General features: G+C 35.3%; 1 long non-coding RNA gene across 1 annotated transcript; it reads right to left on the bottom strand.

The window, feature by feature from the left end:
- Nucleotides 1-36,160: 36,160 nt before the first annotated feature.
- Nucleotides 36,161-112,922, bottom strand: LOC139082308 (uncharacterized). Its single transcript, XR_011538187.1, has 4 exons — nucleotides 112,491-112,922; nucleotides 106,697-106,755; nucleotides 83,991-84,043; nucleotides 36,161-37,978 (listed from the first exon to the last, which is right to left on the bottom strand). It is a non-coding gene; the product is annotated as an uncharacterized lncRNA (long non-coding RNA).
- Between the last annotated feature and the right edge of the window lie 31,257 nt (nucleotides 112,923-144,179).

The raw sequence follows: 144,179 nt of genomic DNA, 5'->3' as shown, positions 1-144,179 counted from the left end.
ATATACAACTATGTACCAGGGGGCTTTTGGGAGAAAAAATAAAATATTTAAAAAAAAATATTTTCAAGATAGCTTTTCTGTCCCTTTTCACCAAATATTTTCTCCTGCACATTAAACAAGCATACATTCAGAAGTGCGCTGTTCGTTTGTTTCTATTATTCACTCTGTATATGGAATTAACGTCATATCCATTATCATTCAAGCTGTTCAACGTCACCTTTTAATGATAGTGAAAATAATAATGATTGTGATGTGATAATTATACAGTAATAGTAACTAAAATTTCTTGAGCATTTCTGGGTTTCAGTTATCACGCAATGGATTTCACATTTATTATCTCATTTTGTCCTCAGAATGTTGTGTTATGGACTAAACTGTGTCCCACAAAAAATTCATAGGTTGACGTCTTAACCCTAATGTGGCTATATTTGGATATAGGGCTGTCAAGGAAATAATTAAGATTAAGTGGCTTAAAGACTCCATCCATGTGGTGATATATGAAGAAAGTGAAGGTAAATATATCAAAAAGTTTATTATAAAAGAAGGAAAGAGCTACTATGGTATTACAAAGATATTGAAAAAGCAAGGAAAGCACAAATTTTATGTAGCAAGAAATGTAGAATATGTAAGCGAAAGGGGAATAGCAGTAGAGAGGGAAGAATTGGAGATTTGTTTGTTTTAAGTTGATTCCAAAATGCAGGATATAAATAAGATTGTCTTTCAAGTCTCAACTCTATCAATGAAATCTGTATCAGCTTTAACATCATACAATGACCCAATTATTTTCATTACATTTTTATTTCCCCCCACAATGTATAAAGTTGAATGGCTGGGAGTTTAGGATAAATAGGCAGTCTATTTGTATCTGCCTCATGGACACACTATCTACAGCTCTGTGCCCATGAGAAAATCACTTAAATATTCTACACTTAAGTTTTATTTTTATAGAAAGAAAATAGCAATAGAGTATACCTTAAGAGAATATTGTTTTGATTTAATTTAGTTAATTTAAGGGGATTAAACAAGTTAATATATAGAAAGGGCTTGGTTCCTGACAAATAAAGATTATCTTATTATTAAATACCTATCCCACTTTCAATAGGAAATCCAAGACATTTCCAAAATCTCCAAAGGTCTATGTGCATCTTGATTTTTCTTAGCATCTCTTCCTTGAATTCCTTGCTTCTAATGAATTTTCAGACTTCCCTTTGCAGCTTTCCTTTCATAATCTCCATCCTCTTTTGTTCCAATTAACCCCATGAAGGATAACACCACATTTGAGTTATTCTATTAGAGTATCCACTAACAAAAAGTCAATTTATTTAAAAAGGGCGGGGGGAAGAAAACTTCAGCTGAAATTTTGGAGAATCAAAATGGGAACAGAGCACTGCAAAGTAGCAAGCTGAAACCCAAATAAAAATATTAGACATACTATTCCAAAAATAAATTCACGATATTTGTTGTGGTAAACATATGTTTTTCTATCTCTCCTTAGGTCTCAGCTTGCATTGGTCATGTCAACTTGCTTGTTGTCACCCCTGAATAGTAGCCTGCTAAAGTGAACTGATTATAGTAACAGCCTCTCATACCCCCTACAAGGATGTCCTTTGTTAGTACCTTCTCACAATTACTCTAGTGACATGCCTTGGGAAGTGCTAAATAGAAACAAGCAGAGACTAAGGGCTTGTATATGGGGGCTTGCCCTATTGTTGTTACAGTAACTCTACAGCTTTACAAGTAAATAAGCATGGGTTAGCTTGCTGGAAAGAAGGCTCCGTCATCCCAGTCTTCCTTGCTGAAGCCATCCTAAACCAGCCAGCCCTATCCAACATATCAGCTAACCAAAGATACACGAGCAAGGTCAGACAAAATCAGCCAAGCCTGACCTAGATAGAAAAAAAAATGCCCATCTGAACTCAACGCTAATAGCCAATTTGCAGAATATGAACTAAATGCAAGGTTACTGTTTTAAACCTCTAGGTTTTAGACAGCATGTTATTTATACAGCAAACTCTAACTGACAGACCAGCTTATGACACATAAATTTCTAATTCTTGATATGTGTAACATTCCAGTTCACCAATACTCTCCAGTACAAAGCAAGCTCTGGGTTGATCTATGTTTGTATAAAACCTCATTAAAGTCTTCTGATAAACAGAAATCATCAAGTCCATGCCTTTACCCTTTAACAGCAGAAAGAATTAACAGAAACATTAAAACTGAATTTTACCTTTTAATATGACAAGATTCTTAGGTAAAGGTCACCTTTCCAGTAATCTCTATAAAAAGAATTACTTTTCAGAAATTTGTTTTCCCTGCAGAAAATTTCCTCAGTCACACATTTGCTTATTATTTGGATTTTTCTCATAAGGTATTCCTATATCCATATTAATTTATAGTATTTCTTATTTTCACTCGTCACTTATGCAATGACTTTTAAAAATTGGGGGGTATAGGGGCCGGCTCCGTGGCCAAGTGGTTAAGTTCACGCACTCCGCTGTGGCTGCCCAGGGTTTGGATCCTGGGTGCAGACATGGCTCGTCAGGCCACATTGAGGCGGCGTCCCACATCCCACAACTAGAAGGACCTGCAACTAAGATATACAACTATGTACGGGGGGGTGGGGGTGGGGGTTGGGGAGATAAAGCAGGAAAAAAAAAAAAGATTGGCAACAGTTGTTAGCCCAGGTACCAATCTTTAAAAAAAAAAAAAAAATTGGGGGAATAATAGTAAGTTATAGCTTCTGTGGCTTCCAAGTTTAGTTGCCACCATGCTCCCATCTCTGATGTAGAAAGAAATCAACTAAGTTGTCCTCAAAATACCAAGAAAATGTAAACTTGAATAGCATGTTATAAGCTATATTCTAAATGAAGAGGAATATGTTTGTTATGTTTTAAACAAAATAGAACTTTGTTCTTGGATGTCATTTTAAAATACCTTCAAGCACTTTTATAAAGAAATACTATAGGGGCTGGCCCGGTGGCACAGCAGTTAAGTGCGCATGTTCCGCTTCGGCAGCCTGGGGTTCGCAGGTTCGGATCCCAGGTGCAGACATGGTACTGCGTGGCAAACCATGCTGTGGTAGGCGTCCCACATATAAAATAGAGGAAGATGGGCATGGATGTTAGCTCAGGGCCAGCCTTCCTCAGGGGGAAAAAAAAACCCAGGAGGACTGGCAGATGTTAGCTCAGGGCTAATCTTCCTCAAAATAAATAAATAAATAAATAAACACTATGAATAAGCAGCTATTGTGAAGTTATACATGGCCTTGGTGGGAGACACCAAAGGGTCATATGTGCAAGAGTTCAGCCAGCCCAATTAGAAACCATGCTCAGTCTCCTTCAGACATCACAGCTGGATGCAAAGTACTAAGAAGGAAACCTATTATTTCAAGATGTGCACCAACAATCATAATTTTATTGTTGCCCATTCCATCTGTAGCATAGGCAACCTGCAGAATGTTTGGTGAATAAACATGAACTATAATAGAAAATGGGGGCACATGGCCAGTACGTCTCAGGAGAAACATGACTGGTCCTCATTTCTAGATTTAGTTTTCTCTTCTGTACATACTATTTCAAACTGTAGCATGACCAACTCCATTCAGATCTATAGATCTATAAATATAATTATATATTTGATCAATAAATTAACAAAGTAAATTAACTTTTAGTGGGTGGAGTTATTCATTGTACCTTGGAAAAAAGAAAATATTTACTAAAATGCATGTCTCATTCCACATTGACTTCTTGTTAAATGGGCATTTTGACCCAGGTGATCCTTTGGTTGCTGTGGAATGGTGAAATTGCTGGATTTCACACTCAAAATGCTATGAGTCATGGTCCAAAATAAAATGAAAAAAATATTACAAAATTAACTCCATATGGCTTTTGCGTTAACTCATTTGATATAGGCCAATTTCTCATATTCTTTATCAATTAAACATCTCAAAATAGATTCAATTTAAAGAACCTGTAAAGGCAACCTTGCAAATTCAATATAAGAATATATAGGGGCCAACCCCATAGCCTAGTGATTAAGTTCGTGCGCTCCACTTCAGAGGCCCAGGCTTCGCTGGTTCAGATGCTGGGCATGGACATAGTACCGCTTATCCGGCCATGCTGGGGCAATGTCCCACATAGCACAACCAGAAGGACCTACAACTAGAATATACAATTATGTACTGGGGGGCTTTGGGGAGAAGAAGAAGGAAAAAAAAGAAAAAATAGATCAGCAACAGATGTGAGCTCAGGTGTCAATCTTTTAAAAAAATATATATATAGAAATCTGTAGTCAAAAACATTTTATGAATAATTAATACTTATTTATTAGTTGATAATTTATCTAGAAAGTCAAAATTAGACTAGAGTTTATAGTATTTCAAGTACCAGAAAAACAGAGAAATAAGGGTTTAGAATTTTTAGTATGTTTAATGAAACATAATGCAAATTTTCCACAGAGCTTTGCTATTAGCTCAGTATTTTAAAAGTATTTCAGTTAATTTATTAAAAGTCTTAAAAATTAGATAACATTATTGTTTTAAATAAAACTGAGACTGAAAAATAAGAAGTTTTTATTAGTTCCTAGTTCTGCTACCGACCAAATAAATGTGTTTTTTTACAATAGTGATATTGATGACTATTTATTCAGATCTCATGTAAACTTCCTATAACAGTTTTAATTAACCATTTTAAACTTTTCCAAAAGAGATGGTTAGGAACAAGTTGTTCATGTGAACTTGATCCATATGTATTCCACGTTATCTTTTATATTATTATGATATTATATGATAAAAATTCCCTTAAATTATTTCTGACCTGGAAGTTAAAGAAATATAGAATTTTTAATATGTAACTTATCCTAGTGACTTTAAAATTTCTTGATCTCAATCTATAAGTAAGAAACATATTTTATATACCGAACCAGTATACAAAAACGCACACACATGTGCAACCATACCTGTAAAAAACACAGAAAAATTTTCATGCCTGAAGTTTCCTCTTATTTCCTCTAATCTTTTCACTTTTTTGGTTTATTAAGACAAAATTGACATACAGCACTATATAAGTTTAAAGTATATAGAATAATAACTTGAATTACATATATTGTGAAAGGATTACCACAATAAGTTTAGTTGAAATCAATCATCTCTTATAGATACAAAAAAAAAAAAAAAAAAGACTGTTTTTCCTTGTTATGAGAACTCTTAGGGTCTACTTTCTTAGCAACTTTCAAATATACGGTATTGCAGTGTTAACTATATTCATCAAGATGTACCTTACATTCCCAGCACTTATTTATCTTACAATTGGAAATTTGTACCTTTGACCACCTTCATCCAATTCCCCTCTCCCTAACCCCATCTCTGGTAACCACAAATCTGGATCTCTTTTTCTGAGTTGTTTTTTGTTGTTGTTGTTGTTAGATTCCGCATGTAAGTGAGATCATACAGTATTTGTCTTTCTCTATCTGACATTCCCTTAGTGTAATGCCCTCAATCCATGCTGTCATAAATGGCAGGATTTTCCTCTTTTATTATGGCTGATTAGTATTCCATTTTGTGTGTGTGTGTACACACATACATACCATGTTTTCTTTATCCATTCATCTACTGATATACACTTAGGTTATTTCCATGTCTTGGCTATCATAAATAATGGTGCAATGAACATTAGGGTGAAGATACCTCTTTGACACAATGATTTTTGTCTCCTTCAGATATATATATAGAAGTGGGATTGCTGGATTATATGGCAGTTCTATTTTTCACTTTTTAAGGAACCTCCATACTCTTTTCTGTAGTGGCTGCACCAATTTGCAATCCCACCAACAGTGCACAAAGGGTCCCATTTCTCCACGTCCTCACCAACATTTGTTATGTTGGCCTTTTTATGATGGCCATTCTGACAGGCATGATGTGAAATCATTGTAGTTTTTATTTTCATTTCTCTAATTATTAGTAATATTGAGCACCTATTCATGTATTTCTTGTTCATTTGTATGTCTGCTTTAGAAAAATGTCTAGTCAGGTCCTTTGCCTGTTTTTTAATTGGACTATTTGGTTTTTGCTATTGAGTTATATGAGTTCTTTATGTATTTTGGATATTAACTCCTTATCATATATATGATTTGCAAATATTTCCTTCTCTTCCATAGGTTGCCTTTTTATTTTGTTGATCATTTCTTTTACTGTGCAGAAGCTTTTTGGTTTGATGTAGCCCCATATGTTTATTTTGATTTTGTTCCTTGTGCTTTTGGTGTCATATCCAAAATATCGTTGCCAAGACTCATGTTAAAAAACTTTTTTCCTAAGTTTTCTTCTAGGATTTTTATGGTTTCCAATTTTACATTTAAGTCTTTAATCCATTTTGAGTTAGTTTTTGTGGTATAAGATAAAGTCTAGTTTCATGTTTTTTACATGTGGAATATCCAGTTTACCAAGCACCATTTATTTTTCTCCATTGAGTATTCTTGGCTCTCTTGCCAAATGTTAGTTTACTACACATGCATCAGTTTATTTCTGGGGTCTCGATTTTTTTCCATTGGTCAATGTGTCTGTTTTTCTGCTAGTACCATACTGTTTTGATTACTATAGCTTTATCATATAGCTTGAAATGTGGACATGTGATGCCTCCCATTTTATTCTTCTTTCTCAGGATTGCTTTCCTACTCAGGGTCTTTTGTGATTCCATAAACTTTTAAGATTGTTTTACCTACTTCTATAAAAACTGCCATTGGAATCTTAATAAAGATTGTACTCAATCTATAACTGATTTTGGGTTGTATGTACATTTTAACAATTTTAATTCTTCCAAACAGTGGACACGGGATATCTGTCCATTATGTCTATTTATTTGTGTTCTCTTCAGTTTCTTTCATCAGTGTTTTGTAATTTTCAGTGTAGAGACCTTTCATTTCTTTGGTTATATTTATTCCTAAGTAGTATATTGTTTTTGATGCTATTGTAAGTGGGATTGTTTTCTATTTTTCTTTCACATTATTTGTTGTTAGTGTATCAAACACTACTGATTGTTGCATGTTAATTTTGTATCCTGCAACTGTACTAAATTAATTGATTAAGTCTAACAGTTTTTTAATGGAATCCTTAGGATTTTCTATGTATAAAATCATGTCATCTGAAAATAGAGACAATTTTACTTCTTTTCCAATTCTGATATCTTTTATTTCTTTTTCTTCCCTGATTGCTCTGCCTATGACTTCCAGTACTATGTTGAATAGGAGTGGTGAGAGTGGGCACCTTTTTCTTGTTCCTGATCTTAGAGGAAAAGTTTTCAACCTTTTACCACTGAATAGGATGTTAGCTGTGGGTTTGTCATGTATGGCCTTTATTATGTTGACGTACATTCATTCTATACCTAATTTGTTGTTTATCATGAATATAAACCTTTTACTTTGAAAATTCTCTGGGTCTTCACCTTTTCATGTGCCATACCATCGACCAACAAATGCCTTTCAGGTTTACGTTTTTCAGTTCAACTAAATTTAGTTCTGCCTTATTAGCTAAACTCCTTTCAGATGTAATATCTCCAAGTGAGTCATCATAATTGATCTATAAAGAAAATAATTACTTCCAGTTTCCTGTCCAGAATGTAAGAAGCTTAGAAGCCATTACCCCATCAAAACAAGCAAAAATTGAACAAAGTGAAAAGTCAACAATTCTTCTTAGATCTATCAGAGACGTGTGACCACAGGGCAAACAACTACCCCCAACATTAGAGAAATAGATAGGTGAATACAGAAAATCACAACCTACTGAAGAAGAAACTCACAAGCCTAAAACTCTGGGAAATCCAATGGCAGGATGGAAAACCTAAACTGTCACTTACAAATTGCTGGATGCTCAATGTGTACTAGTCTGAGAGTTAAAACCTCCAGGAGGAACTAGTCATAGAGGGGCTTCCACACTTTTGTGAGGTTTGCCTCTAGGAGAGCCACCACTTCTCTCAGTGAAGATCAGAGAAAAATTCTTTTGTGATTCCTGCAGAGGGAGGGGAAAAGTAACCATTCTGAAATATGCCAGAGCATGCTGCTGTTCTTAACAAGGCCTGTCCTTAAGAGAAACTATTTTGCCACAGCTTAACGTGTTGGAGTTTTATCAAAGCCTAACCAAACGTGGAGGGAGGGGAATGCCCAAATCCAGCCCCCTCTAACCATCCTGTCCACCTAAGGGCTCAGAGGGTGGGGAGAGACTGAGAAGCACTTGTGAAGTGCACAGCCCCTTGGCAGAGGCTCACTAAAAGACTGAGACCTAATCATAAGAATACAGAGCACTTCCCTTCCCCCACACCTTAACATCACATCACTAAAGGCCTATTTACCAGAGTTCCTTTATGCCCCGTACATCATGTCTGGCTTTCAACAAAAAATTACTAGGATGCTAACAGGCAAAACTCACAGTTTGAAGAGACAGAGAAAGAATAAGAACAAAACTCAGATATAGCAGGTATTTTAGAATTGTCATAGTGAGAATTTAAAACAACTATGATTGAGATGCTATGGACTCTAAAGGAAAAAGTAGACAACATGCAAGAACAAATGGGCAATGTAAGTGGAGAGATGGAGATTCTAAGCAGGAATCAAAAAGAAATACTAGAGATTAAAAAGAAAAGAATACCACAAAGTTTTATCTAATATGGTAGACTGGGAAATCATTAAAACAACACTTTTTGTAAAGGAAGGTAGAACAATATTTCAAGGAGAACTTGACATGCTACATTTAAAAACAAAGAATTATAGATATTAATTATTAAATATATTCATAAAAGGAAAATTCAGGCGTGCACATGTGTCATATTACCAGATGCTGACAACTATGACTAAAACATGCTTGAAAATAAAGGAAACAGTAATAATTAGGAAAGTAAAGTTGAAATAGCTAAAGCAATAATAAATATTGAATAGAGTTTCAACATAATCCTAAAGTATGTCATAATTTTTCACCTCTATATTTATCCTTTCAAGATTACAGGTCAAATTTTCAGAATTAATACTAATTTATCAAAATATATCAGTTTGCATATGCAGAACTTATAACTTAAGGAAAGATATGTTTTTATAAATCAGATAGAAGAAGTAGTGGAAACATGAGGAAAGCATGATTCAATGCAAAAGAATTGAAAAATGTTGGTTGATCTCGTTTGTTTCAGTAAAAGATTTCACTTCATGTAAAAGGACTCAAGGCAAGAAATAAACTCATCTTTAAAATAATAATGATGATGTTTCTGCCCAATGTCATTGTAAGGATTCCTGGTTTAGTCTAACAATTTTCACCATCACTTTATGAATGATGGCTAATGAGATACCTACTCCAATTCTCTTTATTTTACAGATGGGTAAACACAGGCTTAGAGAGAGAGTTGATAAGCTAAGGTCACAGAGCAAGTAAATGGAAGAGTTGGATTCAAACCCAAGTTACTTGACTCCAGAGCCTATCCTGCTCTATCTATTGGTGCCCCAAATCACTGCAGTACGCCTACATGACAGCTGAACTCCCTCAATTTGCTAGTCTTCCTCTGAAACTGGACCATTTAAGGAAGTTTTAGGTACCTCCCAGGCAGCTAAGCTGTGCGGTACACAACCATTGCTGGACTAATGTTATTCCCTGACTGTTCTCCTTACTCATCCATCCTCTACCATGCCACAAGAATATCTTAACTGATTACGTTCCTCTTGCCTGAAATTCCTCAATGATTTTCATTATCTTTACAAAAAAAATCCAGAATCAGTTCATTGTAATGAAAATAATCATAATGCTTTGCAAGAGTACACTGCCAAAGCTATTGCAACTATATCCTGACTTCATGGAAATAATTGATTATTTTATGAACTTAAACTAATGGAAGTCTATTTGAGTGGAGCACAGATTGATTCAACTCTCTACTATTGAAACTTCCACATTAATTTGCACTTAATGTTACATTTCTTCTTTGTACTGTCAATATTTACCTCATGCATGAGTGATGAATAACATAAAGGATGAATGAAAACATGATGTATTTTAAATTTTAAAAAATCATATTAATCACTATTCAGATTACATGTGATATGCTCATGTGCATATTTAAATCTTAATATTGTGAGATAAAAATTAATCATTAACCAGTCTCATTAAAAAGTATAACATTGCAAAGAATACCCTTCAAAGTTTACCTGGAAGGAGAAAAACTGACAAAATATAAAATAACAACTACTTTTTAGTGAAAAACAAATAGATTTAAGTTTAAATGTATATAGAAGTTTCTCTTTTAAAGAGACTTCCTTACGGAAAAATAAATCTTTTTAAATACTGGCTTATTTAATCTCTAAAATTTTAGATGATTTGCTAAAAGGCTTAAATATAGGGGTAAAAATTTTAAAATCTTAAAGTAAAAGAAGTTGGACTTGAACCTCTTGAGTCACGCAGTTGGCAATCTGAACTGAGAAAGAGCCCGAGATGAGAAACTCGCGGTCACACTCCAGTGAATGTTGCTTTAGTCACCAAAGCAAAGAACTTAAGCCAAAGAAATCAAAAGAACGGGAGCAACGTTAAAAGTATGGAAAGTTATTAGAAAACAGAAGCCAAAATGCTCCAGGCCCACGACCTTTTACTGACAGAAAGCCAAACTAAGCTGTGTCAGAGAGCTGTAAGGTGAGAGAAAAGTTAAAGAAGCAGACACCAAATTCATTCATTTATAAACACATTTGAAAGTAATTAATTCCTTTAGGTATACAGGCCCTAGCTGAAGGTTGTCCCTACATCAAAAGACAGTGGTACAGTGTGTGTGCATGCGTGTATTATAGAACAGAGAAAAGCAAGAATAGTGTTGTCTCAATAATAAACCATATACTCCACTGTCTTCCTGAAATAACAAAATATTTTGAATACTTAAGTAGAAAAACAACACTGAAGTGAAATTTTACCTGTCATCATTTTCAGTTGATATACTGATATGCCATAGATTGAAATGATGACAAACTAGGAGTATATGTAAGGGAAAATAATATGGCATATAACAATCACCAAGACATTAGGTTTACTTAAGCTCTCCTGAAACAGTGTTTTCCTCAACATTTTAAAAAATTGTTCCTGTGTGAGTTAATAAAATTTTGTCTAATACAATTACACCCACTCTTCCATCATCCCTTAAATATGAACATCTCATCTTCCACGTCGTGATTTGTACATGAGCCTGATTCTCCTACAGTAACTGTGGCAAAAGAAATCAGTTACCTATCCAACACCCATTTTGCCTTTTCCTTCCTAATAGATGCTGATTTGGTTGGGATGGGAGACAATATGCCCTGTCCCAGGCAATGAATCAATTGCTCTAAGCCAACTGCAGTATTATCGTCCCTCTTTGAAATTCTAGGAGAAATCAAGCAAAAAATTTCTGGACTATGGGCATAAGGGACTCTGGAAAAGTTTTCGTCTTTGACAGAAATGGAGAGAAGAAGGGCAAGAGTTTTCTCCTGGTCCACTTCCCTCCCTCCTGCCCGTAAAACACTTTTGTCACGGTGCTGTGCTTGCAGGGTCACTGAGGACAGAGTGAAAACAGAAGAACTGAGCCCCCAGTTGAAATGATTGAGTTTCTGAACGAACCCTGGAAAATGCTTCCTCACACTTCACTGGTAAGTGAAGTAATACACGTCTATATTATTTAAGTCACTTTTTGGGCAGTTCTGTTACCTGAAGCTGAAAGTGTAATTGATATTATTTCAAAAGTCTTTAAGAACCAGGTGAATAGAAAAAAGAAAACTTATCAACAGATTAAAAATTTTGTAGGTACATTTTTTGAGACTTCTAAATATTTCATTCAGTGTATCATTACCATGTTGGCTGAAAATACAACTGATCGTACATCATTACACTCTATTGCCCTATTGTGTCACGTTTTCCCCCAAGGAAATAAGTGATATTCTGCTACATTGTAAACTTCATAAGATCAGGAATTGCAGTAGATGCTGCAGTGCACTGCCTGGACGACCCCTTACAGACTGAGACACTCATTCCACCAACTGCTGGGAGAGTTGGAGGCAGACGGCTCACAGCTGAGAATTTCCTTAGCCAAGGAAGTTGCCTCCTCCAAGGATATGCCCTGTCTTGAGGGCAGCTTGCATATGACAATTGGATGCAGAAAATCACTGAAGAACCACCCCAATTCCAGTGCTTCCTGTGGGATTAACTGAAGTTTCTGCTTCCTTGGTATCAAAGTTTGAACTCTGTTTCCTTTAAATCTTGATTCCCTCACTGTCTCATTGGCATTGTTTCCGAGAGCACACTGGAATAATCTATCTGTTTGCAGATTCTGACTTATGGGGAATCTAACCTACAACAGGTGGTGTCAAGAGTCATCCTAGGAAGCAGATTTTAACTGGGATTTGGAAGCTGGATCTCCAGAGAATCTGCTAGCAATGAAGACCAGCTTACCGGTGGGAGGAGTGATAATAGCACTCAGCATGCAATAATGGTGAAATTGTTGGAGAGTTTACTGCTGATAACTGGGATGGTATACAAATGTAAAGGAATGCACTGGCAGTTAGAAGATCACTGGTGTCTATGAAATTTGGGGGAAAAAAGTACCTATAAGGACTATGGAAATGGATGATTATTTTGGAGGGCGATATATAATTTGTAGAAAGACAAAAAAAGGTGATCATTCACCAACTGAACGTAAAATGGGAAAGTGACAGCGTCCCCTTGGGAGCTTATTAAAGAGTATTTTATCTCCTACAGCAAGAGAACAGAGAAAATTTAAGATCTTGCGTAGGATTTTATTATAAGGGTAGTGGAGCTAACAAATTAAAATCAGGGTCCTGATTGGGAAGGAGCAAGACTCTGAGATTTGAGACAGAAGAACTGATATTATCATACTTAAATTTTTTGAAACCCCAGGTCCCTCTGAACCCTCTGGGCTTACAGAAGTTACCCACTTCTTTTTTTTATGTATTGTTTTCATTTTTATTTATTTATTTATTTTTAATTGCAGTAACATTGGATTTTAACATTATATAGCTTTTGGATGTACATCATAATATATTTTGAATTCTGTGTAGGTTACATCATGTTCACCACCCAAAAGCTAATTATAGTCCATCCCCTCACAGGTGAGACTAATCACCCTTTTGCCCTCTCCCCCTCCCCGTTCCGCCATGTTAACCACCAATCCATTCTTCATTGCTATGTGTTTGTTTCTTCTGTCAGTTAAACTCGTATTCCCTCCTTCCATGAAGATGATGCAGAGGCCCCTGCCTTAATATACTATATGCCACACCTCCTTTGGCTCTATTCTCACCTTTCATCCTGGCCACTAGGTCATATAATTTGGTCAGGAAAATGTCAGTTCTGCTAAGGGAGGAAAGGGACCATAACCTGAAACAGCTGCAGTACCTGTACCAGCAGTAGAGAGAATGTGCCTGGGAATGGCCTCTAAATGAGCTGGGTCAAGGGAGGTGGTATATAAAGTTGGATAAATGAGAATTTAATCAATATGGGAGCACTCTCCCATGATATAGGATTTAACACCCTGATAAGGCCCCAGGACACGGTGCTAATACACAGCCAAGATGGCTCTTGGAAGCAAACCATGACTGCTGACCCACACTATGTGAATTAGAAATGCCAGAACCGCCATGGCAGAGTGAAAGAAGAAACCACTGGCTTAGAGAAGCTGGCATGCTAGAATAGGTACACAACATAAGGCCAGAAAACCCACCAGCTGACTAATATCCATAATAGGACACAGGGTCTGAGTTGAAATTGATTCTCTGTGACCTGAAGTGTCAGGAGAAGATAGGTTGCTTTTACTCCATGAGGCCAAGAAAGGATACGCTTGCCATGCATGTGATCTATGAGAGCATTTCTGGGTATGCCCCTGTGCATATTTTATCATAAATTGACAAATGTAGCCAATACAGCACGAGAAAGGCATGATGAGTGAGGGTGCAGAACCTTCAGGGATAAGAGTCAGGGTCACCCCACCAAGTAAGGTACCTAGACCCCTCAGTGTTTCTAAACAAAGATGAGGAGACTCTGGAATTAGTAGAGGAGAGAGATGATGACTATCAGTGGCAGTCCTGGGACCAACTGCAGTGGGTGGCTTATAGTTCGTCTCACTAACCTTCCCCCTGCAAGTTTCCCCAAGAATAGAGACTAATTAGAATTCCTGAGGATCTGTTCAAAGATGGGATCAATTTATTATATGAAGCAATGGATCTTCACGGTGCAAGAGGTGAATTGCAGTAGATGCTACAGTGTTTCTTCCAGATAGCTCTTAGAATTGAGACATTCATTCTCCAAAAACTCGCTTGACCGAATCGCCTCATTTCAGGCTATCTTCTCTTCTCAGGGGCAGTCTTCAATGTCTAGTCCATGCAGGGGTATGAAACCCTGACCACCTTGCCTAAAATAAGGACATCTCATATTCAGAGCTGCCTGCATAGCATTACAATCTCCCCTCATCCCATTCTTTCTTCCCTCACTCCATAATAGGCATTGATGCTGAGAGCACTCCTTAATATACTAGAGGCATGCAAATCTCCATCTCAGAGTCTGTTTCCCAGGAAACACTATTAAACCAGGGGTTATGTATTTTTACTTTCAGAATTCTTAGAATGCTTTGGGGCATATTGTCATGCAGTTTGACTGAGGAAAATCTAAATACCAAAGTTTAAATGCACAGGTCCTTTTAAACTTACCCATTCAAACCATGTTTAAAGAAATCCAAATAATATTTTCTTTGACACAGAGTATAACCAACATCTCCAATATGCTTTCAAGGAGCAAGCATTTGAGTTAAGGTAGGAAGAGAGGTTAAAAGTGTATGCCAAACATCTTTGGCTATGCTTAAGGATTGATTCCTTTGTGAAAGGAAGTATGATGTGTACCCAGAGCCAAGTATGCCTGTCCAGAATGCCTTGAGTCTTACAAAAATGCTAAAGTAGAAAAAGGGAGGGGGGATGAGATGTGGATAGTTACACTAGAGTAAGAAGAACAAAGAAAGAATACGCTCTCAGCTTGGAGTAGTAAATATAGCAGAGAGAGGAAGTTATGAAAACTGAATTTTACTTCTCTTGCCTCTGTCAAGGAGCAGAATCTTCAGCCTAGAAAAGGTAGGATAAATATACAATCTGAACAGAATCTAAAGATGATTGAGGAGATAGTGAAAGAATACTTACAAGTTCTTCAGTGAATTCAATCTTCAGCTACGGAAACAATTCCTACCTGGTACTAAACTAAAAGTTGTGATAAGACTGCACTTAGTCAGACTGTCAGGCAGCAGTAGGAATTTTTGAGTAATCATGCCATCTGAAAAGCTGTTAAAGAAAACACATGGGGAAATGATACGTCAATTTTTGAAAAGGCAAAAACTGTGGAAAAACTTACAGACTAATGAACCTGAAACCAGACCAAATCTTCAAATGGATTATTTAAAGAAGAGTCTGTATTTGGAAGGGGAAGGCATGATGGCTAGTATCAGACATGCTAGATTGACATCAACTCTTTTATTGATTCAGACATTAAAATGACAGATGAGGTGGACCCTATACACAGAGTATTTCATAATTTTAGCCAGACAGTAACGAAGTCTCAGGGTAATCACATACACAAGATGAAATCCATGAGCCAGATGGTGGTAAAATTTGAAACTCCATAGAAAAAGAATTTAGACTGTACACAAAGGTTGACTGGAAGAAAGTCCAGAGCACTGGGCTCACGCTCCACCAACTGCAAAGATCTATGACACATTTTTTGTGTATTTTGCACAATGATATACACACTCTTCACTTTTAAGGATAACAACAAATTGAGAAAAAGACAAAAATTAGAAATTCAAAGACTTCTATATATTATCAGGTTGAGATTAATCCAATAAAACGAGATTATAAATAATAAGCCATATATTTAAGTAGTAAGATTCCAGGATAAGGACATTGGCTTACCACTGCTATTCATGTGAAAGCAACTGAGGTTTCCGATAATGACTGGAGATATTAACTAAATCAGTAAGAAGGCACATCCCAAAACGATAATTCACAGGTCTGCCATTTTAACAGTAGGATTATTATACAAACCAACACAAAGATAATCCCAGCTATGGGCTTGTGAAAGTGAGTCTTGAATTCTGCGTATAGTTCTAATTGTCATGTTAAGAAAGAAAGTAAGAAAGCACACCCACATTAAAAAGAATTTATTGGGGGCTGGCCCCGTGGCCGAGTGGTTAAGTTCGCGTGCTCCGCTGCAAGCGGCCCAGTGTTTCGTTGGTTCGAATCCTGGGCGCGGACATGGCACTGCTCATCAAGCCACGCTGAGGCAGCGTCCCACATGCCACAACTAGAAGGACCCACAACCAAGAATATACAACTATGTACTGGGGGGCTTTGGGGAGAAAAAGGGAAAAAATAAAATCTTTAAAAAAAAAAAAAAAAAAAAAAAGAATTTATTGCTCGCCAAGCACTATGTTAATTATACCAGAGCAGCCAACATTTATTTTTTCATTTAATTTTCATAGTAATTCTTTGAGGTAGATGAAATTATCCTAGTTTTAGAGTTGGACAAACGAAATCACAAGTTGTGTAATAAATTTGGCCAAGCAAACAGAGCTGTAAATGGAGAAAGTGAGAGTTAACCAAAGTCTGTCAAACTCCAAAACTCTCCTAAGTTGGAGTTCTTAATACAAAACTCTTTTGTCCTTAATGAAGAAGCTCAAACCCATGGAAGATGTGAGTTCTATAATCTATAACTGACCTCTTAGCACTTCTTTTACTTACTATCATTGCAACTATTGCAAGGGAGTCATAATTCTCCTGCTCTAAGTTATCAAGACTTTTTTCCTCCTCTGCATGTTCTCTCTTGTCTCTCGGCCATGTGGCCTGCCCCTCTCTCTTTCTTTCTCTTTCTCTCTCCCTCTCCCTCCCTCCCTCCTGCTCCCCGGACACCCTAACAAGTGGGAATAACTATTACAATGTTATTTACAGATGAAACTATAGCACAAATGCATACATTTCCGTCTGTTTCCCATTCACTGAGATTTATATCTAGAAGTAAATGATTCTCTTCATTTTATCATGATTCCTTAAGTAAGCTTATTCTGTACTTTTTTAATATCAAACAAATTGAAACATATTGGTAAAATGCCATAGATTCCTTCACATTATTTAATTGCAAGTATTTTTACCATGTGATATCTTGGGAGTTCTTTCTGTAACTTTATTTGTTTGCACACACACACAAAAGTTATCTTACAGTTGTTTTTGAATTGCAGTTTCTTGAATTTTTTCAGCATCACTATAGTAGAAAATCTAGCTGAAAGTAGCAACAGCAGTAAGAATTCTGCAAGACCAATGCCTAATCTCCAAGACATTCAGAATTTCAGGTTGATAAAAACAATTGAGAACCATTTAAGCAGCTAGCCAGTAATGACAGAGGTAAAAAGGTAGATTTTGACTCTACTGGCTTAAAAGAAAATACAGTATCTGTAACAGAAGACATTTATTTTTGATGTGAGTTCTCTTGACTCATAAGACTACAGGCCAGTGCATTTATATTTGACCCCAGTCCGTGATACCCTCCTGCAATCACTTAAGGTCATTCACTTAGACCTTGGACTACAAAGACTATTACTTCTTCAATTTGGCATCCTACCTAGCTTCAGGGTATCTGGCCTACACTGTCCACTGTGCTATTTACTGTCTTGCCCTTTGTGTTCAACTAGATGTTCCCCCATTGAAGACCCTGAGGCATTGTAACAGCAGCATCTTTGGCCCGGTTGGCAAGCGAGCAATACTTACAAAACATGTCTATTTAAATTCTACTTGCTAAGAATAACTTATGAAATGTTTGCTTATTTACACCATATTTAGAGAAGTATCTTTTACTTCGATATGGTAGAGAATTTAATTTACAATGAAACTGTGCATATGAAGCTAAGCTGATGCATAGTAAGCTAGTACTAATATATTCAAACGTTACGTTCATAAGTGTGTCCCAGGTTTTGAGAGTATAGTTTAGCAGGTTGTAGTAGCAGCCAGCGGACTTCTGGTGCCATTATAGCTTCCAAAACTAAGTTCCCAAAGAGGCAGCGGCTTCGTAAACCAAATCAGCTATCAAAATCCTCATCCTCAAGGTACTCACATTTGGAATGGAAAATGTGCATGATTCACTGAAGAAAAGAAGTATTAAATGCCTAAGTAAAGCATAAAAATGCAATAATTTTCCAGACTTTAAGCAGGTACTGTGTTTCTATTGCTGTGGCCTATGATGTTTTATTTGTTAATGATTTATGAAGTAAAACAAGTTAACTCTAATCTGTTGAATACGAATTCAGCTTTTTTCTTCAATTTATGAAAAATTGAAGCCATAGAAGCATCTCATACTATTTTATTTTAAAAGGAAAAAATAAAAATGAAAACCTTGAAAATTCATGATGTTCCTCTGTTGAAAACAGATTCTGATCATTTTTTAATCCTTAAATATTTCTTGCTTTCTGGTGTAGATTGCTTTACTCAACATAAATAGTAATGCTGACTTACTGCAACTTGTGTCATTCTTAAGTTGCTCAGTTAGCTATAGCTTCTATACACATTAATGTATTTAGAAGTCGCTGTCTTTGACACGACATAGACATAGGAGCCATAAGTGCTATTTGCTGTGGTTGCACTATGGGGTGTGCTAACAGCTGTTGCCACAGCGTACAGAAATCAATACAAATGGAAATCTAGCTGAAGTTGTTTGACAAGTGAAACTTATTACAGCGATATTAATGATGAGTGTACAAGTCTAGAACTATATATAATATTCTTTACATACATATGGCTGTCACTTACTATGGATTAATGATGCTAAAACCCAAAATTAATTGACGTACCAACAATATGCCTCATTTATTCCTAACATAAATTCTATGAGGTAAGTATTTTTATTATCCCTGTTTTACATACTAAAAGTCTGAAATTAAGAATTTAAGGAATTTTCTCATGGTTAGCCAACAGATAAACAGAGTCAAGATGTAAACCAAGGTTGTTGACGTTAGCACGTCTGTTCTTGAATACACCTCCCTTTTACTCTAGACAGATCCTCTCTTCTTTAAGGATCCCCATACTTAATCAAATATTTTTTTAAAGAATATATATATGCATGTGTGATGTATACATATGATGTATGTGTAAAATGGCTACAGCAAGGAAAAAAGCCTCAGGAAGAATGATTTAAGTTCTACGCAAAATAGGATGATTTCGAACATCTATAAATAAAATAATATAGAGTCTAGTCTTCCAAAGAGAGCTATGGCACTGTTTTCCCCTGTACATTAATTCAAAGAAAAAGTATTTATTTGGCACCTAGTGAGATACTGTGGGAACAAATGAGGATGAGTCAGACACCAGAACTATCTTCAAAAATCCTATTATACTAAAAGAGATAATGTATTACACAAAGAATATGAGCAGAATGTAATAATGAAATGCCATAAGAAAAGTATAAATAAAATAAATGCTGTGAGCGATCTAACAGGAGAGAGATCTACTTGAGGGATAAAGAACAATTCCATTCGAAAAAGAAGAAAAGTGACATTTTAGTGAGCTGTGGATATAGACGTATCAAACTGGAAGGAAAAGAATGACCAAAGAAAAGGAGACTGCATAAAGGCAGTATTTCAGTTTAACAAGATGTGTTGAGGGGCCTAACAGGAGGTAATTATAAGGTATTCTGGAGGCTGGAAGCCGGGTCTTTGAACTTTCTTCTATTATTCGTGGGAAATCCTACGAACACGTCTTTGCAGGAGACTAACACATTCAGGACTGTACATGAGGGCAGCAGTGCGTAAAAAGGATCAGGGTTCAGAATGTCTGAAGCCTATCTAACAAGGTGGCTACTGCCATATTCCACTTACATGAATCTAGACTTTTAATTTAATGGCAGCTACTATATTGCAGAGATGTCTACACACCTCTCTGATAGAGAAAAAAAGTATTATTAATTTTGTTGTCATCCACAACAGGGATGTGGGCAAATTATTGTGCATGGGCCGAATCCAGCCTGCCACTTTTTTCCTGTAAATAAAATAGAGCCATGTCATTCCTTTATGTATTGTCTGTGGCTGTGTTTACTCTATAATGGCAGAGTTAAGTAGTTGCCACAAAGACCATGTGGCTACATCAGTGACTCAAACAAAAGTGGGAACATGCATTTTGAGGAAACCAGAAATAATTTTGAAATAATAGTTTTAAGAAAATTTTGAGAACACATTTCTTTGTATAAGTGAAAAATCTCTCCATGTGTTTAATATATAAGCATCTCCTGCATTTCATTCATTTAGTTTGTCTGTATAGTACCCATAGGCATATAAGTTGTCAATCACTGTATCTGCCTGTGATCTAACCTACAGTGTTCTTGAACTCTTTTTTTGTTTGTTTGATACCTTCCTCAGTATATCTTGTTCACTTGATTTCATTTGTTCTTGTTTTCCCATGTTGTTATGCATTTATTCTTTTATAGAGAGATACAAATGTAAATATAATGATAAATATAGATATTGATGTCATGATGGCAATGGATATGGACATACACAGATATATATCTTTTCTGCTTGAAATCTTTAAAGAGGGAGATTTTTCTGTCTTTTTTTTTTTTTTTTCCTTCAAATCTCCTCAGTACATAGTTGTATTTCCTAGTTGTAGGTCCTTCTGGTTGTGCTTGAGACACCACCTCAGCATGGCTTGATGAGCAGTACTGGGTCTACACCCAGGATCTGAACTGGCCAAACCCTGGGCCACCTAAGTGGACGGTGTGAACTTAACCACTCAGCCACAGGGCCAGCCCCTTCTGCTTAAATTCTTAATGTAAAGACAGTAGAGATAGTTTTTAACACTGAGTTGCATACAGCTAATCTCAGGCATCTCCCCTCCATTCCAGAAGATCTTATTCCTTCCTTAGTTATCAAACCATCCAACAGAGTTTTCCTTCTTTTAAAGATTATATTAGTTTTCTAGCTGCCAGAATAAATTAAAACAAAATTGATGCCTTAAAACAACAGATTTCCATCCCATCTCTGTCCCTTTCAGTCCTGGCTGGCAGCGTTTCTGCTGGCATAAAGCTCTCAAAACCCTTGTTTATCCTCTGTTAATGTTGAGGGGATCCATGCTATTAGAGACCAGGGGTTCTCCACAGATCCTTCCTGGATAATTCCATCTCCATTTCTGGCTTCTGCTGAGAAGATTGTTGGATCCATAAATCACATGTCTAGTCACATGCCTAACTATTACCTTAGTATATGTTTGTTCCACTACACCCTTGCCTTGTTCCCAGGGCTTGCTATCTGGATGAGCAGAAAATGTTCCAAATCATCAAATGCTGGTTCCTTTTTACTTAATAGTTCATTCCTCAATTTATCTCTTTCTTCTCATAATTTACTATAAGCAGCAAGGAAAAACCAGGCTGTACCTTTCACACCTGGCTTAGAAATCTCCTCAACTAAATATCCAAGCTAACCACTCACCAGTGTTACCTTCCATTCAATAGCAGAAAACAATCCAGCCAAGTTTTCTGCCGCTTTATATCAAGGATAGACTTTCCTCCAGTTTCCAATAGCATGTTCCTCATTTTCATCTGAGTCCTCAGCAGAAAACCATTAGTGTTTATGTTTCTAGCAACATTCTGTTTATGAAAATGGATATATTCCCTAAGATGGTAGGAGCTTTTGTAGAGCTTTGTTCATTTCTTTGAGTCCTCACCAGAATCACCTTTAATGTCTGTATTTCTACTAACATTCTCTCAAGGCAGTTTAGGTTTTACCATGACATGCTTCCAAACACTTCCAGCCTCTACCCGTTACCTTTGAGAGAACATATTCCTCTGTGCAAATGAAAGATATCTCCATTTGTTTAATATAGCCACTTCCATATTTTTAGGTATTTGTTACAGTGGCACCCAACTTCCCAGTACCAAAATCTGAATTTGTTTTCTACGATAAACCTGATGGCTTAAAACAACGAAAATCTTTGTCTCACAATTCTGGAAGCTAGAAGTTCAAAATCAAGTTGTCAGCAAGACCACGTTCCCTGTGAAGCCTGCAGGGGAGAATTCTTCCCTTGTTTCTTCCAGCTTCTGTTGTTGTCAGCCATCTTTGGTGTTCCAATCTTTATCTCCATCTTCACAGGGCCTTCTTCCCATGTCTCTATGTCCAAATTTCTCTTTTCCTATAAAGAAACCAATCATATCGGATTTAGGGCATAGCCTAATCTTAACTTAATTACATTTGTGAAGACCCTATTTCCACATAAGGTCACATTCATGGTTTCTAGGGGACATGAACTTTTTGCAAGGACATTATTTTACTTAGTATATGGGTTTAATCAAACTATTGAGAAAACTACGAAATTTCTATCTGGAATGGCCTAACTCTAAAATCTTTAACTTTCCTAGAAAAAGTATTTAGACAACTCTTGTTAACAGTCATTAATCCCTTTCTGAAAAAGACAGTTCAGGCTTTATGTGAGTCATAAGTCATGTTTGGGTCTTCTTCTCTTTCATGGAAGAGACCCAAACATGAGGGTTTAGGAGGCCAGGTTTGGATTTTTTTATTATGTGAAAGGAAAAAAAGAAAACCATTTTTCAATGAATAAATTATCTGGAGAATTGATATCAGCAACAAAAACCTAAATTCAATCTGAGCTAGGAGGCCATTTATGCCTCTAAGGGTATCAATTACCTTTTGGACACAAGCTTGATCAAACCAAACAAAGGAATACAAAGCATCCCATTCTCTCTTGCTCTCTTGAGCCATTTTATTGCAGAGGTTGCTTGGCTCCAAGGATTGGTGCCCCTGTGCCAAGAGTCTTTGTGTAAATATCAGGTTTTGTTATAGGTCCATATGACAACAGATCTCTTTCCTCTCCAGGTCATTGTGCTGGTACCCAGATATGAGCTGCCTTCATCAGTCACAAATCAAACTCCAGTACCAATTGGACTGCACAGTCACTAAAAAGAGACTTCCTGAAGGGAAAAGAATTGGCACATAGTATGCCAGACAGGTTGCCAATACCCTCGTTTTATCTCTGTGTATAATTTTACGCTATTCCATTATAATGTGTGACTGGTCACCCAGAGATTACACTTCCTTTTCAGCACATTCTACCCAAAGCAAATCTAAGATTGTCACACTACATACATTGTGAAATTTAGTCAGATCTGCTAATACAACAGCAAATAAATACAGAAAGAACCATTTACGGTTATTTTAGGATGCCATTTATCCATTTATGTATTTATTCATTTTTTATTAATTGCATGCCTACTACATGCCAGGTCTCTTTGACTGCATACAAAAAAGTTAAGAATCTGATTTCTCTGTTTTTAAAATTTAGTTTTAGTAAAATAATCAAAACTTTACAGGATTTTTGATGGTTTTATTCTTGTGCATAAAATACGGACATAGTGCTTGATTAAGTTACCTTGAATAAATAATTTGTGTGGACACATTCTGCATGCAAGGAGGTTAGGAGTTTCTGGAATGTTAACACAGACAAACCTCTTATCGTATGTATTTTCAATGAATCAAAAACATAGGAAACACTTCACAGAATAAAAAAATCACTTACCTGTGTCAAAGTAACGGTCAGTTCAGTTTCAGACTTTAGAAGGGTCTACTGCATTGTCCATTTTAAAGGAAATTTCCACCAAGAGTAGATAACTCATCATCCTCCATCTCAAAAAATAACAGAATTGCCTTCCAAATAACTTCAACTATGTGCATATTCATCTCTTTTTTTGCTTGTTATGCTATTATGGTTATTGTGTGTCATATGCCATGCTAATTTGTTTCTGTAGTACTTTTAAAAAATCAAAATAAACTAAGCTGGTGAACAAATACACAATTTGCTAATTAGCATCATAACGATTATCATAATATGGCAAGGAAAATCAAAGAGAAGTAACGCATAATCTTAGTTTATTATCAATGTGAAGAGTGTCACCAGCACTAATCTCCTGCAAGAAAATCCTCTGTGGAGATGTTTGAGTGTGTGAGGAGAGCCTCGTTCCTGCTTCATTAACACGGAGAAGATCTGAGCTTAAACGGTCCTGCTGTCCTTCAGTTACATAGTTAAAGAAAAAAAACCTAAACAAAGAAGAAAGAGAAAAGGAGAAATAAAAATTAAAAGGGCATCAATTTAGAAATCTCATCTAACTTAATTCCATTAACTAATTTTCTATATAATGTAAGTATAAATCTGAACATGAATTTTCATTTTTTTTTTTCAGTAACTTGACTCATTGCCTTCAAAGTGAGGTCAATCTTTTACACATCTCTGCACAAATCCTTAGAGCTAAATTGTTTTGCTCACCTACTTCTAACAAAAGACATGGTAAATCTCTTGCATTTCAGTTCACAAAACACAGCTTCTTTTTTCTTTTTTTTTTTTTTTTTTGTCTGTGACAATGTATTATAGGCTACACAGGAAGGACAAAAAAGAAGTAGAGAAAACAAAATATGGACCCGAATTCAGAACAGGGGATTAACTTCTTCAGACGAATGGAGCATGAAAATGTAATTCTAGATTTTTTTTTTTATTTCTTATGGTTGTAAAACGAAAGAAGGAACTTTGATGGCAACTGAATACTAAGAGTGAAACGAACCTGCATTAGCTTAATTTAGCCCATTTGCTCCTGGGCTGCCATGATGTCCTCAAGTTACGTTTTGCAGTGTAAGATTTGGTCTTCAGAAATTGGTAACTAGTAGAGATTTTTTTTTAATATTTCATTATTATTATTATATTTTAAATAGACATTCATTCAAAACAGTTCTTGTTTTTCATTAAAATATCCCCAAATTCTCTCTTCAACTGACTAGCTTTTTAAAATTTTTATTTATAAGAAAAATGTATTTTACTAAGAAGACTGTTTAATATTAATGTTATGAAATAATAGATAAATGGAGCTAGAAAGTGAATGTTTCCATATTAAATGATATAATTTTCCTTAACATATGTATTTTCTTGTTGCTCTGTTTGCGTACGTATGTAATATACACGTCATAGTTGTCCATATGTACAGATAATTTTCTATAATCCTTATCAGAGTTACAGCTTTTGCCATAGAGCTCACGTGTATTCTTTTAAAAATTAATTCCTATGTGGTTATAGTATTTGTTGTTCTATGGTGATTGTCTTATTTTTCATTATATTTACTAGTTATTTTTGATGTAGAAATGCAATTTTTATATTGATCAAATATTCAACATAATTACCAAACTTTTAATTATAAAGTTTGTCAGCAGTTTTATGTATATAGAGACAATTATATAATATGGCAATATTAATTTTTTTCTAATTTTCCTATCATTTTTTTTTTAGTTATTTTTCTTGTCTTACTGAGTTGGCTAAGACCTCCAGAAAATATTGAACAAATATAATGCTAATGGCTATATTTGTCTATCTCTTAATTTTACAGGTAATGATTCTTGTACTGCCCCATTGAATATAATGTTTGCTGTAAGTTTCGGGTTAACACTGTTTATAAGATTACGCAAGTTCTCACCTCATCCTCATTTGCTATTTTTCTCATGAATGGATGCTGAATTTTATCACAGGATTTTTTTCTGCACCTATTCAATTAATCATTTTTTTCCAATTTTATAATGTAGTGCTTTAAAATGTAGTCAATATTTTTGTTCTAATCTTAAACTACCTTTTTATTCCTGGACAAGGCCAATTTGTTAGGATGTGGTATCACTTTGAAACACTGATGCAATCTAATAGTTACTATTTCATTAAGGATTTTTGCATCTATGTTTATGAACTTGCCTGTAATCTTCTCAATTTCCTTATCTGGTATTGTAGACAGCCTTTAAAAGGGTCTATAAATCTCTGCCTCCTGGTATTCACACACTTGTGTAACCCTTCCCTTTGATTGTGGACTAAACGTAGTCACTCACTTTTAATGAATACGGTATTGCACAAAGGATGGGATTCCACTTTCAATATTAGGTTCTAAAAGCACTGTGACTTCTGTCTTGGTTACTCTTCGGCACAGCTCTCTCAGATACCTGTCTCCAGGAGATGCAAGCTGCTATGTCGGTGAGGAGTCCTGTAGAGAGAATCATGCAGCAAAAATGATGTCTCTCCAACAACTAGCATGTACCTCAGGCCTACCCACAGCCACGTGAGTGAACCTGGAAGTGGATTGTCCTCCAGGTGAGTCCTGAGGTGACTGGAGCCTCTGCTGCCACCTTGATTGCAGCCTAGAGAGAGATCCTGAGCCAGAACGTACCAGATAAGCAATTCTGAGATTCCTGACCCACAAAAATAGATAATAAACGTTTATTGTTCCAATCACTAAGACTGGGGGCCATTTTGACATCTGGTTTTAGAATTAAATTTATACTAGCACTAAAGAATTTTAATTCCCTCTTTCTCTATTCTCTCTACACTTTTTATGAATTTGTAAAAGATTAGAATTATTTCTTGATGGTCTGTTAGAGTAGAATGCAAATTCTAAATGATCTTAGACTTGCGTTTTCTTTGTGGGAAAATTTTAAACTACTGATTTAACATTTTACTGACTATAGGAACTATGTTTCTTGAGTTGGTTTTGACACTTTACATATTTCTAGGAAAGTTTAATTTGTCTCAGTTTATTGTTTATTATATTTTAATGCCTCCTGTTATTGAAGCTATATCCCTTTTATATTATAATATTTTTATTTGTACTGTATCTTTTTTCTTGATTCAACTTGAAGTTTTATCAATTTTGTTAGTCTTTTCAAAGAACCACCTTGTGTGAGTTTTTAAAATCCTATTATATCTTGACTTCCTATTTCATTAATTTATTTTTTCTTATATTTTCTTCCTACTTTCTTTGCATGGTATATTGGTGTTTATTTTCAAAATACTTAAGACATATGCTTAGTTTCTTATTTGTTTAGTCTTTCTTCTTACTGAATATACGTACCTTACAGTAAATTTCCCTCTACTGCTTTACCAGCATCTCATAAGTTTGACAAGTAGTTTTTTCATTATGGTGCTTAATTTCCATTTTGATTGCATGTGGACTCAGATTTTATTTAGAAAAGTATATGATATATAGATTTATGAAGGTTTATTTTTTAATCTTTTTGCAGTTTTTGATTTATAACAATTGCATTTTGGTATAAAAACCTTGGTCTGTGTAAAATCTGTTCTTTGGGATTTGTTGGGTCATATTTTAATGCTTAATTTATGCCAATTCCATAACCGATTTGTGCAGGCTTAAAAAAATGTGCATTGGATTTAGTTGGACGAAGTTCTATATTAGATTAGATAATCTATATTAGTCAATTAGATCACATATGTTAATTTTTCACATCTTTTATATCTTTAATAAATATATTGCTGCCTCCTAAATTACTGGGGTATGTATGGAGGTGTTTCAATATGATGATAGATTTATTACTTGCTCATTGCAATTTTCTGGTGTTTACCTATTTTGAAGCTTCCTTATTAGCTTCATATAATCTGTAATAGCTATATCCTTCCAACGAATTAAAACTTCTACCATGATATGAATATATACTCATTTCTATTACTGCTTGCTGCTTTAGAACCTGGAGAGAAATATAAATATCAAGCAAAACAGATATTAAAGCATGATTAATAATTAACATTTTTCTAGTTCATTTGCCTATGCTTTTATTTTAAATCTTTCTCTGCTTTTAGGTTTCAGCATGTCTTTTTTTTTTTTTTTTTAAAGATTGGCCCCTGAGCTAACAACTGTTGCCAATCTTTTTTTTTTCTCTGCTTTTTCTCCCCAAATCCTCCCCAATACATAGTTGTATATTTTTTTAGTGGTGAGTCCTTCTAGTTGTGGCATGTGGGACACCCCCTCAGCATGACGTGATGAGCCGTGCCATGTCCGCGCCCAGCATCCAGACCTGTGAAACCCTGGGCTGCTCGAGTGGAGTGTCCGAACTTAACCACATGGCTGCGGGGCTGGCCTGGCAGTGTGTCTTTTGATAATAACATATAGTCGGAAAGTGTGTGTGTGTGTGTGTGTGCGCGTGTGTGTGTGTTCACTAGTCTGTTAATCTATGCCTTTTAAATTGAGAGTTAAATCCACTTATATTTATGGTGACAAATGTTTGTCATTATTTATATCTTATTTTGTGATTTCTATCTGATATGCTATGTCTCTAGTTCTTTTCTCAATTATTGCATACTTTCAATTGGTTTACTTTTTCACATTTTGATTCCCAGGTCTCATCTTCACTGGTTTGGAAAATATACCTTTTCTTTCTATTCTTTAAGTAGTTACTATTGAAATGTTAACCTGCAATGTTAGCTTTATAGTATCTTCTCTTAATCAATAATTTTGCTCTCTGCTCAATATATATAAGGATCATAAGCTATTGTGTCACTCACACTTCCCTCATTCCCTTACATGCCATAATTTCCAAAATTTAATACATTTTCAATGACAAAAATTAGTCATTATTCAAGTGATGTTTTAATACAATAAATACTTGGTTAGATATATCTACACATTTACCATTATATTTACTCTTTTTTTCTTTTTTCTCAGATCTTCTTTCTGCAATTAGTTGCTTGTCAGAGTAAACTCTAAGAATTTCCCATTCCAAGGTTCTCTTGGTTATAAAGTACTCATTTTTTGTTGCATCTTTATTTTTGAAAAACAGCTTTACTTGATGCACAATTCAATTAGACTGAGATTTCCTACAATATTTTGATTACTCCACTATCTGAACCCCATTGATGACCTTGAGAAGCCAACTCTCACCCCAATAATTTTTCTTTGTTCTTTGTTTATGAGTATTTTTAAAGTTTTCTATACTTTTTACTGTATGACTACAAAAATTTTAGGTGTCAATACTCGTTCATCAACAATTTTGTAAAAATATTTGTATTATTTCTTTGACTATTACCTCTCTCTTATTACATCAATGATCTCCTTTGGATCTTGATTTAGAAATATTTTTTGAAGCTTATCTTCCAACTCCCCATGTTTCTTTGATTTCCCTGATCTTTTCTTTTTCTTTGCCCAGTATGCTGTAAAATGCTTCCAATGAATTCTTTATTTCAGATATAGAATTTTTCACTTCAATAATTATATTTGCTTTTCTTCTAGAGAATCCATTTCTTCTCTGAGTTTCTCTATCTGTTTACCAATTCTATTCATCCTTACATGAAATCTTTTAATATATTATTTTAATGTACTTGACTGCTAATTCTAAAACTTAAGTTATTTATTGATATGTTTCTATTGTTTCCTTTTTATCGTTACATTTTTTTGTTGCTTCACACATCTAGTAATTTGTTCTTTTTTATGTTATGCTGGCTAATTTAAATGATATATCGTAGTGATTCTGGGTTTTGCTGTCTTCTTCTAAGGAACGTTGATGTTTGTTCTGGCAGGCAGTTATAGCTCTGGCGGATCTCCTGGATCTTATTAAAGCTTAGCTTGGACTTTGTTAGTGCAGAAATCTTTAAGTTTTGCCTTTGTTCTAGAGTGTTTCTTTTACTCGTGGGGCACAGTCCTTACTCCTAAGATAAAACCTTTCTGGTGTCTCAACTAAATTATCAAGTTGTTCACCAACAGTTCTAAACTATTGCTGGAGAAGAGCTCCAGTGCCTCTCTGGCACAGTGAAATCATCTCCAAAATTTCTTTCCAGCTACCAGTGCCACAGCACCCGCTGTCTTTCAGGCCTTGCAGAATCTTGCCCTACACTTGCATAGGTTAATACTGAGCCACTACCTTGGTGAAATCCCTGCGCAGAGTTCTGAAGCCTACTCCCGGAAGCTCCTCCCGCTGATCACTTGTCTCTCAAGTTTCAAGGACACTAGGACCTCCTACGTCTGCTCTTTCTCCATTGGATTTTCACCCATTGCTCTCCACTGTGTCCCACCTCCCCATGCAGCATTTTTTAATTTGCCTTTAGGTAGAAAGATGAGGTGAATGTGAAGCTCGTCTTCTCTGCTTGCCTTCTTTCAAGGATCTCAATCCTATGCTTCCCATTGTCCAATGCCTAGAAATTCTACCTATCGTTTTTCAAATATTTCAAATTATTTTTATGTTATTGTCATTTTTTGTCGTTTAAAATCCAACTTTTATTTCTTTAAACATAGAAAAGGCGTTTTTAAAAACATTTTGTAATATATAACATCTTTACCTGAAGTTTTGTGATTCTGGTCCTTTTGTTTATCATTTTTTCCTGAAACTTTGCTGATTTTTCTGACTCTTGCTAAAGGTACCTTGTCATATTTCTGTTACATGATTTTTGTTAATTTTAGTTAAATAGTTAATCTAAACTTTCACTGAGATTCCCACAGAGAGGTACCAGCAGACCTGGGTTGAACCTATCTTCTCTAGCATTTGTTTTGCCCAAAAAGTTTCCACTACAATTTAAAATGTTCCTTCCATGTTGTTGTTTTCCAGTGGGAGTGGGAGGAGGATGTACAAAGAGTGGGCATTAAATCCCAAACTCAAGCAAGGGTAAGTTAGTGACTTCTAAAAAATCCCACAAGAGTTTTGTTGTTATTGTAGTTGCTGTTGTTTTTGCCTTTTTAAATTTCACCTTTCACCTCCATCTAAAGCTCGGTGCAAGACAGAAAAGTATCCAGCCTATCTGACTCTTTGGTGAAGATTTCTTCTGTCTCACTGTTTTGTTCTTAGGCTGTAGCACTTTCAGAATCGTGCCTTTATATGTGTGAGGGAAGGTCTTTTATCTAGCTTCCCATCCTGAGGGTGAGGTTAGTTAAACCACAGCCACACCCAAAAAACTTCATCTTTGGAAGCTATGATGTTACTTGATTCTAAAGATGCACTCCAAAAGCACTGGGCATTCATCACCATGTTATCTACTTGGATTGATGGCTATGATTAATTCTTATCTTCTACGTGATTCCTTTTTGTAGGCTTCACAACTACTTAATTAAAAATATGTGTGTGTGTTCTGATATGTGTATATGTTTTATAACAAAACAGTCAATAGATATCTAAAAATTATATTTCTGAAAAAAGGAACTTCCCTCCCTTATTTTCTCTATTACAAAATCCTACTTAAAATTCATGATCCAGCTATGTCTTTTTACAGCCACCTTAACTCTCTCAACTACCTTTATTCATACACTCCTCTTTGTTCCCAAGACACTGTGCACATCCCCAAATTTCAGCAACCAGTAACCGAGTGTGGGAAATAGAGTCTCTCATCAGAGATTAGTTAAATAGGAAAGAAGCATTTCTAATTGCTAAAAATGTCACATGATCCAGTTGAGGCTACAACACATTTGTCCAGGTACTAATAAAGGAATGAAAAAAAGATATAATTGGGATAGTCATTGAGGAGAGTGAACATTAGACTTTTCTGCAGCTCATTATGAATCAACTGGATCAAAAACAAGTTCATAAACTTGGCATAATTATAGGTTAGTTCTAAATTTCAGCTATGATGTTACTTGATTCTAAAGATGCACTCCAAAAGCACTGGGCATTCATCACCATGTTATCTACTTGGATTGATGGCTATGATTAATTCTCATCTTCTACGTGATTCCTTTTTGTAGGCTTCACAACACAACTTCACAAATAGTTCAAAAATATTTTAAAGTCCATATTTGAGGAGCAATATTTTAACACTTGAATAGTGGTAATATTTGAAAAAGAATTGAGCAATCTAGCAATACATCGGATAGGAAATACTCCATCTTAGTTCCAAGAGGAGAAGGAATTTTTTTTGTCTAATATCATGCCCAAAATTGGGGAGAGCATATTTTATAAACTAAAATTAAATGGTCTTATTTAAATGTGAGACAGTTGGAGAATACTAATTACAAAATCCAAATTATCAAAATCTCCCTTTTGATCCATATATAATGTCAAAAACATGTGAGATTCTAAGAGGAAACATCTATTAAATACTCAGCAAGGGAGTGTTTAATCTCATTAGTCCAAAAGTAAACATATAAGTTGAACTGAATATATATCAGCATAAAAGCAAATCTAAGGCAGATTCGAAAAATGCATATTACAAATATTTTAAAGCCATAACAATGAAAAACATCATCCTTTTCTAATAAAACAATTAATTGAAGATAAAAACCTAGAGGTGATTTACTTATTAAATAGTTTGCTAAATGTTTATATTAAAGGTAATTACATATGTACCACTCTCTTTTAGCTACACAGTCTTTTCTCTTTGCCGATCGCTCTCTATTCCCATAACAATCTCTGAGTAACCTTCTCTTCAAAGTCAACCCATGATATTAATGTTTTGTATTTACCTGCTTGTTTTCTTTGCCAGTTGTACATTAGGTGAAGGCGTGAACTCCACTTACCTAATTCATTGTCATAACTTTGTGCCTGGCACAAAGCCTACCATATAAAAAGTTCACATCAGAGGTATTAAACTAAACTCATTTTATGTAAGCTAGGCAGGTGTGGAAATAAAAAACAACCAAATGAGTATAGACAAAGGCTATTCAGATCTTTCTCCAGCAAGGGAGTCAGCCACTGTCATTTTTGGCTGAGACTCAAAGGCAGGCAGAGGAGTGGGAAAGCTTTACAATGGGAAAAAGGGAAGGCTTCAGGGGCGCCTTGCTTGGAGGCTGTTGGCATGGGGAAGTTGTAGGTAGACTAACTAGAAGTGGGGCGTCCTGTGTATTTGAGTAGGGGTTCATATTTAGCTTTCTCTGGTTTGTACTAAATTAGAAGCAGGACAAATATTAGGGAAGGTATCAATTATTAATCAAGTCCTAGCCATTTGGGGCCAATTGTTACAGGGGTTATTGTTTCGCTATCTAGAGATAGTGGTCTGACTTCCTACAACTTTGACGTAGATAATAGGATGGCATCCTAGACTGGTTACTCCGGATAATTAATTGGTTTCCTGGGCTGGTTATTGCTGATTGTGGGTCAGAGTTCTATTTTTATATATGAGCTAGCCATTGTCTGTTGGCATATCCAGGCTCACATAAGCATCTAATTGAGAACATATAGAGTTTAGTGATCATTGTCCTGATACATAATACTTTACCAAAAAAAATAGCATTCTTCTAATCTTATATCTATATGAAAACAGAGATGCATAAAAATAAACGATGAAATCCTTCAGTCACAATATTTGATCTAACTTCACTGCAATATACAAGCAATTTTAAAATTATATTTGACTTTTATTAGATCATTAATCTGCAAAAACTTATAAAAGTAGACCAGAATAGATAACTGAATGTTTCAGACATAAAACTAGGAACAGTAAATCTAACTGAAAGGGAAAAGATACTAGACTGGCATTCATCTGTGCTGAACTAGATATTAACACATACAGATAAACCCAAATGTGGAATACATTAGTTTATTATGAATCATTGGAAAGTGGTTCAAATGACCTTATCAGACTCTAGGACAGCAAGAAAAGCTGGTTTAGCACAGCTTGTCCTCATGAAAAAACCGTAGAGATTAGTGTTGAAAATACTGGTTCTATTACTCCATTAGTGTTTGGAGACCAGTGAGGAAGAAAACCTTCTCACAGAGGGCTACACTTGGTTTGGGTATCACAGATAATTATAATAATTAATATGTGAATTATGTTACAATACAAAGTTTCCCAGCCAAGAAGAGGTGGATTTGATAAAAATGGCCACAGATTTAATATTAGTCTAAAAAACTTCCTCATCAATAACCATAGATGCTGTAGAATAAATGCGTCATGGCAAAAGATCTAAAGTGCGTTGATTTCAACAGTATAGAAAAACAATTAGCAAATTTTAAATGACATTTAATTTTACCCAATTTTCACAGGAAATATTTAGAAAAAAACAAAACAAAAAATCTTTGCCTTGATTATGGTTTATATTCATATAATGTATATGGAATTTAAACCTGAAGAGGAAGTAATAACAACTTCTCCATTCTCCAATGAAAACCCCAAACCCATTTGGCTAACTAGAAATAAAACAAGAAAATTTCATTTCTGTGCAATCTAACTTAATTTATTGTCTTTTCCTTTGAGATGTGCCTTTTCAGTTCATGGTGATGCAAGTCTTCTTAGAATGTCTCAGCGTAGACTTATCTTTAGACACACTCTCCTTTGCAGCACTAGATCATCCATACTTTTCCTAAGACTCTGCCCCATCAAAACATACAGACTGTCCCACTGTTCTTTCAGAGGATAGTTATTTTGTTAGTATTTTATTCAAGTTCGGCAAGGAAACATTTTTAGGGATAAACATAATTCAAGACACTGGTGTCGTAATATGAGCAAACAAGATTCCTGCTGTCCCGGAATCTGATCAATTCATTTGAGCGACTTATCAGTGAATCATAATAAGCCAATGTATTCCATGTCAGAGTTTGTCTCTATATTTGTAAAGTAAACTTGTAATTAGCCTAATATTTATTGACTTCATACAGTGTATCAGCCACTTTATTAGGTGTGTTGAAAAATTACCTCAGTGTTTATATCTGGAGGAATAGTAATCTCCATTTAGCAGATGATAAAACTGAGTGTCTGAAGGTTAATTGCTTTGTTAAAGGTCGCACGGGCAGGAAGCCCTGAAACTGTTATTCAGTCCAGTTCTTTTGTGATCTTCTGATACGAAAGCCAACATTCTTTATGCCCTGCCTACTGGCTTGTGCTATAACACAGAAAAATGAGATAACTGATGAAGCTCAAACATGGCCTGGATGGAAAATATATTAAGAACAGAACAATATTTCCTAGCATCCTCCCATAAATTTCATTGCCTTCCAGATAGTGTCGAAACTTTAAATATCATATAGGTCAACATCTTCTTTACTTTTTGGAAATTAAACCCAGAAAGTGGATGACTCTTTCTCAAGTTCAAAAAGCTACTGTACACACAGACTCAAAACTAGGACTCTGCTCTCCGGCACAGACACTTTTTTCTGAACACTGCAAGGCCACACTGAAGTCACACCTGTGGTGGGATGATTCTCATCTTAGCGAGACGTGTGACTGTGTCATTGTAAACACTCATTTGTTAACATAATGCCCTCTAAATTAACATAAGTGTGACTAGCTGTTAGACCCAGGGACAATTCATGTGCCTTGAAATGCATTTTCCTAAGTGCTTGTTTACATATGTGTAATAATAACCATTTAAGCAGTTAAATAAACTCAACTTGGAGAATTCCTAGAGAAGAAACAGGAAGTCTGAAAACTTCAGTGTAGTGACTAAAAAACAAAGATTTTCCTTCTCTCGTCCCTAAATAAATACTCCAATGTAACCAGCTTTTCATAATGAAAAGGGAAAGCATTCTAATGCCAAGGGAAAAATGAGGCAGAAAGCTTTTAGCTCAGAATTAATGAAAAGCTTCCTTAATATTCAATAAAATCTGTCCCTCTTTTGTTATATTTGGTATTTTAATAAGAAATTAATGATCAAAATTAAATTATTTTAAGGTTGGTTAAGCAGAGGCACTTAATAAGAGTAAATTTTGCTCTTGGTAGAAGGATAATAAATGCAAAGCTATATCTCTTGTCATAGTGCAGTTTCGAAAAGTGATTGAATTTTTCATGACTACTGATCCCAATGTCCTCTCCACAGAGAATCATTAAAACATATATCGTTATTATTTTCTATTGTACCATACATATCCACTATGCCTACATGATGCCAAAATAGTTTTAAAATGTGAAAGGTTTAGTTGACTTTGTCGTCCATGTATTCCAAACAACCAGTATGAATCACATTTTATTCCTTTCTTTGACCCTATGGACCAGTAACACCATCCTGACCATTTGAAACACAAAATAAGGATTCAAACACTTGAAAAATAAAGTTCTGCACAACATATATCAATAAAGGTACATCCTATAAAAATCTATCTCCTATGGGGCCGGCCTGGTGGCGCAGCGTTTAAGTGTGCACGTTCTGCTTCTCAGCGTCCCAGGGTTCACCGGTTCGGATCCTGGGTGCGGACATGGCACCACCTGGCAAAAGCCATGCTGTGGTAGGCGTCCCACATGTAAAGTAGAGGAAGATGGGCACGGATGTTAACTCAGGGCCAGTCTTCCTCAGCAAAAAGAGGAGGATTGGCAGTAGTTAGCTCAGGGCTAATCTTCCTCAAAAGAACAAAAATCTATCTCCTAGTGTCTTTTACTAGTATAATACTTCTAAGTATATTTGCTAATGTACACAGTATATGACATGAAGTCACTGCAAAATAATACAATTTATTATCATTTCGTGACCACTGATAATAAATCGGTATTACCGAGAATACTAATAGCATTTAATCAAAGTTATTTGTAGACGTTAGGGATACATTTAGCTGCAAATAATAGACACAAACACATGCATACAACTTCATTTACACAAATTAGTGAGGTGTCTTCCCCTATCATCTAATGATAAATTCAGAGAAAGGAAGTGCAGGAGTGGCTCAGTGTGTTATGATGTCTTCTCTGTCCCAGGTACCCTCTATTGTTTTTATTCAGCATCTTTAGAGTATGCATGTCAGAAGATTCTTCTCCACTTCCATGGTCACACCCCCATTCTAGGTAAAATAAAAAGGAAAGAAGAAGGGAATAGCAAATTATCATGAGAGAGTAGATAGCCTACTGTTAAAGGGGTTTTCCTAACGCCCCATCTGGTGAATCACATCTCATTGGCAACAACTGCTAAGAGTCACAAGGCTTTTAGTGGGCACCTCCGCTCGGACTGGAGTTTTGTCTTTCAGGAAGAGAGAAGAGATATGGTATAGGTAATTACCAATCTCTGCCACAGTATTTTATTATTCTGCTGCACAGAGGGTGAAAAGAATTAATATATCCAAAATAAATCAATCTAATTGTGCGAAAAATAAGTCAAAGAATACATTCTTTCCACCTCTCCCCAAAAGGAATAACATTTCTCTATTAATTAACTAAACTTCACTTATTAAATAGTGAAACTCAAATGAAGCATCTTGTCTTATGAATAGATGTTAAAGGTTGAGGGAATGGAGAAAAATATATGAACAGAAAACTAGGAAGGTATACATGACAGACAAAATATTTTGGATTCTATATTGTATTTAGACTAAAAAGGGAATGGCACTTGAGCTCAGTAAGTTTACATAATATAACCTTCACTATGCTTAAGAGATCAACTTTGTTATGCTATAAAGTGCAGTGATAAGTTCCTAAAGCATCATGGGAATGAGGGGGCTTGGTGAGGAAATCTTTGCTCATCAACAGGACTAAGTAGATGATGATAAGAAAATAGGTGATTTAACCAGAAAACAAAAAACATTAAACTAATTCTACTTGGCTAGAGAGGGAACATCTCCTTTCAGCACCAAAGTCAAGGTGATGAAAATAATGAATACTCATAGTTCTAGAAAAGAGAGATCATCTATAACAATAACTATAAGTTAATATCAAAAGAAGTTAAAAGTTTTAATTAATTGCAGTTATTTAACCATGACAAGCAATACCATAACTGATTTTCATGTTTAATTGATTAATGACAAATCATTACAGTGAACATTCTTCTGAAAGCAAATCAATTGACAGTTGCCTCATATTTCGAAAGTCAGCTGATCTGTGGTGGACTCACTCCAGTCAACAAACTTCTGTAGGTAACTTTACTCCCCTCTTACGTTGGAATCCACACAAATACACTCCTAAGGCAGCAAGCATCCCAACATTTCCTCAGCAGACAACACAATTCCATAACAAACACTCCTCAAAATCCCGATATGAGTTTGGCTGGATTCTGAAGGAGATCGGTTCCAAGCTGGGTGAGGACTTTTCCTGTTTTTTTCCTTTCCTCTCTTTAGTTCTGTTCTTGGTCAAAGCTGCAGAGAGAGCATCAGGGATGGTCCAGATCTTCACTACTGTTGATTCTCCTTGAAGAAACGTTCCATTTGCAGAGGTCTAGTGTTATAGTTCAAATGTTGTTCAGCATGACTTCACCACGTTTCTGTCTTTGACACATTTTGTCTGAACCCTTCGTATGGACAGTGACTGAGGAGAAGAATTTGAGTCTCTAAACAGAAAACAAACAAGTCTGAGAAAAACCAGGATGACCACAGATGAAGCATTTGATCACCATATATGAGTGTCTGAATGTTGTGTTAGATTCTGTTTGCTAATGTTTTATTCAGAATTTTTACATCTATACTCATATCCAAGATTGGTGCATGGTTTTCCTTTGGGTGGCTCCATTCATCCTATTCAAGTATCACTTTCATATAATCTGGAATAATTTATGTAGCAATGCAATTTTCTGGTCTTTTAAGTGTCACTGAACATCCTCAATGAAATCATCTAAACTTGGTACATTTTATCAGAGTATATTTTTAATACTTTTATTTACTTCTTCTATAGAATTTTTTCTGTTTAATTTTTTCCCTCAACTCTCATCAAATTTGATTCATGTATTTTCCTTAAAAAATATCCATTTCATCTAGAATTTCAAAAATTCCTGGATAGATTTGTGTGAAATATCTAATTTTCCTTAATTTCCTTTTGTAATGTCTAGCTTTCCTTTGTAATTTTTTATTTTGAATATTTGTTTTTTCCCAATTTCCCTTTGTTTATGTTGGCCTATTTTATTAATTTTTTAAATCGCATTTGATTCATTAACTGTTTATGTTACTTCTACTTGTTCTGCCTCCTTAATTTCTTCTTTTATCACTATTCCATCCTATCTTGTCCTTCCTTTTGATTTATTTTGTGATTTCCTATTTTATTGAGTCGGCAATTAGTTCACACCTACATTATTTAATTTTCATTGATAAAGTATTTAAAACATTATTTTTTCTTCTGTCCACTGCTTTAAATGTATCTTGTAGGTATAAAATGTTTATATTATTGTAGTTTACAAGTTCTCCAATTTTGATTTGCATTGCCCCTTTCATCCAGAAGCTTTCTAATAGAACACTTTCAAATTTCCAGGTGATAAGGACTTTTTGAATTTTTATTTTATTAGTTTTCAAGTCTTCTTACATTTTTCTCAGAGAGTGTTTGTAACCTTTCTATAACATGGAACTTAATAATGTTGTTTCAAATGTAATGTATAGGCAATTTTCTGTCAATGTTCTATGTGTGTTTGAGCAGAAGATATAGTCTCTCTCACAGTGTATAATGTTTGAGACATCGTCTAAAAATCTACCTTAAGGATTGTGCTGTTGAGGACTTTTTGTCTTTATTGCTTGGTTCATGTGACCCATATTTAACTGTGAGTGGCTTAAGTCTCCTATTAGTATATTTCTGTTTATTTCTTCTTGAATCCCCTGTAGTTTCTGTTTACAAAGATTATTACTATGTTTTTTTGGATATAGATATTCAAAATTTTAATACTTCGATATGAATTGGACTTTCAGAATCTTAAATTGTCTTCTTTGACATATTTAATCCTTTTTAATACTGGATTCCCTTGTCTAATATCTGTAATGCAACCTTGACCTTCCTGATGTTTAAACATTTTTCCTATACATCTCTGCCCTTTTATTTTTAGGCTGCGTGAATTCTTTTATTTTAGGTAATTGTCTTGTATACAACACAGAGCTGGATTTTGTTTGTGAGAAAAATTGAAAATCTTTTTAGTAAGTGAGTTAAATCCATTTACATTTATATGTTTTTTCCCAACTCTGTCATTTTACTTTGTTACATTTATTGTATGCATGTATGTACTGTATTGCTTTCTTCACATGGTCTAATTCCTTAGCATTCTTTTTATTTCCTTTTGAGATATAGATTGATTTTATTATTATATATTTATTTTACATTATTTTGTTCTGTTTTTTTCCTCACAGGTACTCTAATTGTGTGTATTGTAGATTTTCTTTGTCCTGTACTCTGTATGAATGGTTTTTTTCCTGACCTTTATACTTTTCTCTATTTCATCTTCATGCTCTTGTCTGTTTTCAAGCATCTCCTCAATGCCCTTCATTAAATTTTAAGTGAGCATATTCTCCCTTTGATGGCTTGTAACTTAGTCTTCATTTTTAAGATGTTGTGTTACTTTTGCTCAATATTTTTTCCTGAGTTTGGTTAGTTCTTTTACATCTTTCTGTTGTTTATACATTTATGACCTGAGTTTTTGAATTCTTGATTTAAGACATTCTTCATATTTGAAAATTTTTGCTCAAATATATTTTATTTAAGTTGAACATTGTGATGCAGTTTTCTTTGGTCTTATATTTGTGATTGGTGGAAGAATTTTCGTTATTTGAAACATTTTTATTCTAGTTTTCTAAGTTTTTCTTCTTTCTGAAGCATTGTAGGGGTATTGTTTCCTACTTTCTGTTCATTTCCCCCTGGACCAGCTATAACAGTTGTGTGTAGTCATATGGGAAAGTATGGAAGTCGAACTAGGTTTCTTAGCTCAATACCGCCCTCTTCCATTGGTGTAGTAAAGTGCAACTTCTTTTACTTAGGGTGTTCTTTCCAGAGAAAAGTCGAACAGTTGTCCCCAAATATTTCCATGTCCCCAGAACCTGTAAGTGTTATCTTATATGGCAAAGAAGACTTTGTGATTCAGTTAAAGACCTTGAAATGGGGAGATTATCCTGGGTTATATGGGTGGACCCAATATAATCACAATGGTTCTTATAGCAGGGACCTAGGAAGATTTGTTCTCCATATTTACCATTCAGGGTGGGATCTGTCTTTCTGAGAGTGATTATACCCATGTTTCATCACACCCAGGTGTGGGATCAGAGTTGTTTCTGGCGGGTAGAGGTGTTTATTTTTCATGTGTATGGAAAGTTTGAAGTTCATAGTGTTCTCCATCTCGTAGTCGTGCTGAAGATGTGAGTTACAATTTTTTTGGTGAGAGGTGAGCAGAGAGATTTTAATTTAGGTCACTACCATTATTCTGTGATAAACCAGTAATCTAGGCAGTATCTACTGACTCCTTTATATGAATAATGAAGATTTTGCTATCTTCAACATTTGCTGCCTTTAAATGAGAATTTTGTTATATATATGTTATTTTATTTATCTTTATAATTGTAGGTGATATTCTTGAACCTCTATCAATATATGAAAAGTTCTTTTTGCTCTACGCTTTGTCAGATAAGGATGTTATAAGCAACACTGCTTTTTTCTCCCTTTTCACTGCCCACATTCTCTCATCTACACATCTACTTTTACTTTTAAATTATCATGGTGATAATCATTTACCTTCTGTTCACCAATAACTTACTTTTTCTTAAGTTTGCTCTAACATTTAGCTCAGTAGTTTGTTTATATCATTATGATTTTATGAATCTTACTCAGTATAAGTTGTGAGTTAGAATTATATTTCCTTATCCATTGAAAAAATATAAGCCTGGCCCTCTAAAAGGACACTGTACCTACGCTCAAGATCAAATGGAAACTTGAGTTATTTTCTTTAAGTGATGCCATCTTTTAGAAAATTAGTACTTCGTGTATACAGTTTTTATAAATCCTTTGTTTTCTTATCAGAGCCTCATCTTTCCATGAGCTCTTACATACTGTTTTTGCCTGTGCCGTATGCTTATTGCTTTGTTTGCAGGAATTCACTTAATTTTTTTACAATAATCCCATTATCCCAATTGTGCAGATGAAGAAATTGAGGTGCTGAGATACTGATGAATGTACCATACGCTACAGAGTTGATGACCTTAAGTGAACCCTGCTATTCTGACTTTAAATCACCTAATCTATTCTAAGTCCCCCTTCACCTTTTACACTGACCCCCCTCTCAGGGGACTCCCTCTTAGATCCCTCGCTCCTGCTGTTCCAATTTATAATGCTCACAACATAGGCAGGCTGACATTGCCATCCTGTCACTCCCTTGCCTCCCTTAGACTGCTCTCTGGATTAAATCCAGAACTAATTATTGAACCGGTGCTACAGCACAGCTGCTGGCACCCGGGCTCATTGGGCTGTGCCTGAGTTCTACAAAATGCACCTGATTTGTTTTCTAGTTTTCCTGGAACATATCCCAAAATAGTTCCCTAAGAAAGGATACATGTCAGGTGAAAGTACCAAGCTACCATGTTTTAAGAATATCTTTATGATAGCCTAGCAATTAATTCATAGATTACTCAGGTGTGAATTGTAGGTGAAAATTTTTTTCTTATGATTTTTTAAAATATTGTTACAGTGACAAAGAAATCAGTTTTATGTTGTATTCAGATTTAAATCTGCTGAAACCAGCATTTGTTTTTCTTAAATATCCCAAAAGAATAAAAACTAGACGCAAGAGACTGGTATTTTTCTATTAGAAAAGGCTAAACTCTTTTTATATACCCAAGTAAGATTAATACAGTTCATTAACTTATTTTCCTACAATGGTCTATAGATTAAATGAACAATAAAATGCTTTGCAATTTAAATAAGACCCTTTTGCACTTGTCTAGTTTATTAATGGCAGTCTGTTTTTACCATGCTCCTGAGGTTATAGACTTTAAGTATCTGTATCTTACAAGCATAATGATATTTTATTCCCAAGACCTATCAACTTCCTTTAAGACTATTATTTTAACCAATGTGAGATCAAAGTATTCAGCTGATTATTTACGTTTCCTTTTTCTTTAGACATCTAGGGTTCCCAACGGGAAGACGTACACCAGTCTGTTTTTTGTTCTCCTCCAAAAAATTTGCTTAGTTTCATTTAGTTTGGTTTTATTGGTTTGATTCCTCTCTGGAAGCTTTTAGAATCTCTTAATTCTTGATGTTGTGAAATTTCACAGTGATATAATTAAATGTAGATATATGTTCTGTTGTTAGGCTGGGCACTAAGGAGATTTTTTAAAATTTGAATATATGCATTCAACTTTGAGAAATCCTCTTCTATAGTTACACTCCCACCATTTTTAAAGAAAACTGGGTATTTCTGATAACGTCCGCCTTGGTTTGGCCTACCATGTCCTTTCTCTTCTCTCGTTATCTATCTCTGTGTTTTGTTTTTTTATTCTATATTCTGGAATATTTCTAAAATGTATTATCCTTTCTTTATTTTGATTTATCTTTCAACTTGGCAATCTTCTTTCCAATTTGGAAAAGCTCTTATCTCTTTCTTGAATTTATCTTTTTTTTAAATATAGCAATCTGTTCCTATATTTATAAATATAATTCTTCTTTACTTTCTTTGAATATATTAACTCTGTCAAAAATAACTCTAATTTTTTTTTCAATTTCTTGAATAGCTTCTTCTGGAGTTACTTTTCTTTTTGTTTGTTTATGGCCATTGTCTTTCATAGCGTTAACTGTTTTTATATGCCTGGGGATCCTCAATTTTCCATTATGATAGACGTGCCTACTGGTGGGTATATAAGAATCGCTTTCTTTAATGTTATCTACCTGAGTAGAGTTCTGAAGATGTACTGTCTGGCAGACAAGACATGCCAGCTCACACGTCTTATTTTAGCATAGGCTTCCTATCAGGCTGCAATTCCCATTCCTCCAAACTCACACTGAACTTGTTTGGCTGTTTTGTTTTCTTTTTTAATCTCTTCAGTCCCCTAAAATAGATTGCTCTTTAGACAGTTTCCCCTCCTAATTATTTATTGCATTTTCTTTAGTCTAGAGCACCAAAATATGCATTTAAAACTTTACCTTTCTCCAACTTGTTTTAATATTTTGATGAATCTCTCTGTTTTCTGCCTACTTCCCTCTTCTGCACTCCACAGAGCAGAGTATCTTAGAAGTTCCAATGCCATCCTTTTTCCTGCCTCCTCCACCACCCATTTGTCACCATAGATTCCTTTTCTGCATTACCTCAACAGTCCCTGTCTTCCTTCTTAGAGAAATTTGTTGAAATGTCTCATCTGCTGTTGAGTTGCCTACCCAACTTCCCTTTCTGTTTGTGGAAATTGTTTGATTCACTTTTATAATTTTTTAACTTTTTATTTTAATACAATTAAAGGAAAAATGGAAGCTAAGTGTGTGGGCCTAGTTTGCCATTTTGACACTAAACATGCCATTTGAAATTGTATGACTAGAAGTTATTGACTGATTTTCTAGCTCCCCAAAATGATGCAAAATAAAAAATAAGTCTTTGGGGAAACTTGCAGTTAACTTATGCAATGAGGAGAAATACTCAAATTCCTTTCCCAGTAAGAGCATTTCTACGGCCTCAACTCTGATCACGCTGCTTTCATTCCAGAGATCACAGAGCATAGCAGAAGACTCTGCACCTTGAACTGATATTGCCCTTTACAATCCCCAGCACCTTTCTACATAGCTTGCAATTCCAAGATTCAGATTCCTTGTCTCTCTCAAGGTTGCATTGCAACATTCTACCAGGTAGATGCTGGCTTTAGCCACTCCCCAAAATCACCACCATTCTCCCCCAGGCCATGAAACAAAAGTCCATATGTTAAAAATGCAAACACCTTCGAAGCAGGGCTCTTATTGCCAAATATTTCCTAAAAATTCTGGAGCATCTTCTGCAAAATACATCTGCTACTTCTCTATCATTAACATTATTGCCCCTTTATTTTCTAATTCTCTGTCTCCCTCCCCCAACAATAGTGTTATGCTCACGAGAAAAACATTCATGTCACAGTCTTAATTAGAAATTTTATATTTTTAAATAGAAATACAGAGGTATATTTAATACACTAGAATTTTGCAAAGGAGGAATTATCAGTCAGTGTGATAGTATAGTAAATAGAAATTTAGCCATTTGAATTTATTTCATAGAGAATTCCAGTTAGAAAGAACCTCTAAAATAAACTTCTTTACTGTAAGAGAGAATTAATAGCCTATTTCTTCAGCCTTCCAAAGACCTGAAAGTGATAAACCGCTCAATTCTTCAATGTGAAGAGTTGCTCCATTTGCCCTGAGTACAAGATTTTAATGATGCTGTTGTTTAAGCGCTTGTCTGCAATGGAAATGCTGTGAAGGAAAACGACTGGGTAAATTTCCGGAGAGCACTCATTAGTTTTCTTGTGGTTTACTGCTCCATCCATGTGTGCACCATACTTGAGTACTGTTGACAAATCTGCGGAAAAGCATTGTTCTTGTTTTCAGTATGATGGAATAAAGTTCTTTCTTCATTATAAAAATATGTATACCAACAACTGTAATGTTTAAACTATTAGAACACTGCAAAGTGCCTATATTAAAACCAAATGTTATACAAAGTATCTTTCCTGGAACATTTGTGCTTTTCCTACATAGTACATCCTTATAAAAAACTATCCATTTCAAAGTTTAAAAAAATGTCTAGAGGGTCCAGCCCGCTAGCATAGTGGTGAAGTTCACATGCTCTGCTTCAGTAGCCCAGGGTTCAGGGGTTCAGATCCCAGTTGGGGTGCCAGGCATGCATCTACACACCACTCATCAAGCCACACTATAGTGATGTCCCGCATACAAAGTAGAGGAAGATTGGCACAGATTTTAGCTCAGGGACAATCTTCCTCACAAAAAGAAAAAAAAATTGTTTAGACTATCACTGAAAAATGTAAGTGCTGTGTCAGAAATGTATTACATAACAAAAGTAGATCATTATATCTTCAAATTAAAGAAAAATCCTAGAAATCATTCACATATTTTGGAATTAGTGAGTATATATTTACCAAAATATTCAACCACAACATCCATATCACACCATTTCTTTTTTCACAAACAGATTGCTCTTTGAATAAAGTATTCCACCAAATTGATCACTTAATTTGCCAAAGCATCATGCATCTGGATTATAAATCCTCAAACATAACATTTCCCAAGTTAAAAATATTGGCTGCAACTTTGAAAATTTTGTCCCCCATCTATACATGTGGATGCTCCCTCTGGGCAGCATTTTTTACATAGTAAGAGATAATATACTTTAATCTAGAAAATTATTCTAGTACTTTTGTGCACTGAGATAAAGAGCACATGTTCTAGACTAAATCATAATTTTTTAAAGAGTATATTTAAAGAATTTGGGGGCCAGCGCAGTGGCATAGAGGTTAAGTTCACATGCTCCACTTCGGCGGCCCAGGGTTTCCCAGTTCAGATCCCAGGTGTGGACCTACACACCGCTTGTCAAGCCATGCTGTGGCCAGCATCCCACATATAAAGTAGAGGAAGATGGGCACAGATGCTAGCTCAGGGCCAATCTCCCTTAGCAAAAAAGAGCAGGATTCGTGGCTGATGTTAGCTCAGGGCTAATCTTCCTCAAAAAAAAAAAGAAACTATTTGAATTGTGCTTTCAATAAAGTGTTCTTTAAGTAGAAATGTTTCATTTTTCAGATGTGAAGAAATCATTTGCGTTAGCAGTAATTTTTTTTTTGAGGAAGATTAGCCCTGAACTAACATCGGCCACCAATCCTGCTCTTTTTGCTGAGGAAGACTAGCCCTGAGCTAATATCTGTGCTCATCTTCTTCTGCTTTATGTGGGATGCCTGCCACAGCACGGCATGACAAGCAGTGTGCATGTCCGCACCTGAGATCCGAACCAGTGAATACTGGGCCATTGAAGTCGAGAGTGCGATCTTAACCACTGTGCCACTGGGCTGGCCCCAGGAATAATTATTTTTATTGAGATATAATTAACAAATAGTAAATTAATTTCAGATGTGCAACATATTGATTCAATATTTGCATGTATTGTAAAAGGATCACCACAGTAAGTCTAGTTACCACCCATCAAATACATAGTCATACATTACTTTTTCTTGTGGTGAGAACTTTTAAGATTTGCTCTCTTAGCAACTTTCAAATATACAATATAGGATTGTTAACTATAGTCACCATGCTTTAAATTATATCCCCATAAATTATTTATTTTGTAACCAGAAATTTGTACCTTTTGACCCCCTTCACCTATTTTGCCCTCTTATCCAAGCCCCACCACTGGCAGCCACCAATCTCTTCTCTGTACCTATGAGTTCAGTTTTTCGTTTTGTTATTTTTTTAGATTCCACATATATGTGAGATCATACAGTACTTGTCTTTGTCTGTCTGACTTATTTTACTTAGCATAGTGCTTCAAGGTCCATTCATGTAGTCAAAAATGGAAAGATTTCCTCCTTTTTTATGGCTGAATAATATTCCATTCAAATATATAGCAAATTTTCTTTGTCCATTCACCTATCAATGGACAGTTGGGTTGCTTCCCTGTTTTGGCTATTGTAAATAATTCTGCAATGAACATGGGGGTGCATAAAACTTTCTGAGTTAGTGTTTTTGTTTCCTTTGGATAACTACCAAGAAGTAGAATTCCTGGATCATATGGTAGTTCTATTTTTAATTTTTTGAGGAACCTCCATACTGTTTTTCATAGTGACTGAATCAATTTACATTCCCACCAACAATGCACAAGCATTCCCTTTTCTGCACATCCTTCCTAACCATTGTTATCTCTTGTCTTTTTGATAATAGCCATTCTAACAGATGTGAAGTGATATCTCATTTGCATTTCCGTGATTATTAGTTACATTGATTTCCTTTTCATGTACCTGTTGACCATTTGTATTTCTTCTTTGGAAAAATATCTATTCACATCCTCTGCCCATGTTTTTAATTGGGTTGTTTGTTCTTTTGCTATTGAGTTGCATGTGTTCTTCATATACTTTAGATATTAACCACTGATCAGATACATGACTGGCAAATATTTTTCCCCATTCAGTAAAAGTTAACTTTTTATTTTGTTGATGGTTTTCTTTGTTGTGCAGAAGCTTTTTAGTTTGATGTAGTCTCACTTGTCTATTTTTGTTCTGTTTCCTTTGCTTTTCGTGTCAAATCCAAAAAATCATCACTAGAACTCATGTCAAGGAGTTTACCACTTATGTTTTCTTCTAGAAGTTTTATGGTCTGGTCTTGTGTTAGTCTTTAATCCATTTTGAATTGATTTTCATGTGTGGTATGAGGTTGTGGTCCAGTTTTCCCATCATCATTTATTGAAGAGACTGTCCTTTACCTAGTGTATATTCTTGAAGAGTTTTCATCTCACCGTTGACTATGATGTTAGCTGTGGGCTTGTCATATATGGCCTTTATTATGTTGAGGTACATTCCCTCTAGTCTCACTTCATTAAGAGTTTTTATCATAAATGGATGTTGAATTTTGTCAATTTTTTTTTGCTGCATCTATTAAGATGATCATATGATTTTTATCCTTTATATTATTAATGTGATATATCACATGGATTGATTTGCATATGTTGAACCATCCTTGTATCCCTGGAATAAAACCCACTTGATCATGGTGTATGATCCTTTCAAAATATTGTTGAATTCAATTTACTAAAATTTTGTTGAGGATTTTTGCATCTATGTTCATCAAGGATATTGGCCTGTAATTTTCTTTTCTTGTGGTGTCCTTGTCTGGTTTCCATATCAGGGTAATGCTGACCTTGTATAATGTATCTGGAAGTGTTCCTTCTCTTCTGTTTTTTTGGAAGAATTTGAGAAAGATTGGTATCAATTCTTCTTTAAATGTTTGGTGGAATTCACCAGTGAAGCCATTTGATCCTGGGATTTTCTATGTTGGGAAGCTTTTGATTACTGATTCAATCTCCTTACTGGTAATTGGTCTGATCAGATTTTCTTTTTCTCCACGATTCAGTTTTGGAAGCTTGTATGTTTCTAGGAATTTACCCATTTCTTCTAAGTTGTCCAGTTTGTTGACATATAATTGTTCATAACAGTTTCTTACAATCTTTTGTATTTCTGGGGTCTCACTCCTCTTTCATTTGTTTTTATTCATTTGAAAACTCTCCCTTTTTTTGTTGGTGAGTCTAGCTAAAGGTTTGTTAATGTAGATTATATTTTGGGCAACACTCTTAGTTTTCTTGACCTTCTCTATTGTCTTTTAGTCTCTATTTCATTTATATCCACTGTGATCTTTATTATTTTCTTCCTTCTACTAACTTTGGGCTTGTTATTTTTCTAGTTCTTTGATGTGTAAAAGCAGGTTGTTTAGAGGCTGGCCCTGTGGCCAAGTAGTTAAGTTCACGCACTCCGCTGCAGGTGGCCCAGTGTTTCATTGGTTCAAATCCTGAGCGCGGACATGGTACTGCTCATCAAACCACACTGAGGCAGCGTCCCACATGCCACAACTAGAAGGACCCACAACGAAGAATATACAACTATGTACCAGGGGGCATTGGGGAGAAAAAGGAGAAAAAAATAAAATCTTAAAAAAAAAAAAGTAGTTTGTTTAGTTGAGATCTTTCTTGTTTCTTGAGGTAGGCCTGTATTGCTATGAACTTCCCTCTTGGAGCTGCTTTTGCTCCATCCCATATGTTTGAGTATGTTGTATTTTCATTTTCATTTGTCTTGAGGTATTTTTTTTATTTCTTCTTTGACCTATTAGTTATTCTATAGCATGTTGTTTAATCTACACATATTTGTGAATTTTCTAGTTTGCTTCTTGTAATTGATTTCTAGTTTCATACCATTGTGGTCAGAAAAGATGCTTGACATGATTTCAAGCTTCTTGACTTTATTAATACTTGTTTTGTGGCCTAATATGTGATCTATACTGGAGATCCAGGTGTGCTTGAGAAGATGTGTATTATACTGCTTTTGGATGGAATGTTCTGTATGCGTCTGTTAAGTCTATCTGGTCTAACATGTCATTTAAAGCCAATGTTTCCTTACTGATTTTCTGTCTGGAAGATCTATCCACTGACGAAACTAGAGTATTAAAGTCCCCTTCGATTATTGTATTGCTATTTCTCCCTTTAGGTCTGTTAATATTTGCTTTATATATTTAGGTGCTTCTATATTGGGTCAATAAACACTTACAAATGTTACATCCTCTTGTTGGATTGACCCCTTTATTATCATGTAATGACCTTCCTTGTCTCTTATTAAAATTTTTGTCTTAAGTCTATTTAGTCTGATATAATTACAGCTATCCCAGCTTTCTTTTGGTTTCTATTTGCATAGAATATCTTTTTGGATTACTTTACTGTCAGTCTGTCTGTCCTTACATCTGAAGTGAGTCTCTTGTAGGCAACATACAAATGGGTCTTTTTTTTTTTTCATCCATTCAGCTACTCTGTCTTTTGATTAGAAAATTTAGTCCAGCTACATTTAAGTAGCTATTGATCAGTATGGACTTATGGCTACTTTTTCAATTGCTTTCAGGCCATTTTGTGATTCTTCTGTTCCTTTTTCTTCCCTTGATTTCTTCCTTTGTGATTTGATAATTTTCTATAGCAGTATGCTTAGATTCCTTCCTCTTTATCTTCTGTGTATCTATTATAGATATTTGCTTTGTGATTACCATAAGGTTTGCATAAATCTACTTACAAGAGTAGTAAGAGTTGATCAACTCTTAAGTTGTTAACAACTTAAGAGTTGATCAACAAGAGTTAAGACCAACTTAAGTTTGAACACATTCTAAGCTCTACATTTTTACTCCCCACCTCATGTTTTATGTTTTTGATATCACAATTTAGATCTTTTTATCTTGTGTATCCATTAACAAATTATTGTAGTGGCAGTTATTTTTAATACTCTTGTCTTTTAATCTTCATATTAGCTTTATAAGTGATTAACCCACCACATTTACAACATTATGTTATTCTGCATTTTATTATATATTTACATTTACCAATGAGATTTATACTTTCATTTTTTTCTGTTACTAATTCCTGGATCTGGATATCTGTTTGCTTCCTCCGGTATGGAAATTTTCAGCCATTATTTCTTCAAATAAGTTTTCTGTCCCTTCCTCTCTCTCTTCTCATTCTGGGACCCCTATAATTCAAATGTTGGTCCACTTTGTGTTGTCCCATAAGTTCCTTAAGTTATATTTACTTTTTTATTCCTTTTTCTTTCTGCTGCTTTGATTGTTTGAGTTCCACTGCCCTGTCTGAGTTCATTTATCCTTTCTTCTGCTTCCTCTAGTCTGCTTTGAATCCCTCAAGTGTATTTTTCATTTCAGTTATTTTGTTCTTCAGCTCTGTGGCTTCTATTTGGTACTTTCTTATATTTTCTGTTTGTTGAAATTTTTACTTTGTTTATCCATGTTCTGAAGTTCAATGAGCATCTTTATTACTTTTGGACTCTTTTTCAGGTAAATCACTTATGTCCATTTCATTAATGTCTTTTTCAGAGATTTTCTCTTATTTTTTCATTTGGAACATATGCCAGTATTTCTTCCTTTTCCGTGACCCTCTGTATCAGTTTCTGTGTATTAGATAACACAGCCACCTCTCTCAGTCTTGAAGGAGTAGCCTCATGTAGATAATGAACCTTATCATTCACCCCTGCCCTAGCTCTCAGTTCTCTCTCAAACCTTTGTGATTGTCCAAGTAGCATACTTTACCTCTAGTGGCTCCTAGTAGTTGAGTGTATGTGAAGACCTGTCAGTGTCCCAAAGGGAAGGATCTCTGTCATCACCTAGATTCAGGAGATTGGAAGCCAAACCCTTAGGCAGCAGCTTTTAAAGTATGCAAATATACCTCTTTCACAGAAAGACAAGGATCCTAATTGTATTGCCTCCCTGCTGTGCCCTGGACGTAATAGCCATTTAATAACTCTTTTTCATTTTTGTTATAGTCCTACAGGACACATGAGCATAAGCCCTTCTGGCCACCATGGCCAGATGATGTAGAGGTGTCCCGTGGGCAGCAGCTGCAAAAATCAGGGTGCTAGATATGAGTACAAGCTCCTTTCTGGGAGATACCAGAAAGCTAGAGCAAGACAGTGTGAGAATGCAAAGATGGCCCCTCTAGCCTCTGTCTTCCAAGAGCATTTCAGTAGACCCCTAGATGTGTGTTAAACTAGATGCCTGCCCCTCAGGCTGATGCTTTAAGACAAGCTAATAAGCCTCTTTCACATAAAGTCTGAGTGCCTCTCAATTGGCTGCCTCTGTACTGGTGCCTGGAGTGAGTGCATCCCATGCAGAAACCCTTTAAGATCCATTTCTCAGTTTGCTGTAGCCTTGTAAGTCTCATGGACTCAAACCCCATTGGCTTTCAAGGCTGGATGTTTTGAGGGCTCATATCTTGGGTGCAGGTCTTAATAGAGTGGGTGCCAGATGTGGGGTTTAAACCCTTTGCTTTTCAGAAAGAAGCTTGGATTTGTGAGTTTCTTCCAGATTTGGGTCACCTCAATACTGGGGTTTTTTAACAAGACTGTCTCAGACTCTCCTACATGCTTCATTGTGTGCTTTTTCTCATTTGCCTGATGTGTAGGAGTCACTTAGCTAGCTTTCAGGTTTTTTCAGAGAAAATTGGCCCATAAGTAACTGTCAAGTATAACGTTTATTAAACCATATCTTTTTGCCTAACTAAAAGCATTTTAAAAAATCGTATGGATGCCCAAATATCTGTCTTCTTTATCTAAATATATGTAAATATAAGAAGAAGAGAGTACTGTATAACTCTTATCTGCATCCTCAAGTTTCTACCATGCTATTTCCAATAAATAATTTGCAAAGGTATTTTTCTATACCAGCCATATTAACTAGTTAGATGGATGATATTATTTCAACATGCTAATAATACAACCTTATTATGTTCTCTAGAAAAATGATTCTTAACTGGTGGTAGTGAGGGAGTAGGATATCATACATCCCTCTTAAAATCTAATAAAGCTCTCCAGGAAAATGCAACTATGCACATACAAACAAAATTTGCACATATTTTCTGTGATTCATATATACTGATCCCCAAGGGTGTATGCAAAAAATGTTATCAGGAATTGCACTGTGGTAGACCTGAGAGTGAGGAAGGAGAAGAAGAAGGCCATATTAGCTGTAGGAATTTCCCTCATGCTGTAAATAATAAACGTTTTGGAGGTGAGTAACAGATGACAATAGGCCTTGCCATCCTCGGGTGATTTAATGACATACTGCAGGTCTTCTATGGGTACAAAATAGGAGTGACCCTCCCTGAATTACCTAGAACATATAGCTTTCTTGGTCAAAGATAGAAATTTACCTTTTTCTCTTTAATAGTTTATTAAGTGATCTCGATTTGAAAAGATTTGATGCAAGTTGATATAAAAAAGCTTTAGTGTACTTCCATTCATCAAAGCTGAATAAATAGTCTCACTGTAACCTGACTTTGACAAGTGAAAAGACTTGTGAAAATTGACTACAGTGAAAACCAGAATGTGAACTGTGGACAGGAACACAAAGAAAGCATGAAGACAGTTACTGAAGGAACAAAATGTTTATCAGACAATGTTGACATTACAAAGCTCTGTCCTTGTAGCTAACATTTCAACCTTGGGAAAATAAGTGATAGTCGATTAAAATTTTATGAATAGGTAGATAGTACTTATGATATCTAATCTGATGAAAGCCTCGTTTGACAAAACAGTTACTATTCAAGATAGTAAAGGTTAAAAACAATAGCTTCTGCTAGAGGAAATAGCTCAAAATTCACGAGAAATGTTCTATGAGACTGCTAAGTTAAGACCCATTTCCAAGAAATAAAGGACTGATTAAGTGTGTGTACCATGTGACCCTAACATTTTTTCCTATTGCTATCAAATGTAATAATCTTTACAGCTTTCTGCTGAAATGAATAAAGAAGATCATTTTCCACAGTGAGAAATTCACATAAGGAGAGGAGTGAAGACAATATACAACCTTCTTAGCTCTTTTTCTGTGCTTCATGTTTTTATGTAATTTTATTGTGTGTTATGTTTTTAAGAAATGACAATACATTTATTCATATGCAACACTATAATGTTTTCTTTTGAGAGTTAAGTGTGGACACATGTCTTGTTGGGTAGAACTTTCTAGGTAATACCTACTTCTACTCATCAATTATTGTCTATACTGGGGCAATTGTCATGAAAAAAACTCCTGTTTAGCTGTGCTTATTGTACATCATAGGTACATATGAGAACAAGAAACAATGTGTGTGAAAGGGTTTTGTAAACTTTAAAGTTCTATAAAAATGTATTTATTAGAAACAGTAACTGGGAGTGACTTCTCTCGCCATCCCACATATTACCATCTATTTCTTAAAATATTTTCATGCCTTGAATTGAGAAACCTAAATTTTGGCATTTTTTATAATGTTTCCAGTGAGGATTTTTATACATAGTTTTTAAAGTGTTCAATAATATATAACATTAGTATAGCATATTGTCCCATTACTGATAGAAAAAATTATGACATGAATCATTTGATTCTTCTTAATCACTGCTCAGAATATCCTGAAAGTCTTCCTTGTATTACAGTTTAAGTAAGTATGGCAAAGTTGAGGATAGAAGTATATTCTAAGAATTCTATTAATTCACTAAGAATGTTAATTAGAAAGGATAACCCAAAATGCCAATATTTCATAAGTTTCTAATGATTTCATAGGTATGAATGATACAATAACTAAAGATGATTACTAAGGAGAACAAATCTATGATGAGATCCTGAGATTTCATTCTCAGATGCTTCATTATTAGCATTATTAAAAACAGTCTTGTATTTATATAGTCGTAGCATTCCCTTCACGTTCATTTAGAAGACTTTATGTTTAAAAATACAAATAAACTTGAAGTCCACCGCTGTATTTTCTGTCTCTGGGCCTCAGGCTTTGGCAGCACTGTGATGTAAAAATAATCACTTCAGTAGATAGTAAGGAGGAAATTCCTATAGATATTAGTATATCCCAGAGTTCCTAGGAAACCATTGAGTCTTGTATCAGTCATTGTTCTCTAAAGAACCAGCAGCAACAGGTTATGATTATACAGAGAGAGAGAGATGTGTACGTATGTGTATCTATGCATATATAGACAGGGAGATAAAGACAGAGAGATGGATATGGCTTACCTGATTGTGGGGACTAGTAAATTCAAAATCTGTAGGTCAGGTTGGCAGGCTAGAAATTCTGGTAAGAGTTGATGTTGAAGTATTGAGTACAAAATCACAGAGCAGACCAGCAGACTAGAAAACCAGGAAAGCTTTCTGTGTTACGGTCTTGAGGAAGAATTCCTTCTTCCCCAGGAAGCCTCAATTTTTGCTCTCAAAGTCTTTAACCAATCGAATGAGGCCCAATCACGTTATCAAGGGTAAGTTGCTGTGCTCAAAGTCAACTGATTATAGATGTTAATCACATTTACAAAATACCTTCTCAGAAACATCTAGAGTAGTGTTTGACGAAACAACTGGGCATGATAGCCTAGCCAAATTGACACATAAAATTAACCATCACTGGTCCTACAACTACCCAATAAATATTTGAATTTTACTTTGTAATATTAATTAAGAGGTAGTTGAAAGATATTACTTAGGGACCACAAGGTAGGAAAATAATATAGAAAATTTCTTATTTAAAAATGTAAATGATGTTGATTAGAACCTAACTGAACTAGTTGTGATAGTTATTAACATATCATTGATAATAAGTTTCAAAATGGTTTGAAGTCAGTGAACTTGGGTAAGATATGGACAGGTACCCACGGCTAAAAGGAATTCTTCTCTTCCTTCTTATTCAGCTTCCCATGACAGCATAAGTAAAGACTTATGTGCAATCCATCACATTATGCAAAGAAAAACAATTATATATACCAGTAACGATGTGTTACCATTTTATATACAGGCTGTCTTAGTTACCTTGGGCTATAAAAAATTACCATCTACTAGATGGCTTCAACAAGAAACATTTATTTCTCACTGTTCTAGAGCCTGAGGAATCCAAGATCAAGGTTCTAGAAGATTCAGTGTCTGGTAAAAGCCCTCTTCCTGTTTTGTAGGCAGATGCCTTCTTGCCTGTATCCTCATATGACTGAGAGAGAAAGAGAGAAAGAGAGAGAGAGAGAGAGAGAGAAAGTTCTTTGATCTTTTCTTATAAGGGCACTGATCCTGTCATGGGGGTTCCACCCATGAAGTTTAGACTTCATCTAAACCTAATTACCTCCCAAAGGCCCCACGTCAAATACCACCACATGTGGGATTAAGTGCATCCCAATCTTTCCTGGAAGGTGGTGTCTTAGAGATTTGTACCCTTCTCCTTTAGATTCATACAAAATATCTTTCTCTTTAAGAAAGATAAAACTGGTGAAAATCCAACCAGAAAACTGAGCAATAAAAAGCAGGAACTGCTTCTCCTGTTGTATGTCATATCCTCTCACCCTCTTTGCTCAAATTTCATTTATATTATCTTTTTATTCAGCTCTCCTTTTTCAGCTCTCTTTCACCTTCTTGTGGGGATAATGGAAGTGAGACTTAAAATGTAAGAATACATTCAATCTTCAGATCAGTTAAAGTCAAAGGAAAGATCTAGAAATGTTTGTGAGATTTAGATTTGTTGCAATTTACAGTAAGCCAAAATTTGAGATATTGAACTGATAGCTTAAGACTTTTTATAGTATTTTGAATTCCACAATTTTTTGTAGTACCTGCTAATTATTATTTGCTTTTTCAAAACTGTTAAAGATTTTAAGCATTACAAAGTATCCCATTAGACTCCTCCTTCTAATTTGATTCACAGCAGTTGTTTATGGACTTTTAGCTGCTTTTCGATACAGGATGACTTTTCATATACAGGCCAGTACAGCCTAATTTCTTGAGGACTTTTCAAAAATTTGTAAGTGCCTAAAACAATCCTTTGGAAATCAGAGAAAATAAGGTCAATAGATCCTACTGATTTGCATATGGTAAATTTTTCTAATTATTGTTCTTTTATCTGCTTTTTGTCAAGTGACAATTTATCAATGTCCTTATTTCTCACTTGTCTACAATTTAATGAGAAAACTGACAAATAACATGACAGTACTGTTCCATTTTAACATCATCATTAATGTTCCTATTTCCTGGAGTATTTCTCTGTTATAATATTTCCCCTGAGTGTAATATCTTTGTAAATGCTTTTTATTATAATCTTAAAACCCATTTACGAACAATAAACTCATTCTATATTTGGCCTGCTACTTCCATGTGCCTTCTTAAACACTAAGTAACTCTTTATATTCTGTTTCTTTTCATCTCTTTGCTCCATTTTCAGAATATCTATTCCCCTTTTGTAGCAGCTTTTTGATAAGTCATTTCTTTTAAAAGTAGAATTATAATTTAATCTACTCTTATTACAGTATCTTTTTATAATATATCTTCCTAATTTTCTAGATTTCAATACCTTTCCTTGTTACCCATTATAAATGCCTTAATTTCCTTAACTTTCTCTAATTGAAGTCAAATATCATTTCCTCTGCTACTTAAAAGTAATGTTCTACTGTGTTAAAACAAAGTAATTTCTGGTACAAAGCTTACTTTAAAATTTGCAATCAGGCTTCCATAATCATAAATTTAATAACCTGTTTGTTATAGCAGATTTACCTGCATTTGTTATCTAAAATATCAGATAATATAAAGTTGAAGAGCAGTCAGTAAAAAGTATCTTCAGAAGTTTCTTTTGTTTCTGATGCCATTGTCACAATTAAATAAAGGATAAGAACCACATGTGTTTATTCCTTATGTCATTCATTCATTACACAACCATTTATCCATTATGTGCCAGGACTTGGTCTATATTAAGGAGGGAAAGGAGACATGAGACAAAGCTCCTAATCTCACAATGAAGAGGAGAAAGACAAAATAATCAATAAAAAATCAGATTTGTGCTTTAAGGACAGGAAAGCAGGGTGAAGTGACAGGATGTGACTCAAGGAAACTTCTGAGAGGAGGTGTTTATGGAAGGCTTTTTGGAAGAAGTGACATTTGAGCTGAGATTTGAAGGATAAATAGGAGATGGTCTTACAGGAGAGCTTCCCAGGGTGAGGAATAGCTAGAATTAAGGCCCAACATAGCAAAGAAACTTGTCATGCTTGACTATTGGAAACAAAGCTGTGCACTTGAAGTTCACAGAATGAAGGCAGATAAGGTACCATACACTTCGCCTAGGTCTACTATCTGAAATAATACATTCACTCTTCTAAATAGTATTTCCTCAAATATTTGGATATAAGGGCTAGACCCCCAGTTAAATCTTCTCTTTAGGTACCAGAATAATAGATTAGTAATGGTTGAAGTACATTAGTTTAGCTGAATGATCTTCAGAGCAGTTTAGAGAATCTTGCCCTCTCTTGCTGAGAGTTCCTGTGCTCTGCCCCTCAAGAGGGGTGTGGGAGTGGCTGAAAAGGACACTAGAATGAAAAAACTCTCTGCTTTGGGGAAAAAAGACATTTTAATGGAATGTCCCTTAGGTCAAGTGAGCCTAAGATCATGCAGAATTTTGTACAACAACAGCAGAGGCTGCAGGGGAAAGACCAGTGCCCAAGATCAAATAAAAGACAGTCTGTACCCAAGAAGTGTTCGGCAGAATGGACTGAGAAAAATCACCTCCAATATTACTAATAGCTGCTTTAATAAGTGAACTTACATTCTACAACTGAGATTCAATCGGGAGAACAAAGAGGGAAGAAAAAAATCCCTGAACTGAAAAATGACTAAGAGGGAACTGACTTTTAAAAGTTTTAGCAAATTTAAGAAGACTGAAATTATACCAAGTATCTTTTTTATCCACAATGATATAAAACTAAAAATGAGCAAAAGTAGAATGCTGAAATTGACAAACATGTGGAAACTAAACAACTCACCTCTGAACAACCAGTGGGTCAAAGAAGAAATCAACAGAGAAATTAAAAAAAATAAAAAAACGAAAATGGAAACACAACACACCAAAACCTATGGGATTCTGCAAAAGCAGTTCTGAGAAGAAAGTCTATAGTGATAAATGCATATATGAAGAAAATATTTTTCAAATAAACAACCTAATTTTATACCTTAGGGAACTAGAAAAAGAACAAACTAAGCCCAAAGTTAGCAGAAAGAAAGAAATAAAGTTCAGAGTGGAAATCAATGAAATAGAGACCAGAAAAACAATAGAAAAAAACAATGAAACCAAGAGCTGGTTAAATTGACAAACCTTTCGTAAGACTAACTTAGAAAAAAAGAAAGAAGACTCAAATAAACAAGAATTAAAAGAGGAGACATAGTAACTGATACCACAGAAATATGTAGAATCATAATATATCACCATGAACAATTATATGACAACAAATTGCATAACCTAGAAGAAATGGATAAATTCCTAGAAAAATACAACCTACCAAGATGGAATCATGAAGTAATAGAAAATCTGAACAGACCAGTAACCAGTAAGGAGATCAAATCAGTAATAAAAAAGCTCTCAACACAGAAAACCCTAGGACCAAATGTCTTTACTGGTGAATTCTAACAAAGATTTGAAAACAAATTGAGCACCAATCCTTCTCAAAGTCTTCCAAACAATTTAAGAGGAGGGAACACTTCCAAACTCATTATATGAGGCCAGCATGATGCAGATTCCAAAACCAGATAAAGATACTACAAGAAAAGAAAACTACAGACAAATATCCCTGATTAATATAGATATAAAAATTCTTGACAAAATATTAGCACAACTCAACAACACATTAAAAGGATCATATAACATGATAAAGTGGGAATTCTCCCTGGGATGCAAGAAAGTTCGACACACACAAATCAATAAATGTGATACACCATGTTAATAGAATGAAAGTTATAAATCACATCGTTATCTCAATAGGTGCAGAAAAAGCATTTGACAAAATATAGCATCTTTTCATAATAAAAACCCTCCACAAATTGGGTATAGAAAGAACATACTTCAACATAATGAAGATCATATACGACAAACCCACAGCTAACATCATACTCAAGGGTGAAAGCTTTTTCTCTAAGACCAGGAACAACAGTGCCCACTCTCATCACTCTTACTCAGCATAGTGTTGGAAGTCCTAGGAAGACTGATCAGGCAAGATAAAGAAATAAAAGCCATAAAAAATGGAAAGGAAGATACAGATATTGCCTTTATTTGCAGGCAATATGATCTTATATATAGAAAATCCTAAACAACCAAAAAACTGTTGAATCAAATCAATGGTTTCAGTAAAGTTGCAGGATATAAAATCAACATACATAAATCACTTGTGTTTCTAGACACAAACAACAAACTATCTAAAAAAGAAATGAAAGGGGCTGGCCCTGTGGCCGAGTGGTTACGTTTGCGCACTCCGCTGCAGGCGGCCCAGTGTTTCATTGGTCCGAATCCTGGGCGCGGACATGGCACTGCTCATCAAACCACACTGAGGCAGCGTCCCACATGCCACAACTAGAAGGACCCACAATGAAGAATATACAACTATGTACCGGGCGGCTTTGGGGAGAAAAAGGAAAAAAAAATTTTTTTTAATCTTTTTAAAAAAAAAGAAATGAAGAAAATTATCCCATTTACCATAGCATCAAAAACAATAAAATACTTAAGAATAAATTTAGGAAGTGAATTTCATAAGGAAGTGAAAAATCTTTACAATGAAAGCTACAAGACGTTGATGAAGGAAATTAAAGAAGACACAAACAAATGGAAAGATATCCTATATTCATAGATTGGGGATTTAATATTGTTAAAATGTTCATACTACCCAAAGCCATCTATATATTCAATGCAATCCCTATAAAAATTCCCATGACATTTTTCACAGAAATTTTTTAAAAATCCTAAAATTCATATGACACCAAAAAACTCCAGAATAGCAAGAGCAATCCTGAGAAAGAAAAGCAAAGCCAGAGACATCACACCTCCTGATTTCAAACTATACTACAAAGCTATAGTAATCAAAATAGTATGGTACTAGCATAAAAATAGGGTTCTAGGTAGTTTTGCTGTAAGCATTTTGCCATAGATATCTTTATCACAAGAATTTTTGCCATATATCTAATTGGCCTTAAGGCAATCTCACCATATAAGATAAAATAATAAAAAATAAAAGATGGACACTAAAAAGGACGTGATGAAACATTATAAAAACAGTAGAAAATACAGTGATAAAACTTAGTAGAAGTGTGAAATAGAGTTTAAAGCCAAATTGCATATTATACTAGAAAATGAAAACATATCTATTTGCAAATTCTTCAGCAAGCATAGTCACAACCCTCCCTCCCATCAATCCAAAAGTTTACTGATCTGTGGCAAATAGAAAAGAATCAGCTAGTCATTCACAGCAGTCTTTGAGAGCACTTGTTATTGATTTTTTAGCTAATTGAGATACAGCAGTTTTTTCTTTAATGCCGTCTTTACAAATGTATTACACAATACTAGAAATTGGAGGAAAAGAAGAGTCGAGCTCTTCCTCCTATCCCTCCCCTCAAAAGAAATGGTTACATGATTCCTGATGAGTATGTTTCTTGAAAAATGGAGAAAATCATTTGCTGCTTGATGGTGGAGTACATGATATGGAGAGAATTTGAGTATTTGGCACAGAGTTGAGCTTAGACGATTTGGTGAAACATAAGGACTGAGCATGTGATGCCACATTTAAAGGAAGTCCAGATATGTACTACATGTTTCATTATGTCCTTTTTAACGTCTCTCTTTTATTTTCTTTTTCTTTTTTTTTTTTTTTTGATCTTTTATGGCAAAATTTGCCTTACCAATTTTGTTGACTCTCGTTAAATTAGAAGATACACTTCCAGTCATCAGTGGATACCAGGGGAACTAGAACTAACCTGTTAAATGATAGGAGGCCAAAATTAGATATTTGTGCATTCAAAGCTATTGCTATTGAAATACTAAACTTCTTTCCTTGCCTATTGGCAGCACCTGCTACTTCTAACTAACAAAATAAAGCAAAGTTGATGGGATATCACTCCTGTCACTAGATTGTTATGTATCAAAAGATTTCACTCTCATGATTAGGTTTGAATAGGTTACGTTACATGGCAAAGGTTATGGGATGTCATTCCCATGATTATGTTACATTCTATAAGACTCTATCTCGGCAGAATAGAGCAAGAGACTCCCCTTGCATCCTTGATGAAGAAAGTGAACATGTTAGAGAAACCCATCTAAGTAAGAAACTGCAGGCATCGTTTTTTTTTCCAAGTAATTTTATTGAGATCATAATGGTTTATAACATTATGTAATTTCATGTGTACATTATTATTTATCAATTTCTCAATACATTTCATCATGCTCATCCCTAGTAGTCTACTTTTTATCCGTCATCATACATATGTGCCCCTTTATCCCTTTTGCCCACCCTCCCACCCCTCCTCCCCCCTGGTAACCACTAATCAGTTCTCTTTATCTGTGTATTTGTTATCTTCCACATATGACTGAAATCATGCAGTATTTGTCTTTGTCTGTCTGGCTTATTTCACATAACATCATACCCTCAAGATCCATCCATGTTGTTGCAAATGAGACAATTCTGTCTTTTTTATGGATGAGTAGTATTCCATTGTATATATATATATATACCACATCATTATCCATTTACCCATAGAAGAGCAGTTGGGTTGCTTCCACATCTTGGCTATTGTACATAATGCTGCAATGAACACAAGGGTACATAAATCTCTTTGGATCATTGATTTCAAGTTCTTTGGATAAATACCCAGTTGTGGGAGAACTGGATCATATGGTATTTCTATTTTTAATTTCTTGAGAAATCTCGACACTGTTTTCCATAGTGGCTGCACCAGTTTGCATTCCTACCAGGACCGTATGAGGGTTCCCTTTTTTCCACATCCTCTCCAACATTTGTTGGCTTTTGTCTTGGTAATTATAGCCATTCTGACCAGCTTAAGGTGATAGCTCATTGCAGTTTTTGCATTTCCCTAATAATTAGTGATGTTGAACATCATTTCATGTGTCTGTTGGCCATCTGTACATCTTCTTTGGAAAAATGTCTGTTCATATTCTCTGCCAATTTTTTGAATGGGTTGTTCGTTTTTTTGTTGTTGAGTTGTATGAGTTCTTTATAAATTTTGGAGATCAACCCCTTGTTGGATAAACAATTTGCAAATATTTTCCCCCAGTTGGTGGGTTGTCTTTTCATTTTTTTCATTTTTTTCATGGTTTTCTTTGCTTTGCAGAGGCTTTTTAGTCCCATGTAATCCCATTTGTTAAATTTTCTTTTGTTTTCCCTGCTCAAGTAGACAGTATATGAAAAGATGTTGCTAAGACCAATGTAAATGAATGTACTGCCTATATTTTCTTCTAGGACATTTATGGTTTCAGGCCCTACATACAAATCTTTGACCAACTTAGAGTTCATTTTTGTGTATAGTACAAGATAATGATCTACTTTCATTCCTTTGCATGTGGCTGTCCAGTTTTCCCAAGACCATTTATTGAAGAGAATTTCCTTTTTCCATTGTATGTTTTAGATGCAAAACTCCTCAACAAAATATTGGCAAACCAAATACAGCAATATATTAAAAGGATCATACACTAAGATCAAGTGGGATTTATTTCAGGGGTGCAGGGATGGTTCAACATCCACAAATCATTTGATGTGATACACCAAATTAACAAAATGAGTAATAAGAATCACATGATCATCTCAATAGATGCAGAGAAAGCATTTGACAAGATCCAACATCCATTTATGATAAAAACTCTCAATAAAATGGGCTTAGAAGGAAAGGACCTCAACATAATAAAGGCCATATACAACAAACCCACAGCCAACATCATACTTAATTGTTAAAAACAGAAAGCCATCCCTCTGAGAACAGGAACAAGACAAGGGTGTCCATTCTCACCACTCCTATTCAACATAGTACTGCTGGTTTTGGCCAGAGCAATTAGGCAAGAAAAAGAAATAAAAAGAATCCAAATTGGCAAGGAAAAAGTGAAACTTTCGCTGTTTTCAGATGACATGATTCTATGTATAGAAAACCCTAAAGAATCAACCAGAAAACTATTAGAAATAATCAGCAACTACAGCAAAGTTGCAGACTACAAAATCAATTTTAAGAAATCAGTTGCATTTCTATACCCTAACAATGAACTAGAAGAAAGAGAAATCAACAACACAATCCCATTTACAATCACAACAAAAGAATAAAATATCTAGGAATAAACTTAACCAAAGAGATGAAAGGCCTGTACACTGAAAACTATAAGACATTATTGAAGAAAATTGAAGAAGACATAAAGAAATGGAAAGATATTCCATGTTGACGGGTCAGAAGAATAAACATAGTTAAAATGTCCATACTACCTAAAGCAATCTAAAGATTCAATGCAATACCAATCAGAATCTGAATGACACTCTTCACAGAAATAGAACAAAGAATCCAAAAATTTGTATGGATTAACCAAAGACCCTGAATAGCCAAAACAGTCCTGAGAAAAAAAGCACAAAGCTGGAGGCATCACAATCCCTGACTTCAAAATATACTACAAAGCTATAGCAATCAAAATACTATGGTCCTGGCACAAAAACAGGTGTATAGATCAATGGAACAGAATTGAAAGCCCAGAAATAAAACTACACGTCTACAGACAGTTAATCTGCAGGCATCATTTAAGAACTGCAAGTATGTGAAAACTCTAAAATCTTAGGGTGGTTTCCAGCCAACAGCCAGCAAAAAGCCAGGGCCCTCAGTCATAAAACACAAGGAAATAAACTCTGCCCAAAACCAAATGAAAGTCAGTTCTTCCAAAAACTGAAGCTCAGCTGAATGAGCTTGGAAGGAGAATCTTCCCAGTCGAGCCTCCAGTTGAGAATAGTTCCACTGATGCCTTGACTGCAGCCTTGTGAGCTTCTGAACAGAAAACACAGCTAAGCTATGAGTGGACAACTGACCCACGGAAACCATGAGATAATAAAGGTGTCTTGTTTTAAGCCACTGAGTTCGTGATACCCTTTTATAAAAGCAAAAGTTAACTAACACAGGCTTCATATTTGGCATTTTTGGGCTTATTTGGGCATGAATTGTTTGTAGTTTTTAAACATAATTTATCTTGATGTTTTCAAATAATTTTGCCAATTAATCAGAACTGCTTTTTTATAAAAACAGTAATGCATTATAGAATCTTGCCTAAGAGTAGTATCACCATATCCATCACTACGATCCAACAAGTATAAAGAAAACATATTATAAAAATCATGTCATCATAAAATCATTGTTGCTATGCTTAGAATCATGTACTCTGAAATCTACCTATCTATTTTTGGATCTCGGTTCCACTAATTTCTTGCAGTGTATTGTTGCACAGATTTCTTAACTTCTCTGTAGCTCAGTATCCTCATTTGTAAGTTAGGGAAAATAATAATTATAATTTTCTATTCAGGTTTTTTTTAAAGATTAAAAACATAAGTCCTCAATGGATATTCAATTTATTATGAATGTTGATAATATCATTATTAGTAATAGTATGTCATGCACCTCCATATTCCTTTCTTAAATAGAAGGGAAGAACTAAATAAATGTAAATGTTCTTTTTACAACGGCTTTATCTTAAATTGTATAAATCACATAATTTTAAATTTTGAAAATTATAGAGCCAATAATTTAGTGTTTGGAGACTATATATTTTGTTGATTATTCATAATTTTTATTTCATTAACACCACTACTCATTTGTTGCCATATATAGGTCTTCTATACAGGGTAGAACTTATAAGAAAATTCAAAATAACGTAACAGTAAATGTCGAATATATTGTCTAATCAATGTATTCTTATTCATTCATACTTCGTATCATTGTTTACAATTGCAAATTATAACTAACAATTAGTTTGGAAATATAGATAATTGAATAATATATTTAAATAAAATATCTGCATTCATCTCACATAGTGACCCATAAAAAAGGCAGATGCTTCCCCCATATTTTGTAACCAAACCATACAACTAAAAACAAATTAATCAAAACTAAAGGGCAGAATTTTAAGAAGTAAAAAGACTCATCTATGAGTAAGTGTAAAACATAAATCTTTCTGAGATATGTTGCCATCCAATGGCTTTATAAATCATTATTTTTCCTATTTTGTCACATTGAATGAAAAGAGAGCATCCACAGTACTTTTGTTTATATCAGCATTTCTTAGACATATTTTTTCTAAAATATAAGCAAGTTTTTTTATTATTTATATTCATTATTGAATGCAAAAGGAAGACTTTTATTTTCAGAGAGATTGAATATATCTGCAAAAATAAGCCAAGTCCTTATAATTTGCTACCAAACTTCAATTTTCATTGTAAGGAATATATTTGAGTCCAATTTTCTGTCTGACCTTCTACAATAATGTTACTATGGCAATTTTAATTAATTTAGAATGACATATTTCTTCCTCAAAAATATGATACAGTGGGAAAAAATTAAAGTAGTTTGAATTTCAGTGTTTTGGAGTCAAAGAGACATACTCTCTTAGCTGCCGAGTGATTAGAGACATAACTTCTCTGAGAATGTTTCCTCCCTAAGTCAGGAATAAAATTTTATTTGTATTTGGTGGGGGGTTTTTTGGGGGTTTTTTTGGTAAGAAATGCATATAAAGTCCCTGGCACATAGGTGGCACCAAAAAAAAACAAAATAGGAGGAAGCTAGTATTACTTAATATAAATACCAATAATTAGGAAAATGAGACATCAATCCATGACTTTAGGTTCTCATCAACACTGTTTAAAATAGGATCAAATTAAGAGATTTGTAATTTGACAAGGGAAAGAGGGGAATGCTAAAAGATAATTTTTTAACCTGATTAGAGAATAAACATTGAAAATATTTCAAACACCGTGACAAAATAAAAGAAAACCAAAGTATACTATTTAATGATGCTCTTTCTCCTTGCTTTTTTTCCAACTTCTAGTAACTTTTCACTTATGCTTTCTTGTTCTATAGTTACATAATTCCAAAAAGTTAAGCTTCTACATATTGATACTGCATAGTAGCTTAATGAACAAGAAAAAGCCAGGTCTTCTGTCACCCAAAAGATGTCATATAGAAGCTGACCAAATCTTCATTAGCTCCATTGAGATGACAGATACCAGTGGTGTGGTAGGTGGTTCTTGACTGGGAATAAGAATTTGAAAACTATTCCTATTTTTGACACAAATGACTGCATGGCTCTGAAGACAACCATCTCACTCATCAGGTGAAATTGTTAAAATAAAAGGGTTGAGGGGCTGTCCCCATGGCCGAGTGGTTAAGTTCGCAAGCTCCGCTGCAGGCGGCCCAGTGTTTCGTTGGTTCGAATCCTGGGCGCGGACATGGCACTGCTCATCAAACCACGCTGAGGCAACATCCCACATGCCACAACTAGAAGGACCCACAATGAAGAATATACAACTATGTACGGGGGGCTTTGGAGAGAAAAAGGAAAAGAAAATAAAATCTTTAAAAAATAAATAAATAAATAAAAAGGTTGATCAATACAGTCATTCCTATCATTATTAACTTCAAATATTTTTCACACCAAAGGAAAGGATCTTAAATTATATAACGTAAAATTTAGTTTGCATAAAGAATTTCATTTCCATAAGAGTATTCAAACATTTAGAATGGCATATAAAATATCTTTTCTTGGCTGTTTTTCAAAGCAGAATCTAAATTGGTGGCAGTTAATTAAGCTTTACTAAATAATTTTTTAAAATTCTACTTATCTGTAACATAATAGATGTTCAATATGTGTTTGTTAAGGGGCCGGCCCAGAGCTGTAGTGGTTAAGTTCACATGCTCTGCTTCAGCAGCCTTGGGTTCATGGGTTTGGATCCCAGGCACAGAGCTACATACCAGTCATCAAGCCATACTGTGGCGGCATCCTACATACAAAAGCAGAGGAAGATTGGCACAGACGTTAGCTCAGGTACAATCTTCCTCAAGCAAAAAGAAGAAATTGGCAACAGATATGAGCTCAGGACCAATCTTCCTCACCAAAAAATAAATAAATAAATAAAATATGCTCATTTGTGAGCACTTTAGTTACTTAGACTAAAAATAGTAATAAAAATTAGCTTCAGGGAGAAATATTAATTTGCTAGTTTCTCATTCTTTCCATTATCATGGATAAAATGAACCCTATTAGAATAGTCAGAGCTTAACAAGAACATATGTTAAGGTTTTTTGTTTGTTTGTTTGCTGAACACTGACAGCTGTCACTGTGAACACAAAAGGTACTAAAATGATATGGATGACACATGCTCAAAATAACAAACTGGATATTGCCAAATCTAGATGTTCCCTCTAATTTGCAGTAAGATTCGCAGTAGTAGTTTAATTTGTTTTGGGTTTTTTTTAGCACATTCTGTATTTAACAATGCTTCTATAGCTACAGGGTTTGATCACTGTTTTCCAGCTAAGCTGTACACATATCATGAGAAGCTATAATTTGTTATATGCACCTCAGTCCTCATTTGCTGAGGGCTATTCACGATAAATTATAATTAAATGTGAGCCCATCAACAAAATTTCTTTTGGTAAGAAATGCATATAAAGTCCCTGGCACATAGGTGGCACCAAAAAAAAAAAAAAGGAGGAAGCTTGTATTACTAAATATATTACTAAATATAAATACCAATATACTAAATACTAAATATAAATACCAATATACAAATACTAAATATGAATACCAATAATTAGGAAATTATTAATGTTATTATTAGAAGTAAACACATTATGTTTTAGTATTCCAGCTCTAACTGAAATCTTCCTGCATAGAAGGATACTTTTACATATTTATTTGCTTCTGCAAATCTTTGAAATCGAGTATAGTCCATTATTTAACTTTTGTGACCTCCATACAGATGCTGACTCCTGTAATCAATACGAGGTTTTATGTGGTTTTACAAAGATTATTTCCACAATTAAAAAGAAGAGTAGAAGTCATTGCTTTATTACGTTCAGCAAAAACTCATTTTTTTCTAATAAGGAAAACATTCCACTGTTCTTATGTTGAACACAAGTCAATTGAATAACTATATTCTGAAGAATAAGCTATTCATTCACTAAATATAGAGAGCATCTACTATGGTATAAACATTGTCATAGCTACTCTGGGCTGTATTAACTAGAATTTTGTACCTACTGACTGTATCTTTCCAAATTAAAGCTGACATAAATACATTTTTAAACAAATAAATAATGAGAAAATTAACCACCAGCTGATCCACACTAATGGGAATGTTGAAGGAGTTCTTCTAACATGTAGAAAATTATTCCAGATGTGACCATGGAGAAGGAAGGAAGGAAGGGAAGGCAATAGAAGAGTGAATATGTAATTAAATCTAATATATGGGTAAACAGATGGGTAAATTTATTTGCTAATTAAACAAAAATAATAATAACGTGGGGTTTAAAAGTATTTTAGAGTTAAATGACATAGCCACAATAATAGAAAAACACAGGAAGGAAGGTAATTTGAGTTAAATGTGTTCCGAAGCAATGCCCCTCAAATTTAATGAGCATAAGTTACACCTGAGATTCTTGTAAAACCACAGGCTCTGATTCAGCGACTCTGAGGTGAGGGCTGAGAATTCTGCATTTCTAAATAAGTGCCCAGATGACGACAATGCTGTTGGTCTGTAGACTACACTTAGCGGGGCAAGCATCTAACGTTCTAGCATAATCTGGAATGTGGTTAATATATTATTGCGTAAAATAGTTTAAATTAGTTAATGATGTATATTATCATCTCAAAATATAAACTCTCAAAGTAGTAGTTATAGAATGTATAGATAACAAGGTAATAAAGAGGAGAAATATAATGACAGAAATCTGAAGTAATCCCCAAAATGTCTAAGAAGAAGAGGAAAAGGAAAATAGAACAAGCAGCACCAATCGATTAGAAATGGGAAAAATCTATGTTTAAATCCAAACACCAATAAATAAACTAAACCCGCCAATTAAAAGACTCATTTCAAACTGGGTTTAAAAACAATACCAGTTTTATTCTTCTTTTAAGAGACATCCCTAATTATAAGGATACAAGATGGCAAATAGTAAGCCTGAGGAAAAAGACAGCTACTAGAAATAAAATTGACTTTAAAGCAAGAATCATTACTAGAAATAAAGAGGAATCTTTTTTTTAGTGATATAGAAGCCAATCCACCAGGAAGATACAAAATCTAATTTTATAAGCATCTAATATTATATCTTCAAAATACATAAAGAATTAAGAGCAAAAAGAAGAGATATTTAAATGCACAATAGTGAGAGTTAACATATATTTTTCAATAACTGACAAAACAAGAGACATAGATGTAAAGATTTGAGTCCAACCAACTTGACCTAGCTAACATATATGAAACGCTGCACTTGAGAATTTCAGGGTGCAAATTGTTCTCTAGTATTCTTGGAATATTTATATACATTGATAATTTGTTCAAATAGCAAGTGTTAGCAAATTTCAAAAGCATGCCACGCACTATGAAATTAGCAAGAAAACAAACTCAAAAATCTCCAAATATTTGGAAAATAAGCAGTACACTTTTAACCTATGCATCAAAGAAGAACTCACAGTGGAATTTTTTTTAATTATCAGAATAGTCAAAATTTGGGGGACGTAGCAGAAGCTGTCATTAAAAAGACATTTATACCTTTAAAAACATGTTAGGAAGGAGTTAGACCAGAAAATAATGAAGTAAGAAATATCCAACAGAAAGAAACAATTCCAAAAATTAATTCTTTGAAACAATAAAATTATAAAGCCCCTAGTAAGAAGGACCAAGGGGAAAAAAAAAAAACACTGTATTATAACTAGACAGTGCCAGAGATCCTACGACAGTAAAATTAATGAAAATATTATGAATACACTTCTGCCAATAAATTTGAAATTTTGAATGAAATGAAAATAATTCTAAGAAAAATACACAAATTACTGAAATAGGAAGAAATTTTGAAAATCTGAATAGCCATTTACTTATTTAAGAAACTAATTCAATCTCCTTCCAAAAAGTAAACCCCATGAGCTGATGGTTCCACTAGTAAATCCTTAGATTTAGTGAAGAAAGTAACAAAATCTTTCAGAATAGGAAAGAAAGAAATATTTTTCAGCTCGTTTTATAAAGCCAGAATAAGAGTGATTCCAAAACAAAGTGATAATACAGAAAAGGCCAGCTTTTCTCACGAACATACATCTAAAATCATAAATGAACTTTGGTAAATTAAATACAGCAATTTTCTTTAAAGTACAAAAACCCATTATAAGAAAATCTGATTTATTCAAGGAATTCAAGGAATAGCCAGGTAAGCATGTCCACATTTATCACTTCTATTCAACCTCAAGGTCAAGAAAAAGAAATATGTCACAAAAATTGGGAAGTAAGAAAGAACACTGTCTTTATTCGTAGATGATATGATTGTTTAGATTACAAAATCCAAAGCCATCCTAAAAATATTAAATTAATTGTAGCAAGGTCTTAGGATTCAAGGTTAACAAACAAAGAATAAGAAAAGAAAATCATGTTTGCTTATTGAGGTACATTTAATTAAAATTTATTTTTAATTATTCATATGGGAAATGCGAAAATGCTGATCAAGTGTTATAGAAGTGTTAACATTGATAGTGAATGATTAAAGCAATATTGAGATCCTTTTTGCAATTTTAAGTGTCTGGTAGATTCAAACATATTTGCTATCTCATAATTTCTTCCAAAACTATTCTTTCCTGGTCTAACTGCATATCTGTTTCCTTTACTCTTTCTCTTTTAAACTAATTCTGCTTAAGGACATGTTCAAGTTGACTGTATAATCTCACAAAGGATTTAAAATATTTTGTGCTGCCTCAAATGTAAGAAAGTTTAAAAAAAACAAATTTAGAAATGTTGGTATGTAGATATATAACCTCAAGAAATTATGAGGATAATAGAATTTTCTAACGTTATACTATCTTTCTTAATAGCCAGCAATACACTATTTCAAACTCTATATGTATTTTATAAGTACTTAGAAAATAATGAATGCATTTGATTGTCTTTTTATCATAATCCAGACTAATTCTTAAATCTAGGAGATTCCATGCTTGTTTAGCCTTTAGGTGAATCTCCCATGAGATAACATTAACAAGACCTGTTGATGATGTTGCTTTTCATGAACTATTTATCAAATTTACAGATAATATTTTCAAGGCACATGACCCTTTCTGCCAGTGTTGTTAATCTATTAGTGCCCAACCATTTGAGGTCTTCAGTTTTGTGTCATTTCATTTCTTTTCTAGGAGGGAGGTCCAAAGATAATCATTTTCTAAGGCAACTTCCTATAGGAGGGAGCTCAATGTTCCCCAACAGCATGGAAATTAATTCTGTGGACTGCCAAAATATGCCATACCACATTCCAAACACCTCAGCCTTACCCCAAATTCTACTTTTCTACAAAGTTCTCTTAAATAATTACACCCGAAAGAAAAGTATGGGAAAGAGCTTCCTCTTTGGTTCATAAAGATTATGCCCATTGTTTAAAATTCTTAATAAATACTCCCCTCCCCCCACTGATGGACACAGGGATACCAAAGAGAAAAAGAGTCGCGTGTTTCCATATTTGTTCAATTCCTCAAATTAGCATTGCTCAGCTTACTGAAGTTCCTCTTTGCCTTCAAATTAGACTCAAAAGTAGTGATTAAAGATGTGACTGCTTCAATGCATCCACCAAATGCCTATACCTCTATACGGTGTTGCTGAAAATCACGGTCATTGATATCTACCAGTGTATCCTCAATCTCGACCCCCAGTTTATTCTACTCCTTTCTCGCCATAGTGTTCAGATAGTCTTGGCTATGTCTCAGGAAGGGTAAAGTGGGTCTTGGTGTTTTGTCTTCAGTAATATCCTTGATATTCCATGCCTCTTTATTTTTGGATCTCACCATTGCCCTCCCACCAGAAGTAAAGTACTGTAGTTCTAACTCTCCTCCATTATGGATGATTGGGATAAAGTCAATCTGAGTTACAATTAATAGATGCGCTACAATTCTAGGGCCATGCCTCGGCCATTAAAGTGGGTGGTTTTATACATCATACCAATTATTTCTATCCTACCAAGAATCACAAGTATTATTCTTAGTGTAATATCACCTGCAAAAATCCTCACAATTCTTAATTTACCACATAGTAGGGCACCTGATACCTGAGTATGTTGAAATTGCACGTCCATTAATTCTTATGCTTGGAGTGGAGAGTACACAGCCATGGGGACTCCCTGAGTCCCTCTCGTCCCTTCTTTTAGGACTATTACATTTAATCATACATTTAAGACTTTGCAAAATAACATTGTATTTTAAATTTGAGAAAACTATTCTAACAACATTTATTCAAATGTATGTAGCATTTCATGTTTATTTGGTACTAATATGCTGGGATTCCCACAGCTTTATGGTATAGATATTATCATGATCACTTTACAGATTAGGAAAATGACATCCACATAATAAAGCTTGTAAACAGCAAACCAAGACTCAGAGCCAGGTCTGATGATCCCAAAAGCTTTAACATATATATTAATGTTACATTATTTATCTTTCTTTTTCTCATCATACCTTCTAAATATAAACTCCAGGAGAAGTTACTGTTATGCAGATCTGTTTTTGTTACCATACTTCCTATTTCATTAAGTCTAACTCTTCAATCCAACATTCAATGCCCACTCTCACTTGACATTTTCTTAGTCTTTTAGTTTTGGAAAGTGCTTGAGACAGGGAGCTAAAATATTTCAGTTCAAGTATAGATCTTCTATTTACTAACTCTATGACAACTTACATACAAGTAAGGAAAATAATTCAATAATGGAGCCGTTAATATTAAATATGTACATTGCAAATATTGCTATTATTTTTGTACTTGCTATTCATTCCAAACATACATTTTTACTTTACCCAAGTCCATTCCCATGCCTTCCTAACTGCTACATTTCTGTCACTCTCCATATTTGCTTTCCCGTCAGATCAACCTAAATCTAATTTTTTTCACTATGTACACTTACAAATTGCCTATGAATTACTAAGATCAACCAAAGTTGGGATTTTCCCCCCAGAATTTTTACAACAATAATTTGTACAATATTTTATCTGCTGATATTTCTAAGAGGTAATATCTAATTTTTCAAGCACTCAAATTTTAGCTTCTTATATAAGAAGTTCCCCTAGAGTGGGGACTTTTCGTTTCACCTTTTTTTTGCCCATGACGGAATGGGGAACTCACAAAATACTTAATAGACTTTTAAAATAAACAGCTGTTTACAACGGATAGGTTAATATTTGGCAGAGAGAATTTTTAAGCAATAGGTTAATGTGAGTCATTCATGTGTTTGTTAAATAAGTTCCATGTTCTTTATCTTCATTTGCCATAATTAATAAATTGTATGTTTTACTATCTGTAGTGTATAAATACCCTTGAGGTGTTTATAATGAGATTCTATCAAAAGGACACTTATAAATTGCAATTATGACATTGAAGCAAGGTCACAAAATATAACTTCACTACAGTTCAGTTGCGCAGTATTTCTTTCTTTAGTCTATAATCAACCTGGTCTTCCGCTGAAGCACGTGCTTATTGCTAAGGTTGGGAAGCTTATCTGAATGTCTAATTTGTTTTAAAGGTAAACCAATGTGATAACTGTAGGAGTTCCTTCAAGTAGTGCTCAGTCTTTCTTAAATAAGAAGATACAGTCTGTTATATAATTCACAGTTACATCTGTTTCCTCTGCAAATCGGCCTCTGGGAACAAAGGGTGACAGATGTGTGGCTGTGCGTCACTGTGAGTTGAAATAAGAAAGACTTTATCCTGGGCTTTGGTCATGTGCACCTGCATCAGCTAGTCTGTTCAACATCATCACATGTCCATTGGTCGTTGATTTTCCTGCCATTTTCTGATGCTAAAATCTGAAAATGATGAACTTGTAGTTTTTTCTTTTTTGGGATCCAGGAAATACTCCTGTGATATTTCCTTTCAGAATTGAAACCTTTGGTTTCAGATATCTAAATCTGTAGCTACATTTTCTATCCAGTCCACTAGGCCAGAGGTCCACCCAACCTGTGCTGCAGTGTTGCCCCAGTCTGACCACATGGCACCACAGCAAGCCTAATAGCTCTGAGCTCAGTTCTCAGTGTTACTGATAAACAAACACTGAGTTTGGCTCAGACGAATTATCTCTGAAATGCTACCTCTGCCTTACTTCTGGGGCTGCAACCCATATTAACATAGATAAGCTTGATATTTGGACTTTTTCTACAGTTCCAAACAGGAGCCAGAGGTGAGTGCCCAACCACCTCCGTCCTTTACTCTTCTCCTCATTTACCTTTTATACTTTGTTCCTCTCAATCCAGACTCAGAAGTGTGGAAACTGAGTATCTTCATGGTTGATCCAATCTCCTATTTCTCTTTTCTTTCTCCTTCATGGCACTCCCAGAGACAGAAAGAATTAAGCTTTCTTTGAATAGCATCCCCTCTCTCCATAGCTTAGCTCTGCTCTCAAACTGTCCTGGAGTGTTCCCCTACACTACTGACGTCTGTGCACTTAATACTCCAAGCTAGGGGGTAATTGGGGGGGGGGGTAAAAGGAATGTAAGAAATCCTCCCTTGGGACAATATCTAACTTGAAAGGTTATTGTCCAATAGCATGATCCTTGTTTTGAATGTCAGAAGCCAAATACCACTAAATATGACTAATATACCTACTTCTCTCCGCATTCCCTCTGTTGCAAGTTCTAATCTCCTCTTTCTCTGCCTCACAGCCATCCATTCATCCCCCAAAGTGGATGCCTGGGTAGCCAACTAAGAAGTCTGGTACATTGTACAGAGAAAGACAAGAAAAGTTCGTACTATTAATTCTATTAATAATTGGCATTAGATATTATAACAGATCAGTTTATACTTAGGAAAATGACTGTAATTGCAATGCATCTGCTATCTTTTAGATTTGTTATTTCATGTATACATAGATCTCAAAATCTTATTTAAATTTATAACTATAATATTAGCTTTTAAAAGCACTTTCAACATATACTTATTAAAACTAGACGTTTCTCAGAATACTATTCTTGTGTATGTAGAACTAGTTTTCAAATTTCAATATTTTCTGTTATTCTTAATTTTCAGTTTAAAAATTCATTTGACCACTTATTTTTAATAGAATAGTATTCAAAACTATTAACTAATTCTTTGGTTTCTGCTGCTTTATGTAGAATTTGGAAGAGGACAGCTAATGCTATTGAACTTTAAAATAATTGTCTAAATATTTTACATTTTTAATTTAAATTTCAAATCATTGTATGCTGTGTTTTCAGCCTCTATTTATATAAAATATAATTATCTTAATTGAAGTGCTATGAATCTATACTTATGAATTCTTCTGATACACTGTCAGATGAGGTCTTCATACGCCACATAAATATGTATGGTTTTTGCTTTTCAAAATGATAACATAACACAGCAGGTGTCACGTCTTCATTTAAAAGCTAGCTAAAAATGTTTTCAACATATTCTTTTGATAGACTGTAATATTTTAGTCGTAAACTCAAACTCGATATTCCTTTTCAAGTTTTCACTCTAATTAAATACTGACCTTCTAAATGCCATCATTCTGCCACTGTGTAGGCAATCATGATCAGGTGGGTGGCCCAGATGGATTGTCAAGAGAATATGGAGTTTATGAGTTTCTTCTATAGGAAATATTTTTCTCGATTTGAGTTTAAGGTGTGCTTCTTGTCTGAAAGAACAATTCATTCCAAGAACTGAAGTAATCTCCTAAAAGAATTGAAATAATCTCCTAAATAAGAGGTCAGCAAACTCTGTCCTATGGGCCATATCTGGTGCATCATCTATTTTTTTATTATTATTTTATCACGATCATAACAGCTTACAACATTGTGAAATTTCTATTGTACGTTATTATTAGTCATTCACCATATTGATGTGCCCGTTTACCCCTTAGACGCACTCCTCAACCTCTTCCCCTCTGGTAATCACTAATCTGTTCTCTTTGTCCATATGTTTATCTTCTGCAAATGAGTGTAATCATGTGGTGTTTGTCTTTCTCTTTCTGGCTTATTTCACTTAACATAATACCCTCAACGTCCATCCACGTTGTTGCTAATGGGACTGTTTTGTCATTTTTTATAGGTGAGTAGTATTCCATTGTGTGTGTTTGTGTGTGTGTATAGATATATATACATATATATATATGTGACATCTTCTTTATCCAATCATCAGTTGATAGGCACTTGGGTTGCTTCCACATCTTGGCTATTGTGAATAACGCTGCAATGAACATAGAGGTGCATACCTCTCTTTCAATGGTTGATTTCAAGTTCCTTGGATAAATACCCTGTAGTGAGATAACTGGGTCCTATGGTATTAATTTTAATAATTTAATTTAATTTTTTAATTTTTAAGTTTAACTTTTTAATTAATTTTTAATTTTTTGAGAAATCTCCATACTGTTTTCCATAGTGGCTGCACCAGTTTGCATTCCTACCAGCAGTGTATGAGGGTTCCTTTTTCTCCACAACCTCTCCAACATTTGTTATTTTTTCTTGGTAATTATAGCAATTCTAATGGGTGTAAGGTGATATCTCATTGTAGTTTTGATTTGCATTTCCCTAATGATTAGTGATGTTGAACATTTTTCATGTGCCTATGGGCCATATGTATATCTTTGGAAAAATGGCTGTTCATATGCAGTGCCCATTTTTTGGTCGGATTGTTTGTTTTACTGTCATTCAGTTGTGTGAGTTCTTTATATATTTTGTAGATTACCCCTTGTCAGCTATATGATTTGAAAATATTTTCTCCCAGTTGGCAGGTTGTCTTTTCATTTTGTTCCTGGTTTCCTCTGCCTTGCAGAAGCTCTTTAGTCTGATGAAGTCTCATTTGTTTATTTTTTCTTTTTGCTTCCCTTGCCCAAGTAAACATGCTACTCAAAAAGATGTTTCTAAGGCCAATGTCAAAGAGTGTACTGCCTATAGTTTCTTCTAGGAGTTTTAAGTTTTGACATCTTACCTTCAAGTCGTTAATCCATTTTGAGTTAATTTTTGTGTACAGCAAAAGATAATCGTCTACTTTCATTCTTTTGCATGTGGCTGTCCAGTTTTCCCTACACCATTTATTGAAGAGACTTTACTTTTTCCATTGTATGTTCTCAGCTTCTTTATCAAAGATTAGCTGTCTGTTGATGTGTGATTTTACTTCTGGGCTCTCAATTCTGTTCCATTGAGCTGTGTGTCTGGTTTTGTACCAGTACCATGCTGCTTTGATTAGGATAGCTTTGTGGTATATTTTGAAGTCAGGGTTTATGATGCCTCCAGTTTTGTTCTTTATCCTCAGGATTGCTCTAGCTATTCAGGGTGTTTTGTTGTTCCACATGAATTTTAGGATTCTTTGTTCTATTTCCATGAAGAATGTCATTGAGATTCTGATTGGTATTGTGTTGAATCTGTAGATTGCTTTAGGTAGTATGGATATTTTAACCATGTTTTTTCTTCCAGTCCATGTTCATGCAATATCATTCCACTTGTTTATGTCATCATCGATTTCTTTCAATAATGTCTTACAGTTTTCGGTGTATAGGTCTTTCACTTCCTTGGTTAACTTTATAGCTAGATATTTTATTCTTTTTGGTGTGATTGCAAATTGGATTGCATTCTTAAGTTCTCTTTCTGTTAGTTTGTTATTAGAATATAGAAATGCAACTGATTTTTTTTTTTTTTAAGATTTTATTTTTTCCTTTTTTCTCCCCAAAGCCCCCCGGTACATAGTTGTGTATTCTTCGTTGTGGGTTCTTCTAGTTGTGGCATGTGGGACGCTGCCTCAGCGTGGTCCGATGAGCAGTGCCATGTCCGCGCCCAGGATTCGAACCAACGAAACACTGGGCCGCCTGCAGCGGAGCGCGCGAACTTAACCACTCGGCCACGGGGCCAGCCCCCTAAATGCAACTGATTTTTATAAGTTGATTTTGTACCCTGAAACTTTGTGGTAGTTGTTGATTATTTCTAATAGTTTTCCAATAGATTCTTTAGGGTTTTCTATATATAGAATCATCTCATTTGCAAACAGTGAGAGTTTCACTTCTTCCTTGCGAATTTGGATACCTTTTATTTATTTTTCTTGCCTATTTTCTCTGGACAAAACGTCCAGTACTATGTTGAATAGGAGTGCTGAGATTGGGCGCCCTTGTCTTGTTCCTGTTCTCAAAGGGATGGCTTTCAGTTTGTCCCTGATGAGTATGATGTTGGTTGTGGATTTGTCATATATGGCCTTTATTATGTTGAGGTACTTTCCTTCTATTCCCATTTCACTGAGAGTTTTTATCATAAATAGATGCTGTATCTTGTCAAATGCTTTCTCTGCATCTATTGAGATGATCGTGTTATTTTTATTATTCATTTTGTTAATGTGATGTATCACATTGGTTGATTTGTGGATGTTGAACCATCCCTGCATCCCTGGAATGAATCCCACTTCACCATGGTGTATGACCCTTTTAGTGTATTGCTGTTTTCAGTTTGCCAATCTTTTGTTGAGGATTTTTGCATCTATGTTCATCAGCAATATTGGCCTGTAATATTCCTTCTTTGTGTGGTCCTTCTCTGTCTTTGGGATCAGGGTGATATTGGCCTCAGGGAATGAGTTAGGCAGTATTCCATCTTCTTCAATTTTTTGGAGTAGTTTGTGAAGGATAGGTATTAAATCTTCTTTGGATTTTTGGAAGAATTCTCCAGAGAAACCATCTGGTCCTGGACTTTTACTTTTTGGGAGGTTTTTGATTACTATTTCAATCTCTTTATTTGTGAATGGGTGTATTCAGATTCTCTATTTCTTCTTGATTCAGTTTTTGGGAGGTTGTATGAGTCTAAGAATTTATCCATTTCTTCTAGATTGTCCAATTTGTTAATATATAATTTATCATAGCATTCTTTTATAATCCTTTGTATTTCTGTGGTGTCCATTGTAATTTCTCCTCTTTCATTTCTAATTTTATATAGTTGAGACTTCTCTCTTTTTTTCTTGGTGAGTCTGGCTAAGGACTTTTCAATTTTGTTTCCCTTCTCAGAGAACCAGATCTTTGTTTCATTGATCCTTTCTGTTTTTGTGGTTTCTATTTCATTTATTTCTGCTCCAATTTTTATTATTTTCCTCCTTCTGCTGACTTTGGGCTTTGGTCTTCTTTTTCTAGTTCTGTTAGGTGTAGCTTAAGATTACTTATTTGAGATTCTTCTTGTTTGTTAAGGTGGACCTGTATTGCTACAAATTTCTCTCTTAGGACTGTTTTTGCTGCATCCCATATGAGTTGCCATGGTGTATTTTCATTTTCATTTGTCTCCAGATATTTTTTGATTTCTCCTTTAACTTCTTCAATGATCCATTGGTTGTTCAGTAGCATGTTGTTTAACCTCCATGTATTTTTCACTTCCCCAGCTTTTTCCTTGTGGTTGATTTCTAGTTTCATAGCATTACGGTTGGAAAAGATGCTTGATATGATTTCAATCTTCTTAAATTTATTGAGGCTTGCCTTGTTTCCCAACATATAGTCTATCTTTGAAAATGTTCCATGTACACTTGAGAAGAATGTGTATTCTGCTGATTTTGGTTGGAGTGTTCTATATATATATATTAAGTCCATCTGGTCTAGTTTTTTGTTTAATTCTACTACTTCCTTCTTGGCTTTCTGTCAAGATGATCTATCAATTGATGTAAGTGGGATATTGAGGTCCCCTACTATTATTGTGTTGCTGTTAATTTCTCCTTTTAGGTCTGCTAATAGTTGCTTTATGTACTTTGGTGCTCCTCTGTTAGGTGCATATATATTTACAAGTGTTGTGTCATCTTGGTGGAGTGTTCCTTTGATCATTATATACTACTCCTCTTTGTCTCTCATTGCCTTTTTTGTCTTGAATTCTGCTTTGTATGATGTAAGTATGGCAACACCTGCTTTCTTTTGTTTGCCATTAGCTTGGAGTATCATCTTCCATCCCTTCCCTCTGAGCCTGCGTTTGTCTGTAGAGCTGAGATGTGTTTCCTGGAGGCAATATATTGTTGGGTCTTGTTTTTTAATCCATTCCAGTACTCTGTGCCTTTTGATTGGTAAATTCAATCTATCTACGTTTAGAGTGATTATTGATATATGAGGGCTTAATATTGCCATTTTATCACTTGTTTTATGGTTTTTCTGTATTTCCCTTGTTTCTCATCCCATGTATTTTTGACTGCCAGTTGACTTGTATTTCTCTATGATGGTTTTCTCAGTTTTCTATTTACTTATCATTTGTGATTCTGTTCTGTTTTTTTGTGGTTACTGTGAGGTTTGTGTAAAAGATCTCATAGATGAGATAGTCCATTTTCTGATAAACTTTTACATCCTTAGGCTAAGCAGGTTCCATCACTTTCCTCTTCCCCATATAAGTTATTGTTGTCACAACTTAGACTGTTTTGTGTTACGAGTTTGTGATTAAAATGAAGTGACTCTAGTTATTTTTGATGCTTTCCTTCTCTTTATCTTTAATGTTATAATTAAGCTTTTGCTAACCTGTTCTGATAGAGAGCTGCAATTTTCTGATTTTGTCTCTCTATTTATCTCCTTGCTCACGGTGTTGTAAGCCTTTCTTCTTCTTTTTCTTTTTTCAGGTATGAAGGCTTTCTTGATCATTTCCTGTAGGAGGGTGGGGTCTTGTGGCAATGAACTCCCTCGGTTTTTGTTTATCTGGGAAAATTTTTATTTCTCCAAAGTATCTGAAGGATATTTTTGCTGGGTAGACTATTCTTGGCTGAAAAGTTTTGTCTTTCAGAATTTTGAATATATCATTCCACCCTCTCCTAGCCTGTAAGGTTTCTGCTGAGAAATCCACTGAAAGCCTGACAGGGGTTCCTTTGTAGGCTATTTTCTTCCGCCTTGCTGCCCTTACTATTTTGTCTTTGTCATTGAATTTTAGCAGTTTTACTAACATATGCCTTGAACAAGGTCTTTTTAAATTGATGTAATTAGGAGTTCTATTAGCTTCATTTACATGTAATTCCAGCTCCTTCCCCAGGTTTGGGAAGTTCTCAGCTATTATTTGAACAGGCTCTCTGTTCCTTTTCCCCTCTCTTCTCCCTCTTGAATACCTATAATCCTTATGTTGCATTTCTAATTCTCTAGCTTACAGATTCTTTCTTCATAATGTCAGCTCTATTTTTTAAGGACACCAGATTTTCCTTTATCTGAATTATTGTGTTTTTCATCTCCAACATTTCTGATTGGGTTTTTTTTAAACAGTTTCAATCTCTTGTGAATAATTCCCTTGGCTCATTAATTTTATTCCTTATTTCATTGAGCTGTCTTTCTGAGTGTTCTTGTATCCTGTTGAGTTTCTTTATGATAGCTATTTTGAATTATTTGTCATTTAGGTTGTAAATTTCTGTGACTTCAGGATTGATTTCTTGATACTTGTCATTTCCCCTCTGCTCTGGAGTTTTAATGTACTCTTCATGCTATTTGATGCAGTGGACTTGTGCAGTTGTATAGTAGTAGTATCTGGTCGCAGATTCCACCTGCCACCCCGGTTGAGGAGGGCAGGAGTTGTATCTTCTGAGCCCTCTACAACCCCTGGCACATGTCTGTCCATTGGAAGCTCTGATGACAGGACCCATCTGCGTTTGCCTGCTGGCCACTACCGCTTTACACACATATGTGCAGGCACTCTGGGAGGGATCCTCTGTTCTGGACAACCAGCCTATCTGGTGTGACAGCTGGGAGGTGGGAGGGGGGCTTTCTTTCACATGCACAATCCCCTGCTGCACTCACTGTATGCCAGCTTGGGCTGCTTGGCTTGGTATAGGAATCCCTGCACTTGCTGAGCTGCCTCGGTATAGAGAGTTCCCACAGGCTGGGAAGCAACTCTGAGACCACAAGCATTCCCATAGAAGGCTGCCTTTTCCCCCTTCTTCTCTTGGTGTCATGTGCTGTAGATCACAGCCACTCAGGGAGGGAAAGGAGATCACCTTACTGCCTTCCACTGCCTCCCAGGGGGATCCAGCAGTCCAGCACCCCACCTTCAGATGTATGGCTGTGCAGATCTCTCAGACATCTGTTGTGTTGTGTGAAAGTCCTCTGTTGGTTTATCAATGTCCTTTTTGCTGTATTTTAGGGCGAGAGACTAAGGGAAGAGCTCACTCTACCATGTTTCTGATGTCATTTCTCCATTACTTATTTTTGTAAATAAAGTTTTATTGGAACACAGCCACATCCATTCATCTATGTATTGTTAAAGACTGCTTTTGTGTTTTATGGTATTGTTGAGTACTTGCAACAGAGACCTTATGCAAAGCTGAAAATATTTACCACTTGGCCCTTTACAAGAAAATTTTGCCAATTCATATCTTAAATTAAAGATAGATTGTAAGTACTTCAAATTATATCAATTCGGAAATGAAATGCATGTCCTTGTGATATAATGGTAATACTTATATGGCATTTACCATGTGGTACCCTATTCTGAATAATTTTGATGTATTAACTCATTAAATCACCACCATAATTTTATGAGATACAGTAACTGGCAGAGCTTGGATTCAAACCCAAAATATCTGACTTCAGAGTCATTGCTCTTAAACAGCAGTCTATTCAAGCTCCTGTACATGATAAGTTTCTTATCATTGCAAGTGTTCATCTGGCTTACTGAAAACCTGCCAGAGATTATCAGTAAAGAGGAGACTTTTAAGGTCATCATTTTCCACCATAAAATCCCATGAATTTGTCATATCCAGATCAACAGAGAGAAAAAAAACTTCTTTAACTTCAAGAAGATCCACTGTTTGATAGTTTTATGACATGATAAAAGTTAGATATTTTCAAAATTAGAAACAAGCTAAGCATCCAAGAAGTCAAGTATTTGAGCTTTTAACCTCATGGAGAAAAATGATTCCGAAGAAGTCATGGAGCATGAAAAGTATTTTCCCACAATTCACTTAGTCTCTGATCCAATTAAAGACCACTACTATGTTATGTGGAATTTTCCAACTTAACAGAAAGTCATTTTTCCTATTAAAAATTAATATATAAACAAAGTTATTAAAACAATAAAATCTGACTCATTGACACCTGCCACTGTTAGCTAAAAAGAGATATCTATTTAGGAATATGCAGGATCACTTATGGTTCAGACACATGTAAGATGCATCTGTGTCTATGAAGAAGATCACCTTGCTCTGTTTTCCAACAAGATGAATAACAAAGTCCCATGAAACAACCACCCACCCCAGTCACCATTCTCCCCAAGTCACTATTAAAAGAGATTGCTTAGAACCCTGGATCCCAAGAATATTCATCGCCTCGCACTCAGTATCTCTTTCTCAAGAAAAGAGATCCAGAATAGCAAGACAGTCTTATTCCCTTTTCCCTGGTCTCCCAGCATTCCCATTAATTCTTGTTCTCACCTCCTGCTCCATCCCTTGATCTCACATGAAGTTCTGACTCTCTTTCTCTGGTGCTGTGGAAAGAGAATTAGATCTAAAATTAGAGAGTCTGGTGCCATATTCTGATTCTGGAGAACTCAGCATGTGTACAGTAGTGGCTCACTTCTCTTTATTTACTTTCATAATCCTTATTAACAGAGAGAGCGTAATGATATCTATCTCATAGGATTTGGAGAAGACAAATGTAAAAGGATATATAAAAACTCCTAGAAAAAAGCTATCATGCATTATTAAGTATTCAGTGTACACTTGTTCAGTCTGAAATAAAATGATCAATTAATCTTTTCTTACTAAAGCTCAGTCATGGATGTACCTAAGTTATTGTTATATTCATTATTCTATTCTTTTTCACTTAGTGTATGGTTTAAAATTTCCATAATAAAATAAAGTCTCTTTTAGGACAGATTGTGATGAAAATTAGAATGCTGAAAGAAAGTTACACATAAAGTCGCTTCATATCTGAAAAAAAAAATGTTCTTTAGATGCTAATGGAGGAGATAAACAGTGCATAAGATTTAAGTTTTTTCAATAGATTTTGGATGAGACTAAACTTCTCACCTGCATGCATATTTGCCTCAAATTTATATGTGCATGAAATTATTTTCCATTGTTATCTAACAATACCATGATTTTCCCAAATATTGTTTATAATAGCTACTGTAAGCACAAAGCATATCTGTGGAATTCTGAGGAAAAAACAGTAAGGTCAGACAAACTCAACCCTGTGTCAAAAACAATGTTTTGACTCATTTTAAGGGAATGTGTGCTTCAGCAGAGGCTGGATTGCAAATTGTGGCAAAATCTACGAACAATAGTAATCAGAAGTCCTGCACAGCAATGGCTTCCAGTCATAATTTGGTCTCTTTAGACATTTCTATCTTCAAATAATAAGGGATGGTGTAAACGATTACCATATGATTCTTTCAAATTTGCGAAAAATTATATCAAGTTCACTTCTCCTTCCACCCAGGGGCAAGATTCAGCTATTCTGAATAAAATAATGTTTCAGCTACACCATCTGCTTTTGATGCTACATAATTTATGAAAAGATTGAAGAGAATGGTAGGCATGCCTTATTTTTAACATTACCTTCCTTTCATTCTTCACAAAAACTACTACTAGAATAATCCAAGGTTTTTTTGCGTTGAAACACTCAAAAACTAATATACGATGTAGTCCCCCTTACTGAAATGCAGACTTTGCTGGCAGAGTGGAGGTTGTGTCCTACTGTTTAAAAAAGGGAGTCAAGGACTGGTAAGTATTATAGATTTTATACATATTCAATATTCTATGAGTACTCAATTTATTTTCAAAAATAATAACATATAAATATGAACTTTTAGCACCAAAGCTGGGATTTCTGAAGAGGTCACACAAAATTTAGCTCTTATGAATGTATGCTTGGGCAACATAAATGGAATCTCTTGGAGAATCTTGTATGGGGTACTCTACTTTGTAATTAAGTGTTCTTATTAAGCATGAGAAAATAATATCTCTGCCTGGTTAAATGAGCTCTGCACAGGAGCAAAAGATTGTTTTCTATCATTGCTAATTCAATTATATGCAGTATTTATTAATATTTATCATTAATACTGACACTTCACACATTAATCAGCTGTCATAGCATTGTCATAAACCTATCAATTCTTTCATTATGATGAATTTACATTCATTTCTATGAGACATCCATTAAATCGTTAGACTAGCCCATAAATTAAACTAAGAAATTATTTTATAAGTCCCATGTTCAGAAGTATCCTCCACAACTAGGAGGACCTGCAACTAAGATATATACAACTGTGTACAGGGTGGGGTCTGGGGAGATAAAGCAGAAAAAAAAAAAAGTATCCATTCAGCATGCCTTTAAAAATTGTTATAAACAGAGTTGTAGATTACATTTCTTAGCTTTCTTTTGGGTTATATTGATCTTCAACTCTCACTTTTTAAAGGATATTTTACCTATAATCCAAAACAAAGTATACAGAATGATGAACAAATATTACTCTGAAAGCAGAAAAATTGAAAGATATTTTACACTTTGAAGACTCCACGCCATTTTTCAATAGTAGAAGCTTCCTGACTAATTAGAGGACCCTACAAGCAAGTGATATCATTATATCATAGAACTCTATTAATGAGGTCTTCTAGGAACTTGTCCAATATATTGAAAGAAAGTCTTCCTCCTTTGGCTTCTCCCGGTTACTTTTGCTTCAATTTACAGACATCTCCCACCTGCAGGCTCTGGCCAGGACTGTTCCTGTTTGAAGAGAGAACTATCTCAGCAGCCTCAGTCTCACAGTCTTGCAGCCCTAAAATTTAGTCACATTTCCAGTCCTGGTATTTCATGGGCAATGCCTATCAGCTTCTTTATAATTGCCACCACTGCAACCTTCTCGCCTGTGGACTTTTGTTCCAACAGTTCAGGTTATGATGTACCCAGAAAAAGCAAGCTGTGCCTGGAATTCAGACACTCCCTACTCTGCTTCCTCAATAGTGTAACCTAATACTTCTCAATGTGAGAGTTTTGAAACACACTCAGCAGAGTCATCATGTTTATTTGGTAAATACAGCTCTCTGGGTGTGGAGTATATGGGAATTCTTTGCCTTATCTTCACAAGTTTTCCATAAATCTAAAACTGTTCTAAAATTTAAAGTATGTTTTAAAAAATGCAGCTTTCTAGATTCCAAACTATATCTGCTAAATCACAATTTCTAGAAGGGGTATGAGGAACATTGCATTGTAACAAACACCTAAGCTGATTCTTATGGACACTAGAGTTTTTGCACTAAGAGCAGACTTGTGCCCTCTACATTCTCTTCAGTATTGTCCAATTGGCTGACAAATCCACCTTCAATGACAATCTGGGACCATGAATGCTATTATCACTCTTTGTCCATGACTCATGTTCTTGGATTTATCTATTGAGGGGAATAGCTTCCTAGGCATAGAAATTACATCTTCACCTGGCAGCAAATGTAAGCATGCCAAACCCCCAAGGGATCTCCCAAAATTGAGAATCGGCATAAACACCAACTTTCTCTCACCAGGTCCAACCTCAAGTATTGGGCTAATGGACCTTGCCCTGCCTGCCTTCTTTTGCCTAGATCATGAAAGGCCCCTCACTGCCACACTCCTGAGTAAGGATGGAGGAACAGAAAAGGATGAGAAACCCTGTTTTGAAAAAGAAACGTTGCCTTGCCATCACAACATCCTAAAAAATAAACACAGAGGTGTGGTAAGTGGGAGTATTTAATATGTTTCTTATGGCTTTCTAGAATCAGGAAGTTAATTATTATTTATTACTTACATTATTTACTTATAGTTATTTATTTGTTTTAAAGTTTCTCATTAAGTAACCACAAAATATAAATATTACTAACTACTTACTAAGTGTAATGACTGATATTATAATTAATGTAATACAATTATGATAAAATTGCTGAATCACCCAGCACCGTTTGTAAAATGATCTAAAATTTGGCACATTCACTTTGTATGAAAAAGTCTTAAGAAATTCTAAAAATTACTTTGCGAAAATAACCAGATTACTATTGAGTCTTTTTAAATGATGTTTACCAATCTTTTTCCTCACAGGAGCCCATAAAACAAAACTGATATTATTTTAAGGCACAAATTATGCCACCTATCCCACTTAGCCCTCTCATTTACCCTTTAAGACCACTTTTCCTATTGTTCCATTTACATATACCTTTCAATCTCCTGGTCCCAAAATGATTGCAAAGAGTTATGTTTCCAACAAACTTCTTAAATTACTTGATTTTAATCTTGTCTGTTTTCATAAGATTTAAATTAATGAAGAGAAAATGTCTATGTGCGCCTAACTTCAGAAAAGGCTGAAATATTAAAACAATGTGCCAAAACCCAATTCACATCACCCAGCGCTGGGGAGCCCGGGTCAGGCGGGCTGCTCTTGCTCAGTGGGGACCATGCCAGAAACAACTAGTCATTGTGGAGAATTGTTTAAAAATGAATGTGCTGAAGATTTGCTGATTCACATTCATTATCCACTGACCTCTTCTCAATGGATTTCACAAAGAGAAGCAAAACTAATTACCTCAGGCCAGGCTGTCTGAAAAATAATGGCACAGTGATTTAGAGAAAAGCATTCACGCTGTAGAGGCCTCTTGGAATAGTGTATATTTTTAAAATTAAATATCACACTTTTTTTGATGATAAAACTTTTTCATTTGAACTAATGCACCATCGTTTCTTTTTTAAAATCAGTACTAAGCAATGAAGATTTTTTGTGGGCTAAATATCAATAATATTACTTTGCTTCATGTTAAATTATTTTAACATACTTGAAAAGAAGCTTGAAAAAATATTGGAGATTGTATGTGTAGAGGGGAAGCTTTAGCCATGAGGGAAGAAAATAATGTGATAAACCATTGGGAAGGCTAGAGTAAGTTATTTATTAACACTATTTATTATCTGTCTTAATTTACCACAAAAATAATTTTGTTGTTTCTTGATAAAACATGCATAATGAATAAAGAGAATGTTTTCTTTTCAAACTTGCCTTGTTACAAGGGTTTACTGATCTCATTGATATGCAGGGAAATTTTGCAAATCCTTTTATAACTTAGCGTAGAATAGGTAGTGGTGACAACATGGAAATTTATTGTTTTGGAGGAAGGCAAACTATCAGAGTTTTGTTAGTAGAAATATAATGTGTGGCGTCAGTGCATTTGAAGACACACGGAGGTCACAAGACCTTAGTGAAAAATGACCAAAATAAAAACAGGGGAACTGTAAAATGATTCCATTCTTATGACCACAAAAGTGAGGCAAATCAAGAAGACAGCGAAAGTTTGACCTAATGCTGGACAGAATTCTCACTCCCAGAAGCCCTACTAACAGGGTCCTCTCTCACTGCCAAAGAATAATCATACGCAAATTAGTAAAGAGGAGTTAGAGATGGAAACTTACTCTAGTAGTCCAGTTGCCTCCACTTTGGATAAAGTCTGGAGGGGTTTGGAAGGGAATTATATTGTATTCAAAAGCTAAGGTCAAGAGGAAAACAAATTAAGTTGTATACAAAATGTTAATGTACATCCTCACATTGGAAGAACTGGCTTCGATCCATGCAAGTTATTTTTTCCTACTGAGCCTTGTAAAGCCACTTTAAGTAGCAAATCACATAATTCATCTCTACCTTGTTTCACCAGTGCCACTAGTACCCGACTTGGGCTGGCCAAGAGCAGAAGCTCACTTGGCTTCCTTGAGCTGGGATCAAGGAGGAGGAAGGCTGCTTCCCATCTGCCCCCTGCCTGTTTTCACATAGGAGAGGGCCATGGGATTAAAAGCAGAAGTCAACTGGTGAAAATCATATCCATCTTTTCCCTTTTTTTCCTCTTTATCTTAATCTGCCCTGCTCCCTGTAGAAGAAAGCAAAGAGAAACTTCTTTAATTTAATGAAGAGAAAGTATCATAGTGCCATTTTTTCTAGTTTTAATTGGCAGAACCTGACAATTCCTATAAGTCCTAAGAATTATGGCAGAAACAAACATATTTCTTGAGCCTAAAAAAGAATAAATGAGAAAAATATTAGTACTTTGTGGAATGAGCAAGTAAATGTATAATCTTTAGTTATTCACAATAGGCACAAATAGATTATCCTGCTTCCTTCAATGGTAAGAACAAACATTCACGTAAATATTCATATGCAATATATTACATACATTACACTAAATATGAAAATTTTATTTTTATAATATATATCCGATTGGTTGTACAGACAACATAGAAGACATGATGACACCTGACCAAAAAGAACACAGTTTTATTGCAGTTGTATTTACAATTGTTTTAAACTTCTTAACTTTCTGTCAAATTGGTTATCATTATCTGTTCTTTGGTTTTTTTCTAAATACTTTCACAAAAGTGACTTTGTCTTTTGGCAAACTGTTACTCAAAACACTTGTGAAGACCTTTTCTAGATGCCCCACCACAAAATCCACTACCTACTATATCTACTACTTGATAACCTTGTGCCAATGTCTCTCTTACTAAAATTGTCACAACACTGTAATTATAGATGTGCCCTCAAGACACTTTTTGGTTGAATGCCAAATAGTTGAATGTTAAAAGCAATAATTAGGGGAAGCCAACTAATACTATCATAGAATGAACTTATAAGACTTGAAGAAAAATTAGGAAAATTTCCCCCAAAGGTAATTATGATCACAATTTCATTACTAAAAATGCTAACAGTCAATTCTAATAGTTTGAAAATTTAATTAGGAAAAACTTTCTCCACTCACTTCCAAATGTGGTTGATGGCTGTCAGATGTTTTGGGATAATTCTGCCAGTATAGGCTACTGTTGATGGTAACATTGCCACAAAGCTTGAAAGTTTTCCATCCTCTAGATAAAGATTTATCAGCTCTTCAATTCCTGTGATTTCATTAAATCAATCCCTCCAATTGGAATTGGTTGTATTACTTGGAGAAGATTCTGCGTATTTTCAGAAGACTTAAAAATGTCCTCACATATTACTTTATCAGCAATATTTTTGCTTAGTTGTTGTTTTACACTCACCTACCTGATATAAAATGTCCCTTAATCTTGGATCTAGAAATATAGCAATGGAGAAATTTAATTGGCTTCAATATAAGAAAATTCCAAATTCCCACCTGTATCCCAGCTTTCATTCCATGCACACTCATTTCAGAACGTTCTGTGAAGCAAAATGTGGGGAGACTCTTTATTAGCAGGCACAAAGTAAGAAATACTTCTGCTTGCAAGTCATACCAGTTGGGTGATTAGTTTAGCAGATTCTAACAAATAAACTATGTTCTCTACAAGCAAGCTGTCTTATAAGTTAGTATTGTTATTGGCAGAGCACACTATTAAATCTTGCCATAATTTAATCTTCTTTAAAAATGTAATAACGTCTATTCCATCTTGTTTGAACATCTGATATCTGACAAAGCAGTTCCGTCATCGTTTTTATGTCATGTAGACAGTTTTTGGATTAAGTAGAGTGATATTATTAGCTCACTATTTTCTTGTTCAAGGGCAGAAAAAATTTCTGTTTTATAATTACTTTTATAACACAGAATTAAAGGATGTGAAAAAGTATCTACCATCTGCTTACTTACATGTCCCTCCTTGCCCTCACCACAATTGTTTTGTCAGTCACAATTATATGACATTTGTTCTACTGATTTTCCATTCCATAAATAGTTCAATCAGATCCTCTCAGTTGTTAGCTATGTGAGACCTAGAAATTTCTCAACAAGTAAGCAGAAGGATAATTAAATTCTTCATTAACTCAACCTAGTAAAACTTTAAAACAATTTATCTTCAGGGGCCAGCCCGGTGGCACATGTTAAGTTTACATGTTCTGTTTTGGCAGCCCGGGGTTCATTCGTTCAGATCCCAGGTGCAGACCTACACACTGCTCGTCAAGCCGTGCTGTGGCAGTCATGTCACATATAAAGTAGAGGAAGATGGGCACAGATGTTAGCTCATGGCCAGTCTTCCTCAGTGAAGGGAGGATGACTGGTGGCAGATGTTAGCTCAGGGCTAACCTTCCTTAAAAAAAAAAAAATTATCTTCATATCTAAATGTGTGATTATAAAATAAGAAAAATACTTACTCAATAATATTGTTAACTTTTTTGTTTGTATGCACAGCAGGATATAAGTCAAGAACCAGTGTTTCAGCAACATGTCTTATAGAAAGAATTCTGTAACATAGAATTTATAGCTTAGGTTAAACTAAAAATTCTTTGACATTCACCCACAGAGACTACTTGACATATTTTTTTAAGGAAGATTAGCCCTGAGCTAACTGCTGCCAATCCTCCTCTTTTTGCTGAGGAAGGCTGGCCCTGAGCTAACATCCGTGCCCATCTTGCTCCACTTTATATGTGGGACGCCTACCACAGCATGGCTTGCCAAGCGGTGCCATGTCTGCACCCGGGATCTGAAGCAGCGAACCCCAGGCGGCTGAAGCGGAACGTGTGCACTGAAGTGTTGCACCACCAGGCCAGCCCCAATACTTGACATTTTATTGCGGTTATTTTAATAAGATTTTGCTCAAAATTTTTGCCTTTATAGGCTTGAATAATCAGAAAATCTATCCCTAAGTCATTTATGAAAACTCCGTTTTAAAGTTTGATAAATGAAAACATCATTTTAGTATATTATTTTTCTCTTTTTCAATTTTCTTCTTACTAATTTTTATATCAGAATGAAGATGACTTTTCAGCTGTTTTGGAGTCTGTCCCTCATGAAATTTTATAGTGGCATTCTGCTCTTAGTTCATTTTCTCAACTTGTACAGAATTCCCAAAAAGAAATACTAAGGCCAAGCCAAATTTCCGTGATTCCCAAAATATGTGTCGATGGGAATACTCTCTCCACTAGACTATGAGAATCATAAGAGAACAGACTGCATTTTATTTCTCTCTTTCATTGTCAAGAATAGAGCATGACAGATACTAGGCACTCAATGAACACTCATTGATTGAAAGAACATACGTTTAAAATGATACAGCACAATGTAATGGAAAAGTATTGCATTTGCATTCAGAAAGATATATTTTTTCCATTTGCTAGCATTGTGATATTGGGCAATTTTATTAACATTGCTGAATATAAATTTCCTCATCTGCAGCATATTCCTGAAACTCCCTGAGTTGTTGTGATATCTATAAGTGTATTTCAAAACACCAGCACAATGCTTGTCATCCAGTAGGTGCTCAATATGGTGACTAATAGGAAGGAAGGAAAAAAAGAATTAAGTACTGCATTAATGTGTGTATTGCAGTCTGTGGGTTCGGATCCCAGACATAGACCTACACGTTGCTCATCAAGCCATGCTGTGGCAGCATCCCACATAAAACAGAGGAAGATTGGCGTAGATGTTAGCTCAGTGACAATCTTCCTCAAGCAAAAAGAGGACGATTGGCAACAGATGTTAGTGCAAGGCCGGTCTTCCTTACACACAAAAAAACATATAGCATTCTTCCATTAAAATTGCAGACTTTTTTCTTTGTCACAGGGTAGCTCAGGGACACATTTCAAACATCAGATATTTTCTGAGAAATCTCTTACATTTATCTATTTAACTCCTCAGTATCAAATGACCCAGTCTCATCTGTCCAATGCCTATGAATAAGTGTTTCTGCATTTGGGTCATGTTCCTACCAAATTATAAAGAAAGTCCATAAATCATTATATTATCTCCTCACAGTCTCCCTTATTTCTCATAATTAGTAGGGCTATTTTTTGGCTTGCAACAGCAAACTTAAAGGAATCTCTCTACTTCTGTGAGTTCTGTAGACTTCCAGATTTATATGAGAAATGACCTCAATTACTCACATTCTTCACTCTTTCCAATTCCCTTAAGTACTGCAAGAGTATATTAACCAGAACAACGTTCCAAATATTAACATTCCCATCAGTCATTTCAATTTTCTCAGTCTTGACCACTGGTACCAATCACTCTTTGTATAAATACTAATTAGATCCAGGTATAAAAATGTGCAAATATCTTCAAGTTAATGAGAACCTGTTATATCAAGGCTCTAGTAAATATTCTCTATTAATATTTTGGTGGCAGATTTTCCCACAAAATATATATATATCCAAGTTATTTTTAGTGAAATCATAAAGTTATAATAGTTAGGATTCATTAAAAGTGTTCATTGTTTTCAATTCTTATTCTTTATTAAAGCAATATGGTATATATGTTTTTAAAAGTCATTTTGACCAAAGAGTTTACAACATAAAAATAATTTCCCCAGACCCATAGTGCCTTTACCCTACTCATTTCAACAACCGTTTTCAACTCAGCTATTTCTATTGTCTGATGTTTAAGTACATAATCTAAACAACATGTTGATGTCAAAGATTGCTCAATTTTAAAACTTCAGTTGCTGCCTTTATGATAGATGCTGATTTAGCTCTCTTACATTTTCTCCTTGGTCCTCTTCCCCATCTTCTTCAAATGTGTATATATAAATATCTATATAAATATATGACAAAATTTATGTTAAATTATTAGTTAATACTTACATTCTTTGTGGAAATATTAATTGAAATTCTGGTTAGGTAATATTTTCCCCAGAATTCTGAAAGTCATGCTTTCTATATTTCTAGTTTCCAGCTGCAGCAGCTGAGAATTTCCAGTATGAGGTTCATGATCATTTGTATGAACTTGTTTGTTTGTTTTTTTTAATTTTCCTGGAAACATTTGGAATCTTCTCTTTAGTCTATGTCTTTTGCAATTTGTAAAGTTTTATCAATTTTCTATAATCTCACTTTCTATAACTATTAAAATTTGAATCTTTAACATCCTTAATTGATCATTTAATTTTTCTATTTCTTCTTGCTTTTATTTCCATTTTTTTCTATTGCATTTTAACTCTATTTTCTGGGACTTTCTTGAATCTTTATTCAAAGCTACTACCAAATGCTTAATTTTCACAATTACATTTTTTTCTCAAATTGCTCTTTGTCGTGCTGATTGTTTCTGGTCTATAACAGCCTGTAACTATTTTATGTGTAAATGTCTAATTCTCCCTCTCTCCACATGGATTACTGTCTTTAAATTTTGAAATTCTCTTCTGCTCTCTCCATTGTCTATTTTTCCTCTTGGTTCTTTAATTTGATCTTTCTTTGTTTTCAAATAACTCATATCTGGAATATATGAAGAACTCTTACAAATAAGTAAGAAAAGGAAACATCAAATTGAAAATGAATGAAATACTTGAATAAGAACTTCAAAAAAGAGTCCACCCAAATAGCTAATAGTGATATAAAGAGTGTTCACTGTCATCAATCATGAGAGAAATGCAAAAAAAAAAAAACCTCAATGTGATATTCCTACACACACTCCCAAATGACTAAATTAAAGATTGACAATAACAAGTGTTGACAAGAATGTGAAACAATGCAAAGTAGCAGTAGTATAGCTCCCAGTTCAGACAGCCATGTCACACTTGACCACTTGACTAAAGCCAGCTAGAGACTTTTTTTAAGTACTATCTTTTTTTTCGGTCTACTTATTTTATGTTGCAGAGATGGTGGTGGTCAAGCTCCTACTGCTATTGTATATCTGTCATTTCATTTCTGTATTTTTAAGTGTTTTTACTTTACATGTTTTAACGTGTCATTTTGTACACTAAACATTGTAATATCTTCAGTATTCCATTTATTATTCTAGTCGGTGTTCAACTTATTATTATAAAATAACCCTCATTGTATTTTGTATTTCTTTCCTTCTCAAATACTTTATCACATACTAATGTTGACCCTGCTACTTTGGGCATGAATGTTTGCCTTCTTATTGACTTTGTTCCTTTCAACTTTTTTTCCATTTGTTTTATGTGTCTCTTATTTTTAACACAACCTGAATAGTCTTTTCCTTCAACTCCTTCACCTATTTTTTAAATACTCACTTCACTGTCAAACATACATTTACTAGCCTAGCCATGAACACAAAAGCAAACCAAACATTACTGTAGAGTCAGACCTCAGAAAGACCTTTAGACCTCATCTCTTAATTAGAGATCACAATATCTGTCTCTCTCTCTTTTCTTTCTTTTTTTTTTTTTTTTTTTTTTTTGCTTTGTACTTAGAATACTCCTTTTTTATCCCAAATACTCAGGATAGGCAACTGGAAGTGAAAAAACTCTCTGGCTTGGAATTCAGAATTTTTAATAATACTGCCTTCAGTTTTGCTTCAACAACACTATTCATAGGCCACATGTGTGGTGCCAATATAACCAAAGTGAGACTGGTAAGCATGGCACCGCAGAAAGAGTGATGTCAGCATCGTGGAGGCATAAGTTGTTCCTCTTTTCTCCTCTTCCCATTTTTTTTAAAAAAAATGAGATCCATAATCAAATAAAAGAAATGAAAGTCCCTCAGCACTTTGCACCAAAGGACCCAGGAGTGTTCTTGTTCACCTGTGCCTCAGAAAATAAACAAATAAGACCTCAAGAGTGTTTGGATCTAAACAAATAAAATCCAAAAGAGCTGGTGAACCTGTCCACTTCCACTCACCATGACTGGGGGAAAACACCAAGAGCATGCAAACCTGGGCAGATACCCACAGATGAGAGAGAAATTATAGAAGTCCAGACAACCTGAGGAGAGATTCCAGCATACCATCAGGAGCAGGATAGAGAAGAGTTTGGATGCAGAGGAGAGAAAGAACTCACCAGAGCCACCTCCCTCCCGCAGGCAACACTTCAAGGGGCAAAGCTGTTTGGCCATGGCAGTAGGTGAGTTCTCCTACAGAGGAAGTAGAAACCAAAGACCTTTCCGTGGAGGAGATAGAAAGCAAAAGTGGTGAGTGACTGCCTGGCTATCTCAGGTGTGTGGGTTGCTGCTGGAGAAACCCATTTCTCTCCAGCAGCAGCTTGGTTTCTGAGGAGTGATCTCCATGACTAAGAAGAAGGAGGAGAAAGGGAAGGAAGCAGATAAGAATATCAAAGGACATTAAAGGAATGAGGTTCCTGCTGTTGGCTTCAGGACTTCACCAGGAAGTTTCCCCACAAGGCTCTGGGAGTACGCCACTTAAGAATCATCACATCAGCTCACAGCCACTGCCAAAGCTCCAAGTACTAAACTCACACTTCCTTTCACTCTTCTATCAGCTCTTTCTCCATGCTACCAAGTGTGGCCACGAGAGTGAGCTCCAGTAGACAGGCAGCTTGCTCAGAAAATAGTGCAAGGTTGGTGGGCAAGGGAGAAACCACAAACCTGAAATATAGAACCACCCTCTGGAATACAAAAGAAAGGATTCTAATAGCCAGCCTGGTAAATTGTAAGAAACAAAGATGATATAAAAGCTAGATAAGAAAGTATCTGCCACTTCAAATGTGAAAGCAGAAGCGTATAGCGATAAATGATAAGGAAAATCAAGGAAATACGGTTTCACAAAAAGAAAATTATACTTCTCCAGCAGCTGAACTCAGAGGGCTGGAATATTGCAAACTAACTGACAAAGAATTCAAAATAGCTGTTATGGAGAAATTCAACAAGCTACAAGAAAACTCAGAAACACAATTTAATACTATCAAGCATAAAATTAATGAAAAGAAAGAGTTCTTTACCAAAGAGATTGAAACTATAAAAAAGATCCAAATAGAAATTCTGCAGCTGACAAATTCATGAATCAGATGAAAAATGCAAAAGAGATCACCTGTATCAGGGCAGATGAGATGGAAGAAAGAATACAGGACCTGGAGGATAGGAATATAGAAATAATTCAGTTAGAAGAGGCGAGGGAACTAAGATCTAAAAAGAGTGAAGAAAGCCTATGAGAGCTATTGAATTAAATCAGAAAGGCAAATATTCTAATAATTGGGGTTCTAGAAAGAGAAGAGGACAGAGAGTTTATTTAAAGAAATAATAGCTGAGAACTTCCTAAATCTGGGGGAGAACTTAGACATACAAGTCCCCAAAGCTAATAGAATACTCTATTATCTCAATGTAAAAAGACTTTCTCCAAGAAACATTACAATGAAACTGTCAAAAATCAATGATAAAGAAAGAATCTTAAAGGTATCCAGGAGAAAAAGGGAAGTATTCTACAAAGGAACCCCCATACTCATCAGCAGATTTCTCAGCAGAAACTCTACAGGCCAGGCAAAAGTGGAATGATATATTGAAAATATTGAAAGAAAAAAATTGCCAGCCAAGAATACTTTATCCAGTAAAGTCATCTATCGGATATGAAGGAGAAATAAAGGCTTTCCCAGACAAAAGCTGAGGGAGATCACCACCACTAGACCTGCCTTGCAAGAAATGCTCAAAGGAGGTCTTATACTACTCACAAAAATTAACTCACAATGGATCAAAGGCTTAAACATAAGACCTAATACCATAAAACTCCCAGATGAAAATGTAGGGAAGAAATCCCTTGACATTGGTTTTGGCAATGATTTCTTGGTCATGACACCAAAAGCACAAACAACAAAAACAAAAATCAACAAATCACCGGTCCTTTGGGAGTGTGTGTAAGAGTATCACATTGAGGTCTTATTTTGCATTGCCAATTCTGGAAATAGTTGGTCTTTTTACCTTGGTCAATATGATAAGCAAACATTTTTTCTGGCCTCAGAATTTACTTTTATGAATTAATATTTGTCCCAGTGTTTTTTTTCAGGGGTATGAAGATAAAGGAGAAAGATAAAGAGAAGATTATAACTATCATATTTGACATTATAAATAGAAGCTTGCATTTAATAAACATATGGTATCAGAATCAGAATCATATAAATGCCCAGGCCCTACTCTCAGACACTCTGATTCAGTTGTCGTGAAATGGTGTCCAACCCCCAGTAAAATATTGCTTGATGTGAAAACCACGGATTAGCTCATGCTCTGTCTTCATTTCTCTGGAGGAAAGTGGTATGCCTGATAAGAAAAGAGAATCTTCTAGAGACAAAAAAAGCTAGGTTTGGAAAAGCTGCTTGACGCAAGATATCAAGCAAGTAATTTAAGCTTTCTTTGTGTCACTTTTTATCTATGAAACCTGGAATACAATAAATGCCGACCTCACAGTATTGTTTGGAGGAGTGTATGTAGCAATGTATATGACTTTTTTTGTTATATTAATAGCTACCTCTTAGTTATAGTCTATTCATTAATTCATCTGAGTTTCCATTAATTCATTAAGTATTTATCGAGCACTTACACTATGCCAGATGCCAGTGATTAATTAGAAAACAAAAGCAAATGCCTTCCTAAAGCCTGGATTCTGGAGGTGAGAAAAAACTATAAATAAACAGATTGATAGATATATAACATAAAGGCTGGTAGCATTAAGTGTCATGTAGAAAAACACCTAATGGAAATAAAATTTAAAAGTGAGAGAGCATTCTATTTTAGTTTGGATAATCAAAGAACTTTTAGGGATGTAAGATTTGTGTAAAGACCTCAATGAAATGAAATAAGCTACTGGAATATCTGCACAGAATATTCCATTCAGAAGAAACAATGAAAAAGCCCTGCACTGGGTGTTGTTTCTGTTGTTTGGTTTTGGGTTTGGGGGATTTTTTTAGATTAACAGTAAGCCAGGGCCGAATAATGTAGTCTTACAAGGTAGAATGTAGACTGCTTTTTATTTTTTTTTTTAAAGATTTTATTTTTTCCTTTTTCTCCCCAAAGCCCCCCAGTACACAGTTGTATATTCTTCATTGTGGGTCCCCCTAGTTGTAGCATGTGGGACGCCGCCCCAGCGTGGTTCGATAAGCAGTGCCATGTCCGTGCCCAGGATTCGAACCAACGAAACACTGGGCCGCCTGCAGCGGAGCGCACAGACCCAACCACTTGGCCAGGGGGCCAGCCCCTAGACTGCTTTTTATTTTAAGGGTAGAAACAAATCATTTTAGGCCTTTAAAAAGTAGAGTGATGTAAACTAACTTTGTTTTTGTAAAGGATCTTGGGGAGTAGTATAGAGGGCAAGAGGGAATGCAAAGCATATGGTTCGGAGTTTGTCTGACTGCAATGATGTTGGTGAAGGTGGGGAGGAATGATAGTTCCATGGATATGTTTTGAAACCGGATTCAACTTACTCTACTTCTGGATAAGACATAGGGTTGAAAAAAAAAATGTGACAAATCCAGGATAACTTCAAGATTTATAAAGTACCAAACAATGGACTTGATTTACAGATTTTATCTCATTTCATCTTAAAATAGCCCTTCAAGTTCAGTGACATTATGCCATTTAACAAATTAGAAAAGCGATTTCAGAGAATTTCAGTTTTCGTGCATCACAATAAGTTTAAATTGCTTCTTTCATTTTGTTTTGATGTTACTCCACATTCTTGATTTTGTGACATTTACAGAACTGTTGTTGTATTTTACAAGGTCTCTCACTGACTTTGCTGATACTATTTTCAATCCCAATTTATTTTCAATGATGTGATAAGATGGCAATACGAATGGGAGAACCCAAACACAGGTGAGATTATAACAGAAATCTGGAGTCAAGAAGCATAAGATATGGGAAGAAAATGACCAGCACTTTGTTGTTTCTGGGGTATAAAGGGTAAGGGACACGACACAGCAAAGTCTGGCAAGATGGCCTACAGCTTCTGGTGAGATTTTCTGCCATTTTGAGTAGCATGGACTTGACCTTTGGGCCAGTTATTCCCTCTAAAACCAAAATCTTTAATGGTGGAGTTTCAGGTTAAAGCCTGGAAATTACTAACCTCTTGACAGACTATGGGAAATCATAATGAATAAGCTAATTCTTTAAAAGGAAGTAGATACTTTACACACACTCACACACAAAATCAGTGTAGAACAAACTGACAAAAATGAATCATAACTACTGCAAATATTGTCATTCCCTGCCCAATTTAGTCTTCTTTTTTTTATCCTTGGATTGAATTAATTTATTGAAGAAAAATCACCTCTAGTTCCTTTCTTAAGTATTTCAAAGGTCAATAATTAATTACTGTGGATTAACACATAAATTATAGCTTTAAAGTCCTTAAAAGTCTACGAGTTTCACCTTTTTTGTGTTTAATTAGGAACAATCTGTTTTTACTTTCCAAGAATCTGTCAAAATTTTGGATGTGATTTAACCACCATGGTAACCGGCAACCAAGTCTGGTAATATAAATCAAAAAGTTACAGCCACTAGCCTGAAGAAAATATTTCTGACTCTACACTCTTTGTCTGCCTCCATATCTCCATAACTTTAAATTGTTCTGACAAGCAGCACATAATTTCTTTGGAGTTCATACCTCTTCTATAAGGAAATCACAGTAAAGAACACGAAAATAGTTGACAACAATGACCAGATTTTCACACATTCCATTCTATTTTAAGATTGTTGCTGAGCTTCAGCACAGCTGGTTTTCCAGAGTATAAAGAAATAATTTGCCATTCTCATGGTGTTATCCGTTGTACCACTCTTTCTCTTTTACTGCGCAAAGTAATTTAAATCTTCCATGTCACAAGTTGGTATAAGAGTAAACCTTGATTTCGGCCTGTGTGTGTTACACTTTAGAAAAATACTTTGGTATTTGTTTGCTTTGGTGCAGTTGACTGTCATCCACACTTAAAGGAATTACAAAATGAATGGCATTATCCACCATTAAAAAAGCTTGACTTCAGGGATATGTATTAACATAAAAAGCCAAGTCTCTAAACAAGAGTGAGAGTTAAAACAATTGTTTAAAACAAGTGTTAAAACATTGTTCTGTTGTACACAGAAAAGTTTTCGTCATCTGACTGCCTGTATCACTAGCATTTTAGAACAGTACCATTGCCTTTCAGCTGACTGCAACTCTACCAGAGTGACTTTCCCACCTATGTTCAAATATAAAGTTATTTCATATTGTAGATGTTATGTTTATTCTTGTTGCCATTTAGTAGTTGTAAACATTGTAATTGGTTGTATTGTCTCTCTATACTCCAGTAACACCTCATTCTGTGAAAGTTTCATTAGTTTTTCGGGACCCAACTGGTAATGCAATATGGAATAGTGGAGTTTTGTTGTTACGAGATGATCTCAAGTTGACATCATGAAATGCTCTAACCTTTCTCACAGGCTTTCTGGAAAAGACCCTAAATGAAAGGGATCTGACAAGGAGCTTCATAGCATGTATATATACAAAAAATGACCTATGAAGAGAGAACCACAAATTCAGGAGGCTGAATAAGCATATGACAGAGATTATTATAAGATGGAACTGAAGAGATAAGCTGAAACCAGAAGTTTAAAAGGGCATATTAAAGATTTCAGTTTTATTCTCAGAATACTAGGAAGCCACTAAAGGATTTCAAGATCCCGTGTCAAGAGACACATGATCTCATTTTAGTTTTGGAAATATTATTTTGACTGATGTGGAATAGGACAAGAATATATGAGACAAGCATAATTAAAATGAATATGTGGTAAATGAAGCCAGAATTGGGCCATTTTAGGGGCCAGGATAAAGTTGTTTCATGCCAATCAAACTCTTCCTACAGAATGTATCCTGAATCGACAGTCAAAAGAATATTCTTTGACCTTTATCACATATTAATTTACAAATATCCTTAGAAGGATATGAGTTGTTGCTTAATAGATATAGAGTTTTCGTTTTGCAAGATAAAGAGAATTCTGGATATCAGTTGCACAACACTGTGAATGCACCCAACAGCACTTAATGTTTAAGATGGTAAATTTTATGTTATGTGTATTTTACCAAAATTAAAAATGCTTTAAAAGTCAAAAAAGGGGGAGATATTTGTGAGTCACTTAATTGTTTACAAAAATCTTCTATGCGTTGTTATTTAACTTTGCTCTATATCAAGAAAGCAATATTAGTCTCATTAATAGATTAAAATACTGCAACTCAGAGCAGTTAAATGAATTGCCTGAGGTTAAATAGAAAACCTCTATTTTGAATTCAGGACCTTTGACATATTACCCCATATTGTTTCTACTAACCTCAAAATAAGTTCAGGAAATATATTTTGGTACTAGGGGAAGGTAGGGAACGGTTTTATCATTAAATAAAAGTCAGAAAGTGTATGTCAGAAGTCAGGTAAGAACAAATAATTGTAAAAGGTCTGCAATCCTTGAAAACAAATTCACCTTCGTCAAATCATACTTTTACCTAGACTCCACCCTGCTTGGTGTAACAGAATCTCATTTATTAAAAAAATACCTGGTACTGAAGAAAGACATTGCTCATCTTATCATAAGCAAGAATTGTGAAGACTAGTGGGAGGAAAAGAAATCAGTCTCAGGAAAAGACGTAAAAAGCATGTGGAAATACATGAAAACCACCCAAATAAGGACAAGTAGAGACTATTTATTTAAAGCCTCCTGTCCAAAGGAATTAAGTACCATCACTTGCCTTTGGCAGAGACTCAAACTTAGGGGGAAGTAGGAAAGATTTATAGTGGAAAAAAAAGAGGAGGCTCATGGTGAGCTCTGATGGGGAGTTGTTGGCTTGGGGGACCTGGATGTGGGCTACCTGGAAGTAGGGAATCATATGTTCCTATGTGATTGGTTTGGAGATGCTTGGCTTTCTCTGGTTGGGCCCAAGGAACAAAAATTAGGGAAACTGTGACCCAGTCCTGATCATTCAGTGCTGAATGCTGCAGAAGTTGTGGTTTGGCTTCTTGGGCTGTTTGCTGTGGAGCTTATAGGTCCAAGTTCAATTGTCATACATGGTCGGTTGTATATTCATTCTCTCAAGCACATGGGAAATGTTCAGAGATTTCAGATTAGGAATGACTAAGAAAAAGTACATGAGTACATTGGAAGTTTTTCATGTAGTGCAAAGCCCAGGGTGACCTTAAAAGCAGATTGTGATGCCTGTAAAAAACCTAAAATATTTACAATATTTAAATGGTTCTTATTCAAACCAATGTACACAGTCTTGGTCCAACAAGAAAGAAAAAAAATCAGCAACAAGATATATGGTTTTTTATAATTTCTCAATATTTTACCAGAAACGAGAGTGCCAGCTTCTCTCTCAAACACTTGTCAAGTTCTCAATTCTTGATTACTAGAAATTTCCATTATTCTCCTAAAGCAGAAATCATTCAGGCATACACAATTTACAAAAAGATTATGCAAAAGCTTAAGTCGAAATACATTCAATATATTTTCAATATAGAGTTATTTTTATGAAATACGCAGTCATTCAGTTGTCTCAAATCTACTTAGCTACATTTTTCTTCATTGTTAAATGAGTCAATCCACATAAGAATAAAAGTAGTTAAAATAACTTTTAAAATTGTCTTTTGAATATCATACTAAAATCATTCCAACTGAAGAATTAATTGAGGGCCAGCCTGGTGATGTACTAGTTAAGTTCTCGCACTCTGCTTTGACTGCCCAGGGTTCGCGGGTTCAGATCCCGGGTGCGGATCTGGATACTGCTCATCAACCATGCTGTGACGGCATCCCACATACAAAATAAATGAAGATTGGCACAGATGTTAGCTCAAGGACAATCGTCCTCAAAAAAAAAAAAAAATAGAATTAGTCAAAAGGAAACAATTTTTCTTTGTTTTCTTCATACTTTCTTTTTTTTCTATTTTCTTCTCTTTGGTTACCTCTTTTCTTTCCCTCTTTCTTCATTCACTCTCTCTTGTTTCTCTCTTTCTTCTTCCTTTCCTTCTTTCATTCTATCACAGAAACATATTTTCCTTCTTTCTTTGTGATCACATTGATCATGCTTTTTGTGTTCTCTATTTTCTGATGCTTTGATGTCTTGGGACCTTGTTGACACAGGAGAGAACTGACATTGCCATGGCTAGCCAATTTCTAGAGATAGTAATGGACTTGCCCGCAAGTGTGCCTTTCCCAAGCAAACCAACCAATCCAAAGCCTATACCCTGGACTATCTACTTTATCCAGCTCTCACAGAGCTCTTGTATTCCATGCCACTATCTCTGTCCTTGTCACCTCAGAGCCAGGTAACAGACACCTAAAGATAGCTCCTGTACCCCAGAGCCTGTGAACTTATTCATACTTTCCAATCATAAGCCTGTTTACCTGCTCTGCCATGACTTCCCAATGGAAACCACAATAAAGGTTCTTGTCACATCTTCTTCTTGCTCTTTCTACCTCCTGCCAGACCCTGGTGTTTCCCCACGTGGCCCTGCATGGCATGTCTCTCTTCTTGGGAACTGTGAGTAACAAACTTTCTCTTCAATGGCAATTGTCTCCTGATTCGTTTGGCCTGACCATAGCTGAATAATAAATCTACATTTCAAAAGAGTGATATCTGATGGAAAACGTGGCAGTGGATTGCTGAGTGAGGGAAAAAACTCAGCTCACAATTTTTTCTACAGACTTTCTTTGACTTCAGACAAATGATTGGTTTTCTGATGAATTCTCAATCTGTGCATGTATATAGTCCTTAATGAGCACTAATGCCCTGACCTTGTTTGAGGAAAGCACTCTGAAGTAAATTTATGGTAGATGGAAAATTACACTTAAAGCATCTGGAGCACTTTTAATTTTCTTATCCTCAGAAAATAATCGAGAATTGTCAGACTTGCCCCTACCACTAGTTATGCATTTCTTCAGAAGAAATGGAATAGTCTCGTTCGTCCAAATAACCAACCTACAGAAGCACCCAAATGACTCAATCCCCTTCCTCAAAATGATTAAAAGCAAAGACATTTTACTACAGATACATACACAAGAAAAGCATTGCATAAGAGTACCACGAATAAACTGCATGTTGATAGAAAACATAAAACTTGTTGGTGTCTAAAACCCGTGTTCTCCAAACATTTTTGATGGCCTATCTCCTCAGCACAAAATCTTGAGCACATCTCCCAACATATAAACTTATTCCAAGTATAAGTGTACGTATCTCTGCGAACCAACAAACTAAACAGTAGTGAAGCACACTTCCTGATTTGTAGACTGACACAAAGAGACAGAATTTATTATTTTCTTTTTATACCTCAATGCATCATTTATGACAGTCCCTCCAATGCACATACCTCTTAGAAATCTCTAGTTTAGGTAATTTATAGCTTGCTATCTAGTCCAGATTACTAAAATAGCCTGCTCACCTTTTTCCCTTATTCCCTGGCCTCCCCTAACCCCCACTATCATTCTTCACACAGCAGCCACAGTGATATTTTTAAAACACTAGGCAGTTTTTGTCCTTCTCTTTAGTCTTCCAAAATCGTCCGACTGTCAGAGTTTGAGTTTCCCAAATGTAGACTATGAGATGAGGTTCGGTATGCAAGGGATTTTCTGAGGAAATGTTCCCAGGGAAACTGGTAAGGAACTGTTCCCCGGGGAGCTGGGAGAGCAGAACAGAGACAGGGAGAGGTCAAGGCAAGGGTGTGACCACAGGCAAAGTCCCGAGGAGGGTCGTTTCAGCCTGATGCCGAGGAGAAACTGGAGAGAAAATTAACCCTCAGTGTTTTTTTCAACTGTAGGCTGGACCCATGAATTATCTAATTATTGGTTGGGGAGTCACAGACATAAATTTTCAGACACTTCTCTGCAGTGTGGACAAGGCAGACTCCAAAGCCGTTTAAGGGCATTCCTTCAACAAAGAGTCACAGGCACTAGCTCTTAGAAGAAAAGCATGCTGAAGTTGAAATATGCACAAAAATGGTCATACAGATCCCAGGGAATTTGGACACCAGTATTATCCATTACATAATCTCACTTAGAAAAAAATCTAAACTGTTTACCATGGCTTTGTCAGATTTAGCCCCGACTATTTCTGCAACCTCATCTTGAATCACTCTCCCACCCCAGCCCTCACCAGACTCAAACTAGCCTACATTCTCTCGCTTTAACCAACCAACTTGGATCCATATGGCTTTATTCACTTTGCCTGAGTTTTCCAACCCCTTTGTTATATGACCGACTCTATTGTATGTTTCTAATTTGAGTTAAAATGGTTTCTTTTCAGAGTCCTTCCCTCTTCTGTTCCAAAGAAATTTCCATGTCCCACAGACTCTTGGTCATATGATTTTGCCTTATTTTCTTTATAGCGCATACTGCCATCTGAAATTATCCTACTTATTGTTTTGTTGTCTCTACCCCCCCCAATTGCAATGTAAGCTCCATGCCTTCCTTGTTTGTTCTTTTATCCTCACCACACAGAGCAGTGTCTGACATATGCAGGTGATCAATAGTTGTTTATTTAATAAATAAATAAAGGGCCGTTCATGACCTACTTACATCTTGTCTATTCCACCTTCACCTCCTTGGGTTCCTATCTTCTGTTAATAGGGCTGTTCCTAGGAAATGAAAGACATTCCATCAAGAATAAATTAAGGAAAAATTTTAAGAGGGAATTTCCTCAGCATAAAATGTAGTAGCCATACAAGCTATTAGAGTGCACTGCCATGTTGTTCAAACAGCCTGTTTGTGAATCTCAGTTAATGAATCTTTGATTGATCTCACAGAGGTCGCTTGCCTTGAACTTCACAGCTTGGACAAAGATGAGAAGCTATTTCTGCCTCTATAAGCTGTATTCTAGAAGGCAGCAATATACCTGAACACAACAAGAACAGAATACAGCCTGAGATTTCTTATTTATAGAATGGCATATGTGGGTGTCAAAATTTAACTCACAATACTTCACATGTACTGAGAGAAATATGCTTAATTTAGTTTGTCTATAGCCAATGACTGTTACTCCCCAAATTTCCATTCATGGGTTAGAGGAAAAACTTTCACTTTGGATACTTTGGCTTAAAATGTAATCCAATTCAGCAGTGTAAACAATCTATATAATAATTTCAATAGGGGCCGGCCCCATGGCCGAGTGGTTAAGTTCACATGCTCTGTTTCAGTGGCCGAGGGTTTCCTTGGTTCGGATCCTGGGTGTGGACGTGGCACTGCTCATCAGGCCACGCTGAGGTGGCATCCCACATGCCACAACTAGAAGGACCCACAACTAAAAAATATGCAGCTGTGTACTGGGGGGATTTGGGGAGAAAAATCAGGAACAAAAAAGAAGATTGGCAACAGTTATTAGCTCAGTTGCCAATCTTTAAAATAATAATTTAAATAATTTAAATCCAAATCTATGGTTTAAAGACTCCACTTTGATTATGATCAGTCTTACTGGAAAAACTGCTCAGTCACTCAAATATCTCAGGCATCTACTTTCCCTGGATCCTCCCTAGGGTTGGATACAAATGTATGAAGGAAGGACATGACTTATGTGCACAAGTGGCCATTGGAAAGACTCAAAGCCCTTTGTTGTCATGTCCTCTGGCTTCGCTCCAGGACTGTCGCAAGTCCATGCCTTGGCTATTTCCCAATGGGCAAAGTATGCAGCTGTCATGACTCAGTCTTGTTTTCCTCTCCCTTTTTATTTGGTCTAGGTTCCAGGTATTCTTTTATTACAGGTCAAAGATATAAAGGTATAAAAAGATAATTTTACGGAATACATATAGCTCAATATTTATGTATGAAAATGGGTATTTAATATCATTAAAATCATATTTAGTATGTTTCCCAATCTAATGTGCATGACAAGTCAAAATTATTTCCTTTACATCACTACATATAATTTTTTCTCTTCATTGTTGCACTCAGAATTCTAATATTTTACAACTAAAGAGTCTTGGAAATCAATAAATCAAACTTTTCCTTGTACAAATGGAAAAGCCAAGATACATAGCAGGGTATGGGACTTTTTTTTCCCCAAGTCTCAGAAATCTGGGAGTTTCAAATGTGGACTATAGGTCCCAATTCCCAGTATAATGTATTTTTCTCTGTTCTACAAGGTTTAGCATCAGTCTATGCATTTCCAAAATTGATCTTAAAATAGAGAGGGCATTTCTTGAGTTCTCCTTTGATTTCTCCTTGATATTTGACAGCCTTGCCGACACCTTCTCTGTTATATGCTTTTACACGTTACTGCAACTCCTCCGGGTATGAATAGGTCCTTTTCTTTTTTTAATGCTGCTTTGCTTTTCCTCATTCTGAGATTTAACTAGAAGAGCACCTACTTCTCACCAAAGCTGCTATCTACTGTCCAATCTCTCTTCTTTCTCAGGACTCTGTGACTCATTGATTCTGTCTTCTCAGTGGTTTCCACTAAGTAGATGATTCACAAATTATCTTTTAAAAATCTCTTTCAACTCCCTCCTGTCATTTCCCACCCACACAAACTGAATTCCTTTCCAAGTCATCGCACTCCTGTCGGTAGACAGCAATATTCCTACTATTTTGTTAGTTGTTAGACCCAAGTCACTAGCTTAACAATGCATTCAGAATTAAAATAAAGATCTCAACAGATAATCTCTGCCTGAGTTCCTATAATTTTTTTCCTTCTTGTTCAAAAGAAGTGGACATTTTTGGTTGTGGAGTTGGGGGGACTCACCACTGTGAGGCGCCAGTGAGTCTCACATGCTAACCATCCTGAAAAGAACAGGAAAATTCTATTTCTACGGCATCAGTTTATAAGCCTTTTTTTTTATGAAAATGCACGTTACATTATAAAATTTCATTCTCCTCTGGCACAGATAAATGATCATATGGAGTCCAAAACTCCCAATTACGAATCACTAGCTTTTTTAGAAAAATTAACAGGTAACCTCCATTTGGGCTCTGTAGAGGTTGGTCTGAGCCTACTGATTGAGACGATGATACTCTATAGCCATTGAAATATATGTGTCTAGAGAATGTGTTTTTTTAATGTTGGGGAATATTTAATCCATACTATTAGGAAGAAAATACAGAATAATATCTATAAGATAGCATGAATGGAAAATATACCAAAGTTTTAATAGTGTGTCCCTTTGCAAAGAGGTGGGAGCAGTGGGCTGGTTACAGTTTTGTGTTTTGATTCTCAATACTTCTGTTCATTTTCAACTGAAAGCACTTATTACTTTTATAATCAGAAAAAAATAAGATACAAATGGAAATGCATGGTTAACATATGTTTTATTTATTTATTTCAGACTTTGTAAAGGAAATTACATTAATCACATACCTTTGTTCATTAACCTCTATTGTAAATTCAAGAATTGTCAGTTGGTTTATTCATTTATTTATACCATTTTTTCTGACATATTATAAAAATTCTAAGGCATATTCTTTTATGTGTGGTTGTTTCATGTGTTTGTATTAATTTGTATGCATAGTGCCACGCTATAGAAATAAGTCAACTTTACGTGTTTCACTCAGCAACATGCTTTGACTATCTAGCCATGTTGCTTTGTGCAAACCCTGTTCTCGCATCAGCTGCACGTGGTTTCCCCTATCCCTCCATTCTACAGTACTTTTTCAGAGTTAACTCACTCTGCTTTGGATCTTTATCCTTCCATAAAAATTTAAATAATTTCTTCAAATTTCTCAAATAAATACAATCAGAATTTTGAAATTATATATTTACAAATTAAGTTTTGTAATTAATCTATGATGATGTTATTTCTCCCCATCTATTTGAATCCTTAGGGTTTTTAGGTGATTTTTAACATTTTTCTATAGATATTAGATATTATTAGTTAATTCCAATATTATTTTTATAAATGCTTGTATTAGTGGTGTCTTATTATTTATCATAAGTATTGCTAAACATTTTCTATAGTAAATCTATTATTTTGTAATTCGAAATAAAATAAAAATATTAAAAAATGTGTGTTCTAATATATTTATAAATGTTTTCCTACTCTACATATGCTTGAATTCTTCCTTGATATGATATGATATGAATGATATGCTATCATTCTTCCTTATCACTACAAGTGAGAGAACTCTTAACTGCAGGACTAAAGAAAAATCCAGTTAACCAACAGTCATATGCTATGATCCCTCCTGTCATTAATCTCCAACAAAGCAATCTTTCTAGATCATTTTCAGAATTACTTTTAGACAGTGAATATTGGTGCACTGCCTCCCTCTGCACTCCACAGCCCGTTCATTCAGAGGAAACCCCATCGGACCTAGTAATAAGCATTAGGGAAGAGCACATCTGCTTCTCTCCTCAAGTTTCTTTACACATAAAAGAATCTTTCATTAGAGAAACTCTCCTAGTCTCTCTCCACCTATTGACTCATTGTTCCCCAGCAAAACTTGACCTATCTGATTATGGGGCTTCTCCATATCAGGGATCTGCCTGGCAGCAGAAATCCTGCTCTGTTCTTGGTCTCAAGCTGATCATTAAATTTGATTAAATATACAACCCTGACTATGGCTTTAGTTTTCCAGTAGTAAAATGTAGTTTCATTCACAAATGAGGAGGTTCTTATAAAACCTGTGCGTGGAACTTCTGGCTCTAAAAATAATACTTGTTCAGAGAATCAAAGAAAAACTGGAGTGACTAGAAAAACATGGTACAATTCTCTCATCAGATAAGAAATAGCAAAATAATTAAAACAAAAGAAACACTGATTATTCTGGGACAAGAGAAATTTCCTCAAGGGAAAAGTTGAATCTTAGAAAGATATTAAATAGACGTAAATTGCAAAGTGATCTGCAAGGCCAGGATAGAGAGGTATAAAAGGGAAAATGAGGTTTATCTGAATGTAACTCTTCTTAAAGAAGGTATCGGGGAAAATAATGTTGTTCTAGTTGTTACCAATCAGGTAGGATGACTTTGGCCCAAAAATGTCAACATCACAGAAAGACTAGAGTGACTTCCCACACAAGATTTAGGGTCCAGAGAAGAGAAAAGAGAAAACTTTAAGCAGGGCCATGACAATCCCATAAGGCAAAATTGTGCAAGTTAAAATAAGTTGCTCTGTGCTTTGGGTAGACACAGTGCCGTGTAAGGGCACACAGCTCCATGATGGGGATGCAGGAAGAATATCTTTTGCAGTTCACCGATACCAAAACAAGGGTAACAGCTCTGATATTAACCACACCAAAAGGACATCAGGAAGAACTATAGTAAATGGAGTTCAAGCTTGAACTAGATGTTAGTTTGATGGGATCATAGCTCCTAGGTGGGATTATCCTACTCAGGATAAGGTAGCAGGACAAGATTTTTTGAAAAGTGGGTATGTTTGGCAAGCTTATATTTCTCACTAAGGGAGGTTCCTCCAGAAAAAAATCTAAAGAAGCATATTAAGCTAAAATGATGCATAGAACAGAAAGTGCAGAAATTGTAAAAGTAGGCACTCAAGCCCAGGAAACAATATCTCTGCATGTGTTAAATAAGGAAAAGAATCAACCTAAGGAGCAGGTTAAAATGTGGAGGATCATTTGATCCTTCCTAAAGGACTAGGGAAGTTGTTCTCAACACTGCACATACTCATGCTCCTAGGGTACTTTAAGAAAATAAGGCTCCTGATCTAGTTCAGATCTACTGATTTAAAAACTCTGGGGTGGTGAGATTTTTTTAAAGAACTCCCCTAGTGCTTCCCAAGTGCGGTCAGAGATTTCAGAGGCACTGACTAGAGGCAGATTCTACTACTGTATAATGATATAGATTGAATCCTACTCAAGGTGCACCTCATCCAAAGCCGAGAAGAGACAGCATCTTGAGACATACATGGTAAAGCTACTATTCACTGCTGGGACTTTGGATGGATTAAGACTTCCTTCAATTGAGGAACCCTCTGGGGTAATTCCACAGTAGAATCAATTATGGGCACTAGGGGTAAAGCTTCCCTGGGAGGCAAGTTTCACAGGCATAAGCAGTTCCATAGCAACAGGCAATAGCATTAGCCAAGGGGCAGAAGACAGAAAATGCCTAATCATGAGACAACAGAAAAGCTGCGTCACTAGGCAGAGCTCACACTCAATGCTGTACTGGGAAGAGATATGGAGATTCAGGGGGAAATAAAAATTAGGCATCTTAAACTATCCTGGATTCAAGAACTAGGGCGTGGGGCTGCCAACATTGCAAATTTCCAACTATTATCAGAGGGGCAGGAATGATTCAAATGCCACTCTCAGAGAGAATCAAGTAGAAATTATTTTATACATTTCAAAACTAACCACACTATTCCTGAAACTGGGCAGCAATACAAAACAAAACAAACACAAGAACATTAAAAGCTGTTTTTCCTACCGATGATGCCACCACTTCTCCAGATGTTGTGCATTGCTTATGAAATAAGCCAGTAGGATGGCTTTCTTCTTGCTCAGATGGTCTTCTTTTATGCCTTTTCTGCTTCTCACTCTTTTGTGAATGCCTGTTCTAGAAACTTGAAATGTGAAGGCCAGGATTCCATCCTTCCTTCCCCTGTAAACCCAATCTTCTTCCCTCTCCACCAAGGAACCACTTCATGCACTGATGAGTCAGCAGATTCAAATTATCTTACATTTGTCTTCCTTCTCCGGGCTTTAGTTTTCTTCTCTCAATTGAAAATGCCCTGAAATCCTTACCAAAATGTGAAATGTAGGGTCTAAAAATTTCAGCCGCATCAAATGCTGGATCACATTGTTGTGAAGGTAATGAAATGACTGGGGTAAGCCTGTGCGGCTCACAGTCAGGGAATCCGAGCCTGAGATCCAACCCATTCAAGACCTGCCTGCAATTTGGCGCCACCTGGTGGCAGCTGTCCACTCCAGCATAAATCAGAAATGGGGATAACTGGTTCTGCGACAGGCTGAAACTTCTGGGAAAGAAGCAGTGATTCCAGGAATCTGCCTAGGCATGGACTCGTTTTGTTGACTTAATCTGGAGGGCTTGGGCCAGGAGAATAATGAGGATATAAGGACCCACTTTCTTAAGATGCAGTTGTCTGCTATTTCCCTACTTGGCTTCATCTTTCCTTCAGAAGGAAAGACTTTAGACTACTCCCATTGGAAAACAGAGGTCAGGTGTAGGATGGGAGCTAGTCACTAATTCCACTCTTCCCAAACTTGGATTAACTCAGGGTGAACTATCATAGAGTTTTGCCGTATTATTTTTCTGGTTCATGCCTTTCTCTAATTTTGCCTTTTAGCTTCTTTTTCAAGACCCTAGTCATACTTCTCCTGGACAATCACAGCGGCCTCTCAGCCTATTTCCCTGAGTCCTCAAGATTTAGCTCAAATATAATCTTTTCGTAAATGCTTCCTATCTCCTTCCCCTGGACTGTTTGTGTGTCCTTCCTCTCTGCCTCCTTAACATCCTACATAAACATTTATGTAGGCATATCAGCCTCTCATAATACATTGCTTAGTCATCTGCCCTCTTGATCTTGAGATGCCTTAGGGTAATGACCTGTAAAATATTTCACTCCCAGATTTGGCCACAGTGCCTAGAAAATTGTAAGTGATTAAGTGTTACTTTATATATTCCCTCCATTTTACACATTCACAACATTAAAAATCATTTCTTCATTGGCCCTCTAGTACTTTAAAGAATATTTTACTCACAGCAGCAGAATCACAGTTTATTCGAGCATACACTGAATGAATCTTTGTCAAAACTTTAACATTTACTCTGTTGATTTAATATAGAAGCTAAATATTGACTCCAGGATATTAATTTTAACATTACCACTGTCCATATAAAGTTATCTTACCCTTTATCTTTCCTTTTTCCTCCTTCTTCTTCACCAGTGTCAGACAGCTATTAATTAACAAGTATTTTTTGTGTACCTACTATGAGCAAGACATAGTGTTGAGCAATGTAGAAATTTAAAAAAAAAAAAAAAAACTGTAAGAGTTTGTCCACATCTACTTGGACCTAAAATGTAGTTAGAGAAATGATGTTGAGAATGATGATGACTAAAAAGACCACTATCATCTTTTAAAAGCAGACTATGCACGAGGTATTATACTAATTGTTTTGTAATGACCTGAAAAGCATATAAACCTTCCCTACCCCATGGATGACCAAATGAGAGAGGTGTGAGGACATCAAAAACCTGCCCCGATGTATAGAGTGAGTAAGTGTGGAGCTAGCACTTGAACCTCAACTCTTTAGATGGATGGACCTCCATGTTATTAACCATGATGTCACTCACTTACATGTTAAAAAAAGGTAACACAGGCAGGGTAGAAAATATTGATGTGGAAGGTGAAAAGGAAAAGATTGCCTTCAGGTGGACGATTCAGGAAAAGTTTTTCGAAGGCAGTAGGATTTGAACTGGATCTTGGAATCTAAGGAGAGGAAAGAAGGGGCAGGGTGAATTAAGGAAATGTGTCTGGGAAAGAGGAGACTAGGTTCCAAGTTTCACATTGGAGAATTCTACAGACAATCTGTCTGGTTTTTAATAAATAATGCTCTCCTGTCCCCCCTCTCAGTATAGTATTCACATTAAGTTATTGTCCCAGTAGATTTTGAGTTCATACGGATTCATGTTGTAACAAAATTTTTCTTGGGGCCTTTGAGGAAAAAAAAAAATAAGAATGTAGAAAATAATTCTTCTAGATCAGATCTAGTCTATGATCATGGGACAGGACAATGTAACTACAGAGATCAAAAGTAAACGTCGTTTGTACCAGGCTGACTTTTACTACTCACTGGTAAATAGTATATGAAAATGTCCATATTTCTGTGCATCATTTTACTTTTAAGATCATATAGTTTAAACAATATATTTTATATTTTCATGCAGAAAAATCGTCTTTTTTTGCAATCCTTAATATACTGGCTAGAGAAGTTTACTTACTGCCTCATCGTTGTGCTAATAGTTCACAGAGAGCAACAGAATGAGCAAAATGACAGAAGCCTATATGAATTACAAGCTAACCGGAGAAGTAGTGTAAGAATGTGTATTAGAGTCATATTTTGAAATATAAGTGAAATAATTGCTGATAAAATTTGCTTTTTGGGGAGGGGCGTTAAAGGGAATGGTACACCCCCTTCAAAAAAACACTTTCACTAAGTCTTCATGACTTAGTGAAATCTTAGTCAAAGGTTTTATTTTTTGAGATTTGTTGGAGTAGGGGAATACTAACAAAAGTAATCTTCAGTTAGTAGCAGTGACAGAAAAGATATTCAGGCAGAAACTCTAGGATCACTTTTCAGATTCTAGAGTAATGTGTTTTGCAGTGTTAGTTGCTGGTTGCCAGCCTGTGTTTTTGCTCTGCAACGGCAAGGTGTCCATGGCCTTTGAGCAAAGGGAGCAAATCTCTCTGCTTCCTTTGAAGTTTCTCTCTCCAAAATCTTCTAGCAGTCTGCAAGCATGTGGCTGGATCAAATGTATTGTTTCTTTGTCCATGGGTCATTTTTCAAATGAGGTAACAGATATGAAAGTACTCTGAAACTGAATGGTGATTAAGAACTATATGGTATTGTCATTACTGTTGTTTTTATATTATCTTCCTATTATACAAAGCTTCCGCCAAGATATCCACTAATCATCCTTTCTCAAAAAAAGAGGGAGCTCAGAATTCTCTCATTGAAAGCTCTATTTTGCTTTAGAAATATCTGTGTCTATAATAAGCACATTCTGCCATTTCATTTTGTCTTCAAATGTGTCACACACACACACACACACGGCCAAATTATGTGTGAAAAGGTTGGCAGGCCAAAGTTTCACCATACCAACAAAAGTTTTAAATTACCATTTTCCTGATATTTCCACTCTAAATACATTTTATAAAATGTGTTCACGGGAACATTAATTCTGTCAGAATATTAACAGACACTACACAACAAGAGGTTTTACGGTTAAAAAATGTATTAGATTCAAGTAGTCGTATAAGTGTAGTAATAATTTTGATGGCTATAATTTATTCAGTAGTTTCTAGAAAAAGTTTATTGTATGAATAGCTTTAGAAGCATTTCCTCAATCTCCCCATTTTACAGGTGAGGAGTCAGAAAGTTATTCAGAGGCTTTAAGTCAATATTGGAAGTCATTCAGTTAATAGCAGAACCAAGACCTAAATCAAGGTTTTTCTACTCATTTTGAAATTTTTTTTACATTAAATAGATAAACAATTCTTATTTTTTACTCCAGACAATCTTAGAGCCATTAATATGTTAACGTGTAACACACTTTATTAGTCAGGGTTCTACAGAGAAACAGAACCAATGGGATATATATAACATCTCTCTAGCACTCTCTCTCTCTCTCTATGTGTGTATATATATATATATATATATAATGTATATCATACGTACATGATATCCCAGATGGATGGACAGATTTATGATAAGGAATTGGTTCACATGATTATGCAGGCTAAGACTCAAGTTCTGTAGTCAGCAAGCCAGAGACCCAGGAGAACTGACGGTGCAGTTCTAGTCTGACTGAGAAGGCCTGAGAACCAGGTGAGCCGATGGTGTAAGTTCTACTCCAAAAGCCAGCAGGCTTAAGACTCCAAAAGAGACCATTTTTCAGGTTGAGTCCAAAAGCAGGAAAAAGACCAGGGTCCCAGCTCAAGCAGTCAGGTAGCAGGAGTTCCCTCTTGGCTTTTTGTTCTGTTCAGGTCATCAACTGATTGGGTAAGCCCTACTCACACTCAGGAGGGCAGTCTGCTTTATGCCTTCTGCCAATAAAATGCTAATCTCACCCAGAAGCACCCTCACAGACACACCCAGGATAATGTTTGATCAAATGTCAGGGTATCCCATGGCCCAGTTGACCAAAATAAAATTAACCATCACACATGCTAATATGTAAATCTAGGGACTGAAGTGGGGCAGGGAAATGAGTATTTTCTAAACATTTTTTAGGACAAATTCCATCCTTTTGAAGAGCAAATTTCAGAACCAATGTTCTATAGAACATCTTTGAGATTTGTTGCTCAAGACTTCAGAGACTGTTATTACATTACATCACGTTGTCTCCAGAACCTTTGAAAGGTTTTGCACCTTCATTTCTTTTTGAACCAATGTACTATCAGACAGCAATAACCCTAATAGAACCCATTAGAATGGAAGCGGTTTCTCTTTTAAGTAACTATGGTAGTTTGTTGCACCATGGTCTCAAATTTGTTCATACCAGTAATACTCATATTTGTTCTCTGTACCAGTGCCCGTGGGTGGTCCCCTCACACACTGACACTAGACTTGGCCGTGCTACTTTCTTTGACAATGAAGCAGCAGCAATGAGATAGAAGCAGAGACTTGAAAGGTGGTTGATCTTTGGGGTTTTCCTTCTTTTGCTGATTTTGGAATCTTTCTGGATGAGAAGACTATGGCCCAATCTTCCCCTTGACCTTGGTTGAAAGCCAGCCAACCATCAGTGCTGTGACACCTAGCTGACCAGCAGTTGACTGCAGGTGCTTGAGTAAGCCTGGCCGCGACCCGCAAAATAAACACCCAGCTGAATCCAGTCCAAATTGCTGAGCTGCAGAATCAGCTGTGCTGTTTTAAGCCAGTAAGTCTTGGGGAGACTTTTTTCTAAGAGTTTGGAATAAAAGACCTAGTTCTACCAAGTTCTGGCTGTGTGACTCAGCCCCTGAAAACCGTAGCTCCTCCACTTTAAAGTTAGAACAGAAATAAAATATATTAATTTGGGAACTATTTGGTAAGCTATAAACACTACACACAACAGTTACTATTTTTTTTACATGAGATCTTAATAATATCTATTATTATTGTTAGTTATCATAACGCCAGCTTTCATTGGTATTACTTGTGTGATGTCATTTGCTGCTCGATCAACCCAGTCCTCAACAGTTATACAGATTATTTGTTCCCTTGGCCAGAGCTATGTGGACCTGGTCCCTTGGCTAAGACAAAAAAAAAGCGTTCAGAATGGACATATAAACAGAATTTGGTGTGCCTTGTCCAGTGAGCCCCTTATGTTGTTCACATGGATCTTTGTTGGACATCTCAGTACACACAGAAACCCTTGCATGCAACAGAGCACTCTGAGGTCAGGCCCTGCTTGCCTCTCTAGCGCATAGGAGAAAGAAGAGACCAAAGTCTGAGCCATTACAGGCCACATGGTATCAAAAGCTTTCTTGCATATGTTACTTCACATTTCTCTGCTTCAGTTTCTTCACCTACTAAAGTGGGGATATAATAATAACTACTGCATAGTATCATTGTGAGAAATAAATGAATTAAGGCTTAGAAAGTGATCAGAACCATATGTGGAACATTGTGAGTACTCACTAACACACATTTTAAATATTCAAGAAGTAGATAGCTGTTATTGCTCTTACTTTTATTGGAGAATAGTAGTACTAGTGTATGGCAGTATATACATAGTTTATATACCATATATTTCATGTATATATAGTATATGGTACTATATAGCAATTTACTACTACTATTTTATTACATTATTATTGTTTGGATTTTTCAGTCTACAACTCTGCTGGTTCTTTCATTCTTTGGAGCACACATAAGCAATAATAAATGTGCAAATATAACAAATTGATCAGCTACACAACTTTTACCAGCAGTTACATTTTGGAAAAACAATTCCTTGATGATTAAATTAATTTCATTCATTTCATCGATGCTTGAGGTTTAAAGAATTCCTGCATGTCTTCATACGGGTTTAGTAAATGAGATGATAATACATGCCCCCTACTGACATCACATTGCAATTTAGAGGATATATTACCAAGTTAAAAATGTTTGCAGAACACCATGACTGTGTCAAATAGGTAAAACACAGATGTTCTTATTTAATATAACAATATAACAAAATAATTCAATTGGCATATTTATTTTTTACCAACTTTATGTCTGAACAGATCTTTAACATTAAATTAAATCTCTGAGGAAGATATTAGCACCAATATAATAATGATGCATAAAACTAATTCCTCTCTAGATTCCATCCCCCAATTCCTTCTCAGAATTCTTATCGGAAAAATAACATTTTTGTTATATTGCTCATTGGACATTTTATTTTGAGAAAAAGCATTAAGCCAATTTAACTTTTACTTTACTGGTTATATTTACTGGCATATCCATCTCAAGAAAGTCATTTACTGTCATAGCTTTGGAAAAGGAGATTCTTTAAGATGCTGAGAATTGGTCTCCAAACAGATACTTGAACAGTGACTGAGTTCCCTGTTGAGATAACCTGCAGAATAGTAATGGAAATTTAAAGGTTGTAAATAGAGCATTTTCAATGTAAGATTCCTCTATGAACTTATTTTCTTATACATTACCTGACAACAAATGGAAAAAAATACTGATTTCACTGGTCACAAAATTAATCCAATTACTTTATTTCAAGTCAGTTTTCATGTAAAAGACAAGACTGTGATTTGGAAAAGCAGCTCAAGTAAGAGCCATTGCAGTGTGAATTTAGATAGAAAATTTTCACAGATTTTGGGGGAAAAATGTCTTTAATATACATAAATGAATATGCACAGACATAAAAAGTATCTCTCTTTTACTTTAAAAGGCATCTAAGAGATGTCAGTATTTTTGCTTATTGGCTTTTCTCTATTAAAAAAATTTGGAGGGAGTATTTTTAACTGAACTAAATTATTTCAAATGAAGAGAAGAGTCAGAAATTCTTTTTTTGGGGGGGCTGTTCTTAGTTACATGAGGACTTTCTTTTCTCATTCATATTTAGTAATAAGTTCATGGCTTCTATCATGTTCACAAAATGTTATGGATGATAGAGTTACATAGGAACATATCAGCCATGTACACCAACAGAAATCAGGCTAAAAAACTCAACTTGTTATTAAAGAAAATGCTGTAATTGCTAATCTTAAACTGCATCCACTAGACAAGGGAAGGATCAAAGAGAATGGAGGAAACAGTAAAACAAAACAACATCAGAAAAAGATTTCTTTTTTTTCAGATCAGATGTTGTAAATCCTTGGTTACTCAGGATAATCATGTAAGAAGAGATAAGCAAGTGAGAAAGACAGGCTAAAGGCAGTGAAATTCAAAGAATTCCCCCCAAATCCAAAAGGGGCCATGACACCATAGATTCCAAAGATGGAAAGTTAAAAAGAGGCAGAAAAGGAGTCCCTGAAGTGGGGGAAGAGAAAAGAGTGAAATGAGTAAATTTGCCATTTTAAGCAGAAAGGTGGTAAGGAGGAATGTAGATTACGCTTTACAGAGGAATTGGTGGAGAAGCAACGTACAACAAATGGAGAGGTTATGATCAAGGAATCGGACCTTGAATGGGGAAAGAGAAAGGGACTGTGGCTGATGGAGACAGTAACACCAAGAGATGCCTTTTTGGGAATCCAAGGAGTCTTAAGCTACAAGGAGTAAGAATCATAAAGAAAATAATAATTACTTGGGGGATACATTCAGAAATAAACACAAAATTTTTAAAAATGATACAAGCTTATTGTACCAAAAGATTATTTTCACTGGGGATATACTTAAGATGTTTCTTTACAATAGTCACAATATCATGGCAATTTAAAGGGTTAGGTAGATATTTATTGCTGTTTCTGATTTCCTATCTTCAAACGTTAAGAACTTAAAATAAAGTTGAATGTAATCAAAGCTGTTTTTCCATAAATTAATACCCATGTTAAAATAAGTGTTATTTGATATAAATGATAAATAAACCTGAAAATAATTTTTACTAATTTTAACCAATTTAGAAATTTTTCCTACTGTAATATAACTAGGAAAAACAATATCAAGTAAAGTACCTTTCAGTTATTTTAATAATCAAGAACCTCCAATATATGTATCCTTTGTGTATTATAAGATAATAAGACATTCTAACAGATTATTTTGGTTAGTCAAAAAATAGTAACATATTTTATGTTATTCATTATAAACATAATTACTCTCATTCTCAGATATACCAGATAATGAAGTGAAGATTCAAATTTTGGAAAGCTGAAATCAGATTTTGGAGGATATAAGCAAATTCTGGCTATTTGTTGAAAGTTAAACATATAGGAGAATGGCTTCTTTTCAATATGAAAGCTAAAATTGAAATGCATCCAGATAAAACAACGTTGTTGGATGGCAGACCAAATAGACAAAGCATCCAAAAATAAAAAAAAGAAAGAAAGGACTGAAAAAACAGAATTCACAGTTTAACACATATTTTCTCTGTAATTCTTTGCATTTTAACCTGTTAATTTTTCACATCCAGTTTTTCAGTTTGATTAATCTTATAATGTTTAGCTTTTATTCTCACTACTATTTCTTTTGTGTTCTTTACCATTTTACTTACCAATTTAGAATTTCTATGCTTTATCAATTTGACCTTCTTCCAATATATTAATTAGCATTTTTGCATGGTAATTAGGTACACACAGCTCAGCCATATTTATTCTTCTTAAAATCGGAATTAGGTAGGGGCTGGCCCCGTGGCCGAGTGGTTAAGTTCGCGCGCTCCGCTGCAGGCGGCCCAGTGTTTCGTCGGTTCGAATCCTGGGCGCGGACATGGCACTGCTCGTCAGACCACGCTGAGGCAGCGTCCCACATGCCACAACTAGAGGAACCCACAACGAAGAATACACAACTATGTACCGGGGGCTTTGGGGAGAAAAAGGAAAAAAAAATAAAATCTTTAAAAAAAAAAAAATCGGAATTAGGTAAATAACCACTCTGAAGTTCAGAGCTCTTACAAGCGGTCGCTACCTCCCTCCCTCCATCTGGTGTCAGAACTGATCATTTAACATGCCTAAGTGTTGTGGGACTGTTGGATGCATGTTGTTTTGCTGGAGTGACTACACAAAAACCACACTCAGCTGACAGTCTTAACACACCTGCTAGAGACCAAGTATTTCTGTTCCTCCAAAATTCATATGTTGGAAACCTAACCACAAGGTGATGATTTTAGGAGGTGGGGCCTTTGGCAGGTGATCAGGTCATGAGGGTGGAGCCCTCCTGAATGGGATTAGTGATCTTATAAAGGAGGCCCAAGAGAGCTCTCTCATCCCTTCCCCCATGTGAGCACACAGCAAGAAGTGTAGACTGTGACCCAGAAGAGGGCCTTCACCAGACCTGGCCAGGCTGGCACCCTAAGCTTGGACTTCCATGCCCCAGATCTGTGAGAAATAAATGTCTGTTGTTTATGAGCCACTCAGGCTGTAGTATTTTCTCATAGTAGCCTGAAGGACTAAGTCAATACCTAAGCATGTTATCTTTAGATAAATCAAGTCGATGCATTTTTATTTTTGCATAAGTTATTGTAATTATAGGAATAAAAATAGGACTTAATTCTACCCTAAATTCTGAGTCCATTTCCACTACAGCTAATGTTAACAAAATATCAAAGTACTTTTACATTGTGCTCTCTTCAGCTTTGCTATTTGTTTTCTATTGCTAAGTAACAAATTACCATAAACATCCAGGTACAAAATAACATCGTTAATTATCTATGACTCAGAAGTCAGGCACAGGCTAGCGGGCACCTCTGCTCAAGGACTCACTGCGCTGAAATCAAGGTGTCAGCTATCACTGTGTTTTCCTTTAAGACTTGGTATTCTCTTCCAGTCTTACTAGCTATTGGCAGATTTCAGTTCTTTGCAATATAGGACTGACATCCTCCTTTTCCTTCTGGATGTTGACCAGAGACCACTCTCAGTCTTAGAGACCACCTTCAATTTCTTGCCATGTAGCCCCCTCAATAGGCAGTTCAGAATATGGATTTTGCTTCTTCAAGGTCAGAGGGAGAAATCTCTCCTGCTTCATATATTTTTGACCCCTTTTAATGGCTCACGTGATTAAATCAGGATGAACCAGGATATAATCTTTCTTTTGATTAGCTCAAAGTCACTGATTAGGAACTTTAATTACATCTTCAAAATCCCTCTGCCATATAATGTAACATAATCACAAGAGTGATATCTCATCATATCACAAGTCCCTCTCAAAAGGAGATGTTATACACGGTCTGTACACCAGCTTGGTTGGAATCCTGGGGCTGATTTAGGATGCTGCTACCACAGCTATAATCCGGAGATTTTGAAATTTTAACTTGGATGTTTATGATAGCTGTTAAACCACACAAACTCTCAGAGATTCAAGAACAAAATTTAGCTTCTAACATGAACTCAGAAGTTGCCACCTATAGGACCACATGCAATTTCATTGACTGAAGCAATCCAAGATGGCTATTTGTTCTAAGTACATGAATAAAATTATTAGCATTTTTTTCAATTGTGTACATAGCTACAGATGTTGATATGCAGAGTCTGGGTAAACATCTGGCCACATAAATCTTAAAAAAAAATGAGACTGCAGATTTCAGCTCTCAGATAGATTAGAAGTTGTCACTTTCATTCTTATAATAAGAAAAATCCGAACAAACTAGAAATCAGGGACATTTTTTAACCCAACAGAGAACTGAGGTCTCAGGGCAAATTGTCACCCCAAAAGTTGGACAGGAAAATACAGAGTCACAGCTGAGATCTGCTTAAGGAGAACAGAAGCTGCTGGAGCCACAAACTGGTAGAAACACTTAAATGGCAATTTGATGAACTGCTGAATGTTGAGCTTAGACTAGCATGAGAATGAGAAATTTCTGGAAGCTGCAGTCTTAGAGAACTCCTCACACTTACATAGGTTTTACCCTCAGGTTCTGTACTGGGATCTCATAGTGAACAACCAAGAAAGATTCCCTTGTGTCTCTGGCAGGAGGATGAAAAGAGTAATTATGACATACTCCCAGAGCTTTCTCCATAGCAGAGACCTACTCTGCAAGGGAAAGACTTTAGCAGAGTCATATCACAGCTGAGGGAAGAGAACTCCTCCCCTCCACACCCTGTACGTTTTCCTATCTCACCTAAGGAGGTGAAAATACTATACAACAGAGAAACACTTGTGAAGATCACGGCCTAGGGAATAGGGAATAGGCCCAATAAATGACTGAGGTTTAATCAGAAGAGTATAGAATACTTTTCCTCCCCAACAGGACACCAACAAGTTTATATAACATAGGGTTACCATTGACTGAGCTGCAAGATGTAGCTGGCCTCTCTCTGAGAGGGAATACTTAAGGAAGCTCAAAGTCAAGAACAGAGACAAAAATAAGAAATATCAAGCCTCTGGCACCTACGCCTACAGTAAACATTAGACACAGCCCAACTCCTAGTCAGATAAAACCACATGCTATAGGCCTATTTACATCAGTTTTAATTACCTGATGCACCATGTCCAGCTTTCAACAAAAAGTTACATTCACCAACATAGACCACTCTCTGGCTCATTCAAAACAAAAACAACTAAAATTTAAACAAATAGAAATCATACAAGGTATGCTCTCAGATCATAATACAATTAAACTGGAAATCAGTAACAAAAAGATACCTGGAAAATGCCCAAATATTTGGAGATCAAAGAAAACATGGATCCAAGAAGCAGTCTCAAGGGAAATTTTAGAAGTATTTTGAACTAAACAACAATTAAAACACAACCTATCAAAATTTGTGGAATGCAGTGAAAGCAGTAATTAGAGGAAAATATATAGCATTAAATGCATGTATTGGAAAATAAGAAAGAGCTAAAATCAGTAACCTAAGATTCCATCTAAGAAAATGAGAGAATGCAGAGCCATTTAACTTAAAGCAAGTTGAAAAAAAAGAAATAAAAATGTCAGCATAAATCAATGAAATTGAAAACAAAAAACAATAGAGAAAAATCAATAAAACTGAAAGCTAATTCTTTGATAAATAAACTGACAGCCAGCTTGCCTAGCTAAACAGAGAGACAGAGAGAGAAGGAGATAAGACACAAATTCCAGTATAAGAAATGAAGATTACGCAACCATACAACAGAAAATTATTCAGCAATAAAACGAAATGAGCTATCAAACCACAAAAAGACATGGATGAATTGCAAATACATATTGCTAAGTGGAAGAAAGCAACCTGAAAAGCCTAAATATTGGACAATTCCAATTATATGAATTCTGGAAATGACAAAACTAAAGAGATGGCAAATGGATCAGTGGTTGGCATTGTTTAAATAGTTAAAAATGTGGGATTTTTTTTTTTAAGAGAATGAAACTATTCTGCATGGTACCATAATGATAGATACATGATACTATGCATTTATCAAAACCCATAAAACATTATAGCATGAAGAGTGAACCTACATGTATATAAATTTTTATACAAATTTTTAAAAAATCATTTAGGAGATTGGAGGACTCCAGGATAGAATGCAGAACATGACAAAACGATTTAACTGTGTTATAAGCACTACCTTAGCAAGGTGATCAAGGTTAACACCAACACTGATGTCCTGATGATAATATGTACACTTGATATAACGTGATGAAAAACTACTTTACCTCTGTGGTCATCCTCCTAAAAAGGCATAACCCCAGTTAAATCATGAGAAAAAACATCAGACAAATTTCAATTGATTCTACAAATACCTAACTAGAACTTCTCAAAGGTGTAAAGGTCACTCAAAACAAGGAATGTCTGAGAAACTGTCACAGCCAAGAGAAGCCTAATAAGAAATGAATACTAAAGATAATGTGATATCCTGAGTGGGACACTGAGATCAAAAAGAAGGAAGGAAGGAAGGAAGGAAGGAAGGAAGGGAGAGAGACAAAGAAAGAAAGAGAAGGAGGAAGGAAGAATTAACACTAAATAATAACTAAAGAAATCTGGGTAAAGTATAGACTTTAGCTGAAAATAATACATGACTATTGATTCATTAATTGTAAGGAATGTACTATACTAATGTAAGATATTAATAATAGGGAAAACTGAGGGACATATGGGAATACTGTATATTATCTTCAAAATTTTTCTATAAACCCAAAGCTGAATTAAAATTAAAAATTTATTTTTTAAAAAAGAGAAATATTATTTAAACAATCTTATTATAGACTGATTGTCTCCAACCCCTCACCCCCACCCCAGCAAATCCATATGTTGAAGCCCCTAACCCACAATGTGACTATATTTGGAGATGATAGGGTCTTTATGGAAGTAATTAAGGTTAAAAGAGGTCAAAGGGTAGGGCCCTAATCCAATAGGACTGGTATCCTTATAGGAAGAGGAAGAGACAACAGAGATCTTTCTATTTATATCTCTCTCTCTATATATATATATATACACACACACACACACACACACACAGAGAAAAGGTCATGTGGGGACACAGCAAGAAGGCAGCCATCTACAATCCAGGAAGAGAGATCTCACCAGAAATCAGATCTGCCAGCCCCTCGATCGGGGACTTCTAGCCTCCAAAAATGTTAGAGAATAAATTTCTGTTGTTTAAGCCACCCAGCCTGTGATGGTTTGTTACTGCAGCCTGAGTAGACTAATATACAAACATTAACAATGATATCAACTTGAGTACAATGAGTCTGGAAAGAGATACCAGAGTGAATGTAGAGGACTTTAAGATAAACATTCGTTAAATGTAAATACACTCTGAGGATATCAATGGACATGCTATTTGATATACAACTGAAATAAGAATAGAATGCATGTGCCTATTGTTGGGGAACTGATTTTGAATCATGAACAAGCTTAGAATTCAGAGAAAAAAATTGTGTTTAGGTAGCATTTGGAACTGTAACTCACCCACAGTCTAATATTCGTTGTGTGTTCTTAGCATTTCATAGTGCTAGAAGGTTGTATTTGGTATATAGCTTCAAACAAGGTATGTTAGTTTATAAAATAAATTTATTTTTTAAAATATAGTTGTAAGTGAAAGTAGTAGAGTGAGGTAATCCTCACTGACTTTTGTAATCTACTGAATTTTGGGAGCAAATAATTACCCTACTTGTGATTTCTTCAAAGTAGAGAAAATTTCTGTATGCCTACATCTCTGGATAAGCCTCCTCTTCCTCCTTGATATTTAGGTCTGGATTAACATAGTCTTGAAATAGTATATAAACAGTATATAAAGTAAATATAGTCTCACCACCACTACCATTATGCACTTTATTCACATTTCCCATTTATGAGAAGTCATATCCTAACTAGAGCAAGAGCCAGAACTGTAAATTTATATTAAATTAACGTGTAATAATTTTGCTGGGTGCAAATTTGAATAATGATGCTCGGAGGTATAGTGCCTGTTCTTATTCTCATTAAAAACATTAAATATCTGCCCTCCTTTTTTCACTTAATTCAACAGAATCATTGAAGTAATTTTCCATTTTACTTTAGAGAATGGATTTCAGGAAGCATTTCCACCTACTCCAGAATCAACATGATTTGGAGGGTTTGCAAATTGGAGTTTTAATTACAGCTCTTCTCAAAGAATAATGAAATTACATAAAAAGTTCATTTCACTAGGAACAATAGAAAGCTATTAACTCATTGGACTCTGCTCACTGAAGGCATGATTCTTAATAACCTTAGTTAAATATCAGAGAATTCTTTTATTAACTATAATAGCCAATAATTGGGGCTTGGAGCACTAAAATTATTCATAAAAACGTACACTTGGGAAAAAGTAAATGATAATTCTCCATTTTACGTTTTGGCTGATGCTTTCCTAAACTAGAAAATAAGTTCTTTGGTGGCATGGATCTTTGTTTTATTCACTCCTATATGCCCAGCACTAGAAAAGCGCTGACATGTAATGGCCAGTCAATAATGCTTCTTTAATGAATGAATGCAATCACTGTGACTTTCACAAAAAGTATGAACTTGAAAATTATCATTTTTTTCCTCTGAATAGACAGTTTCCCAAGGAAGACATAGAAATGGCCAACAGGTACGTGAAAAGGCGCTCAATATTACTAATCATTAGGGAAATACAAATCTAAATCATAGTGAAATAATACCTTACACCCGTTAGAATAGCTATTATCAAAAAGGTAAGAAATAACAAGTGTTGGCAAGGATGCGAAGAAAAGAGAATCTTTGTGCACTGTGGGTAGGGATATAAGTTGGTATAGTCACTATGGAAAACAGTCTGGAGGGTCTTCAAAGAATTAAAAATAGAACTACTACATGATCCAGCAATTCCGCTTCTGGGTATTGATCCAAAGAAAACAAAAACACTAACTCAAAAAGATATCTCCTTCTCCATGTTCACTGCAGCATTATTTACAATAGCCAAGACGTGGGAGCAACCTAAGTGTTCATCAATGGATGCGTGGATAAAGAAATGTGGTAGATATACACCATGGAATATTATTCATCCATAAACAGGAAGGAAATCCTGATATCTGTGACAACAAGGATGGACCTTGAGGGCATTATGTTAAGTGAAATAAGTCAGACAGAAAAAAGAGAAATACTATACGATCTCATTTATATGCAGAATCTAAAAAAAATCAAACTCATAGAAACAGAAAACAGCTTGGTGGTTGCCAGAGGCAAGTGGTGGGGAGTGGGTGAAAGGGGTAAATGTGGTATAAAAATTTTTTTAATTTTTTAGTTTTTCCTTAAGGAATACTATGGAACTTAAGAGCCTATGTGAAGCGTCTCTTGACAAGGTTTGAAAAAGATAAATTCTGTAATGCAGATAATAACGATTCATATTGTTAGAGGGCTACTAAAATATCAACAAAATTGTAGGTTGAATCAAAAAGAAGACTGTGCTCAGAAAAGAGTATATTTTAGTAGTCTTATTGTATCTTTGATAATCACTTGTAAATCAGGAACCACTTTTCTAAGAAATACAAAAACCTAAGGTACACAAACAGTACAGTGAACAATCCAGAAATTCTACCATCCTAGGGTCTAGATGTATTTAAATTGTTAAAGGATTGTCATGTAGAAGTGAATATGACTTCCTCTTTGTTGCTCCAGAGGGTATAATTTATCTTGGAGGCAGTTTTGAAATGAATATAAGGAATATTAATAGCTATAGCTATGTATTTATAGAGTGAGTACTCACCGGTGGAGGGAGACTCGATGGTACTGGATGCATTCAAGCTGCATTTGACAGGGATGCTCGGCAGTCAGAGACTTGAAGAAATATTCATGAAGACCATTGATAGCCCTAAAAGTCCACAAGACTAGGTTTCTTTCCACATATTCACAACAATCATCTATTTTGCTACTCTAGAGTTAGAAAAGCCCTAGATTTGGTATGAGAAGTCTTTAGTTGGAGTACTAACTCTGCATACCAATTTTGAGAATCGGATCATTATATCTGGAAGTGTTAATACTTACTTTAGAGAATGGTCAGTGAGGATTAAATAAGACATATAAATTCTAAAATACAATATAAATTATATATGTAGTAAAATAAACCATTTATTGAGCACTTATATACAACTTTCACTTATTTCCCAAATATTAATTTAGTAGGGTTACTGTTTACCAGGCAATAAAGTAGTCTCCAGAGATGCAAAAGTGAGCAAGCACAGTAGAGTATTCATAGATCTGACAGACTATCTGTTATGTGTCCCTTATGATCTAGGCATTCTAATACAAAGATTACAGAAAATGAAGGTTCAAATCATGCAATAATTTGTCAAGGACTACACAAATATCTGGTGGCACAGACAGATTAGAACCAGGTCCATGTAGTTTTAAAGCCCCTCTACATAAGATCTTTCTTCCAAAAAGTCCAAAGATATTCATGTACATTTTTGCTATTTTCATATAATTAATATTACACAGGAAATTATTTCTATCACTACCTCTGTTGAAAAAGCAGTGAACTTTAACTTCTAGGGAGCTACAATTTTTTTCATTATTACTACTAGTCTTTTTGCATAGTTAATAAATATTTAGACAGGAAAATGTTCTTTAAGAGCTCTACAGTCCTGTCATTATGTTTAGAAGCATGATTGTCAATTTGCATGAAACAAAGATTTAAAGGTGTGTCATAAGCTCACTGTTGAATTATCTCCATTTTTAATGGGGCAAAAAATGATTGAACTCAGCAAATAGCTTTATTTTTTATGGAAATATACATATAGAGAAGGAAATGTTTCATATGTGTATAACTCAGGGAATTTTCACAAACTGTAAAGGACTGTATAACCAAATCACAAGTAAAAACCTTAACATTACCAGCACCCAGGAAGTGTCCTCATGTTCCCTTCTAGTCACAGTACCCGCTCCCAAGGAAAACGGCTATTCTGACCTAAAATCACAGAGGTGTTTTGTCTGGTTTTGTATATTATACACTGAAACTATGCAGTATGTACTCTTGCATCTGGATTTTTTTGTTCAACTTTGTGTTTGTAAGATTCATTCCATTGTGATCCCACAATTTACTTTTTCCATTCTACTGTGTACAGATATTTTGCCATTTTCCTGTTTGTCTTGGTTGCAAATAGTGCTGATATAAACAGCGTGGTGCATGTTTTCTGTTGAAAATATCAATGCATTTATATTGCATATATGCCTAATAGCAGAATTTCTTGTTCTTAGAGTATGCATATGTTCAATCTTTGAGAGATATTGCCAGATATTTTTCCGATGTGGTTACAGCCATTTCCAATCCCACTAGCAATGCAAGGCTTTGAGCACTCTAATTCTCTGCAAACACCTGGTATTTCCCATCTTATCATTTTACGTAGTCTGATGAGTGTGGAGTAGAATCACATTTAACATGTATATTCATGATGACTAATGAAGATGAACATGTTGTCACGTATCTATTGGCCATTTGTACAACACTGTGAGGTGAATATTCAAGTTTTTGTCCATTTTTCTACTGGATTTTCAACATATAGAGTCTAAGAATTTTTGATCTTGGAAATTTAAATATATGATACTTGAAACCCAGCAAAATATAAATTCTTCAAGACAAGCAATATTCATTTTTTCTGTTTTCTTCAATACTGTATTCCCAGCTCCTAGACTGGTACTTCTGTTGTTGGATTTTCTGTAAATACTGAATAAATTCATTAATTAATAAAAATCTTAATCTTATTAAACTACATATGGCAACAGAGGTATGTCAAGCCGGGATTTAAATGTAGGAATCTATTTGAAGCTTTAGTCATTTAAATAGTTGGCTTTTGTTAAAATTAATTGATTATCCGGGAGATGGAACAGGATTGTGGTAAGCGTATTATTTACTTGTTTTCTATCCATATGGAAAACCTCTAGAGCTCCATTTATATTTCCCATCATGAAGCCTGACTCTACAGTTTTCTTCCTCTTTAGAAAACTTCTTTGTCTTCAGCTTGTATATAATTGTCATATTCAATGACTGTATTAATCTCAACAGTCTTCTCCCTCAAGCTCTAACTGCCTTTTCAGTAGGAGAGGTAGAAAAGAAAGCACAGCTTCCTTCAGTTCAACACATCAGAGGAAGCTAGAAATCCAATTTCCTGGTTCCCAGTTCAGTTTTCTCTCTATTACAAACATAATACCACTGAGTGAACTTTAGCTACTATATCTACAGAAACTTCTAACACTCATAGTCCCAAATCAACACATGTACAGTCTTCTTCAAATTCAGAGGGTGCAGACAAAAGGGAGTAAGGGAAAAACAAAACAGTTGTGAGGAATGTATTTGGGTAGGGATTTGATTTATAAACTTTCAGTTTAGTTTACTCTTGAACTCTACAAACCTGTTTTTGTGGTATTGTCACTTGAAGTTGCTAGGGTGTTTGACTCAGAAAAGACTAAAATAAACAGAACTGAGGACCACTGGTTAGGAATAAAAGAATAGGTATGGTAATAAATAAATGTAATGTCTGGGGAAAAGGACTATAACTGTAGATTTACACACACAACTGTACATAAAAATACCAAGACATCATATATAATAAAGACAATACCTTTTAAAGCACTTCATTAATAAATTAGAATCCAAGCCTTCCATTGGCAAACTTTTCTCTCTAATAGTAAAATTAGAAATACTAAATCATCAAACCTCATCAAATATTACTGTACTATAAGGATGTTGCACTGAATTATAGTGAGATTGTAGAAAACACTAAACAGTATCCAAATATTACTGGCATTAATCACATAAATATTACAAAATAAAATGACATACTAAAGATAAAGATAGGCATTTTCATAAAAGGAATCTCTTTTAAGTTGATAGTTGGTACCATTAGTGCTTTTTTGTTGACTTAGTGTGAACTGAAAGCAGAGGTATAACAGAGCACCATGGAAATTACCGGGAACAGCAGGTTTTGAATTCCGCCTCCCATCACAACATCAACCACTACAAAGAATGTTCAGTAATGAATATCAGGGTAGAATGTTTCTCTTGTAATACACATTTTTTAAATGAGTATTTTTTAAATATAGAAATATGAAAGTTAGAAGCAGTCCTCTATTGCAATATTTTTTCCTAGCTTTTATATTATATGTTGGCTTGGAAAATAAAGGCATTCTTAAAAACAAGGTATGTTAAAAATCTATTTCTTACTTTTAAATTAACAAAATATTTAATTTAAAACATTTTAACACTTACTTGAGTAAATTGTCTACAAGCCAATTGACATCATTTTCCAAAGCAGAATTTATTAACCTGGTCACATCTACAGTATTTATTGTATTGACAGTAAAACATGGTTTGGTTTCTGGGACATCAAATCAATGTATAGGAAAAATGTTATCAAATTCATTATTGATATCTCTAGAGATTCACAGTAAAAATAAGCCAGCTAGGAACTGAGCAAATGAAAAAAACAAAAAAAGTATCCTGATATACTATACAATCAAGAATATGAATAACTGGTTTTAGGTCTAACGGAAAAAATAATAATAAGGAGGAAGAGAATGAAATCTATCAAATAAGTACCAATCACAAATCTATTTGTCTGACATTTTTGATGTTGTAATTTGCTTTATTAATCTGTTATAAATTTATAATCTAAATTATGAATTAATCTAAATTTGTCAGGTTTCATGTTCAAAAACTCTTCTTTGTGTTAATTGGACATTATTTATATTGTTTTTATAACTAGTGTTGCATAAAATAAAGTTGAATTAAAATCTAGTCAATATAAGAAATATTCAAACACAGATTTACTATGCATCAGCAGTAATTTGTCAAAGACATAGTGGAAAATATCATTATGGTCAATCTTATGGATTGACTCACTTCCAGTTCTGCAGAGACTCACAGCCTAAAAACTACACTTCTCACAGTACTTTGAAGCTAAGGTTTTGGATGCAAAATTGATTTCACTAATTAACTGCATTCCTGCCAGATTTGGAAGACCAAAATTAAGCAGAAGACCTCTTCCAGGTGTTCCTTCTAATTGCAAGAAATATCACAGGGACATAAGTACTGAATGACACTTTTAGTGGCCATACTTCACATCTGGTGGCCAAAGCTTCATGGGGAACAGAGACAGTTGTGGACAAAGCTGCAGCACTTTCCTGATCTGTGGGTTGCAGGCATGGGCGTGTTCTTAAAATCAGGCAGCCCCCTGATTCTCACTCCCCCAACACTTCAAATCATGTTATCAGCAATTTCTGTATAAAATGCCTAATAACTGAAATATCTAAGGGTACATATTCTCTCTACACTCTATACTAATAGGAAAAAAAATATGTTGGCTATTAACAAAGAAACTTAAATACATACATCTATACATACAAATATATATGTAAAGATATCATGGAAGATATAAATAAATGGAGATTTATGTTTCAGGAAAGGTATGAAATCTTTTCTTAATTAGCACTTGGAATTAAAGAAATCCCAATCAGAGTACTAAGGGAATTTTTATGAAACTTTTAAAACATGATTACAAAGTTTACCTGCAAATGTAAATAGTTAATAATAGATAGAAAATATTTTTTAAATGATGTAGATATTGTACTAGATATTAAGACATATCCATAGATATTAATATAGTATAGTAGCAGAAAAAAAAACTGTAAATAGATCTAAAAGTCCCAGAATCAATGGCAGATAAAATTTTTAGTATCTAAATAATTGTACAATGAAAAGATCATCAAAATCAGTGAGGAAAATATAAATTAAGCACCAAATAATTTGGGGGAAAATAACTATTTAAATAAGAACAATGAAAAACACAAGATTTGCCTCACAACATAATTCAAAATTAGTTCCAGATTGATTAGGAGACTAAACTTAGAAATTGGTACAATACATACTAAAATATTAGTTGAAAGCCTATTTAAACATTACGTAAATGAGTTAGGGTGGGCCTGGACTTTTTTGAACAAAAAGGCACTACGGTAAATCACAAAGAACAATAAACAATGAAAAGTTTGTCAGGATGCAAATATCAATCTCTTTATGCCAACAATCTTTTACATCAGGTTGAAAACAAAAAATTGAGAAAAATATTGGCAATGAAGTTGAGAGACAAGAGGTTAATTTAATTATACAGAGAATAGAAAGTGAAAAAGAAAGCACTCCACTGGGAAAATGAGGAAAGAAACTTAAAAGACAATTTACTCATCTTCAGCAACAAACTGAAAAATGAATTTAAGATAAAAAATTCTTCATGTTTTAAAAATAAGCTTCTAGGAATTTTTATTATTCAATAATTAGCAGTGCAGATAAACAATATTGTGTTGAAAGAACATTAGGGTATTGTTTAAAATGATAAAAATCAGTAACAACCTAAATTTGTACACTAGGGAAACTGAATAAATTATGCTATGTCTATAAGATAAAATGATGAAGGGCCATTAGAATCTTATTTTCTTATAACATTTAATGAAGAGAGAAAATGCTCAAAACAGGAGGAGGTGCTGAAAATAAGCATTTAATACTTTAAGAAATTAGATATCAAAAAATATTTATTTAACAAATATCTTTCTACCTATTGATTTAATTACTTCCTGAAAGTAAATGCAACAAAATATCAGTTGATTGCAGTATTAGGGTGATTTTTATTTGCTTTAAACTTTTCTATATTTTCTGTAAGAACATATTAACTGCGTAATCCAACAAAACAAACAATATTTTAATCTATACATTGGATATTCTTATTTCCCACATTGGAAGCAAATATAATATCACAGCTAAAAACAAATAGTTTTAATGTAAAGTGAGGGTGTATTATAAGCAGACTTAGTAAACTGAATTTTCAATTTAAAAGTTCTTTGCCAGGGCATGATACTTCTCGCTTAAATGACTAGTGTGCAAAGAAAAAAAAACAATATTTAAAATCTGAGTGCACACTGCAAGTTATAATTAAAACAAAAATATCATGTTGATGGCAAATTTTAAGTTATACCTTTGATCAATATAAAGTAGATGTATTGCTAATCAGTAGTGACTGCATCTACCCATGCCAGCTCTCTTTCCTGATTTATATCCCAAGCCCCAGGCACTAGGAACACAAAATGACATTTATATTTTCTGGTACCTGATACTCAATTTTCTCAACCATGAAATGGAGATTATAATGTAATCCTTATATTTTTCCACAAGGTTCAAAATGAACGAAAATGCAAGGCAGCAGTAACCAGAAGAAAATTGAAGAATTTATAATAACAAGACAGATTGTCCAAGTTATATTAAATACTGAACTAATTTTAGAGTGTAAGTGAGTTTAAATCTGAGTATTTATTGAGATGCCTTTGAATACAAGTGACAGATTTACCCTATACTAACTTAAGAAGGAAATGTGAAATAGAGCTTTTCTTATTAGTGTGAACTACTTCAGGTAGGCTTGATCCTGGGACACAAACAGTGTCAACAAAACCTCAATCCTCTAATTTCTCAGCTCTACCTCGTCTGTCTTTCCTCCATTCTCAGGCTGACTCTTACACCTAATTGTCCAGAAGTTTTGACTATTTTGTTCCTTTCTGTATCCTAAGTGCCTGTGTTAGGCACATGGTAAGTGTTAACATAAATGAGTGAATAATTAAGTTAGTGGATGAATAAAAAAGAGATGGCCTAGTAACTCCAGATTCCCAGCTTCAATTCAGCAGAAAACAGTTTGCCCACCTATCTCAGCAGCCCCAGTGCAAATCACTTGAGTTCCCTTAGCCCATCTCAGAACCACACGATGTCATCCTCTGTCCAGGCATGGGCAGAAGCCAACCTCAAAAGACACTGACCTATCTCAATCAAGGATGGAGGAATGGGTAGTACTGAGATGAAAATTGAAGAGTTGCTACCAAAAGAATGTGGCATAGTCATTAGGAATTCAAAAGATGGCAGTCACTACTGTATATCTGTGTTAATAAAAATGTCCGTACATAAACCCAATTCCAACATTTAAATTATGCCTGTGAAGCAGTAAATATACTTCCCTCTATTAATACAGGGAAGACTTAAGAAACATTTTGTAAAATCATTTAGGGTTAATGCTTTGCAAAATGCTTTGGGTTTGGTTGATTGAGCCAAGAGACTGCAAGTTTGCAGATGGCCTCTCAAAGGGAAATCAATAAATGCTTTTCTTGGTAGAGGGGATCACACAGAATAGAGCATAAATCTGAAGCAAACTAAAAAAGTGATGACCTGTTATGACATATTGGTTACCTTTGTATTAAAAAGTCAAAGCAAACTACAAGAATGAATGACCCCACTCACTGAAGGCCTTTCCATTACAATTTTACGTTCAATATTCTTCAATGGATTGGTAAAAATGTTTTTTTAATTGGTTTCAAGGCACAAATCCATTGATTTACTCAGAGCCTCAGCTATCAATACAGTGTCTCCCAGAAGTCTGGCACGCCAGTCACCTCCAGGCAGAGTTTTAAAGGAAGGGTGGGTAAACTTCCTTTATACTTATTGTAGATTTGCACCTATTGATTAAGACATCCTAAATAATGAAATGTGAAAAATTGCCTATTGCTTATTTCCATATAATATATTGATGATGAGACTCAATATGATACCATAAACCATTCCATAATATCTTCTTAAAAGTGCTTTGTAAACATATTGCAGGTAGACCTCTAAAATTTTTCTTGAGGATAGCTCAAATAATCCGTTTCCCTATTCTATAAAATGGAAACTGAAATGTGAATGTTAATGTTTAAACCTTGAGTCCAAGAGCTGATTAGTTACTGGAAATACCAACAATGTAATCATTCAATGAACATTTCTTGAGAGTTTACTCTCCTGAAGGCAATATGCACAGCGGTTTGCTCTCCTAAAGGCAGTATGGCATATGGCCTCTAGGATCAAACCCTTGCTCTACTACATACTAGCTATGTGACCTCAGGAAAGATTTTTAAACTTCCTCTGTTTCAATCTCTTCAACTATAAGAGATATGATAGCATCTACCTTTACAAAACTTCTGTAAATAAGTTAATATATGTAAGTCACTTAGGAAAAACTGTCTGACATCATAAGTGCTCTATAAATATTGGCTAATATTATTACCGTCATGCATGCTTAATGCCGGGGATACATCCTGAGAAAATGCGTCATTAGGAGATTTCTTTGTTACACGAACATCATAGAGTGTACTTACACAAACCTAGGTGATATAGATTGCTACACATCTAGGCGACATGGTACTAAGCTTTTTAGGACCGCTATCATATATGTGGTCCATTGTTCACAGAAATGTCATGGTATAGAACATGATTGTATATGGAAGGTATCCTTATATCAACCCAACATGGCAGAGATAGATAGCTAAACCTCCAAATTATCTGGACTACATGTATGACTCCTTTTCTGTTAAGTTTAGCCATGTGACTAAGCTACAGCTAAGGGAATATAAGTGAGGTGTGCCAGGCCTATATAAAACTTCCTTACATCCCATGCCCATTCTCCCTTCTAGCTGGCTGGAATGTTAATGTCAGTGTTAGCCTTGGAAGGTGCCTGGTGAATATGGCAGAGTCTCCAATATCCTGGGTTCCTGAATTTGTAGAGGAGAGCTGCACAGCTAAGCTGTCCACTTGCCCAGGACTTTTCTGTGAGCACAAAATAAACTTCTATTAAATAGAGTCATTACTTTTGGGATTTTTTTTTTTTACTATATTCTATGCTCTTCTAATTAGTACAGGTAGCAAGAATTTAAAAGATCAATAAGACACAGTGTTTGGTTAAAGGAACTTTTAAACTTATGGAGAAGCAAAAACACACAAATTAAAAGTTCAACATTATGAAAATTTTCTAAGAGAAAAAAATATCTTGAATTATAGGAACTCAGAGGTTTCCAGGTAGAGAAGATAATGCTGGGTTGGGAAATCTTCCAATATTTCTTGCAATTGTACCTTTTGAACTGTGGCTTCAAGGAAGGGTGGAATCATAACAAATCCATGTGGCTTCTCAAGCACAGGAAACAGCATTAACAAAGAGACAAAGTGGGGGCCAGCCCAGTGACATAGTGGTTAAGTTCACACGCTCCCCTTCCACAGCCCAGGTTTCGCAGGTTCGGATCCTGAGCATGAACCGACACACCACATAACAATCCATGCTGTGGCGGCATCCCACATACAAAATAGAAGAAGATTGATACAGACGTTAGCTGGGTGACAATCTTCCTCAAGCAGGAAGAGGAAGATTGGCAATAGATGTTAGCTCTGAGCCAATCTTCCTCACCATAAAAAAAAAAATTAAAAGGCAAGGTGACAAAATACCAAATATTTTAGAAGAACAGAAAAGACTACATTTGCCTGGAATGAAAGAATGAGTTACCAAGGATGGAAAGTAGGCTGGTATCAGATTCTTTTTAAATCTTTATTTTCACATATAAATATTCAGGATTGATTTGATATGGAACTAAGAACAGCTGAAGGTGTGAGAGCAGAAGATAGTGATTATAGATATAATTAAGGAACATGTTATACCCCTTCATGATATGACTTTTGATACATTTTCTGTTTTGTGCTCCATAATTCAGCAGTATCAAACTACTTGAATATTTCTGACTTTTGCTGTTTCACAGCTCTACACCTTTGTGTACGCTGCTCCCTTAATTGCAGTACCACCTAACTTAGATGTCATCTTCTTCAAGAAAACTCCCCTAACTTTATCAAGGTTAAATATTTCATTATTCAGGGACTGCACTATGTGTATGAGCCTGGCACATAATACGTGCCCAATAACTATGTGTGTAATGACGGTACTTCTACTATAGATTGCCTCACACTTTATCTTTATTACAATACAATGAACCCATGTAATACTCTTATTATGTCTCACCCAGTTTTGGATCACCAGCATTTAGCACACTGTCTGGTACATAATATGCCCTTAATAAAGCTTATCAAACTAAATTAATGTGTGCTATGGATTAACATATTGAGAAGATAGAAATAGGGAAACTCTTTCAAAACATGCCTAATTCTCATCCTTAAATAAGCACCATCAGGTGTTTTTCAAACTCGTTGTTCATGTTATTAGATCAACAAAAAAGCAGCACGTTACTGAATTAGTAGCTAATTCAATATAAATGAGTATGGGATACCACAGGCCATTTTTAAAAGCATGATGTTCTTGCATTGATGTTTAAGTAGTGGTAAGACTAAAGTTTATGTACTCGCAGAAAGCTTAATGGTATCACAGCAAAATAGATGGAGATACCAAAAGCTCTATTGTGTAGATAATCATACCTTAAATCCAAGGCAGATATAATTTTTGAATATAATATAATATTAATATAACTTAAAATATGACTTAAAATGTGGTATTATTGCAATGTTTTAGAGACTGATGAGCCAGACTTAGAAAAAATTCTGTGAGGAATCCAACTTAATTGATCAGCTCTCTCTGACCACTAGAATTTTACCTATAAATGTCAGTTTGGTTGGCTTGTTTCTTTTAAAAAATATTTAATTTCGTGTTTTTAATTGAGGTGTTGAAATTAATAAAATCATTATAATTTAATTGTCTAGATAATAAATTTTAATACTAGTATACTAGTATAGATAGAGACCACAAAATATACATGGTATAAAATTCTTCATTCTTAGATGTTAGTAAAACTTACACGCATGAGCCTTTAGGGAACTGTCAAATTTTCCTCTTGCCATTTTGCTTAACTTGGATTGATCATATGCTTGAAAAAGAACTGACATGCTAATTTCAGAGACATCTCAATCTATGTAATTACAGAATACCCAGTCCTTAAAATACCAACACTTCATCGTCTGTGCTTATATAACCCTAACATTTTATTTATGTTACTATCGATCCTGCAGAGATTCCCTTAAATACCAAGGTTGTATATGATTGCCTGGAAATGGCTTCTATGCTGGGATCAAAGGGAATTTATAGATTTTCTCAACTTTTGATGAGAGTAAAACAGCTTCCACACAGAGCATCACTGAAGATGTTTCTTCCATTCTTAAAGGTTATGCCATCTATGATTATATCCTGTGTTGAACTATTAAGTATTTTTTCAAGTATCAATAAGTAAAACTGCATAAAAGTGCTCACTTATTGCCTTACGTTTTTTTGTTTTTACATTTTCTTGTTTTATATCCTTTTAACTTAGCTTACATAATGATAAAATACAATAAAATAAAATAACTGATGTTTATGAATAGACTTTGTAGATACTCTACATTGAAAGGCAGGTAAAGTGATTAAAGGCACCAGCTCTGGAGCCAGTGGAACCAGTTATAATGTTGGCTGTGTCATACGACCTTGGACAAGTTACTAATCCTCCATAATTAGATTTCTTCATCTGCAGAATGAGAATCAGTAATAGTACTTGCCTCCTAGAATTGCCATGAGGATTCAATGAGCGAATAATCTACAAAACTCTTACAAGGGAAGCACTATAATAGTGTTTGCTATTGTAATATATGGCGGTTTGTTTTTAGTGTGAGATTGTATTACGCTGAGTGGAAAGTTTGAATTAGAGAATACTTTAAAATAATATAATATATAATATATATATTACACATAATATATCTCTGATTACTAAAAAGGCATGTAGTTATTTAAAGTATTGAGTCAAAACCACTACAAATTTAATTTCAGCTGAGTCTTCAAAACTCTCCAGGAAATTTTCTTTCAGGTGTCTCTCCTATTCATTTGCCTTAGTAGATATTCCTAAATTTTCACCTCTCTTCTCAAAGCTCCTATATTACTTATGCCTGAGCCTCAGCCTGCTTAACTGAGTAAATCAAGGACATGAGCTCTTTCAACTTCCTTCCAAGCCAACAACAAAGCTATTAGGACCCACACTTTCGCTTTCCTTCTTTCCTCCTCCTTCAATGAGAGAATATGTTCTCTGTGTCATCCTCACTCACCTTATTGGAGACTCTGCTCTAACGAACATCAACTCTGTACCGGAACAAATCTCCTTAAAGGTCCATAAATACCTGAAGCTCAAAATATCCAAAACTTAATTTGATTATTAATCCCAGTGAGCCCTTTTTCTCTCTCTCTATCCTATCTCAGTGAATGGAACCACCACCTAGCCAGATACTCAAACTTGACCCTGCAGTCATCCTTGAATTCTTCGACTCCCTAATTCACCACATTTTTAAAAATCTAAAACCAAGTTATCTTTTTGCTTTAGATCTATTCTTCCCCACTCTCCCTTAAATTACCCAAGCCTATCTACCATCATTCAAATTCTCATGTTTGAATAACTGCAACTGCCTTCTGCCAGGATGCCCTACCTCTCAATGAGGGACTAAAAGAACAAACAACACAACTAAAATACCACTCTTTGGCCAGTGGTGTGTTGGAGACAGCTCCTACCTGTTCATAAGGATGAATGGTTAAATATTCAGGGATTTTTTGAGTGAATTGTCAAACCATTGGTAGCTTTAAATTGTGCATAAAGCAAGTATTTGTACTACAGAAATTAACAAACACTTCAGTCGATTTGCCAGGACACACAGGTCTTCACTCTGAAGCAAGACTAATACTTTTAAAGTGTAATTCTGATGATGTCATTCTCATGCTTAAAATCGATTAGTGGCCTTGCTCCCTTCTTGCTCAACCCTAGTGGCTGCTGTGGAGCAATAGGACTTATTAACCTCCACATCTTTGCTGTTTTTCCACTTGGCAAACCATTCTGTCCCTGTCAGCAGACTTATCGCCTTTGTGCTTGTCCCAGCTCAATAGAATCACAGGCTGAAAATCTTAGAATGGTCTGTCATCTGCATCTCCCTGTTATAGATATATCCCTCTCCGCCAGTGGCCTTTCGTCTCATATGTTGGGTAATGTTGCCTTGTGACTCTTGCATCAGACATCCTTTGTAATCTGGGGTATCCCTCCCGAATCCCTTCCAGCATGGCTGGGGCCACAGCTGCTCTAGGATGAGTTTGAAAATCTGCCATCACTTCTCTAGTTTAGTTCAGTCACTGGGGACAAAGAAGGCACTGGGTCATCACCTGTCATCAGAAAGCAGGGAATAAAAATGCACCTCACACCTTGGGCAAGTGCCACTTTTACTGTACTTTTTACAGAGCCATAACCTAGCATTTGACTATCAGAGTGCTTGTTCATACAGGGGGAAAAATTACCAGAGCAAATAGCTCCTGCAACAGAATGTAGCTCATTTTCTCATCCTCACCATCACTACTAACAATAAAAATGATCAAATTATGGAAAATTACTGAAGGGGATTTTAAAAAAGGCCTAAGCAGCATAACCTAAAAGATGAAGAAAACTTAAGATCTTTCCACAGTAACATCACTTCCAGTCACTGCACTGAGTAGAGATGTAATGATGGCAGTAAGAATCTTTGCCAATGGCCTACCACTCCATCATCAGTGACTATGACACAAGCATATCGACAGATGATCTGAGAAGCATCTTCTTGCACTTGGCCATCAGTATTAGAAGGTTTACTTCAATGACAAATGCTTCCTGTTTCTAACCCACTGTTGTCACACACCTGGTGACATCAACAAAGAGAGTATGGACTAAATCCTGCCAGTTTCCTAGCTCCTATGCACAAGCTAAACCAAAACTCTCAAAGAATTGATATCTTGAAGTCAAATTACTTTTGACCACTTGTTTGATGTCCAGGCCATACTGGGACAGTTTGTGATGTCCCTATCTTTTAAGTAATCATACTTGAATCAAAGTCACATGCCATAATAAAGCACTAAAGCATGGTCTGTAACTGCTTATTTCTGAATAAAACAAAACTATAAACTCCAGGAGGGCAGAAATCTTGTTTGTTTTGGTCACTACTCTATCCTCATCACCTAGAACGGTGCTTGGCATATTCTCGAGGCTCAGTAAATATTTGTTGATTTAATGAATACGTGGCAGTATGAATGTGTTGTTAGAGGATCACAGAGGAAGGAGTTGATAATTACATTTCAGAAAAGCCCGGCACTGCTCTATCCACCCCCAATACAGAGCAAATCACCAGTTCTGCCTTCACGGCACTATCCATTTGGATGAGGCGCTAACCCTCTGAACAAGATTTTGGTTTTGTCTTCCTCTGAACGTGCATTGTAGAACTCAAGTGTTTATGTTTCCAACCAATGTTTTAACTAAAAAAAAAGCTCTAAGTGTACCCAAAGTCCTTTGTTTGAATAGGAATGGATAATCCAGGTGTTCTAGAATATACTTATAACAAGAAGAAATGAATAATGGCTATTGGAAGGACCCAGGCATCGGGTCTCTGGGTATCTCCCAGCCACAGACTAGGACTCTGGAGCTGGTGATGAAGCTCAGTATGGAGCTCATTGCAGGAAGGCAGAAATTGGCATCGCTTTGGTTTGATCCATGATTCATGATTCAGGCATGTTCGCTGCCAACACACACATAATTGGGGAACTCTAAACTTAAAAGGCCATAATGCCTCTTACAATTTTCCAGCAGAGTCATTGGAAGAAGGTGAAGAGCCATGAGAAGATAAAACATAATTGGATAAAATCTCATGGGGACTTACATAGCCTATAGAAAGAGCCACCCTATAAACAAGTAAAAAAGCCAAACTCATTTTTCTGATGATAACCCATTCTCTGAACCTAGGACTGTGACCTTGAGCTGGGGATGATGAAGCTTCTGAACACTGGCTCTTCTCTGCCCAAGGAATCTTGTATTCCCAGGCAATATGAATTTAAAAGATGGAATATCAACTCATAGTTTTATTTTAAAGAGTCAAATGCTGAATGTTTCCTGATGTTGATCACGTATAGAATCTAGACTAATAATAAATATCATTTATTGAATCTACCATTCCATTTTTGTGTCGCCAGGTATGTGACAACAGTGAGTTAGAATCAGAGAGCAATTG

This window comes from Equus przewalskii, chromosome 3 (genome assembly GCF_037783145.1).
Source record: "Equus przewalskii isolate Varuska chromosome 3, EquPr2, whole genome shotgun sequence".
Taxonomy (NCBI): Eukaryota; Metazoa; Chordata; class Mammalia; order Perissodactyla; family Equidae; genus Equus; species Equus przewalskii.
This window is presented reverse-complemented; position numbering and strand designations above follow the sequence as displayed.